The sequence below is a fragment of the Monodelphis domestica genome, chromosome 8 (genome assembly GCF_027887165.1).
Source record: "Monodelphis domestica isolate mMonDom1 chromosome 8, mMonDom1.pri, whole genome shotgun sequence".
NCBI lineage: Eukaryota > Metazoa > Chordata > Mammalia > Didelphimorphia > Didelphidae > Monodelphis > Monodelphis domestica.
In genome coordinates, this window is record NC_077234.1 from 64,844,811 (window position 1) to 64,955,412 (window position 110,602).

Sequence of the window (110,602 nt, forward strand, 5' to 3'; positions counted from 1 at the left end):
GGAAGCAGGAGGGATGCTCTGATCTGCCCCTAGACTTACCCTGAGCAATTTTGGAGAACAGAGCTGGACAGAGAAGATGTACATTGTGACTGCAATGGGAAGTACCTGGAACATAACATTTTGGGTAGTACCAAGCACATTACCAATACTCTCAGATTAAATGGTTCAAGCCCATAGGGCCATGGTACAATGGAAACCCAACTATTTCCTATCTTTACACTCCCTTTAATCATCAAATATCATGGGATCTGAACTCTGTGAACATGGGAACTCCATGGAAACATGGGAACTCCATGGGAACAACTCCAGAACCCGGAGAAGGGTGAAAGGAAGATGACCTATATAATGATTTTCCTAAAGTGTAAGTCTGACTATTTCAATTCCCTACTCAAAAAATTCAAGTAGGCTCCTGCTACCTTCAGGATAAAATATAATCTTGATTGGAATCAAAAGTTCTTTGCAAATGAGCCCCTTCCTACTTTTCTCAGTATAGGATCCAGTCATACCAGGCTACCTACTCTTCCATACACACAATGTTCCATCTCCTGTCTCTGTGGCTTCTATTGACCATCTGCCATGTGTAAAGGATAATTTTATATTTGTGGCTTAATATCTAAATGAATTTTTGGTCACCATGGGATATCCCAAATAATAAAATACCCAAGTCAGCTGGAAATTATGGTGATTTTAATTAATATAGAGAGAAGGAATTAAGGAGAAGAAAGAGAGAGAGGAAAGAGTTAATTTAAACTGCTCCAGCTCAGGCTGAGCCAGGCAGGAGTTAAAGGCCTTGGCCAAAGAGGCCTCCCCTGAGCCCAAGGGAAAAGGAAGTCAGTCTTATCACTCACCATGAGACCGTCTCAAGGAAGCTGTCTGAGGGAGCTCCTCCAGGCTCGAGTTCCAGGATCGAACTGGTGCCCAGGCTGCTCACAGGAAGTGATCAGTCAGATCCACCTCTCTGGGGAAAGAAAGTGAAGAGAGGAAGTGACGCACCCTATATAGATGGTTTTATGTCACTTTCCTTCATCTTATCTGTATCAATGGTAGCTTAACTTGGCTTAGGACAGCCCAAGGGTCTGTCAGCTGTTTCAAAGGCATTCTCCTAAATACCTAATCCTTAAGTATGGGTGCAGACATTCCTGACCTTGTTAGACTAAGTAGGGTGGAGCAATGTAGAGTTCACAAGACATTCCTGATTCTGTTAGACCAAGTATCTCCATTGTTACAATCAGGGGATTACAACTTTATCTTCCTCTAAAGTACAGTCTGAGTAGGGTGGAGTAGTTTTAAAGTTCATGCATGCCTAGAATGCTTTCACTTTCCAGTTCCACCTCTTAGAATCCTTAGCCAGCTTCAAGACTAAGTTCAACACCTATGTGAAACCTTTATAGATTCCCCCAGATGCTAGTATTTTCTCTCCCTTTCTCTCCCCTCTCCCTGGGGTTTTCTTGGCAAAGATATTGAAGTGGTTTGCTGTTTCCTTCTCCAGCTCATTTTACAAATGAAGAAACTGAGGCTAATAGGGTTAAAATCACTTGCCCATGGTTGCACGGCTATTAAGTGTCTGAAGTCAGACTTGAAGTCGGGAAGATGAGTCTTCCTGACTATAGTCCTGGCACTATATCCACTGCATCACCTTTCACAAGATGGCCCATCCCTCTTTTGATTCTTTTTGACTCTTATTCCCATCCATGTACTCTTTGATCCAGGGACACTGGCCTCCTTGCTGTTCTTCAGACATGACAGATATCCCATTTCCCAAATCAGAGTTAAGTGACTTGTCCAGGGTGGTTTGAACAACTAGTTAGTGTTGGAGGCCAGATTTGAACCCAGGACTTTCTATCTCCAGGTCTTTATTCTAACCTGAAGTCATCTTTCTACAATTCCTAGTAAATTAATTACTATAACAGGCTTTTTATAGATACATAAATGGGTAGATAGATAAATATGAGATAGATATATAAATTTATAGATACTTTTGTTGTTGTTGGGTTATGTCCAATTCTTTGTGACCCTATTTGGGGTTTTCTTCCTTTTTTGGCAGATACTGAAGCGGTTTGCCAGGTCCTTCTCTAACTCATTTAACAGATAAGGAACTAACACAAACAGGGTTAAGTGACTTGCCCAGGGTCACATAGCTAGTGAAGTGTCTGAAGCCAAACTTGAAATTAGGAAGATGAGTCTTCCTGACTTTCAGCCTGGCACTCTGTCCACTACACCACATCATGTGTGTGTATACATCTATATGCATGCATGTGTACACATATATACATAAAGCAGGGACAGGGAGAAAGATTTAACAAGAGCCACAATCAGGAAGGATATGGCTGAACACACCATGGAGAGGCTGTGGGAGGGCTGGGCTCCTCACACTTCCCTCAGTCCCATTGAGTGGAACAGAAAGTGTCACCAGATGGAGGTGGTCCTGCCCTGTTAGGGCTGGCAGGTGCTGACAACAAGGCATGCCAACCCTGGATCTGGTTTCCTTAACTCACAGGTGACTTTTACCATCATCTTCAAACTTTTTCCTGTGTTAATCCAAAAAAAAATTTTTTTAATGCCAGAAACCAAAATTAGCCACCTTTGCAGCTTTCTTTTGGTAAAGGTTTCGTGGGACAGGTCACATCTAGTGACCAACATTAGATTGGACATAACTATGAATTTTCCTCATCTAAGGATCATCCAGAATTTAGAATTGGACGAAGCATCAGAAATCATCTGTTTGTTATTTTCAGTGTTTCACCAGTAAGTCTTCCCTAAGTATCCTTGGGCTGCGGGACAAAAGAGATAATAAAGTACTTGAGGTGCCCATTCTTCTATCAAAATCGGCCATTTATAGGTTGTGCCACTACTTAAATGAAGGTTGGATGTTCTCAGCAAAAAAAAAAAAAATCTATTTATAGCATCACTGACTACCTGAGGGCAGATACATTTACTGACAATTGAGTCTATTCGCCATCAGAATTAACTCAGGGTTTATTTTTTTTTTAATAAGCAAAATATTCTACCTTCTTTGAACAATAATACAGCAGATTCTTTTTTCTTTTCTTACTATGTTTAGAATCGACTTGGACAAAAATATGGCATAGGGTAAAGCCGAATTTGAAATGTTATTCCAGTTTCCTCAATGTCCATTAAGCTGATTGTACGGGCCTTTACAGAAGCCCCCTCATTAGACGTGCTAGCGAGCCTTCAAGCAGGCTGGTAACTTCGGAGCCTACAGTGAAAGAGGAGCAGTAGAGGGACTTCAACAAAGAGAAAGAAAGAAGTCATTCCAGGGGGAGAAAGGTGTGTACGAGGGCCCAGAAGAGTGGAAAAAAGATGATGCCTTTTGGGAATGGGTAATCTTTGCCTGTAACCTAAGCTTGCTAACGGGAAGAGGTAAGGTAAAGCCGGAAAGGCAGGTTGCCGACCAAGTAGAAGTTTCTCAAATGCTTAAGTTAAGCTCAAATGCTTAAATGCTTAAGACTTTTTTCTTGGTGGATGTTTAAATTAATTCTCTTAAATCATATTTAAAATAAAGAATTAAAATTGTAGGGGGTTTTGTTTTGGTTTTTGAAGTAGCAGCAACGGGATCGGAGCAGTCACTAAGCACCTGATAGAGGGGCCGACTAGAAAAGAGGGGAGCTGTTTGGTTGGGGTTGGAGGCTTATAATTGAAGGAAAAATCTGATTATCAAGTAACACTCTACCCTTTTCTCAACGACAGTAAGTTTGTCCTCAATATAAATCACTTAATGGTTGCACTGGAAAATTAGTTTTTTCCACAAGATTAAAATAACGCTTCCACGTAAAAGGAAATGATCACAGCACCATCTGGCGGTCAAAATCAGAATCTTGCTTGCCATAAAACTGCCAGTTCAGGTGATCCATTCTTTTGATTTGGAAAATAGGTATACTTAGGTTTACTGCTTCAATTCTCAGGACAGTTTTCTGTGTTCAGAGAGCCAACTATGAAATAGATAGGAATAGTGCTTTGTTGTTTTATAGAAATGTCCAGTTAATACATTTTCATTTTTAGACACAAAAGTTTAATTTGGGGCTAGTCTATTTTTAGTGGAAATGATAACTATTTATTTAGAAAACAGGCAAACAGTAATATCTCAAAGAAAAGCATCTAAATACCCTTTTGTTCCAGTCCAGACTTGAACTCAATTACTGGCTTCATGTTTGTTTTACTAATTATGCAACAAGTGCCCTCAGCAGGGAACCTGTATGATCTTTCTCATTGAAATCTATTTAAATCAATTCCTTCTTTTTCTCTGCTTGCATTTCAAAACTCACAGTAGAATTCAATTTAGGCAAATTTAACAGCTATATGGTCTAGGAACTGGTTGTAAATGTTTAGGTTTTTCATACTAACTAGTTTTTTCCAAGTACACAAAGAAGTCATTAGACTTTTTTCTTTCCAAGTCCTTCGTTTTATTAAAATACCTCTTTAAAAACCAATTTCAAACCCCTTTACAAAGGACTTCTAAGGACTTTAATTGGGAATCATATAAATCACTTTATTTCAAAGTGAGGACATATATGGAACTGTTTTTCCCCTAAAATAGTAAGATAGACGTTTCTTATAAAACTGTCCTAGGGGGAAGCTGGGTAGCTCAGTGGATTGAGAACCAGGCCTAGAGACGGGAGGTCCTAGGTTCAAATCTGGCCTCAGACACTTCCCGGCTCTGTGACCCTGGGCAAGTCACTTGACCCCCATTGCCTAGCCCTTACCACTCTTCTGCCTTGGAGCCAATACACAGTATTGACTCCAAGACAGAAGGTAAGGGTTTAAAAAAAAAACTGTCCTAAAAAGACTATATTTAAGGGAAAGCTTCCTACTCCAAAAATTATAAAATCAAAAATGTTTGTATTTATAATGATAAGTATCCTCCAAATTTTGGATTCACTGAATTAACAATTTTTTTTAAATATATTTTATTTGGTCATTTCCAAGCATTATTCGTTAAAGACATAGATCATTTTCTTTTCCTCCCCCCCCCCACCCCCCATAGCCGACGCGTAAGTCCACTGGGCATTAGATGTTTTCTTGATTTGAACCCATTGCTTTGTTGATAGTATTTGCATTAGAGTGTTCATTTAGAGTCTATCCTCTGTCATGTCCCCTCAACCTCTGTATTCAGGCAGTTGCTTTTTCTCGGTGTTTCCACTCCCATAGTTTATCCTTTGCTTATGAATAGTGTTTTTTTCTCCTGGATCCCTGCAAGTTGTTCAGGGACATTACACCGCCACTAATGGAGAAGTCCATTACGTTCGATGATACCACAGTGTATTAGTCTCTGTGTACAATGTTCTCCTGGTTCTGCTCCTCTCGCTCTGCATCACTTCCTGGAGGTTGTTCCAGTCTCCATGGAACTTCTCCACTTTATTATTCCTTTTAGCACAATAGTACTCCATCACCAACATATACCACAGTTTGTTCAGCCATTCCCCAATTGATGGGCATCCCCTCATTTTCCAGTTTTGGGCCACCACAAAGAGCGCAGCTATGAATATTTTTGTACAAGTCTTTGTGTCCATTATCTCTTTGGGGTACAGACCCAGCAGTGCTATGGCTGGGTCAAAGGGTAGATATTCTTTTGTCGCCCTTTGGGCATAGTTCCAAATTGCCCTCCAGAATGGTTGGATCAGTTCACAGCTCCACCAGCAATGAATTAATGTCCCTACTTTGCCACATCCCCTCCAGCATTCATTACTTTCCTTTGCTGTTATGTTAGCCAATCTGCTAGGTGTGAGGTGATACCTCAGAGTTGTTTTGATTTGCATCTCTCTGATTATAAGAGATGTAGAACACTTCTTCATGTGCTTGTTAATAGTTTTGATTTCTTTATCTGAGAACTGCCTATCCATTTCCCTTGCCCATTTATCAATTGGAGAATGGCTTGATTTTGTGTACAATTGATTTAGCTCTTTATAAATATGAGTAATTAAACCTTTGTCAGAGGTTTCTATGAAGATTTTTTCCCAATTTGTTGTTTCCCTTCTGATTTTAGTTATATTGGTTTTGTTTGTACAAAAGCTTTTTAGTTTGATGTAGTCAAAATTATTTATTTTACATTTTGTGATTCTTTCTATATCTTGCTTGGTTTTAAAGCCTTTCCCCTCCCAAAGGTCTGACATGTATACTATTCTGTGTTTACCCAATTTACTTATGGTTTCCTTCTTTATGTTTAAGTCACTCACCCATTTTGAATTTATCTTGGTGTAGGGTGTGAGGTGTTGATCTATTCCTAGTCTCTCCCACACTGTCTTCCAATTTTCCCAGCAGTTTTTATCGAATAGTGGATTTTTGTCCCAAAAGCTGGGATCTTTGGGTTTATCGTATACTGTCTTGCTGAGGTCGCTTTCCCCCAGTCTATTCCACTGATCTTCCTTTCTATTTCTTAGCCAGTACCAAATTGTTTTGATGACTGCTGCTTTGTAATATAGTTTTAGGTCAGGGACTGCAAGGCCCCCATCATATGTGTTTTTTTTCATTATTTCCCTGGATATCCTTGATCTTTTGTTCTTCCAAATGAACTTTGTTATGGTTTTTTCTAAATCAGTGAGGAAGTATTTTGGTAGTTCAATGGGTATGGCACTAAATAGATAAATAAGTTTGGGTAGGATGGTCATTTTTATTATATTGGCTCGTCCTATCCATGAGCAGTTAATGTTTTTCCATTTGTTCAAGTCTAGTTTTAGTTGTGTGGCGAGTGTTTTGTAGTTGTGTTCATATAGTTCCTGTGTTTGTCTTGGGAGGTAGATTCCTAGGTATTTTATTTTGTCTAAGGTGATTTTGAATGGGATTTCTCTTTCTAGTTCTTGCTGCTGAGCTGTGTTGGAGATATATAGAAAAGCTGATGATTTATGTGGGTTTATTTTGTATCCTGCAACTTTGCTAAAGTTGTTGATTATTTCAATTAGCTTTTTGGTTGAATCTCTAGGATTCTTTAAGTAGACCATCATGTCATCCGCAAAGAGTGATAACTTGGTCTCCTCCTTGCCTATTTTGATGCCTTCAATTCCTTTATCTTCTCTAATTGCTACTGCTAGTGTTTCTAGTACAATGTCAAATAGTAGAGGTGATAATGGGCATCCTTGTTTCACTCCTGATCTTATTGGGAATGCATCTAGTTTATCCCCATTGCAGATGATATTAGCTGTTGGTTTTAGATATATACTGTTTATTATTTTTAGGAATGACCCTTCTATTCCTATGCTTTCTAGTGTTTTTAATAGGAATGGGTGTTGTATTTTATCAAAGGCTTTTTCTGCATCTATTGAAATAATCATGTGGTTTTGGATTCACTGAATTAACAATTTTTTACAATCTTCAAATTGGTCTTAAAGTTTATGTTCTTAGGGATTTAAAAAACCATCTTTGAACATTCTCCTTTATTCACTACTACTTTCGAATTCTAAATAGTTTAATGTCTTATTAGCTCACAAAATTTTAAGCCATTCACCCTTATTTGTATAATTGTCACAATCTGATTTTTTCCTTTGCAGTTATGTCAAAAGTTATGCCAAAAGTTATGCCAAGATAGCCAGCCTGTTAATATCAAATTAAATTGACAATTAACACCTGGAAAATAAAGATTTGTTGTATTCAAGTTTTTTGTTTTTCAATTGGCATTATTGAGACTTTCAACTAAAAAAAGTCTTTAGTCCATAATACTTCAGAGCTAGAAGAGAGTAATTAAATGGAAAATTTCTATAAATCACATAGGGATAAGCCAAAAAATTTAAGAACAATTTCTTCTAAAGAGTTCAACAAAAAAGACTTAACTTGGAAGAATTTCACTGTAACCAATTCTGAATAGTAAATGACTCTTACAATCTGAGTAGCCCCCAAGGGAGAAAGACGTCTCTTTGAGCAATCTGGGAATTGTCATCATATTTATTTTCCAAGTCACTTTGAAGCTTGTCTTATTTTTCTGCCCCTCTGGTGAGTTCATGTGCTAACATGTGGATGAGAGAGTTACAGACTGCATTGCAAGGACTTGGTTTGCAGGAAGAGAATGAAATTTTGATGTCAACGGGGGATGGGGCTAGAACCTCTAGCCAAGAAAAAGCATATCAGCAGTTGGAAAGAAGGTTCTCCTCTCTTTTGAACTTGGAGAGGAGCATCATGTGATCCCTCCATCTATCTGGAGAAAATCAGATTAGCCACTCATTCCTCAGTAGTGGACAGAGACTTTATTCTTTTGGGAGAAGATTTTTCAACTGACCTCTTCAATAACTGTATATCCTTGTATGTCAGGAAAAATCCAACAGCCTGACTCCACAATCTCACCAGGGACCCAGGTCTCCAGGCCTGAGCCCTCAACCCCTGAGGGGAATTTAGGTTAAAATAGAAATTAGGGATTTCCTAATTTTCCCTCTACCCTACATCTATCATTCCTAAATACTACAAAGAATAAATAGATCTTATTAATCCAGAAGAAACTGAACATCTTATTCATCTAATGTGATAAGGGGATCAGGATAATATCTATCAAGGGAAGAAACCAGAAACCAGAAACTGAAGGGGATTTTCTCCTTACCTTCTGCTCTGGACCTCGATCAGATCTCTCACCTTCCCCTTCCAATCTCTAAACCAAAACTACATGCAAAGAAATTTTCTAGATAAACTCTAACTTGTTCTTTGGTTTTCTCTTTTCCTGTTTGTATGCTCCCTTTATTTGAATCATATATATCCTGTTGTATCTCTGCTATAACATTTTGAATCTTTCTCCATCTCCATAACTTCTCTCTGCTTTTTACTGTTTTGTTCCACATCTTCTTGTAAAATGCTTACAGAACCCAAAATCACATTTGTTGATACCTCCCTTTTGTCACCATCACCCCTCTTGTAATTTATGTCTAGTCCCTCATGTTTCTTCCTCTTAACTATTTTCCAGTCATTGCCCCCATACAAATTCTTTAGTTTTAATGAAGCGAGGTCCTGGCTTCATGCTGTGTATATGTTTTTTTGCAACCACATCTGAATAATGATGTTTCTCCCCCTTATTAATAACTGCCTGCATTGATTTCAAATCAGGAGTTTCAGCTTCTTTCGGCCTACAGGGATCACAACAGCTCTTAGTGTTGTCATAATTCCTGTAATATCCTTTGTTTGGGGTATTTTTACTTTGATATCTACCACTCCTATTCTGTCCTTATTCATACTTCTAAGTGCATAATTTTTTACTATGTGACCAATCTTGTGACATAGGAAACAGCTCCTTGTATCTCCTTGATCTCTCTGTTGTGATTGATAGCTTTGCCTATTGTAAGTTCTAACAGTATTTAAATTCTTCACTTCTATCTCCTTTTTCTTCAGAGACAATTGTTTCCTGTAACTTTTATTTTCTTTTTCTCTTTTGTGTTCTGATTTTCATATAGATATGTTGCAATATCTCTCAGGTCAGCAACGATATAGAATCAAATTTAGGGAAGAAATTTCTGAAAAAGTACTTCATTTGTTGGTTGCAACCTTTCAGGAATTGTCTACTGTAAACCTTAAAATTTCCCAGACCCTACTTTATAAGATTGGATTAAGACCATTCCCCATTTGGGCAGTGAACTCTACTTAAAGCAGGAATGTGAGAATTCTACTTTACCTACTTGGGTCTGCCCTAGGGGAAGATAAAGTTGTAAACTCTTTTCTGAACAATGAAAAGTACTTAAACCCATACTTTTCTTAAGCTAAGTACCTATAAAGGTCAAGCAACTTGTGAATTTACAAGGAACAAAGAACTGGAAAACTTACTCAGAGCTTTCCTGGTGTGAATTACTCAAAAATCCACACCTTCTTAGGTGTGGACTAAGAATGGGCGGTCCTTTAGAAACATCTACAGTGATTGGTAGATGTAAGGACTTGGGGGAGGTGACAGAGGAAATTTTGCCCTTAAAAATAAGAGCTCAGAGAAGAGCAAAAGATCTGGTTTCTAATTTTCATTCTGAAGGAGAGCTCCTTGAGGAGCTCCTCTGAGGGGCTCTGTCCCTCTGGGGTAGGAGCTCTGGAGGCTCTTGAGAGAAGCCCTATGATACAACCTCTGGCTGGAAGACTCTTTGAGGAAGGACGCTGGCCTGGTGTTACTAGAATCCTTGTTTAGTCAGACCTTGTGGTGAGTGTTAAAAAAAAAAACTGACTGATTTCTCTTTTAAGACTCAGGTCTAGGCCATATTGGCTTGAGACCCTTCATACTTATTCCTTTCTTACTCTCTCTCTCTTTCTTTGATTACTCATTGTATTGTTAATTAAAATCTCTATAAAACCCAATTGACTTGGGTATTTGAATAATTGGGAACATTTGCCTGGCGACCACCTTATATTTGATTTTAAAACCCAAGACACTGTAGTGAAACATATTTCTGCAGTCAAATTTACTCACCCTCTCTTATATCTATCACAATTTATATCTTCCACTATTTTAATCACTACAGTTTAAGACCTCAACCATTTTAAATCTCACACTACGGACATGAGCTACTAACTTTTGGGAATCCTAATTCCCAAGATTGGTTCTACGTTTTCCATGAGGTGATCAGTAAAGTTAGCAGGGTGTTCATTTTGATTTTGTGTCATCCTATCAAATTTGTTCCAAGGATTAGGGCAATCACAAAATAACTTAATGACTTGGAGAAGGTCTTCTCTGCATTTCTTAAGATAGGAAAAATTTGCAGGTCTCGCAAAATCAAAATCTTCCCTCTCATGTGCTCTAGGCCAGTCCATCAGATTTTCATCCTGCCTCATCTTTTCTACAAATTGTCTCTGTTCACGTGGACTAAAAACGTCTCCCATAATCAATTCAACATCCTCAAAATCAGGCTCGTAGACTCTGAATGTGCACTTTAGCTCTTTTACACATCTGTGAGGTTCTGATAGGAATTTTGGAAATCTCTTTTTCAGATTCCAAGTCCTGTGTTGTAAAAGACTTGTGAATTCTTGTATGGAGGACCCCAGAACCATCAGTTAGCCTAGCCACATCACGAAGAGGCATAATTTTGTGTGCCCCTGTGACTTCAGGTTTTAAGGTGTTATCCAGCTTGCTAACTGACTTAGTATTGTTATCAACCCCATTAACCACAGTTGTTATGTCTTTAGCCTTGTCAGAATCAGTGCCCATCATGTCTTTGTCAGTCAAATCTTCATTCTTTGTCTCTCCAGTCCCCCCCATCACTCCCCTTATCCTTGTTCTTCTTGGACAAGTAGTCATTACAGATTTCAGTCAAAATGGATATTTGTTTAAATAAATCTTCCAGTTTATTATCAATCATTAAAACTTGAGCAGTTTTCTTAGGTACAATCATTCTCAAAACAGTCTTGATATATGTCAGGGTCTGGATAGCTACCATCAGAAGTACATATGCTTGGGTCACTGATTGCCAAAGAAATGAACTATTAAATGAAGTGATCTTTATAAAAGATGTTGTATTTATCATTTCAATTGTGTCCATAACCACTGTAGTAACTGTATTATATATTAGACAATATAACCAATATAATCCTAAAGCCATAATCACTGTTGCCCAAAACAGAATCTGCCACATGTTGTCAGGATCTATAAACTTCAACTTGTACCCCAAAGTTGTCCCCAAGATGGCTACCCTGCTCAGAGGTTCCAACTGTCACCCCCTTGAAGTTAAATAAAATGGATTCTTTTTAAACTGGGGTGCCAATTAACTTGAGGCAGTAATTTTTTCTGCTAATTTTTCTTTGGGTGTGGAATAGTCCCAAGGTTGCCTATTCTCAGTCAGTCCATAAAGTTTCCTGAGAGCCACCCGGGCAGCTTCTTCTTCTGCAACCAGAACTGTTTCACCAGGTCCTTCTGCAATTAGTTTCTTTTCACTAGAAAGTAAAAAAAAAAAACATTAAATGTCAGTAGGCATTATTACAGTATACAGGCATTAGACATGTCTTCTGAATGTCATCTGGAAAGAGCATTTATTAGAACAAGAGGTCTAAACTAGGAGTCTGTGAACTGGCTTTAATATTTTGGTAACTGTATTTCAATATAATTGTTCAGTTTTCTCTGTAATCCTACATATTTAAAAACATTATTCTGAAGAGTCCAATGGGGTCCATGAATAAAAAAAGGCAAAGAAACCTTGTACTGGAGACAAGATTGATTTTTTAAAATAAGTACTTTTGAATTTGAAGCAGCTAGGTGGCACAGTGAATAGAGTACTGGGGCTTGAGACAGGAAGATTCATCTTTCTGTGTTCAAATCTGACCATGGAGATTTACGAGTTGTGTGACCCTAGACTAGTCAATTAACCCTGATGGCTTCAATTTCTTCATCTGTCAAATGAATTAGAAAAGGAAATAGCAAACCACTCCAATATCCTTACCAAGAAACCCCCCAAAAAAAGATCAAGAAGAGTCAGTCACAACTGAAATGACCAAAAAACAACACTTTGGACTTTTAATGATTTCTTTATCATCTTCATTTTTAAAAAACTTTTTCTAAGATTTCAATGTCATTAACAAATCAAACTCACTGGACTAGGCTTTCAAGTCGGTTACCCTCCAGGCCCATTACAGAGAAAAAAAAATGCTATAAAACTTGTTTTCTAGATATCAAACAATTGTACTGATTTAGCAACATTGCCTTAACATGAGCTGAGACTAAAATTAAGGGACATTCAAATTTAAACCAAATTGAAATAAAGGCTGATAAGGGAGCAAGGAAACTGGCACATGGTAAGAATGTTAATAAACATACAAATTTCAAGAATCTATGATTTCATTTATGCAAGCAGGCACTATCTCCATGGATATAGATCACAGTTCTCTAAAACTGCTAGAGCTGAAAAGTATGATGAGCTTCTTACCACTTTGCTAAACTAGCCTTTGGACAACAAACACAGTCCACTGCCAGGCCATACCTGAAGCCTGGTTGGTTTTTTTGGACCCAAAAGAGCTTGCCTTCTGCCAGCCTAGTCTTTGAGAACCTATGAGTAAACCTCTGTAACATGACTGAGAATCAGAATGGCCCCTTATAGCAGGTTAACAATGTATTTCAGGTTGAAAAAATATATATATATTCTGCCTTTTAAAAAAACAATTTCAACATTCTCAAGAGGTTTGGTAGTAGTTTATTAGTGGGGAAGTTACCTTTCCAAAGGAAAAAAAAAATTCCCTAAATTTGAGTTGAATGCTGAGCTTTCCCTGCCAGTTCTCAATGTAGCTAACAGTCAATTGGATGTTGGAACCCAGGTCCCTCTTGGTTAAAATAGCCAAGTGCTAAGTGGGGTCAGGAAAGCCAATACATCCCAGACCTTAAAATTTCATGGGGAACTTCTTAGATCATCAGATACCTTACAAAATTCAGCATTCAGTAGTGAAACTATGAAAACTATCAGAAAACAACACAGGTCATATTTCTGAAGTCTGGTATCATGCAGAGTACAAAGTGCTATCTACAGGAAAGTAGGATCTCAATTTCTTTTGATATAACTTTGTTAAAGTGTGCAAGTAATACTATAGAATATGATGCCAAATTTACTAACCAGTATAAACCAACAAAATAGAGTGGCAGCACTGTGCTGCTTCCAGACTGCCTAGTAATTCTGGGTTCAGGAGCAGAAATATTTCTTTTTGTCAACTCATCTACTAGCAGTCCCATGGGATTTACAACCTTCCACATCTCAAAAAGTTCTTTTCCAGTCATCTGTGTAATTAGGAAGTCCTGCAGATAAAGAAAATATTACAAATATTAGGTAGAAGGAAATGAAAACTTTAATCCAAAGTACTCTTATATCAATTGAAACAAACAGTAATTGGGAGGTTGGTAAAATAACACCACCCACAATTCTAATGATGCTGTCATGTAGTTCTTCCTTGATGCAGATCAAATTTCTTTAAAAACAAAGTTCCCAGGGGGGAAGCTAAGTAACTCTATGGACAGAATCAGGCCTGGAGATGTGTTCAAATCTAGCCTCAGATACTTATAGCTGTGTGACCCTGAGCAAGTCACTTAACCCTCATTGCCTAGCCTTACTAACATTCTTCTGCCTTGAAACCAATACATAGTATTGATTCCAAGATGGAAAGTAAGACTTTAAAAAGTTTTTAAAAGAATAATTTAAAAAATAAAGTTCCCAGAGAGTAAAAGGAATTCCAATTCCCAAATGATTTATTTAAAATCACACTCCTTACAAAACTTCAGGACAATGAAAAATATGAATAGTCTGAGTTCAACTTAATAATAGCATTTATATTACACTTCAAAGATTAAAATTCTTTACATAATTTTTATCTCCATTTGATTATTACAACCACCCTGTGAGTTACTACTCTCCACTTGAAAGGCGAGGCTCAACCCTATGCTGGATCAGAGCCTGACCTATACTATAGAAAGATGCTAAAATATTCCTGAGGTTACAAATCAATAATCACTACTAATAGGTAGCAAATATGTTTTAGTCTCAGATATATTAATTATCTAATTATTTTCTTTACACTGAAAAATATCTATTTGCAAAAGGGAATCAATTACCTTTTAAGAGTGGTCAAAGTAGCTAACAAAAAAAATCACCTTACTACAGATCTGATAAGTAACTATATTTTGAAACTTCAGAAAGATGAGAAACAAAAATGATAAATAATCATTTTATTAGTGTCCATTTAAGTGAAATGGAACACTCATGAACTCAATAGTAACTATAGGAAAACCCAGACATGTTTAAATAAACACATTTACATCTGACAAGATTTGGGGGGAGAGCAATGTAGTGAACAGTGATTGAATTTAACTGAAAAACATCTAGATTCCACAGCCAGCTTTATTAGCATGGTCTTCCCTGAGACCCAGTTTCCTCATCTCTAAAACGAGGATAAAAAAGACATATAATACCTACAACCTCTCCAGGTTGTTGCAAGTTTCAAATACAATAATATAAACAAAATGCTCTGTCAACTTTAGAACAATCAAGAATATATTAAGTGCCCACCTGTGTACTAGGCATCATGCTAGATGCTAAGGACACAGAGACAAAAAATGAAAACGATTACCAGAGGAAGTTACATGCATACCTACATGTGGATATAAAATATGAGGAGGGGCAGTGGGAAGGGAGGGGGGAGAATGAGGAGAGGCCCCATTACTGTGGAGCTTAAGCTAAGTTATGAAGGAAGTTAAGAATTCGAGGCAGGGTGAGGAGTGATGGACTATCAATGTCAGATCTGTAACAAAAAGGTCGCTTTGGTGGGAAAATAAAGAGTGTCTGAACAAGTTTAATGTGTCCTAAGTCTGAAAAGATGGGTTGGAGTCGGCTTTTGAAGGACTTTAATGCCAAGGAGAGGAGTTTGTAGATAATCCTGGAAGCAAAAGAGACAGAATGGAACTTATTGAACTCAAGCGACATGGTCAGATCAATACATTAAGAATATCCCTTTGGCAGTTGTACAGATGAAGTTGGAAGGGCAACTAGGTAGCGCAGTGGGTAGAGAGTCAGGCCTGGACTCCAGAGGACCGGAATTCAAATCTGGCCTCAGATACTTCCTACCCAAGTGAGCATGGATAAGTCACTTAACCACTATTGCCTCACTCTGACCGCTCTGCTGTCTGAGATGTGATACTAAAACAGAAGGTATTGGGTTTTAAAAAAAAAAAAGATGAATTGGAAAGGGGGAGACTCGAGGTAGGGAGACCAATGATGAGGCTCCTGCAGTGGTCCAGGAGAGAAGTAATGAGGGCCTGCACTAAATGGTGCTCCTCGGAGAGAGGGGAAGAGATGATGTGGGAGAAGTGGATATAGAATCAGCAAGATGTAACAAATGAATATGGGGGTTACAGAAACTACAGAATGGAACATGATCACCCAGGTTGTGAACTTATGTGACCAGAAGGATGTGATGCCCTGGAAAGAAATAACAAAGTTCAGAAGAGAGTTTAGGAAAAAGTTGAGTTTCATTTTAGACTTGTTTTGAGATATTTTGAGCCATCCAGTTTGAAATCCCTAGAGGGAGCTCAGGAGATGCCCAGACTAAATGAACCAGGAAGTCATCTGCTATATAAATGTCAATTGTTATTATTATATGTGGATGTCTTTCTCAAATATGACACATATGTATGTGTGTGTGTATATATGTATAAAATTATCCAGATAAAATGTTCTCGGCATTTTTAAAAACACTGACCTAGGTCAAATTCCATTACAACCTATCTCCAAAGGCTCTCCGAAACAAACTAGAGTTGTTTTTTTAATCAAATATTGCTTGAATTAATAGATCAATGGTAAGACACTGGTGATCTTCATCTATTGATATTGGGTATAATGTACAATTCTTTTCACATGGCAGGTATTTAATATTTATCAAATTCAATGAGGACTTGTTCATGATGGTTTAAAGAGGGCTAGTATAGTATTACTTAAAATTCTAACATTTTAAAAGATTGAAAAACAAAACTACTAAACTACTCTATTACTCTTGATTTTTCTTGCCTATTTATATATCATCTTGAGAATAGTCTTTTTAAATTATCCAAGTATCTTCACAAATAACAAGTTTCAAGAAATAAAAACTATGTGATTTGAAAGGTGTAGCCATTTTTAAATAAATTCAACTTCAAGAGGATGATGAGTAAATAATTACATACCCTGATGAAAATTGATGTCTTCTGTGGCCCACTGCTTTGTAACAAAGCTCCTATTACTGCAAAGAAAGTCTGTTGAAGTACCATCTGAGGAACTGGAAATTCTGCACTTAGTGTTAACTGCTCCACAGCCAAGTTTCTGGCTACATGACACACAATGTCCTCACTGGTAAGAAAATCCACAATTGCTTTTATTCCTTCTGAAGGCAGGCTTGGGTACGCATCTCCAAGGAACTGAGTGAGACAAGTCTGTGAAAAGGCTCTCCCTTGTTCTGAGAGTTCTTGGTTATCTCTAAGATTGAGAGCCACTGCTTCTTTGTCTACTCCCAGTTTCTGTCGTCTGGTTTCCTCACTTTCAATATAACATCTGTTAATGAAAGCAGTTTTGAGAAGCTCTAAAGAAAAGTTTTCATGTAGTCGGTGACAAAATGCCTGGACTTCTGCATGATAGTCCCAGTTTGGCTTCTCCGACCTGAAAATTAAAGGAAAAAAAAAGATAGAGATTAATCACCAAAAATGAAAAAGGATTAATTTTTATCTCTAAAGTACAATTTTCCTTTAATGAAATATTATTCCATTTTCAACTACAAGAAGTAACTAGGAAAATCACTATACCTACTTCTAGACTGATTTTTTAATCCTTACCTTCCATTTCTTCCATCCACTTAGAATCAGTACTGTGTATTGGTTCCAAGGCAGAAGAGTGGCAAGAGCTAATTATTGGGGGTTAAGTGACTTGCCCAGGGTCACATAGCTAAGAAATTTCTGAGGTCAGATTTAAACTCAGGAAATCTCAACTCTGGGCTTGGTTATCAATCCACTGAGCCACCTAACTGCCCCCTGATTTTCAAAATGTACATAAATCAGACTTAATGGCTTTAATTTTTTAAAATGTAAGTAACTAGATTAATTTTTTGAAAAGGGGCTAAAATTTGGTAATTCCTACATTGGTAGGACATTGTTAACTTAGAAGTTCTGGATTTTATCAAACGTAATAAACTTCTCCATTAGTGTCAATGCAATGTCCCTGAACAATCTGCAAGGACAAAGGAGAAAAAAACACTACCTTTAAGCAGAGGACAAACAGTGGGAGTAAAAACACTGAGGAAAGGCAACAGCTTGATCACAGGGATGGAGGGGATATGATTGAGGAAAGACTCTGAATGAACACCCTAATGCAAAAACCAATGACATGGAAACGAGTTCAGATCGAGGACACATGTGATACCCAGAGGAATCACACATCACCAATGGGAGGGGTGGCAGGGAGAGGAAAAGAAAATGATCTTTGTTTCTAATGAATAATGTTTGAAAATGACCAAATAAAATAATGTTTAACAAAAAAAAAAAGAAGTTCTGGATTTTATAAAAAATCTCCATCTCCCTCAACCTATGAAGTTTTAAAAGTACACCATTTCCCCCCCTCCACAATGTCTTTTCTGGCTCTTTTAACCTGGCAAGGTAATATTTATATCACATAATTTCTCCTGGTTATATACCATTGAGGTTAGAAGGCTGGACCAAATGACTTAAGATCTTTCACAGTTCTCTATGTTCTTCCCCAGACAAGCCACATTGCCTCACCCTCCAAGATTCTAAAGAGGGGTACTCAGACCTAGGAAGATACAAAGAGAAAAGCATGCTCCAGTGACTTTATCAAAAGATTATCATGGCTGAAAAGTGACTCTGTCACCCTAATGCCCATCCTTTCTGCTCTCTTACTCAGCTGCATATAACCTTCAAAACCAAATATAAAATTCCATTTGGCATTTAAAGTCTTTCACAATCTAATCCTTTTCTATAGTGCTAGACTTCTTACATTTTACTCCTTTCTATCTCACTCTTCCATCCAACTATATTGGCCTACTCATTGCTCTGAAGAAATGACATTCCATTCACATGAAATACCTCATGCCTGGAATTTTCCCCCTCCTTGTTTCTGCATTCCCAAAAGACCCATTTCAAATCTCACCTTCTAAAACGGTATACTTTCACTCTTCCCTATGATTGATTGATACAACTTCTAGGTACTTCTCTCAATCCTGTGAGCTGCTTGAGGGCAGCCAGAATATCTGCTTTTCTTTGTATCCTAACACTTAAAATGATACTTGACACATAAAAGAGAAAGTATGTTCACCTAATGTGTGCCAGGCACCCATCAAGGTGCTTTTTACAAATATTATCTCATTTAACCCTCACAATAGTTCTTTGAGGAAAAGTCAAAAATAATTTTTTTTAAGTCAAAAAGTTTAAAAAATAATTGAGGAAACTGAGGCAAACTGTGAGATGTTGTGACTTTCCTAGGGTCACACTGTCTAAAAAGTGCTTAATAAAAAACATTTGTTGACTGATTTCAGAGATCACAGAAGAATTTTACTACTAATGACTATTTGGCAAAAGAATAATACTGTTTTTAGCCTTAGGTGGGAAAGAACATGCTTTTAAATCAACATTTTAGTTTATTCCAGTTTTGATAAATTATAATGACATTATTAGTGTTATAATGGAATAAGCACATGATTTGGAGGTAAGGGGACCTAAACTCCAATCCAATTATGTACCAGGGACTGCACTAATAAATGGGGTGAACAAAGAGGCAAAAGGTAGTCCCTACACTCAAGGAGCTTCCAATCAAATGGACAGGAGATATTAACTACCTGTGTGACCTTAACTGGAAGACCTGATTGCCTGGGCCTGAAATTAGTTAGGCCCAAGTTCAAATGCTGCCTCAGCTCCTTACCAGCTATGCGACCCAGGAAAAGTCATTTAACAGCTGCCTGACTCAGTTTCTTGAACTGCAAAATTGGGATCATAAGAACCACTACCTCCTAGGATTGGCATGAGGATGAAATGGGTTATTTGCAAAGCACCTAGCAAAGTAACTGACACACAGGAGCTTTATACAAGTTTGCTCCTTTTTATTCTCCTTCCTCCTTTAGTCAAGTCCCTTTGTTTCCTTTGGGCCTCAGTTTCCTCATGTCAAAGGAGGGTCAGGCCTGCATGACCTCTAAGGTCCCTTTCACCTGGCCAGGAGGAGTAACCCGGCCAGAATTGCTTCGCAGGGTTCCTCCAGCCACACTCCGGAGGGAGATGCAGGAGGAAGGGAGGTCTTTCTTCCCACCAGCCCCTTCTCGCACATGCGCACGGATACACTCTCGAACACCCCGTTCGGATCCCGAACCTACCGGCGTATGGGAGGTGGGGGGCACCTGAGCTGCCGCCTCCGCTCCAATTCCTTCTGGAAGCGGAGCGCGGCGCGGAACCCGCCCTTGCCACCCCGGCTCGGCTGGATGGGCTGTGACGCAACTGAGGCCCGCAGGAGGCTGCGAGGCCCCCGGGCAAGCAGCCGTACCAGTCCAGACGCCATGGTTTACCAGCGCGATCGGAAGGGAGGGAGGGAGGAAGGAAGGAAGCAAGCGCGTCGGGATGGTGTTTCTGTGACACCGCTCCCCGCTCTCTGGGCTGAGGACGGAGCTAACGTAAAGAGAGCTCTTGCCAAGCCTCTGGGGGCGGAGCTTAAACGCCTAGAAACTCGGGAGGAGGGAGCAGAAGCCTGAAGGTGGAGCCAAGCTTCTGGGCGGTGGGGTAAAGATCCAGAGGAGGAGCTAAGTCAATACAAGCTCCTTGGAGGCGTGGAGGAGGCATGGCTATTACTCTCCTGGGCGAGGTCTAGCTTTCCTTCTCGGGCTCTCCCTCTGCTGGCTATTTCGCGTAATGCTTTAGATTTTCCGATTTCAGGGTGGCTCCTGTCTCCTGGCTAAAGCAGCACAGATGACCCGGCTCGGGACAGAACCTGCCCACTATCCTATGGTATAGCCCTGTGACCCTAGTTAAAGTGTTTCTATGACTTTGGGGTAGAGCAATTGTCAGCTTTTCCTGATCACTTCAACATGCCCATTACCGAGCGACCTTTGATCATTCCGTTAAAAATGTTACAAACCTGACCCCGAAGTACAGATCTGAAATAATAGCTAGCATTGAGAGAGTGCTTCAAAATATGCAAAGCGCCTTACAGATACTTACAACTCCTGAAAGATATCAGCTCATATAGGTTCCACTGCTGATAATTCGAGATTTAAATATTCATCTTTGTGCTGAGCAACCCTCTTCCATCATCAACTGCCTTTTAGACCTCTCCATTGGCAAGTCAGCCAATCAATATCAATCGATAAACATTGATTGGGGGCAGCTGGGTGTGGATTCAAAGCCAGGCCTAGAGATGGGAGGGCCTGGATTCAAATCCTGTCTCAGACACTTCTTAGCTGTATGACTCTGGGCAGGTCACTTAATCCCCATTGTATAGCCCTTATCACTCTTCTGCCTTGGAGTGTTGATTCTAAAATGGAACATTCTAAACATAAGGGTTTTCAATAAATAAATTATATTAAACATTTACTAAGGGCCTACTATGTGCCAGTCACTGTTCTAGGCACCGAGGATACTAAAAAGAAGCAAAAAACTGTCCCTGCCTTCATGGAGCTTAAATCTGATGAGGGAGACCACATGCAAACATATAATGCATGCTATATACAAGATTATAGAGACTAATTAAAAGAGGGAAAGTACTGGAATTTAGAGGGGTTGGGAAAGTCTTCCTGTAGAAGGTAGAATTTTAGTTGGATCTTTCAGGAAGTCAAGAAGGTCAGTAATTAGTGTGGAAGAGGGAAAGCAGGCTTGCACAATAGTCTTGGGAAATGCCTGGAGCTAAGAGATAAGTGTCTTTCTTCTGCAACAGCCCAGAAGCTAGTGTTATTGTATAAAAGCATTACTTTGTTAAAGTATTACTGTAGAAGAGTATTATGGTATTACAATTACTGTATGTGTTGGAGAATAAGGTATATAGTCATAATTGGAAAGGGTAGGAGGGGACTGGTTAAAGAGGGCTTTGAATGCCAAACAGAGCATTTTATTTTTGCTCCTGGAGGTAATAGGGAGCCACTATAGTTTAATGAGTGAAAAATGAAGAATAAGGAAAATCGCTTTAGTAGCAATGGGAAGAGACTTGGGGCAGGCAGACCCACCAGCAGTTACTGCAATAGTCCAAGGGCAAGATGATGGGGGCCTGCATTAGTGTTGGTCCATCCGAGAAGGGGTGTATTTGAGAGATATTACAAAAGTGAAATCTACAGGTCTTGACAACACCTTAGTGTTGGGGGGTGAGAGACAGTGAGGAGCCCAGGATGACTTCTAGGTTGTGAGCCTTCAGGCCTGGAAGGGTGGTGTTGCCTTCTACAATAGTAGGGAAAGTAGGATGGGTGGAGGGTTTAAGTGGAAAGATAATGAGTTATATTTTGGACATAATGAATTTAAGATGTCTCATGGACATCTTGTTCAAAATGTCTAAAAGACAGTTGGAGATGCAAGAGTGGAAATCAGGAGAGAGATGGAGGCAAAAAAGGTAGATCTGGGGATCATCAGCATAGAGGTAATAATTTAATCCATGGGAACCCCATTAGATTAATTAAATTAGATTAATTAAATATATAAGGTTTTGAGTTTTGTTTTGTTTTGTTTTGTTGCTAAAATCTACCCTAATTCCTGGCACATATTACATGCTAAATAAATATTTGTTGTCTGTTTCCTAATTTCTCGAGAGACTTTTCTAAAATCACAGATTTAGTGCAAGAAGGAACCTTAAAGGCTGAATAATCCACCTTCTTATTTTATGGATTTGGAAACTGAGGCACAGAGCAGTACCATGATGCCTTTCAAGTCTTCCATTTTTTTGAGTGAGTTAATTGCCATTGTTATTCATTTCAGTATTGGGGGCATATGTGAATGTAAGTGAAAAAGGAAATCTTTGATTGTCAGTGTTCAAATCCTGCCCTGACATGAGGGCATACAGTTTTTCCACCAGCTGCCACATTGGCAGACAGGCTGCCAACAAGTTCTAGTTCTCCCTTTGAAAAGCTAAAATCATCCTTAGTGACAGCACAGTACCTCATGGGATCAGCTGCTTCTACAGCTAGTGCTTTGTGTTGGAAAAAAAGACTCTTGGGAAGCTCCCTTGGTAACATTTGGCCTATCCGTAAGGCCAGCCAACATGACAGTGATTCCTGAAATTTAATAGGAGGACCATTTTATCTTACCATAAATGACCTTTAAAATCTTTTTAAGGAAATAGACACAGGATAAGTAGAATATATGGGGTAATCAATAATGTTTTGGTTTGCAAGCATATTAAATATTAGTAGCCTTGACTGGCTATATTCTTTTTGAAAATCCATGAAGTGATGCCTTCTCTGGTTCAGGGAGGGGAAAGGAAGAAGAGATGCTTGGGAATTTTAATGTAACCAACAAACAAATTAATAAAAATTAAAAAGAAAAGAAAATCCATAGAGACCAGAATAGAAATTAATTTCTTTGAACATTTATTAGGCATCTATTAGGTACAAGGTTTTTGAAAACAAAGCAAAAAAGCAGAGACATTCCTGTCCTAGAGAAATTTACTTTTTATCAGTAATAATAATAATAGCCAGCATTAATAGCTCTTTAAGATTTATAGAAAGCTTGACCTATTATTTCATTTTATCCTTATAAAAACCCTTTGATTTGCCAATGGTGTTATTATCCCCAATTTAGAGAAGGGGACCCTTTGGTTGAGAAAGAATAAATGACTTGCCCCCAGTCATATACCCCATAAATATCTGAGGCAGGATTAGAACTCTACCTTTCTGGGAGCAGCTAGATGGCTCAGTGGATTGAGAGAGCAAAGCCTAGAGACAAGAAGTTCTGGGTTCAAATTGACCTCAGACACTTCCTAGCTATGTGACCTTAGGAAAGTCATACTTAACCCCAGTTGCCTAGCCCTTACTGCTCTTCTGCCTTAGAACCAAAACACAGTATTAATTCTAAGATAGAAAGTAAGGGTTTAAAAAAAAAGAAAAAGAACTCTGGCCTTCCTGACTCCAGGTCTGGCACTCTATCTGCTGTGCCACCTAGTTCCCTATAAACACAAAATGCACCCAGAGAAGCATCTATAGGGCAGTTTTTAAGAGCTAGATCCCTAGTTTCAGAGGGAAAAAGGAAAACTTCACAGAGGAGCTAGAACCCAACTGAAACTTTCATTCAATTTAAAGCATGTTCAAGTGCTTAGTCCAAAGCCTATCAAGGAACCCTGAAGGAAGAAGACAAAGATTGTGGCAGGAAGAGATGATAAGAAGTCAGTGTTCTAGGCATGAAGAATAGGCTCATGAGACACTAGTGAGGCAAGAAATAAACTGTCATGCCCAGGGAAGAGTTGCCTCCTATTTAGCCCCTGAAAAATTAACTCTAGCTTGACTGGAAAATGGAGACTGTGATGAATCATTGGTTTAGAACTGCAAGGGTCAGAAGTCATCTCATCCAATCTTGTAATTTTATAAACAAACTCAGCTCAAGTGGTTTGCCCAAGGGAGCAGAAGTAAATAAGCCAACATTCAAACCACAGACCTTGGATTTCAGAGACAGCATTCATTCTACTGTTCCACCAAGCTTTTGTTTAGTCATTTTCAATCTTGTCCAACTCTTTGTGACCCCATTTGAGATTTTCTTGGCAAAGATACTAGACTGGTTTACCATTATCTTCTTCAGCTCATTTGGCAGATGAGGAAATCGAGGCAAACAGGGTTAAGTGACTTGTCCTGGGTGATGGTGTCTGAGGACAGATTTAAACTCAGGAAGATGAGTTCTCCTGACTTCAGGCATGGAGCTCTGTCCACTGTGGTACCCTGCTGCCCTGCCCACCAAGCTAAAACAATTGATTGGAGCCACATGATGTTGTGGTAGAGGGTCTTGAATTCTAAGCCAAAGAGTTTGCATTTTATCCTAGAAACAATGGGGAGCCACTGAAGGTTTTTGAATTAAGGGATATGGTTTTGGAAAAGTATTTGGTAGCAATGTGGAAAATAGATTGGAGGAGGGAAAGGCTGGAAAACGGAAGATTAATTAAGTGTTTTTTATAGATCCATGTGAAATATAATGAGACCCTGAAATAAGGTAGTAGCCAGATGTTGAGGATATAGAATCAATAGGAATAGGCACATGATGGGATAAAACCAGGAGAGACCAAGGGAAGAGTCAAGGGTAACTGAAAGAGAATGAATCTGAATTATTGGGCAGATGACAAAACTTTCCCTGGAAACAGGAAAGTTTCTTTGGAAGAGGAAAATTTAGGCCAAAAAAAGATTTTAATTTTCAGTGTTCTGACTTTGAGATGTTAACAGGACATATGGGCAGAGATGTCTCCTAAGCAGAGAGATTAGGACTAGAATACAGGATCTGGCAAGCATCTTCAGATAATAACTGAATCCTCGGGACTGGATGTTTTCAAGGAGAAAAAGGATAGAAGATCCAGGGCATAGTCTTGGGGACTGTCTCCATTTAGGGGATGGGATATAGATAATGATACTAAATAGCCAGAGAGGTAAGAGGAAATCCAGGAATAGCTGCAGAGAGGTGGAGAATAAGGAAAAAAATTTTAAAACTATAAAATTTAGCAGTTAATAAATTGGTGGTCAGCTCCAAAAGATGAATTTGGATCTCAAGTCAAAGGATCTTTAATTCAAATCTCACCTCCAATGTTTCACCTCTATGCTTCAATTTTCTCATTTTTATATTGCAGAGTTGAACTTCTTGGCTTCTGAGATCCCTTCAGGCTTTAGATCTAAGACCCTTTGACCCTGAGGATTGGTGTTATCTGAACTTATTTGTGGGCAGTAGGAAAGATTCAGTAGAGACTGAAGATTAGAGAGAGAGGGATCAAAAGAGCAGATTCCCACAGAAGGAGATGAAATGGATGACAAATGTAGCCTTGGCTAAAGAGGAAGACCATATCTTTCTTAGTAGTTGAAGCAAAAGAAGAAAAGATGGGTGATGGCATAGATGGGTTTTGAGGCTCTTAATTAAAAAGATAATAGATATAGAAAGAGACTTTAGAAGTCATGTAGCCCAAACCTCTGATTTTACAAACAAGGGAAATGAGGGCCAAAGTCACTTAAAACTTGCCCACAGTTACACAGGTAAAAAAGAAGCAGAGTCAAAATTTGAACTCACAACTTGTGACTCCAAGTTTTGTTCTCCTTTCACTGTACCATCCTTATGAAGTAATCCAGCCTTGATAGCCTTAATTTTCCCAGTAAAGAAGGAAGTAATATTTAGACTGGGTTGGGTTTAGGCTGGTGTTGGTGTGATGGGGTGTGATAGAGTCAATTGGGGAAGAATAAAAAGATTCTTGAATGGTCATGAGACTTCATTTCAATCAATCAATTAGTTAAGGTTTTGGTTATTAAATAACCTGATTTTTGTAGTGGACCTAGTCAGTACAAGTCTGGTGACTTCCTCTACCGGTGTCTAGTAGCTCAAGAGGAGGAGCAGAAAAATTCAATGGGAAAGGTAACCATAGGTTGTGTGGTAACAACTGTTCTAGGAATCAAAAGTAGAAGGCAGTATACCTGATTTGTGTTATTTAAATCTAGAGTCAAGACAGTAAGAGGAAGCAACTCATGTCAGAACTTAAGTGAGAGGCAATCAAAAATAAGGTTTGTTATGTTATATTGGGGAAAAATTAGAAATTGGAAGAAGAGAAAGGATCTCTTTGAGGGAGGAGGAATAAAGGAGGAGGAGAAAAAATGGTTACTAACAATGGAGAGAAACCAGATTTGTTCAACTCTTACTTTGTTTTCTCTGCCAAGGAGAATGATCTTTTGGTTTAGGAAAGCTAAAAAAAAATGAATAATAGAGAGTTGACAATCAAGACAAGTCAGGAAAAGAAGAGAATATGTGACTATCCTTGATTAACTCAAATGATCAAGACCATATTTAATACATCCCTGGGGGACTGCAACAATTTGTTGAGTCACGGTTGGGTCATTGCCAGTGATCCTTGGTCATTATTTATTTATTTATTTATTTCTGAAATAGATGTCACTTTAATAAAAATCATACATTTCAATTTTCTTTGGTATTTGTAACAAATACTTTTCATTTGTGGTAAACTTTGAGTCATAGCTTCTCAGCATTGAAAAAGGACCTAGTTTAATTTGCCCTCTTTTATAGATTCTTCTACCCTCTGGTTAATTATTTTTTTCAAAAATGTTTTGTTGATTGTGGTGTTTTTTTTATTCCGTCACTATCATTTCCTACTGCTTCCCCACATTGGTCATTTCTGAAAATATATACCTCATTCCAGATATATATCATCTACCACCAGTCTTCTAGGGGTGGGAAATATCAGTCATACATTTTCACATCCTGTGACATCCCTCCTCTTTCCATTGTACCATGCTAATGAAGGAGTTCAGCTCAGATGGCCTCAATTTTCTCAGTAAAAGAGAAGGTGATGTCATCTGCTGGGCTTGAGATGATGTTAAGGATGTTTTGTTGGATGGTGAAGTAAAAAAAAAAAACCACTCCTGTGTGTGGCTGAAGTAGTGTGATGATTCTAATGATAAAGGTCACAGGAATTACAGACATTGGTTTGAGATTTGAGAGACCAGTGGGTTCAAAGGAACATCAGCCTGAGCTAGGATAAAGGCAGACTCTGGAGGTGATGGAGCAAACAGTGGTCCAGACATAGAGCTCCTTCTCCAAGAGAGGAGAGAATGACCTGGAAACTGATGAAAGAAACAAGCATCCAGAAAGAATGATGGTGAGATGAATGGACTAGAATTCAAAGAGGGTTCTGAGTGTCAATGGCAAATAGAAGGTCTAAAAGTGATCACTGGGAGTAAGAAGTGTGCTGATCCTTATTTTGGGCCAATATGTTGTAGGACATGAGGGAAATAGAAACCAGTTCAAGAAAAGGAGAGCAGGAATGAGACATCTGCTCAAATCAAGTTTTCCTGTTAGATATCCTAGAAACAGGTATCTGGGAAAGGGACTTTTTGCCTTGCAGAGGGCAAGTTTGAACCATAAAGGCTAGGGAAGAAGTAGTGATATTGTTAACTAGGAGATGGGAAATACCAGTTGAATGAGCTAAATGGCAATTGTAAGAAAGTGGCGATTGAACTTGGTTTGGTAGGAGGAGGACATTAAAAAGTAGAAATGAGGAGAGAGCATATTTCAGGCTCTGTGTATGGTCTGCATAAGTACATAAAGAAAGAAATGGGATTCTGAATTGGATAAACAGCTAGAAGTCTGGTTTGGCTGGAATATAGTATATGTGAAAGAAAATAATTAGAATTTAGTTTGGAAAGGTTAATTGGAATCTCAACATGTAGTACTTTATTTTTTTCAGGTAATACTTTAAAAATACATATATACTTAATATTTTTCACCACCTAAACATTTAAATAAGTATATTAAAATATGCAAAATAAAATGTAAATTACATATGCATGCTAATTTAAACATCTGCTTTTGGGTTCCCTTTGGATTTGTTTTACTTGGATACTTTTCCCTCTTGACTTAGTGGCTGTTATTTTTTTAAAATGTAATAATAGTTTATTTTCCTATTAGCTTTTCTTCTCTTTTCATCTAAATATTTGTCATTTCTCATATCAGAATACACACATCACAATCTATTTGGCCATTTCCTCCACTCATTGCGTTTGTGTTATTTCCATTATTTTGTCATTACAAACAATGTTTCCATGAATATTTTCATACATACACAGCTTTTTACCCTCTCAATAATGCCCTTAGGGCCTAATTCTAGTAATGGGATCCCTAAATCAATGAGCATGAACAGCTTTATAGCTCTTAATGTATATTTCCATTTTGTTTTCTAAAAAAAAATTTGCAACTGCTCTAGCAAAAATTTTAGTCCCATTTCTCCATGTTTCTATCAGCATTTAATTCTATCACTTTAACCCCTCTGGTTTTGTGTAATACTTTAAAATGCAAATATAAAGAGCTTGTACTTTACCCAATAGGCAATAGGGAACCATTTAACCAATCAGAAGAATCATAATTTTGTCCATTGTTTAACAAATTGGAAAGGCAAGACTGAATTGTTCTGTAGTCAGCTTAAATGTAAGTACATCCTGCACACATTTGATGTTTCTCTAGCTCCTCTGGCAATTTCTGCCTAGGTGGAGCTTTTCCAAAAAAGAAAATCACTTTATCATCATCTGACCTTGTTATTGTGTTCAAGCTGGTTTAAAAATATTTTTCTCCAAAAGTAGTTCCCAATTTTCCAATTCTTATTTATGGGACCACCATCCATCTTAGTCACCCAGATTCAAAGTTTTAAATGAGCTTTGTCTCTTCCCTCTCACTCACCCCACATGTCTGAGTTGCAAAATTTGAAATTCTGCTTCTACAACATCACCTGGATCTCTCCTCTCCTTTCTACTGATACTATAATTCATACTCTTATTACCTTTTATACAGGCTCTTAATATCCTCCTTGACCAACCTCAGTCTTCTTAGGATAAACTGGTAAATACTTACAACCCAACAACCAGCTGTCTGGGGAAAGAAAATATATGCAGGCCACACTCCTAAATTTAAGCTGACTCCAGAAAAACCCTTGTTTGCCTTGTAAATTGTTAAACATTTGATTGTAATTAATCGCAATGTAAGACTTTCCTAGTTACAAATACTAAATACAACATATCAAATTAAAAAAAAATTAATTTTATTATAAATGTTATTTTATTATAAATTTCGCAATCATCAATAAACACAAACCTTTATTTTTATTTCATTATTTCTTTTTTAAATAATAATTTGGTTTTATTTTATTTTCAATTCTTAGTTCTTTCCTCTTCCCCCCACCCCATAAGGCAAGAAAACCAAAACTCCTAGCAAATATTTGTAAGTATGCAAAACACATTCCCACATTAACCTTATCTGACAATTAAAAAAAAAAAGAGCAGAAAAGATGCTTCAGTCTGTACTCTGAGCCCATCAGTTTTCTATCTTTAAGTGGAATGCATATTTCATCATGATTACTTTGAAATTGTGGTGGATCATTGTTTTCATCAGTGACCAAGTCTTGTGAAATTGATTTTATATACAATATTGCTATTAATATGTATACTATTCTTCTGTTTTGCTTACTTTATTTTGTGTTCATTCAAATGTCTTCCCAGGTTTTTTCTGAAACCGTCCCCTTCATTATTCCTTATTATTATCATTTTAAAATTTAAACCCTTACCTTTTGTCTTAGAATCAATACTAAGTCTCTTTTCTAAGGCAGAAAAACAGTAAGGGCTAGGAAATTGGGGTTAAACCATTTGCCCAGGATCACACTGCTAGGAATTATTTGAGGTTAGATTTGAACCCAGGTCTTCCTGACTCCCAGGCTTGGCTCTCTATTCACTGAGTCAAATAGATGCCCTGTCCAGTTATTATTTCTTAAGCAAAATAGTATTCCATCACATTCATATACCATATGTTCCAATATTTCCCAACTGATCAGTATCCCTTTAGTTTTTAATTCTTAGCTTCTACAAAATGAGTTGGTAGCGTGTTTCCCATAATGCAAAGTTTAAATCCCATAATGCAAAGTTTAAATTCTTTTGAGAGTAATTTTAGAATAAGAAACTTGCTACTTCTGTAACAATTGAATAATATTTCTACCCAGATATATATTTTATAAAGTTTATTGGAAAGGGTAGACAATCATTCCTATAAGTAACCTGACCACATGGTCCCTAGCCTGCAGATCTCATCCTCTATTCTTCTCACCTGCCTGCTCTGTTCCCTACTTTTTCCTTCCTCCTTCTCTTCTCCATCCCCCCTCCCCCCCCAAGCACAAAGCCTTGACTTTTTTGATGTACAGCAGGTAGAGGGATGCAAACCTGCTGCAACTGTGTTATTTCAGGAATGTTTGATGGACAGGTCAAGCTACTCAGGAGGGGGAGGGAATGAACTTCCTTGACTGGGGTTGACTCTCCCCTTGCTTATTTTTTAATTAATCAACCAAAGCTTGAGCACCCCTACTTGAAACTAGGTGGGGGAGTTTGCAAGCCACTTAGAGAGCTTCACCCTTTCAACTTAGTCAGAAACTTGTGAATCTTCTCATAAGAGTTTACACCCTCATAGGACAAGAGGTGGAACCTACCAACACTGCCCCTCTGGGCACCTTTTTTTGTAAATAAAAGCTGCTAAAAGTCATTTTGACTTGGGCTGTATTAATTTTTAAAATCAGGGACCACAGTATTATCTTAAAATTCTCATCTATTTAGTCCAACCCCTTAATTTAAATCCTTACACCAGTTTAATAGCTTGGGAGGCAAAGATCCAAATTGCTTTCAAGAATAGATGTGAACTAGTGTACCTGTTCTCTCACAAGCCCTTCAGCACTCATCATTTTCCTTCAAGTCATCTTAGTCAATCTGATGTATATAAAATAGTGCCTTAGAGTTGTTTGAATTGGAACATCTCTAATTATTAATAATTTTAAGTATTTTTTCATTGTTACTTAGTTTCAGCCCCAAACTCTAGAAGTGTTCCAGGTCAAAAGGGACATGGGAAATTCCTTTAAGATCTCAGAAACATTCTCCTTGAATATCCCCTGGATCTTTGATTAACATAGATATGTATCCCAGTTCCACCAATAAACCTAGGGTGGTATCTAATCTAATCATCTTTAGAACTCCATAGATCATCCCTGGTGCCCTCAGGACACAAAACATTACCAAACATCCCTTATAACCTCCCAACCCAAAACATTACTTCATTCCTGCCCCCTTCCCCCCCCCCCCCCCCAGTCCCCACTGTAACTCCTATAGTTAGGAGGTTCTAAATCTTAGTCTTCTTAGACCCTAAGAAGTCAAGACCCTATCTCCTCAGAGGCAGTATTCCACCTACTAATCCAACTTACATTCACTTTAATAATTCTCTTTTATTTTTAAGTTAATTATTGGAGTTGTCATTCTTGACAAGGGTACCCATTGTTGTAGTAAGGATATAAGATTAGCTTTGCTACAAAGCAGGAGATTCTACAGGACAGAAGCAGGGCCAAGATTCCTGAGCTCTGAAGAAGGCAGTTTCTGGGCAGGCAGTTACTTCTCTGGAGGAGACAGGGAGGTGGTGGAGTTGCTCTCTGGAGAAGGGGACTTTTAGGCTGCCAGGAGACTGAAACTTTCCTTCAAACAAGTTTTCATCTTCTGGAAATGATAGAGAGAGTGGTAACACTCCACACAGGTGGACTGTGTGAGTGAAGTCATTTCTCCCTTTCCTGATCCTGTGGGTTGCTGGGACTTCTGCCAGATCCAAGAGGACATCAGTCTGTGAGACTTCCTTTGGCCCTTGTTTCTATACCTACAAGTCCTTAAGGATTAACTAGAATAGTTTAGAAAGTAGACTTATAGGTAGAGAAAACATTGATTAGTGGGTTTAGTACTCTGACTTTGGGTTTAAGTTTAAATCTTCCAAATTCCCTTCCCTTCCTTCTCTTAGTTTAAATAAAGTTAGTTATATTTATTTATATATGTGCTATTATTTTATTTACTTTATCATCATCCAGGCCCTGTGTTTTACTTGAATTTCTTCTTCCGAGAACTGCCTATTCACATCCCTGGACCACTTATCCATTGAGGAATGTTTCTTATTTTTGTAAATTTGACTCAGTATATTGTGTATCTTAGGAAATGAAATCTTATCAAAGCTACCTGCTGCAAAGATTTCTTTCTTCTTTTCTAATTTTCACTGCAATGGTTTTTTATACAAACCATTTAAAGTTTGTATTGTCAAATTTAATATTTTATCTCATTTGGTGATGAACTTTTCCTCTTTCCATGGATCTGATGAATATTTTTTTCCAGTTCCACTCATTTGCTTATGATGTCATACTTTATTCCTAAACCATATACCTATTTTAAGCTCATGTTGGTATACAGTGTGAGATGCTCCTCTAGGTATAGTTTCTGCAAGACTGATGTCCAGTTTTCCCAACAGTGTTTGTTGAATGAGTTTTTGTCTTAATATAATTGGGATCTTTTTTTTTTAATCAAAAACTAAGTTACTGTATCCATTTGTTTCTGTGTGTTGTACACCCAATCTCTTCCATGGATCAATTTTCTATTTCTTACCCAGTACCAAAATACAAACCTTTCAATAAGCAAAGAACAGTTTTACATATATAACTGTGAACTTGATCCATGTTTTTATTATTATTAAATTTTTTCTTACCAATTACATGTAATAAATTTCCACATAGATTTTCCCAAGTTAGATGATAGAATTAGCTCCTCTTCCTTCTCTTTCCCTTCCCTGTGTTGGCAGGCTATTTATTGTTCCATATTTTTAAAGGCATGTTACATACAATAAGATAGTGACCAAATCATCCTTTTTGTGAGCCTTTTTGAAGTTTTATGTATTTAAAAATGTTTTATTCATTTTTTTGATACCTATCATTATCCAGTAATACTCTCCTCACCCCTATGTAGCCCTCCCTTGAGAAATTCTGGCTTTCTGAAGATCCTAGATTTGGCTGGGAGGGGTTAGTTGTTTTTTTTATTAAGTATAATAACTATCATAAGGGAGTAGGTACTAACAAAGTTGTCCAGTTTGTGCCTCTTAGGAACTATTTTATGTATTAAAAAAATTATTTTTCCTCATTTCTTGTTCTGCAGTAACTCCCTCCCTTTTCTGCCTACAAGGTCTCCTTTGACAAATGCTACCTTCCTTAAAAACCTAGTTTGAGAAGCTAGGAGAAATATGCAGTTTGTTTACTTTAAAAGGGAATTTTAAATATAATAAGGTAGTAACAAAATTGCCCCATTTGTGCATCCTTCTTAACTAAATATTACAATTTTTCTGCATATTTATTATTATTGTTATTCCCTCTTTTGCCTACAAGGCTTCCTTCCTTTGACAAATACTATTTTAAGTTCCTGGATTGTGAGTTGGGGAAAACATATGGTTTGTTTACTTAAAAAATTAAAGTAAATATGACAAGATAGTAATATTTGTGTTTCCTGAACTATTAAAAACAATTGTTTTACAGTTATTATTCAGTATCCCTCATCAGACTACAAGATCTTCTTTGTCAAATAGTAGTTTGTTGTTGTTTTTAGACCCTTACCTTACTATGAATAGGTTTCCAGACAGAAATCTTAAGGCCTAGGCCTAGGGAGTTAAGTGACTTGCCCAGGGTCACACAGCTTGAAATTGTCTGAGGCCACCTTTGAAACCAGAACCTCCCTTTTCTAGGCCTGGTTTATCTATCTAATGAGCCACCTAGCTTCTTCTCAAATATTACTTTTTTTAAGAACCTGGATGGATAGGCTTGGGGGGAATATATAGCTTGTTATTTATAAAGAATATATTAATTACAAAAGGGGGGGTAACAAATTTGTCCTTTTGGGCTTCCAGGATTTTTGTTTTATGTGTTAATGCCATACATAATTCAGTACTCACACAAACTCTCTCTTTAGAAATACTACTTATCAGAAAATTCTACCTAGAGAAGTTCCCGCCCCCGCCCCAGTTCGACTAGTCTGCTTCCTCCTAGTTGAGGCGCAGCCTCCCCAGACAATACAGTGGATGTGCGGCGGCGCTACTCGCGGATATACGGCCTGGGAATCACCGACTGTCAGCTGACAGGGCTACCGGCCAGGAGAACAGGGAGGAGAGCTCGCCGTCGTCTCTGCCGACGCTCTCGACGCTTCCGCCGCCGTCGCCGCCGTGAAGATGGCGGCGGAGATCCACTCGCGGCCGCAGAGCAGCCGCCCGGCCCTACTCAACAAGATCGAGGGCCACCAGGACGCCGTCACCGCTGCGCTCCTCATCCCCAAGGAGGATGGCGTGATCACGGCTAGCGAGGACAGGTCTGGATAGGGCTGGGCGGGAGGGAAAAAAAAAGAGAGCGTTGCGGGATGCGGGAGGGGGGGGGGCGCCTGAGCTCCAGGCCCCCATTAGCTCCCAGCCCCCAGCTCCGGGGGCAGCGTTCTTGGCGTCAAATCACTCGCGCTCCGCTTCCATCTCGGCGCTCGGGGACGCGACTCGAACTTCACGCACCGGGGGTCCCCAAATTCAAGTTGGGTAGTTGGGTCGGATGCATTCTTCTCCCCCTTCCACTTCTCTCTGGTACTTCTCAATACTGGCGGCTGCCCTCCCCTCCAATCGTTCTCTTTTCTTCATGACTTGCTTCCAATTGTATTCCCTCCATAGCTATTCCCCCCAGTGTCCCCAAAGGCTAACTTCTAGCCCAGATTCCTACCGCTTTTAAAGGCAGACCTTGCTCTCATATGTTGACAGCGTAGAGAGCTTACTGTGCCTCCACTTTTCTCCTTTTACAGCTGGAGAGAAGATAAATACACAGAGTGCTGCTGGCGGAAATGGACAGTCTGTCCCCTAGACTTTACTTCGGTCCTTCCTAATTTGTCTTGTCTCACTTTCTATTTCTTCAAAACTGTAAAGCTTTTGGGTGCGACTTGTGCTTTATGGTCCACAGACCTAATTTCTATCAGTGCAAGAACTTTTTTTTAATTACAAAAACTTGAAGGGCCGAAATTATTTGGAGAGAAGGTAAAACAATTGTGTTGGACATAAAGTCCACTTTTTGGACTCTGGAATTTAAAGTACTGTAGTTAATACAAGACCTAGGAGCTGAAAGTGACCTTACAGATCATTTTCCAGATGAGTAGATCGACGTTGACTTGCTCAGCGTCACAAGTTTGTTAGTAAAGAATCAAGAGTTTACTTCTGACTCACAGGGCAATGGACTTCTCATAAAGGAGGGTGATTCTTGATCGCTTGTTAGCTTTTCATGAAGATGCTAATGGGGCAGCGAGGTAGCTCAGAGGATTGACAGCCAGACTTGGAGATGGGAGGTCCCAAGTTCAAATTTGGCCAGCAGTTTGATCCTGGGCAAGTCACTTAATCCTCATTGTCTAATCCTTACCACCCTTCTCCCTTGGAACAAGGGAAGGTAAGGGTTTAAAAAAAATGTTACCAAGTTTTACAACCCCACCGTCTGGCTTTTTAATTTAGTTGTTTTTAAAGCTTATGCAATCAGTCTGCTTGGCATGTATTCTTAGACAATTCACTTGTTTCCCATTATGATTACTGTTAATCAACTCAGTTAAAAGAAAATACATTTTTTTTTTTTTGGAGCTCACCCTGAAGAGTTCATTGAAAGTGGATTATAGGAATTAAAATCTTTTGTACTTGAGGTCACTCAAAGATAAACACAAGTTATCTTGGAAAGTGAAACTTTTGGGTCCCTTTTAAAAACTAGGTTTGATTAAGTTTGGTAGGGTGGGTGGCTTCGGGCTATTCTTTTCTTGGCTTTCATTTATATTTTTCCAAGGAAATGTGCCAAAATCTTTGACTCACCTTGTGTTTATTCTTGTGACACATTACAATAAGCTCCATTTCCTCTCTTCTGGCCCCATTTACTTTATTTTTAAAATCTTAAATCAACAGTAAAGGAAGGATTATCAAAAAGTGTTACTATTGTCTTTATGAAAAGCAACTGTGACTATTCAATTCAGGGGAAAAGTTGAGTAGCAGCAAGAACTTATTATTTGGATAGCTTTATTTTTTATTTTAATTTTTTTTAAACCCTTACCATCCATCTTGAAATCAATACTGTATATTGGTTCTAAGGCAGAAGAGTGGCAAGGGCTAGGCAATGGGGGTTAAGTGACTTGCCCAGAGTCACACAGCTGGGAAGTGTCTGAGATCAGATTTGAACCTAGGACCACCTGGCTCTTAATCCACTGAGCCACTCAGCTGCCCCCTGGATAGCTTTATTTTTTTTTTTATTTTTTTTTAAAACCCTTACCTTCTGTCTTGGAGTCAATACTGTGTATTGGCTCCAAGGCAGAAGAGTGGTAAGGGCTAGGCAATGGGGGTTAAGTGACTTGCCCAGGGTCACACAGCTAGGAAGTGGGTAAGGCCAGATTTGAACCTAGGACCTCCCATCTCTAGACCTGGTTCTCAATCCCCTGAGCTACCCAGCTGCCTCCGATAGCTTTATTTTTTAAAATCTTTTTGTGTATAATGAAAACTGCCTTGGGATCTCAGAAGACAGGATTCTAGTCCTACCTCTAACATATCCTGACTGTGCAACCAGTCATTTAACTTCTGATGAGGCCATTATGGTCAGTTTACAATGGAAACTGATCCCTGAACTGGTTTTGACTTTAGAAAACTACAAGTGAACATTATCTATATTGTATTGTAATTTATTTTTTAAGGTATTTTCTAGTTACATTAAAAAAAACCAAAACCCCAGTTCTGTGGCAGAAGAACAATAAGGATTAGGCAATAGTAGTTAAGTGACTTGCCCAGGATCTCATAGCTAGAAAATATTTGAGATCATATTTGAAACCCAGGATCTCTGGGTCTCCAGGCTTAGGTTTCTATCCATTATCTGCCCCCCTCTCCCCCTTCCCAGTTACATTTTCATCTGGTTCAGGCCCTCTGGGGAGTTATACATCTCTGCTTTAGGCAACTTCTGAGACTTTTAATGTTGTAGATTTCTGTTGGTAGATAAGGTTTCCTCTTATCTTCATTTTTCCTATTTTAATGAAACTTACTGGTCCTAGAGAAAGAAAAAAGATTTCTGTTAATTAAAAACAAACAACAGAACAGGGTTGGTAGTATGAATATGAGATATTGCATATTTCAAATATTGAAAGATGAATTTTTAGATGAAGTCCCTATCAAAAATCTTTCACAAGGCAGAGTAATCTGTATTGTATATAATGTAAAAACAAAAATCATTAACACTGAAAGAAAAAAAATGAAATGAGATTTCAGGTGTTTATTTGCATAAAGGGAGAAATTTAAAGTAGTAAAAACTTTAAGAGAGTATAAGGAAGTTTAGATTTTAGGCCTTTTACTTGGATTAAAAAGAAAAAAATTGCATATCAGCAAGCTTATAAGGAAATTGCTGTTGGGGTGCTCTGCATGGGTCTAAAATAGTCTCTACAGGAAAGCTAATTTTGTTTGGCAATAGTAGAACAAAGACAGATCCCATTTGGCTGCAAATATTTGAGAATACCGTATTTCATTTATGCATTTTCTTAGCCTCTATTGTTTTCTAGTGTATTTTAAAATCTACTTAAGAATTCTAGTCATCTGTGTTAAATTGAAACTTATCAACCTCTTTTTTTTCCTGTTAGAGGCCAAGTGTTTCATAGAAAAATTTTGTAGTTAAAAAAACTCCATTGAAAACAATGTTAAGGGGGCAACTGGGTAAGTCAGTGGATTGAGAGCCAGGCCTAGAGACAGGACCCTCCTGGGTTCGAATCTGGTTTCAGATACTTCCTAGCTGTGTGACCCTGGGCAAGGCACTTAAACCCCCATGGCCTAGCCATTACTACTCTAATGCCTTAGAACCAAAACACAGTATTCTAAGATAGAAAGTAAGGGTTCAAAAACAAAACAAAATAATGTTAAGTCAAATTTAGAAACATCTGGAAGGTCTAACAATGTGGTAGTCTGGGAAAAACCTACAGATATTGACGTCAGTTCATGATCAAGTTCTGATCCTTGCTGTTGTGTTTTGGTTCTCGTGAAACAAATAAAAGTGGTATTTAAATTTGATTTAGAAATCAGGACATAAAAAACGGGTAATAAACCTTTAAGAAGATGAGTTTACACCATCATTGGAGGTGCTTGTTTTACTGGGGAGCCATTTGTTTTTCCTTTCACCGACTCATCTCAGCAAGACTCAAAATGGTTCGGATATATACATGAGTACATCCTTGTCTCTGTTACTGATTTCCAGTAACCCCAGCTCAAAACCCTGTAGTCATGAGTCATTTTTTTTGTTCTAATATTTAGAATCTTGTCATTTTCCCCCTTAGAAATATGTAATTGCCCCTTCTTTCATTACTATATTCAGGTCTTCACATGGGACCTAGATGATTGTGGCAACCTTTTAGAAAATTTCATGGAGTTTTAGATTTGCTCCGTTCTAATCTAGGCTTCCTGAATAACCTTTACCATTTTTATCATGCCTTATTTTCACACAAGAACCTTCAATGGATCCCAATTTTCTCCCATGTGTAAAGATTAAAATTAGGGAATATGGGGAGACTGAGGCAGGTAGAAATTAGTTTCTCTCTGCAAGGAGTATTATATTTTTTAGAGGTTTATTAAGGATTAAAGATTAAAGAATATACAAGTAAGAAACATGTGCCTAGGCCAGAGGCCTAGACAGAATAACCTCACATCACGGAAGAGACGTGTCTGCTCCAAAACAGAAGTCCAAAAGAGAGCTGCCCCAAAATCCTTTGCCACCAGCTTAAATCCTTCCTCGATCTCGGCCCACCTCAGAATTCTCGTGAGATTACAAAGCATTTTGGGGAAGTGGAGCAAAGGCTTGTGGGGATTGTAGTCCTGTATTCGAGTCTATTTTTTTACACATGTCGGATATGACTTTCTCTTCTTTTCCCCCTCTTCCACCACTCTCTCTAGCCTTAGCTCAGATTTTTTCCTAGCATGGATCTGATGCTCCAGTCAGGACAGTTTTGTTTTTCTCCTGGAACATACAGTGTTCATCCTGTTTATTTGTTCCATTTATTTTCTTCAGGACTTCCTTTTCCCACCTATCCAGATCTTCTGGTCTTTCAAGGACCATTCAAATACTAACCTACTCAGTTCAGCAAATACTTATTAAACCCACACTATATGGTTGGCATTCCATTGAGTTCTTTCTAACTACTCCCAGCATCCCTTCTCCTTATTTAGATGCTTATAGCAATAAAAGCCTAAATTGGTGTTTCTCAAAGTTTGGTCCACTCCATGAGTCCCTAAAACTGGTTCAGGTGATCTGAAAAGGTGTAAAAAATAGACTTAATCTTTACAAAGGGACAACATTTTTCATAACACTGTTAAGATGTTTTAAATTTCTTGTATGCCAATATCAGTAGATTTAATCCACATCATGAAAACTTTGTGTTTGAGGAGGTCTTCAGGAAATTTAAAAGAGTGTTCTGGGGTCCTACCACCAAAAAGTTGGGAACTTCTGGCCTGTTTCATACATTGATTATCAGATTCCACTTTTGTTTTATAAGCATCCATGCCAGTGTTTTTCATGTTGTTCTTTCTAATGAGCTTGCTCCTTGTCCACTGTCTGGTTTTCTTTTTTGACCTCCTGTAGGTTTGCCCTGGACAGCCTCCATCTGAAGGACTAGATAGATTTGCGCTTTCAGCTTTTAGTTTGAAATTGTTGAGTTATTCCTCTTTTCTCTAAAAATATTTATTTGATTTTTGGCTCACTTTTCCAAGAGAATTGCTTGTATGGTGAAAATGGGGTTCTTTCTTTTTTTTTTCTGATCTCTGGGGTATTAATAGTTATTCATTTCTTTCTTTCCTCCACCCATATTAGATCTTGAGCATCAGAGATCAGGATCTGTTTTTGCCTTCTAAGATATCCCTTTTCCTAACATAGGGCCTTGCAAATAGCAAGTGCTTGATAAATGTTGAAATAGAATCGATTGTTAGAGTGAGGATACACAAGCAGGAGGTGGTCTTCCAAATTAAAGAAATCTTCTCAAGGAGAAAACTAATTATCCAACTTTCCTAAAGGCATTACAACCACCTGAGTCACCCAGTAAGAGTTGCTGAGATCATTTATGTATATTTAACATCAGAGTAATTTAAAGCTAAATCAGTATCAGGCTGAGTGACTGAAAACCTACATACAATCACATCAGTGACTTTATGCTTCCTTTTTGTTCACCTTTTGAGCTACTTATTTTCTCTTCAACAAAGTATAGCAGAGAAGAGAAGCTGAGTTGAGCATCTTTTGGGCAGTGATGTAGCAGTAAGTAGTGCCATGCCTAGAGCCAGGAAGACTCATCCCTCAGATACTAGCAGTGTGATCCTGGGAAAATCACTTAATCCTGTTTGTCTCAGTTTCCTCATCTGTAAAATGAGCTGGAGAAGGAAATGGCAAACCAGTCCAGTATCTGCCAAGAAAGCCCCAAATGAGGTCACGAAAGTCAGACATGCATGAATAACAACTGAGTTTCATTAACCTCCATCATTACATTTGAACTTCCTCTTTCAAGATGAGATTTTTCTCTTTTTTAGCAGGTAGAATTTACTTACTAGTATTTGCCTTGATATGTCAAGGAGAAAAAAGTTTTGAAAGAAATTGCTCTTTCATGAATTGTGCTTGCATGGGTGAGCATAGCAATTGCTAACATTGTATAGTATTATTTAGGATGACACATTACAGAAAACATGAGGGAGGCTGCTGGATTTGTACGGTGTCCTCTGTGACTTTGGGAGATAGTGACAAAGTAAGAAAAAATGTTCTACTGGTGGAAAAGAGTGAAAAATTGTTTGATTAATAACCAAGATAATTTATAAGTAGGTATAGAAGTATCAATAAAAAACCTTATAGAATAGCCCTGAAATAAAGAGGTGCCAAGGTTTCAAAGAAGTCCAGCATTGTTCCAGAGATAAATCATAAGTGAGGATTATTTTCTTTCTGTTTTGAATCTGCAGGAGAATGTTGAGGGCACGTGCTATTAGAAAAAGATTGAGTTGCCTGGTTTCGGGATCTTGGGATTAGTTGGGAAATAAATAATCGAGTTTACAGACCCCAAAGAATATATTCTGATAATTTTTCAGAACTATTTGTGGGCCTATTCAATTTAACTTCAGCAACCATTTATCAGTCAAGATAGGCAAAACCTTGGGAAACATAAAAAAGATAGCTCTTACTCTCAGAGAAAATCCTAAAGGATAGAGGCAGGGACATGTACATGAGTTACTGTGTTGCAGAGGGAATATAGTGCTCTAGAAGGAGCACGTCTTGATGTTTTCAGACCTGGGTGTGAGGCAAATCACTGCACTTCTTGGCCTGATTCTGCTGATAAGTAAAACAAGAGTGGCGGAGGAGGCAGAGGCTCTTCAGGCCCCTCCCAGTCCTTTTCAAGGTACATTAGAAGTATTGATCCCATTGTTCACCAGGATCCCAATTTAGGGGATGTGTATGGAGTCAAAACATGCTGCCAAGTGGAAGATTTTTAAAACTACATTTTTGTGTTCCTTATATGTGGATGTATTTCCTTTATTTATTTTGAGCACTGATCTTCTGTCTTAGTATAAATTATGAGGTAGAAGAGTGCTATAAAGAGTAAGTTGAGGTTAAGTGACTTACCTAGGGGAGTGTCTGAGGCCAGATTTGAACCCAGGCTTGGCACTCTATTGTGCTGCCTGGGTACCCCAGATGTGTTTCCTTTAACCATTTTGGTGTAGAGCTGAAGTGTTTTGGAGTAGTTAAGCAATGTACCAGAAGAAAAATGTTCTCCAACATGTGAAATAATAATTAATCCTGTGATTGCATTTTCCAGTGCTGTTGCATGCAGTATCAGGGATTGACTTGTGCTTTATTTTTTTTTTGTAACCTTCATCAGAAACAACATAATTACCATGTTTTTGGTGGCACATTCTATTCTGTTTGAAACTTCATTGTAGGCAGCATGTTTCTCATACCATATAATTTGTTGGTTTGTTTTTCTCTAGCATCTTCTTCTCTTATCTGCTCAGCTATGAGTTAATGTAGATGGCTTCTGAGGTTCCTTCTAATGTATCTTAGAATCTCTCACCATATTTTTTAATATCTTTTCAAACATTTGGAGGCCTTCTTCAATATCTCTTAATATTGTAGGGGTACTTTGGAACACATGAACTGGCTATTGATTCATTACATTACTGCTCTTTCTCCTTTTCCTTTTGTATATTCTGAAAATATATTTTATGCTAATTTTTTGAGGGATAATAATGTGTGATAGTCTACCAGGGTCTGCTGTGTAACTTTACTACTCTTTGGGTGATTTGAAGCCATAATTATTCAGTGACATGATTCATAGCTCTTCCCTTTCTCCCCCATGGACACTTACTTTATTTCCATATAACTCCATGTTGCTTTCCAGAGTGGTTTGACCAAGTAATTCACAGCTTCACCAGTAATGGATTAGTCTATCTGCCAACACACAACCTCTGCAATATTAACGATTTCTTTTGTCATCTAGGCAGTTTCTAGCTAGCCTATCTTTGTGTCTTAGAGGCAATTGATTTAGAGAGGTTGCACTTCCTTAGGAAATGATGGTATTCTACAAATGTCTGTTCTTTTTTTCCATTATCCCCACCCACCCCCAGCTTTTTTTGGGGGGGTGTATACAGTATGTACTGTTAGGGGTAAATTTTATGCTTGAACTGAATATATATTTTTTAGTTGGTCACTGGGGATTTAAATTCTAAATCCCAATGAAATACTCAAATCAGATTGGAATTTTATGGTAGTTTATTTACAGTAGAAGGAAGAAATTAAGAATGAGAAAGAGAGAGGAAAAAAGGGAAGGATAGCTGCCTTGGCCTGGTCTGAACCTGGCAGGAGTTCAGAGACCTCAGCCAAGGGACCTTTCCAAAGGCTGTTGCCTCCAGAAAAGCCAAGGAAAGGGGAGTCAGCTTTATCACTCACCACATGATCATCTAAGGGAAGCAGTCTGAAGTCTCACGCTGGAGCTCCTCCACAGTCAAGTTCCACTGCCAAATCCCTTTCACAGTAAGTGATATGAAATATAAAGGCAATTCTTTATATCACTTCCTGTGTTTCATATGTAAATGGTGGCTTAAACTTGGCTTTGGACAGCCAGGGGGTCAGTCAGTTGTTTCTGATTTTTCACTTGCTAGCACATGGGGTCATAGATCTTCCTCCCCCACACTTAATCTTTAAGTGGGGGTATATACATTCCTGGTTGCTAAAATTCTAAAGACTAAGCAGGGTAGAGTATATCTAAAATCCACAATACACAAAATTATTTCAAGAGAAAGAGGACATAACAACTGGAGGGAGGGGATCCAGAAATAGGTCAGGTTGGAGTTGGTTCTATTGCATTCTATATTTTTCCATTTTTGTTTTTCTAATTTAGTAATCATTTTGATCTTTGTTCTGTAAAGTAGTTCTGTCCACATATAACTGATTTAAATATCACTCATTGATGGCTGTTTCCTCTTCATTTAAATATAACCAGTTTCATTTTTCTGTGATGTTGCTTTATGCTTATTATGGTTTTGGAACTTTTTTTTGAAGAAAACATTCCCAGTATGTCAGTGTGTATGGTCTTTATATAATCTGTTAGCATTTGTCCTCTTACTGCTTATACCTCCAAATTTAGGATAGCAGGATCTTTAGCTTTTCCCAGTTTTAGTTTCCCTATCTGTAAAATGGTGGAAATACTAACATCTCTGACTTTTTTGAATTGTGGTGCTAGAAAGAGGACTTGAGAGTCCCATAGCCAGCAAGGAGATCAGATCAGATAAAGAAATTAATTCATAAAAACACCGATGAAAAGCAACTGCTTGACTACAGGGTTGGAGGAGATAAGACTGAGGAGAGACTCTAAATGAACACTATAATGCAAATTCCAACAACAGGGAAATGGGTTTGAGTCAAGAACACAGGTGATAACCAGTGGAATCATGCGTCGGCTATGGGAGAGGGAAGGGGGAGGAGGGGGAAAAGAAAATGATCTTTGTTTCCAGTGAATAATGTATGTAAATGGCCAAATAAAATAATGTTTAAAAATTAAAAAGAAAAAAAGAAAACTCCAAATGGGGTCAAAAAAGAGTGGAGTACAACAGAAAAACAACAACAAATAATAATACAAACAAAAAGAACACTAAATGTAAGCTAAGCTTTAACTGAAATAAGCAATTTTGGTCCTGGAGAAAAGATGAAGAAACTCAACTTCCACTAAAGGAGAAGGCAAGAAGGAACAGGATGAAGAGAGGAAAGACATATCAGAAGTGTAAAAGGTTGCATATATTGGCTGATGAAGTCATTTTGTCAGTTGGTTTTACTAATTACTTTTTAGTCCAAGGAAGACCTCAACAGGAAAAGGAGTTGTATCTGGAAATAACTTCGATTTCAAAGTAAATGGGAGGTGGCTGGGTGAATAAAACAAAGGACTTCAAGTCTGTTAAAAAAAAAAAAAGAAATTAATTCAGACTACTCCCTGGAAGGACAAAGCCTGAAGCTGAAGTTTAAATATTTTGTCACATGATGAGAGCCCCTTGATGTTGGGAAAGATAAAGAGCAGAAAGAGAAGGGATAGGCAAAGGATGAGATATGTCATTAGACAACAAATGTGAGCTCACACAGACTCCAGGAGCTGGTGGAGGTTAGAAGGGCCTATGAGGGCTCTTGGAGAAGCAGACACCATTGACTGAATGAATCTTTCCAAGATTTTTGGGAGGATCGAGTGAGAGGACATCTTTGCAGGCTTTCAAAAGCTATAAAAAGTATAACCATTGTGATCTTTGACATTATTAGTATTACTATTTTCCAGTATTTTTTGCTGTTCTCTCATATGAATGCCTTTGCGTTGAAATCAGTGAATGTTAAAGTATATGCTGACTTAATATGGAGGATCTTAATGAGATAGGATCATACATTTAGAGCTAGAAGGGACCTAATGGGATTTAGTCTAGCGATATAATTTTTTTTAAAAATCCTTCCCTTCTGTCTTAGAATTGATTCTGTATATTGGTTCCAAGGCTGAAGAGAGAAGAGCAGTATGGGCTAGGCAATGGAGGTTAAGTGACTTGCCCAGGGTCACACAGTTAAGTATTTGAGGCTAGATTTGAGTTGAAGTCCTCCCATCTCCAGGCCTGGCTCTCTAACCACTGAGACTCCTACCTGTCCCCTAGCCATAATTTTACAGTTGGGAAACTGAGGGCCAGAGGTAAACCAGCTTTCCAAGTTAGGAGAATTTCTCTTTATCCTCTGTGACAAATGTCAGCCCGTATGCTAGCAGGTATTTTCATTTTGATCTTTTTACATCCATTCATCATAAGCAGTGAAGCAAATGACCTATTTCACATTAAATATTTCTTTTTGCCTTAGAATACAGAACAAGACCTGTTTCACCAGCGTCCTTTTTTTATCTCTCTGGGGAGAAGCGCACCAGTCTTCCAAATGGTCAGGCCGGCCTGACCCCTTGCTTTTTCCTCTCCCCAGAGACTCCATTTTCCATCTCTGCTTCTGTACTGGCCTCCCTCCCTTGTGAAGTACTTTCCCCTTCCCCTTTGCCTCTTAGACACCCTTGGCTTCTTTCTAGACTGCTCAGGCATCATTTGCGGGATCCAGAAAGGCTACTTGCATCCTCTGTATTTTATGTACCTGCCTACCTATAGACTGCCTTTCTCATTCGAATGGAAGCTTCTTGAGGGCAGGGACTATTTTAACTTTTTGGGGTGCAGAGAGGTGTCTCCACTGGTTAGCAAGGTACTTAACACATAGTTAATAAAGACTTAGTGATTAATTCCTTTTGTTTTCATTTATAATACATGACAAGGTGGATATTATCTTTTTTATACATCTACTCATTTTTCAAACATTCAGAGTACTTCATAATGAATAAAAATAGAGTTACCGTGGTAATTACTGTTTCCTGCCCCTTGTTCTGCCTCTCTCCTACCATCACTGTAGAAGCAGAAGGTTGTTTGGGTAGGACAGATAGCCATTTTGTATTCTTTGTTTCCTAAAAGGTTGTTGTGGCTAGCTGTGGGGGGATAAGCTTCTCTGACCTGAAAGAGGCTAGTCCTCAGGGAACAGCCACAGTTGGGAAGGCATGCTACTTGTCTGAACATGCCAGAACTCCTGGCATAGCTTTTAAGAACCTAGGGCACCCTACACAGACCACAGGGAGGCATCAAAGTGACACTTGTTGTTTGTGTTTAAAAAAAGAAAGGAAGGAAAGAAAGAAAGGAGGGAAAGGAAAAAGGCCATTTTAATGAGCCACTGGTTTTATGAAGTTGTATGTGTATGAACCACAACATCTGGTAGGTGGTGGTAATTCAGAGCTTCCCAAGATAGTAGTTCTCTTCTGAAAAGTACTGACCTAGAAACTTTCAAAATTGCCTTAAAATTTTTTTCTTTTAACTTTATTCTGCCTTTGACTTTATTATTCAGATCAAGGCTCAACAAATTAGCTTTTAATCTAGGAATTTTGGGTTTCATAAGAGTATGTCACTTGAAGAACAGAGACCCAATCCTTGTCTGTTAAGAGGCTTAAAATAGCATTTTAGTTAACTTTGAGCTTCTTTTAAATCTATTGAGAACACTATTTTCCTTATTCCTTATCCTTATTACTTTATTCCTTATCACAATCATGTATATAATTTAAGTCTAGTTTTCTTATTTAAAAAATCTGGAAAATGAGTATCATTCTCCTTATTTTGTAAATGAGGAAATTGAGGTAAAGTGATTCAGTGAGGATGGTGTGGAGTCTTCCTGCTGTTTAGAATGAAGCAGAAAGGTGAACTTGTATGATAAGCAAGATTCATAAGTCTTCACTAAGGACCTTTTTTTTCCTAATCCTACTTTTCTGTCAGTAACAACTCTGAGATTAGGTAAATGGATTTATATGACTTAACCATGGTCACACCCAGGAAGTGTCTACAGCCAGATTTGAACCCAGATCTGAACCCACATCCTCCTGACTCAAGACCTGGCGCTCTGTCTACTAGACACCTAGCTGCCCAACAGGAACTTTTCTAATGTGTCTATGGATGTTGGCTTCTGTGCACAATGGCAGATCTAATTTACTTTAGGAAAAAACTGGTGGTGTTACTCATTGTTAGTACGTGCTTTATGAGCTTTGCTTGGATGACAGTAAATACCTAATATTGTTGCTCAGTTATAAAATGATATCATGGGATCAGAGTCCTAGTTAATCCTAAATATAAAGCATTCATTGGCAGCAGATGGCATTTCCTTATTGAGGACTGTAGTTAGACCCAGCAGCTTCTATTGGGGGAATAGTCAAGGATTGTTTTGGCTGAGTGTGAGGCATGAGTAGGAGCCTGGTTCTTTTCCAGCCACTTGGGTCTGTTTCCTTAATGCAGGAAAAATCTGCAGTTCTCACTTTGGATTTCCAGAGTGGGCCATAGTGCTCATGAGATGGTGCTTGGGAACACCAAATGAGTATGCCAGCATTCACAACCATCTCTTTTAAACAAAGTCTTTTCCCTTTGAACTCAGTCTGTCTATTTTCTCCTTTTCAGAACTTATTCAAAGCAGAATTTAGTGCTCATTTGTTTTGGGTAGAGGGCCAGAGGAATTTTTCATCTTTCAAGGAATAAAAAATGAAAGAGGCAGATGGAGAAAAGAAAAAATTAAACTTACTATATATAGGACATGGATTCTCATCTTTGGGTGGAGCAACAGATCTCCAGGAGAATTTTGAAGTATCTTTTAGAAAGGTTCAACCAAGTGTTATAAGGAGTTTTAGGTTCATTCTGTCTCATTAAGAGCAAAAGTTTTATTAATATCACACTATCTCCTTAGAGAGACAGAGCAGACAGATCTTGCTTCTATCTCTTTAAGAGGCCTATGATAAAAAGAGAGAATTCTGTGAGTTCTGGGTCCCATCTTTCTGACTTCCTTGGGAGCAGGTTGCTGGATCATTTATTATCTCAGAAGATCTGTTAGTTATTTTTAGACAGTGACTTTGAGAGTTAAAGATAAATCTACAAATGTGAGTTCAAGTCTGTTGGGGAGAGTTTTTCTACTCAAGTGAGAAGCAGCTGCCAGAGGGAGCTTTGTCCACTCTGACTTGGGAGCAGGCCTGGGTCTGTCTGAGAGTTATCTGATAGTTGTCTTCAGGCAGCTTTTGGTTTTTCATAGATTATTTTAAGGAGTTTATTATAACAAATTATTATTCTTATAAATATAAATTATAATAAATTTAAGGTTCTTCATTTAGTACAGGGTAGTAAGATAGAATTTAATCTTAGTTTAGTGAGTATAGTTTAAGGAGATCTACTCTGTAGACAAGAAGTAGTTACAAAGAAAGCAGCCAGATTTTGGGGGGTTGTATCCAACTGTTTCCAGCCTTCTATCCACCCTCTATAAAAATTAGTTTAATCCCTGACAGCTTTAGCTTATCTATAACAGCTTTTCATTACCATCCATCCATCATGACCTCCTATCAATATATTAACAGCTTAATTATAGTTAAAACAACAGGCAAAAGCCTATTGGAAGCCAGCTGTATTGGACAGAAGAACCTCTGATCAACAGGGTCTAGTTTGAGCCTCAGGTTCTCCTTTCATGGTCTGTATTAAACTACCCTTTCTTCTGAACTCCTGAACCTGAAGACATAAACATGAGAGTACATGTGTGGCTTTTTTTTAGGGAGGGATCTATTTTTAGCTTCATTTCTTTTTTGTCTGTACAGGAGACCCATCAACTCTCCTGCAGAAATCTTACATAGGTAGTCATTAATAAGCTTACTTATGGGCAAAATGTTCCCCAAAGATTCAAAACCAAAGCAGAATAACTATATTTAGGGATAGCACACATCTGCAAAGATAGGTTCCTGAATAAAATACTAGGAAAACTCATCTATTTGTCTCCTAGATTCTGCCTTAGTCTGCAAGGGGAAAAAAAAATAGAGAATTGATTTAACTGTCTTTGGGGTGTCACCTGATTCCCCAGTTATCTGCAGCTTTGTGGGATTCTGTGGGTTGGGAACTACCTGGGCAGGAAATGGATCTGAAATTGGACCTTCCCTTCTTCCCCACATAGGGAAGAAAACAACTTAGTTTAATGTACCTCTTCACTTACCCTGGAGAGGCAGCTTCCAGGCAGAACACAGTGAGAACCAGGATCTAAACCCCAAAGAGCTCAAGGCCAAATAAATGCCACCAATCCAAGAACCACCAAATCTTGCCTTAGAATACTTGCAGGCCCCATTGATTAGGCAAATCACACCTTTATTATATGTTTCTTTTAACACATCAGCATATTAAATCAGGCAGGAACTACATTTTAATCAAGCCTCATTTGGGAGTGTTGTGGGCCACATGTGTGACATCTCTGCTTTAGGGTATTTGGCAAAGGACGGTAATAGATATTAATAATGATAGTCCTCAAGAAGAGGTTAAATATTGTGCTGTGGACTGTATTTAAGAAAGAAATAGTTGATACACATGAAGAATATTTTCCTCTGAGATGGTTAAAGAAATTTCTTAAAAGTCTTAGTATTCTAGTTGTCTTTAAGTGGAACACTTTCTTTTATGATATTAAATTAGCAAGATGATGCAATGGGGTTTGACTCTTGCAAGATGTGTGAAAAGGGAAAAATATTTGCTTTATTTAGGGATCATTATAGTATGTAAGGAGATGTTAGGTTTTTTTCCAGAAATTCTTTTAGATATTTATAGCCATTCTTTTGTAGTTAGAAAGGTATGCTGAGATCATATGGGTCTTCAGGGGAGAAGGTAGCATTTATGGAAGAGTGAAAACCATTTATTTGAAGGCAGTGTGGTACAATGTAAGGAGTATGGATTGATCCTGAAGCTAGAGGATTTGAGTTCAGATCTCACCTCCTACAATTGCCACCAGTGTGAGTGTGACTCAACTTTCCTGAGACTTAGTGACTTCATCTGTAAAATGAGAGAGTGACCTAGATGCCTTTGTGGTCTCCTACAATTTTCATATCTCTAAATCTATTATCCTATAGGACCTGGAGGAAATTCCCTTTTCTTTTGGAAAAGTGCTGATCTCTTGTTTCAAAACAACTTGAGTTTTTTCAACAAGATGAATACACCATGTGATGTTCTATCGTGGAGAAACATTTTAATTTTTTCTTTGATTTGCAATTCATTGATTTTTGCAATGTAGGAACAGTCAAGAAAAATCATCCTTTACCAAATAAGCTTTAAATAAGTATCAAGGAAAATTAAAATAGGACTTTAGGCAAGACAGCATGTAAAGATCAAAACATTAAATGGAAAATGAAATTGTGGATCGGGAATCTTAGAGATTTATTTGGTCCCTAATGTGATCATTTGATATAGAATAAAAGCATCTGACCTTGTAAATAGGTGGTTGATTGCTGTTATAAATAATAGCTATCATTTATATAGTGCCTACTGTACACTAGAGACTTTACAAATATTCCTTCATTGATCCTCACTCATCCCTGGGAAGTAGATGCTCTTAGGATCCCCATTTTATAGATGAAAAAACTGAGGCAAACAAAATCCCTGGGGTCACATAGCTAATAAGCATTTGAGGCCAGCATTGGATTCTTATCTGCCATCAGGCCTCAGTTCTATCTTTTGGGCTGCCTAGCTGATTCTTCATGGTTTTGAATCATTACTAGCCCCCAGAACTGGCTTTTTTTTTTTAACCCTTACCTTCCATCTTGGAGTCAATACTGTGTATTGGCTCCAAGGCAGAAGAGTGGTAAGGGCTAGGCAATGGGGGTCAAGTGACTTGCCCAGGGTCACAGAGCCGGGAAGTATCTGAGGTCAGATTTGAACCTAGGACCTCCCATCTCTAGGCCTGACTCAATCCACTGAGCCACCCAGCTGCCCCCAGAACTTGCTTTTAAAGATACTTTTTTCTGGTGAGTTCTTATTGCCTCTGTACAATGTTACCTTAGGATGCTTTTATCATGTTTATAATGTTTTGAATTACACATTACTGAGTGTGTGATTAGACTGGTAATAAGCAAGCCAACTGAAGGCTGATTTGCAATCCTCATTAAGACACTGAGAAATATGAACACAATGGGAAATAATTATACAGAGTTGTATTCCAGGAGCTGCTGGAGATTAGGAATGACTGCAGGTGTTGCAGTTAATCTGGCTGGGCTTTATAGGAGTTTTAAAAGTTTAAAAAAATTTTTATTGTCATGCAAAACACACTTCCGTATTAGGTCATTGTGGTAGGAGCAAAGTCATACATAACCCAAACCCCAAAATAAAACCATAAATTCACTGATGTGAAAGAAGACTTCAGCAGTTCTTTCCCTGCAGGTGGACAGCATTTGCATTCCTTCAGAAGTGTCCCAGATCAGTGCAGTGCTGAGAGTTGCCAAGTTTTCATAGATAATCATCATCCAATATTGCTGTTATTGTGTACATTTTTCGGGGAATTTTCTTAAAAAGAAAGTTCCATTGGGAAAGGAGTACAGGGAAGTTATGCGTTCATAGAATTGGAGAATTTTAGAGCTGTCCTTCAGATCTTCTGATCCAAACCCCCTTTCTCAGAAGGTGGCAGAATAAGGATTAGAACCCAGAACCTTTGATTGCTCCTTTGTGGGTCTTTGCTGTGTGAAGGCTAGCCATTCATTCAGTACTGATGGGAAAAAGGACTGTTTGCTGGTGGTTAGGCCAGCTGGGTGGGGGAAATAAAGCTTGTGGCTCTGAGGTGGAGCCAATGAGTAAGGTCAAGCATGGGCGGGTGAATCTGTTTCCACTATGGGCAGCCCTTTCCCAGCCTTAATATTACAAAGTGTAATAATTAAGAATTGAAGGCATAAACTGTAGTGATTAAAATAGTGGAAGATATAAATTGTGATAGATATAAGAGTGGGTGAGTAAATTGTGACCACAGAAAATATGTTTTCACTACAGTGTCTTGTTTAAAATCAAATATAAGGTGGTTGCCAGGGAAATATTCCCAATTATGAATATACCCAAGTCAACTGGGTTTTATAGAGAATTTAATTAATAATACAATGAGGAATTAGAGAAAGAGAGAAAAGGAATTAATGAGAAAAGAATAGGCCGGCCCAGGGCAGCCCTGGCCAACCCAGGCCTAAGAGAAACCAGTCAGTCCTTAATCACTCACCATAAGATTTGTCCAAGCAAGGATTCAGAGGGACAGAGTCTCCCCAGAGGGAGTTCCAGCCAGAGTCAGCCTCCCCTGAGAGTCCTCCTTAGAGCCTGTTTCTCAAGAGCTTCTTCTCCAGAGATCCTCAAAAAAATTTTTTATTAGCAGGCTGTCTTTTTCTTATATAGGGGGTTTTCTCCTATGTCACCTCCCCTAAGTTCTTCCATCTACCAGTCACAGTAGATGTTTTCCAAAGGACAGCCCATTCTGAATTCACCGTTGAGTTGACTAATCCCTTTAGTAAGTTGAAACCAGAAAAAACTTCTGAATAAGTTTTCACCTCTTTGCTCATGGCAAGTTTACAAGTTGCCTGACCTTTAATAGGTACTTAGCACCCCTTTGTATTACTTCTAAAAATAGGCATGGCTTAAAGAACTTTTTGCCTCATTATAAGTATGGGTTTAAGTACTTTCATTGTTTAGCAAGGAGTTTTCTCCCCTAAAGCAGTCTTAAGTACAGTGGAGTAGAGGTCCTCCCATTTCTAATCTAAGTAGAGTTCTCACTGTCCAAATGGGGAATGTTCCCAGTAGGGAATTGTTCCGATGGAGAATTCCCCAATGGGGAAATTTTTAACATTCACAAGTCTGAGAAATTTCAAGATTCACAAAAGGCAAATTTAAACTGAAAACACATTCTAGAGATCGTACTTATTCCTCTGGCAGCTTTGCCATTTGTCTAATATGCACAAACCAATTGGTTACACTGGAATTTATCAGCTTGGGGGAATGGCCTTTATTTTAAGTTCCCAATTTCAGTTTCTGCCTCTTAGAGGTAGGGCTGATGGCATGAGAATGGTGTATGGAAGAGGACTTGGGCCTAACAGTGAGATAAACTATGTCTTGGAGAATGACCAGTTTTCCTAGGCAGAAGGCCTTGAACACTCAGGTGAAGTGAACCATGGAGGCCTTTAGGGCCAATCTGACTTCTTGAAAGTGACATTTTATGAAGATTAGTCTGGCAACCCATATGTAGGATAATTTAGAGGGGAAGAGGTGAGTCCAGGCTATCAGACAGGAAGCTGATTCCGTAATCTGGGTCTGAAATGAGGAGGGCATGGGCTAGGAATGGTAGCAGTGACAAATAGAAGCCCTGGGGGCTGGTTAGATATCCCTATGGAAGGCGGGAGAAACAGGAAGGTGCCAACTAGTGTGACTGTGGAAACAACCTATAACCCATCTCATGGGTCTAGTATCAAAGGTTTCTGCCCTCACACTGGTACTTTTAGCCCATCCTCTCCTTTGCCCAGTCTAGAGGGGATAATGGTTCTGCATGATTTCTCCACCTGGTTAAAGTGATGATTGATCTTAGAGCCAGGCCCCAGATGATCAGGATGCTGCCTGGCATCAGCAGAAACCCCTCAGAGTAACAAGTCTTCTGGTGGGTGGCCTTTGTCCAGCGTGCTGTGTTCCTCAGGACTTCAGGGGTGCCGGGTATGGTGCACAGGAGCCAGGTCTGGTGAGCTGCACCACCCTGTGGTCTCGGTAGCCTCTCAGGGAAGCAGGGCCAGGCTCATTGTTTTTGTTCCCAACCTGCCAGTGGCTGGGGCAGTTCTTAGGCAGATCGTGGCCAATTCCAAGCCATCTAAGAGATCTTTATTCACAATGAGCTAGCTGGTTTATGCCAACACTGGCAAACATCTGATGAGATGGGGCTAGGGCAGAATTGTATCAGACTAAATCCGCCAATCAGGGCCTTTGCAGGCTTAGGACAGACAGAAAACGAGATAGAAAGGTGAACCTTTAGCTGCAAAGGATGGTAGGGAAGATGAAGGCCTTGTTTATGTTGAGTTGTAAACGAAGCCAAAAACTTGAGAAAATCTATAAGTCTAAATAGGAGTAATTGGCTTTGGGACCAAGGGGCCAGGAGTGGGTTTTTGTCAGAATATAAGTTAAATAAATACAAATGCAAATTTTTCAGGTTCTGTGAACTCTTTTCAAAATAATTTTTGTTGTAGAATAATTTATATTATGTCAATGATAGATAACCAATAAGTGCTGGCTTAGGGAGAGCTCAGGTGGGGAAAAGTGGAGCAAAATAGACAACTGAGCCTACTGCTAGACAAAAATGTCTGAAATTGGATTTTTGATACATAGGTTTCATGTTTAGTGCATAGGTTTTAATATATCACTAATATAGACTTTTTCCCCTACAAGACTCTTGTTCACATCATTTGAACACAATTTGGAAAATGCTTCTCTTGAGTACAAGTAAAAAAGACAATTTTACTTGGGAATGGTAAAACTTGTTAATTGTACCAAGCTCTACTTATTGTACTCAGTCCAGATGTCAGATACTATTAGGATTTCTAGATTCTAAAAGAAAATACAAAAAAAATGTTCTAACCTTTATTAGTAGAGTTAGAAGGATAACCTGAGGAATTTTTCACCTGTGCTTTTGTCATAATTGGTACTAAAAAAGTCTAAACTACAGATGTCTTGTTTAAATTTCCTTTCCTCTGTCCTTTTCCTTCTCCTCTTGAAAAAATAAATCTTATCTGCAGAGAACTCATTTAAAAAAGTCAAGAAGGACATGATACAATATCAATTATCCCATAAGAGTAATGGCTATTGCAGTTTATAAAAGGCACAGATCTAACCCATCTAGTAATCCTGATTGTGACACCTAGTGGTTCCATTGATCTCTTAAACAGAGGACTAATCATGTAAAGCTTCACCGAACCGTAGAGGCCTCTAAGTCTAGGCTGTCATTTTTCAGGTAAGACCTTGAAGGAAAAGTCAGGGAAGACTGAGTTGACTTCTCCAACATTCAGGTCCCAGTGGCACAGCAGAGATTTGAGTGAACTCAGGTTCTCTGGTTCCAAGGCTGCTTCTCTTTCATGGAGTATTACTGATTTTTTGCTGTATTTTTGAAATAACAATATATTGTTATATAATACTTGTTATATGTTAATAACAAAATATTGTTTAAGATGTCAAGATTTAACTTACTCTCCTTAAAAAAAACAAAAAAACACCTTACCTTCTGTCTTGGAATCAGTGCTCTGTAAGGCAGAAGACTGTTAAGGGCTAGGTAATTGGGGTTAAGAGATTTGTCCAGGGTCACATAGGATGTATCTGAGACAAGATTTGAACCCACGACCTCTCATCTTTAGGTCTGGCTGACAATACCCTAAGCCTCCTCACTGCCCCCTTCCCTGACTTCATAAAATAGAAACCCCAATGTGAGAAATCACATACCTGTTAATGCATTGTTTTTTTCCTCTTGTTCAGAAAGTCTAACTTCAATTTTCTTTTCATGTAGTATTATCTTTTTCCTAGGGTAGTGCAATGGGTAGAGTCAGGAAGACTTAAGTACACAGATCTAGCCTCAGTTACTTCTTTAGCTGGGCAAGTTACTTCTTTAGCTTGGACTCTGGGCAGTCCTTTAAACTATTTGACTCAGTTTTCACATCTGTAAAATAGGTATAATAATAGCACCAACCTCCCAGGGTGGTTGTGAGGATCAAATAAAAAATATTTGTAATGTACTTAGCACCAGGCTCAGCACATAGTAGGTGCTGAATAAATTACCTATTTCCTTTCTTCCTTCTCTTGGCTGGGGAGTTCCAAGAATTTCAGTTTCACTGTAAGCATTTTTCCTCATCTTCTAGATCATGGATTCTGTGTACTTGTTCTGACTGAGGGGTTTTGATCCTGGAATTTGAACCTAATAGATTAGGGTGATACACATGCATAGACATCTTCATAGGTGTCCTGAGAGTCTCTGTGGCTCTTTTCTCCCACAACGCTTGTGACTGAACTTGTGGTTGAACAACGACCTCTGCTTTCTCTGCTCTCTTTGTTCTCAATCCTGGACAGTCTGTCTTCTCTCCTTACTCCACCCAAACTGGTTTTTATAAACTTAATGGTGATTTCTTCTTTGTTCAATCTACTGCCTTTTTCTCCACCCTCATTCTCCTCTGCTGAGCTGCTCTCTCTGTGATGCTCTTCTCCAGGTTTTTGGGGACCCCCCTCTGCACCCCATCCTTTGCTTCTCCTATCCGAGTCTTCTTTACTGGATCTTCCTCCAGGTCACAATCTCTGAGAGCAGGTGTCCCTCAGGGTCTGTCTGGTCCTCTTCTCTCCTCTGTCTTCACTTGGGAATTGCATCAGATTCCAAGAATTTCATTACCATCTCTTTGCCAAGGATTCTCAAAGCTTCCTGGCCTGACCCATCCCATCTTTCTGTGGACCTCCGGCTCACCTCTCAACATGTTCTACTGGAACTCTTTATTTTTCCCAATAAATTCTCCCTCCTCCCCTCCCTCCCTCATGGCCTGGGAGTCATCCTGGACTCCTCACTGTCTCTCATCCTTCATCCCCATGCTGTTGCCCAGGCCTATCTATTTCACCTTTACAGCATTTCTCAAAATCTCCTTCTCTCCTCTGGTGCTGCAGGCCCTTTGCACAAACAGGAGGGGCTTCCTGCCCCCAGTCTCTTTCCACTCCAAGCTCTTCTCCCCTCAGCCACCAGAGTGATTTTTCTAATACCTCAGGGCTGATCACAGCCCCCTCCTGTTCACAGAATCTTCTGTCTGGCATTCAGAGCCCTTCATAACCTAGGGCCTCCCCCCAAACACATTCTCTGTCTGTGGCTCTCTGATTCTCCGACTCCCTCCCTCCTTCCCTCTCTCTTTCTTTCTCTCTTCTCCCTCTCCCTGCATACTCTGATCCAGTGACACTGGCTTCCTCTCTGCTTCTTGAACAAGACACTCTTCTAGGTGTTTTCTCTGACTGGCTCCAAGCCTTGGAATACTCTCCCTTCATCTCCCTCTACTACTTTCTACAGGAAGACTTTCCAAACCCCTCTTAATTCTAGGGTCTTTCTTATACTAATTATTTTCTGTTTATCCTGCATATAACTTGGTTTCATGTTGTCTCCCCCCCATTAAATTGTTAGCTCTTGGAAAGCAGACCATTTTTATCTCTTTTTGTACTTAGTACAGTGTATGGTACATTGTAGGTACTCAGTAAATGTTTAGGATTTGGCCTAATCTTATAGATGCAATAGTAGATGTCCACTATTGAACTATGGTTAAATGAAAGTTGACAGCCAGTCCTTGTATTCCCAAAGCAGTGAGAAGTAGAGTCCATGATTGTTTTTTTAGTCCTTTAAGCTTCCTTTGTAAATTCTGTAGGTATATGAATAGGTTCCCCATCTGTACCCCAAGAATTCAATGGGGATGTTAAAATCACTTCTCCCTTGTTAATGTGGTGGTCGGTTGGTGCTGTACTTTCTGTCTACATGGAAGGGCTCTTTCTTGGATCTTGGGTCCCTTCGACTGGCTGGGGAAGCCTGTGGACCCTTTCTTAGAATAAAGTTTTTAATTGCATAAAACAAAACACAAAGGAAACCAACTCTATTGAAATACAGTTATCAAAGTCTATAAAGTTCCCAGACATGGGTTAAGAACTTTTAAAGCATCCTTATGTTAAGAAGCTCGTTTTCCTTCAACTTTCCTGTGCATCCATTATTTTTCCACTTTTCAGAGAAGTCAAAAAGAGAAGTCATAGAGTTCAGCTCTACTACATAAAGAAGCCGAGATAGCTGGGTTCTGCCTTTATTCTTTCCACAAGTATTAAGTGAACCTCTGCCATATATTATTTCTCCACCGTATCTCAACCATGGAGTGTGGGTAAATCAAAAGACTTGCTACAGGTACTGCTTACTGTGTACAGAACAGGCCACTCAGGACTAAGGGAGACAACATTTTTTTTAACATTATTTTATTTGGTCATTTCCAAACATTATTCATTGGAAACAAAGATCATTTTCTTTTCCTCCCCCCACCCCCCCACCTCTCCCATAGCCGACGCACAATTCCACTGGGTATCACATGTGTTCTTGATTCGAACCCATTTCCATGTTGTTGGTATTTGCATTAGAGTGTTCATTTAGAGTCTCTCCTTGATCATATCCCCTCAACCCCTGTAGTCAAGCAGTTGCTTTTCATTGGTGTTTTTACTCCCACAGTTTATCCTCTGCTTGTGGATAGTGTTTTTTAGATCCCTGCAGATTGTTCAGGGACATTGCATTGACACTAATGGAGAAGTCCATTATGTTCGATTGTACCACAGTGTATCAGTCTCTGTGTACAGTGTTTTCCTGGTTCTGCTCCTTTCGCTCTGCATCACTTCCTGGAGGTTGTTCCAGGGGAGACAACATTTTATTATGAGACTCTTGCCCTCATTGAGCTCATTCTGGTAGGAGAATATGGTGCAGGTATTTATACAAAGTGGCTATATGATAAATGCTTATTGTTAGCCTGTTTTGCTAGATCTGTGGCCCTCCGAGTGGTGGTTTCATCATAATTAGTGGAGAAAAGGGTTTGTTGTGGAGATTTTTCTTTATCTGCTATATATGCTATATCTCCTGCTTTCAGTGACCTTTGAATTATTCTGTCCAGTTGGGCTTCTTTCTCACCATGTTTTCTGTAAATTTGTTTTTGTTTTATCTTTACCACTCAGCTCTTTTAGAGGTTGATACTACTCGGATTCTTCTATCTACTGTTCTCTGTAAGATACTACAATGGCATTTATACTCTAAGCTAATTTGCCTTTGGTATTACATTGACTTTAATAATTTAGTGATCAAAAAGATGATTTAGGAAGCTTTGGCAACATTTTAGGTAGCTGGCAGTGGGAATAGAGATAAAATAGATATGTTAAAGAGCTGTTGGATCTAAAAGGCTTATTAATTAATTGGAAGTGCCAGTGAAGGAAAAAGATTTACTGATCAGAGAATCAATAAAGAATTCTGAAAGATTGGTTATTTCATCATTATGTATAAAGCCCTTAAGAGAAAGAAAGATGATGAATTGATTTCAAACAAATTGAGTTTGAGGTTGGTTGTGGTACATTCATATGAAGTTTTTTGGCCATTAATTTTTAGGATCTGGAATTTAAAAACTGGGTTAACACCTGCTACAAAATGGAAATCATAATTGAAGGCTGAGGAGTAGATGAAGTTTCTGAGGGAGAAGATAGGAAAATGAAGAGACAAAGAGACAGGTGGAATTAAGAAGTGTGAAGATTGGATTTGGCTATCTCCTGATTATAACAATGAAGGTACTTAGCTCTTCTTTATTGGGAAAATTGAATTGTAATCCCCAGTCTATTTTTAGATTTTAATCCCCAAAGTGATAACTCAGTATTTGAAGTAGATCTACCCATTTTAATCTACAAAAAAGTAACTAGCTACTAAAGGTGTAAACTAATTACAAAAGGTGTGATAAAACAAAAAAAAGGTGCGAACACCCATTTCATATATTGAATGGGCAGTCCTGCTGTGATTGGTAGATGTGAAATTTAGGGGAGGTGACACAAGAGAAAAAGACCTTTAAATAGAGAACCACAGAAGCCAGAGATTCGATAGAAGAATTGAACTTGAGGAAGAACTCTCAAGCTTGGAGTGAAGAAGAGTCACTTGGAGGAGAGACTGGAAGACAGACACTTGGATTTGGCTGTGGAACTTGACCCTGGAGGAGCTCCTGCAGCAGACCTCAGACCCCCATCCTTTTAGATGGTCACCAAGGTGAGTGAAAGGCTCACTTAGTATCCTGCCTTTCTGGAATTGTGAACCTCTGAGAAAGGCCCATCGTCTTGAGACTCCTTTCCCTGATTAGGGCCTTAGAATTTCTACCTGGCTCAGAGGAAGCCAGAGTTTTCTCTTTTTCTCTCATTCCTTAATATCTTCCCTCTATTGTAAACAAACTACCATAAATTACATTTTACTTTAGTAATTCATTTTGGGATTTAGAAATTAAATCCCTGGTGACCACCAATTTAAATATTTAAGTCCAACCATAACAAATTTAACAGAATTAATTTAATAGGAGAATTAGGAAAGTACTGTGTTATATAAGGGAGTCAGAGGAGGAGAAATCATCCAGTTGGAAGAGATGGTTAGTGCATCTTTGCTGAAGCAAATCCAAAGAGTGAGATCTGAGAAAGTGGTATTGAAGTAGTCTTTGGTGTGACCTTCCAGAGTACAGTTGGGGAGATAGTTAGATCGCAAAGTCTGAGAAGTTGGGATTATGAATTATTTGTTTATACTTCTTTATAAAAACTGGTAGTGAAAGAAAATGGTAACTCAATAAATGGAAAGATTAAGGTGGGATTTTTGTTTTTTTATAAAGGATGGAGAGACCTGCATGTGATTGCAAGTCAAATGGTTACAACCAGAGAAGAGGAGAGCTGTATCCTAAGAAGAGAGGGGAAATGGATCAAAGGCACTGGCCAGAGTTTCCATTGTAGGGCTCATGTATCTCCTTGGGTTTGTGTAGGTCTGGAATTTTTTCTTCCCATGTCAGATGATGGCAGAACAAGGTTAACTAAGAGCCAAGGGACAGATAGAGAAACTGAAAAAAAGCTGAGAACTTGCGTCTGTCAGATGCCTGTTTTTAGTCTTCTCAGTAAGAGACTTGGCAAAGAGGGTTGCCTCCAAATAATAGGACTGGGGGGGGGGGGAGTCAGGAAATGGCTTGTTTATTGGCTTATTGTTCACTTAGAATTTCTGAAACCCCAGGAAGCAAAAGATTTTTTAAGTAATAACTTTCTTGGCACATTTTCATGAAAATACTCTTAATATTTTCTTAAATGAAATTGCTTCAATATTTTCATGACTCTCAGAACCTCAGGAAACTTTCCTTAACTTCAGGAAGATAAAATTATTTGCTGGAATTAAAAATTGTTGCACTTCTCTTGGTGACAGCATGTGTAGAGTTACTTGATCTGGAGGCTGGCCCTTAGTTTTGAAGATGTAGAAATGCAAGTCTTCTCTAAGACATTTACACCAAACTAAAGTCCCAGAAGATTTATTTGAACCCTAAAATGAAGTTTGTTCATTTATAGTGAGATATACCTTGGGATACTTATATTACATGAGATTTCTAAGTTTTAGTAGAAACATTCAGAGATGGTGAGCTTTGATGTCTTCCATCTTTTAATCTTCATTTTCATTCATTCTATTGTTAGCTTGTATGTGCATGCACATGCACATATAAGAGTGTTGGCAGGATTACTGGTGATGGTCAATCTCACAAAGCATTCCTCACTAGTTCATAGGTCTGTTCAGAAGAACAAATTAAATAACATTGCTTAATGACCTTAGAATTAAAATAGAGAGTTGGATATTCTTTTGTTGGTTTCTTCTTTTTTTTTTGGTCAGATCTGTGCTTTATTTTTATTTTATTTTTATTTAATTAGTTAATTTTAGAACATTATTCTTTGGTTACTAGAATCATATTCTTTCCCTCCCCTCCTCCCACCCCTTCCTACTGTAGCCAACACGCAATTCCACTGGGTTTTAGATATGTTCTTGATCAGAACCTATTTCCATGTTGTTGATGTTTGCACTAGGATCTAGTGCATTTAGAGTCTATCTCCAATCATATCCCCCTTGACTCATGTAATCAAGCAGTTGGATTTTTTCTGTGTTTCTACTCCCATATTTTTTCCTCTGAATGTGGATAGTGGTTTTCCTCCTAGGTTCCTCCAGGTCGTTCAGGATCACTGCATTGCCAATAATGGAGAAATCCATTACATTCGATTGTATCACAGTGTATCAGTCGCTGTGTACAATGTTCTGGTTCTGCTCCTTTTGCTCTGCATCACTTCCTGGAGGTTGTTCCAATTCACATGGAATTCCTCCAGTTCATTATTCCTTTGAGCACAATAGTATTCCATCACCAACATATACCACAATTTATTCAGCCATTCCCCAATAGAAGGGCATCCCCTCATTTTCCAGTTTTTTGCCACCACAAAGAGCGCAGCTATGGATATTCTTGTATAAATCTTTTTCTTTATTATCTCTTTGGGGTATAAACCCAGCAGTGCCATGGCTGGATCAAAGGGCAAACAGTCTTTTAGTACCCTTTGGGCATAGTTCCAGATTGCCCTCCAGAATGGTTGGATCAATTCACAGCTCCACCAGCAATGTATTAATGTCTGTTGGTTTGTTTTTAAAAACCCTTACTTTCCATCTTAGAATCTATACTGTGTTAGGGCTGTAAGGGCTAGGCAAAGAGGGTTGTTAAGTGACTTGCCCAGGATCCCAGAGCTAGGAAGTGTCAGGCCAGATTTGTACCCAGGTTCTCCCATCTCTAGGCCCTGCTCTTAATCCAGTGAGCCACCTGGCTGCTTCTGAGTTGGATATATATATATATATATATTTTTTTTTTTTAAATAAACCCTTACCTTCTGTCTTGGAGCCAATACTGTGTATTGGCTCCAAGGCAGAAGAGTGGTAAGGGCTAGGCAATGGGGGTCAAGTGACTTGCCCAGGGTCACACAGCTGGGAAGTGTCTGAGGCCAGATTTGAACCTAGGACCTCCCATCTCTAGGCCTGACTCTCAATCCACTGAGCTACCCAGCTGCCCCCTGAGTTGGATATTCTTAAAGTGTATTTCCTTAAGATTCTGATAATAGTGAAATTTTCTTGATAGGATATCTGTGACATAGTAGTGTTTACTGTCAGTGTCGGACAACTTTTTCTAGTCAGTAAACACTACTTTTTGACTAGCTTTTTCTAAACTTTTTGAAGATATCTCTGTTATGAAAACATTGTCGTGGGTGTGTTCCCATGAAATGGAAGAAAAAAAGTTACCATTTCTTCAGTTTGTTACTTTCCATTCCAGTAATATTTTTGGATGTCTTCATTATACTTTGAAAATTAGTATTCTTAACTTGTCATCTCCCAGTTTTTAGGGGATCCAGAAGCCACATTTATAATTCAGATAGGTATTTCCTTAAGAAACAGTAGAAACTTCTCGTATCTCCTAGAGTTACTTGTGGCATAGTATTATATGTATGTGTGAAACATATTTATAGATAACACACAAAGATATCTATATATAGTTAAACAAGTATATTATGCTCAAGATAAACCCTAATCAGAATCTCTCCCAATTGTAAAAATTCACATATGCCCTCTAAATTAGTGTCTGTTAGAGTGTATGTACACACACATAATATTTTTCTACCTTACATTTGGATAGCATTTACAGCCTATTTTCACAGACATTGCTACCTGAATTTTATTTAGACTATTCACAGCAACCCTTTGAGTAGACAGAATGGGTATATTTGTCTCCATTTCACAAATTAGAAGCTGATTATTAGAGATGGATACTTAGTTCTTGACCTGACTGCTGAATCATAAGGTCCTTAAAGAAGGGATTGTGCATTGAACTTGGACCTGATAGTTTTGATTTCATTGGTCTTTGTGATCCAAGCCAGTGGTCTCTCAGAGGGTAGGGTCACTCTGTCTAGGTGTAGCAGTTTGGTCACATAATGGATTAGAGACACTGTGTGCTCAATCCTATGTGTGTAGGCATCACATAATGCTCTGCCATGGCACGAGGTTCATTTATTATATAGGTTCAGTGAGTACATACTTTTCTGGCACACAATCATTTTCAACATACATGTTTTCCATAGAACCTAACAATAGATGCAAAGACTAAGGAGATAGTCAATGAAACATTGTTGCTATGACAGAAATAGATGAATGACATAAACAGAGTGATCTGGAGGTTAGTTCTCTCTGACCTAAGGGTTGACCAGTAAGGAGAATCATTGTTACTTTTGGTCAGCTTTCACAATCAATCACAATTACTTAGGAGATGGGTAACAAAACATTTTGTAGCTAGGTACAAGGTTGCATCGCCACTCCCCCATCGCTGCAGGTCTTGAAGAGGGTGGACAGGGTTAGAACAGATGAGTGTGCACAAAGATACTTGTGTGTGAAAGAGATTTAAGTGGAAAAGTCGATGCACAGAGACAGTCCCACTCTCTCGGCGTTGGAAGCCTGGGTCCATTGGCACGAAAAATCGTTACACCTGGAGACTTCCTCAGCTGCATTGGATGGCTGTGTTGTCTTTTGTGCTCCAACACGCCCTAAGCACTCCACAGTGCCTTGCTGTATCGCCATCTCAGCCGTTGAACCTTCTTTTTGGTTTCTTCCGCCTGTTACGTCAAAGCAGTCTTCATATGCTGGGTGAGCAAAGCCCTGGTTCACCAGGGGTCGATGTCGACCCAATGGCTACCCTCACAAGGTTTAGCCGGCCTGTCGAAGCTGTTGCCCGGGGTGTGGCCGCTGCTGCATGCTAGCAGCTACTGGGAGGTACAAGGTTAGAGGATAATTTAATGACAGACCAGATTTGAGGTTTTCCTTAATTTACAAGTTCCGTTTTTCTTGTGTTATTTTAAAGCACCTGGCAATGTTGCTTGGTTTCTGTCCACAAAGAGATTCAGTGGAGTGTTTACTCTAGACCTGGGCTTAAAGGTGATTGATGTTCTTGGTTTGCCTGGCTTGTAATGGGAGTGAATATAACTCTTTGGAGAGGGAAAGGAGGGGGGTAATGGGTAATGATCTTTAGGTTTTAATTCTGTGCATGTAATCTTTTAGGGTAATAATCTGAGGGGATTAAGGTGGGATATATGTGTTAATTCTATAAGTATTTGCTCTCATTATTTCTCCTGTTTTGGGGAGAAGACAATAGCCATAACAATTCCATTAGTAAGGGAAGTTAGAGAAAGAAGTCAGACAGAGGGGGTTCCGTGGGTGCCTCATTTTTCCAGAAAGTCACTTTGTAACTCTGGAACTCATATGTGACCACGTCAGACAGCATGGGCTTGATGGCTTCCCACAATTGGTATTATTTTATCATTTTTATATCATATTTTAACTTCACAAAGAGTTGGGTTGGGCAGGTATACTACTATCGCTATTGTACAGATGAGAGCAAAGACACAAAATATTTTAGGAACTTATCTGAGGAGAGTGGTGGGGCCAGGCCTCGTTGAATTGGCCTTCTTACTTATTATTGCCTGACTCTGGGCAGTTCCTTAACCTGAATGGAACCAAACTTCCTTAACTGTAAATTAAATAATGTGTCCTCCTTTTCAGCTTTTTGATTCTGCAACTAACACAGATAATAAAATGACTAGAACTTAGGTTTCCAGATTTTTCTCTCCAGTATTTCCATCATACCAGGCTGTTTCTGAGATTAGGATTAAGTATATTCACAGTGTGGACACAAGCTTGATTAGCAGGTCCCAGAATACTCAAACCTGAAGGAAATAATTCTCTTTTCATATGCTGAAAGATGGCCAAGGGAAGTATCACCCACATTTAGGGTACAAGCAAAAAACACAAATGTCTAGTCCATTTTAAGAACACGCTTATCTTGCGTATAACAATTCTTTAAGACATTATTAAGGGACAGTTAGAGATGGTAATGATAGTCAACTAGTATTTATTAAGCACCTACTATAGGCCAAACTCTAATTTTATAATAATAATATTAGTTATTATCATAACTAATAACTAAGTAGCCATTAAAAGATTTATTCCATACCATTCCTCCCCAAGAAATGCAACCATCCTGGACATGGCAGTGTAGACTCACCTTCTTCTTTCTTTCTCTCTACAGAACAATCCGGGTATGGCTGAAACGAGACAGTGGTCAGTACTGGCCCAGCATTTATCACACAATGGCATGTAAGTAAACTTTCTCATTTGGGGTGACGTTGGGCCCCAGGCCCTGACAGAGTCCCATCACCTCCAGAATTTCATTGATGTCCAGCCATCCTCGTGACCCTTTTGGATTCAGGTGCTTTTGTCTCAAAGGCTGGGTCATCTACCTCTATTACATTCCCTTTAATGAACTTGATTTGATAATGCCTATTACTTAAATAGGTTCAATGCACTTTCACATATTTCCCTTTGTGTATGATAGAGTGATAGAATATTAAACTTAGAAGGAACCAAAGTCATGAAATCCAACCCCCTCCTCAGGCTCATCAAGACTAAATAATTTAGTGAGGTTTTCAGACATTAAAGAGTTCAAAGTAAAAATTGGAGAGTGTCTCATTAAGCATAGTAAGCCTATAAGAGATTATCCCCTCACATGTCATGTGTGTCCACATAAAAAAAAAAAAAGGCTATGTCCACATAGCCTTTTTTCTCTTAAGCTCATACTTTCTGTCTTAGAATCATTACTGTGTATTGGTTCCAAGGCAGAAGAGTGGGAAGGGTTGACAATGGGAGTTAAGTGACTTGCCCAGGGTGTGAATGAGAAAATTGGAGAAAACCTGCAACAAACCTGAAGGAGTAAGATTTTCAGAAAGCTATCAATCAAGAAGCATTCTGGAATGGAATGGTGACGGTGGGGGGTGGGGGGGTGGGTGGGCGGGGACTGTTGAAAGGAATAGCCAAACTATGAGAAATGGTCTCTTGCTTTTGAGACAGGAAGGAGTAAGAACTGAGAAGATTCTTCTCTTACTGATTTCTCTCTACTGGACAAAAGTGACTAAAAATCCTCAACCTGTTAGCCATATCCCTCAATTCAAGACTCTATTCTACTATTCTTCAATTTAGGAGTATTTTAAGATTAGGGAAACCCTAAACCCTCTCTTCCATCAAACTTCCCTGTCCTTCCCCTTTTCCTAAATAAACCCCCTTGTTTAAACTATTCAAAGAGAGAGTTATCTATTAGATTTATCAGGAAACTTCCAGTTTCCTGTGTCTTCCAGTGTCACCAACTGAAGAAGCCAATTGATGGGAGGGGGGAAGAGAAGAAGAAAAGGGAGGAGGGTGGCAGATCTGATTTCTCAATCACCATAACCCTTAAATCAATTACCTAATACAATTTGGCACTCCGAAAAGGCTGTACCTTGCCCTATATTGAGGAAGCCAGAAGAAAAAAAAATAAAATGTTTATGCAAATAATTTGTGGTATGATGGTGCTAGCCATCAAAACCTGCTACTGGGTGTATAATATTTTATACAGTACAGTAACCAATGTTGTCCTGGAAACAATGGGATATATATTGAACACTGCATCTTTCCTTATGACTATACCATTTCAAAATAATATCGTCCTATGGCAAATTATTGCTCAGGCATACATCTTCACCATGGCTACCATACAGACTTTTAGCTACATGAGAAACATCTATAAATTCATGGTACCAATGACAGCAGCACAAATTATGGTAGTGGATACTAACTTGGAAAATCTAGTAAAAAACATGTGTAAAGAATTTTTAAAGAAGAAGGGTTTGGATAAGTCAAAGTGGGAAATGGATAGGCAGACAGTGGATCTAAAGATAAGGCCAAGAAAAATAAGTTGGGTACACAGGGCAATGACAAGGATAAGGACTCTAGTACCAACAAGGATGCTGAAAAAATATTTCCTTTGAAAGACATCACAAAAATCTCAGATACAGCAGGAGTGTTATATTCAAAAGTCCACAAATAATTTACTACACAGGAATTGGATTTGATTAGGAAACGATTTCCAAAACTTATTTCTGAGCCCCATAGATTGCACAAGGAGCTAAACAGGGCATTTTGGATCTTTGAGCCCAGTTTTGAAGATACAGAATTCCTTTTATCTGAATTATTTAGCCCCATGAACACCGTCAATTTATTGAATGAACTAGATCTGACAGCACCCTGACTAGTTGGCCAACAGAAGAGCAAAAGGTAAGATTTTGACTTCTCTAACCCAAAATGCATGACTTAACTTAGGAAATGTAGGGAGGATTTGCTCCAGGCAATTAAAATGTTTTGCTCCAAACCAAATGCATGGGGTAAATTTGATAAGCTAGTTCAGGAAAAAAATGAACACCCTGAAACATTTATTGATTGCCTCTCATAGACGATAGATAGACTGTAGAGTCTATTATGGGAATAGAAAAAGACTCAGAAGAATCTACAGCTCATGTAAGAAGGTAATTTCTAAGGGGTTGTACACCATACCTCAGAAATTTTTTCACAAATTACTTTCCTAAATATGACACTGTAACATTGTCTGATTTGAGAGAAGCGACATCATATCTTTTGACAGCCATAGTGAACAGAATAAACAGATGAAAGAGCTAAGACAAAAATTACATGACAAGAGAATTTGAAGCAAAGAGAAATTCAAGAAATTAAAAATCTAAATACTTTCAAAACATACACAAAACCTTCTTACCAGCAGAGGAAAGTATCAACAGAAACTAGACAGGGCTTCTTTTTTCATAAAACTGGACACCTCATAAAAGATTGCTTTTCCAAAAAGAAATTAAATAAATAACAAGAACATACAAGTTAAATATTTCTAACAGCAGAGAGATAGGTGCTGCAAACAGTGTAGTTTAAAATCAACTCATGGAGCTTCAAATATTCAGGGAATGCATGCAGCTATTAATGCAGGGACTAAACCCAAATATTCAGAGGTTCTGAGAAGGAATTTATAAAGCCAAAAGTATAATTTATTTAGTTTGGTACATGGAGATAGTATTGCATGGGGTGGAAAACAGAGACATACTGGTACAAAACAAAAGCAAGGAGCAAAACAAGAGAGAGCAGAAAAGAGAAAATGCAAAGGTCTTTGAAGAAGATTTTTTTGAAGAAGGCTTTTCTAAGAGGATAGTATTTGGAAGGTAAAGGAAAAAAGAATCAGCCTAAACTCTGAGAGAGCTCAATGAAGATGCCTCACCTGAACTAGGCTACTCAGCTTCTCCCAGTATAGTATCAAGGAAAACTCTCCGCCCAGATCGGACAATAGCTGCCACCATGCCAAGATGTCGAAACTCTCAGCAAGCTGCCACTAGAGCCACCTCTCCGCCAAAAGAGGCTGGAGAGAGGAAGTGACGCGAAATATATAGACAGTTTTTACATCACTTTCCTGCGTCTCACGTGTACCAATGGTAGCTTAAGCTTGACTTAGGACAGCCCAGGGGTCTGTCAGTTATTTCTGATTTGTCATTTGCTAGCACATGTCTGTCATAGGCCATCCTCCTAAATACTTAATCCTTAAGTATGGGTGTAGACATTCCTGTTTTTGTAGACTAAGTAGGGTGGAGTAATCTAAAGTTCACATGGAGTTATAAAAAACTTACAAAAACTTGCAAACAGAAAACCCCACATGAACCAGTTAAAACTTCAAATAGCTATATAGTACAGACTTCCTTAGGAAAAAAATCCAGCCTGAACCCAGAAGCTGAAATTTTTCATCCTACAGTGAATAATTTAGAAATTTCAAATATAAATATAAATAGAACTGAAATTACATTTGAAAATTATAATAATATCTAAAGATATTCTACAAGGGATGTTTGCTAAACATCAGAATAATGTGGGTAGAATAAAATCAGTGACACAAGTGAAAATTGAAGTCAGGGATGGAGTTCCTCCTAAGATACCTCAGTACAAATTAAGCAAAGAAGCAAAAGTAGGCATAACACCAATCATAAAAAGCTTGTTGGAACAAGGCATTTTAATACCTACAGTGTCTGAATTTAATAGTCCAATTCTGGCTATTAAAAAGAACAAACTTAATGAAGGTGGAAAACCATCTTGGAGATTTGTAATGAATCTTAGAGCAGTAAACAACTTCATAAAAAAAGAACTACACTGTTACACCTTCACCAAATGACATAATCATACAACTACCTTCAGAGGCCCTGCCCAGGGTCAGCCATGTAGGCAGCATCTGAGGCCAGATTTGAACCCACTCCTGGTTCTATGTCCACCAAGCCACCTCACTGCTCCTCCAACCCAGTCTTTTAGTGAGGCTGTAAGCACAGCATTAAGTTGTTATAGCATTAAATGCTAGTCCTAGTTGAATATAAGGAAATCTCCCAATTTTCCTAGGCCCTAACATTCTGTATTGGAAATAGCTGGTCCATAAGCATCAAATGCTTTGCAGTTTTGTTTTTTTAATTGAGACTCAATTTTTTTGGATAATTTTTTTATTTTGATATTAATTATAACTTACATTATTATAAAGTATATAGTTACATAAAACTTAATATTGTGGCAGGCACTGTGATAAACACTTTACAATTGTTATTTCCTTTGATTCTCACAGACAACTCTGGGAGATAGGTACTATTGTTACCCTCTTATTTTATAGATGAGAAAACTGACCAACGGAGGTTAAGTGGTCTGCTCAGGGTCACACAGCTAATAAGTATATGACTAGATTTGAACTCAGATCTTCCTGACTCTGGGCCTTGTGCTCTACCCAGTAAGCCACCTGTTCACAATATTTCCAGGACTGAGGAAGGCCTCCCATATATACAAATACATTTTATATGAGGATTATCTGACTGGTTTTAGTTTTGAATCCTGTTTTTGGTTGTGCTATTTGTGTGACTAGACTATTTACAGAGCTTTTCTGGGATTCATTATCTACAAAATTAAGAGCTTGGTCCAGAAGACTCCAAGGTCTTGTTCTAATTTTGTATGATTCAGATGAGTTTTGAATACTCCAAGGTTGGGTTCTTAAGGGTAATTCCAGAAGGGGTTAGAAACACAAAGGATAAATTTAAACAGATTCCTTTGTGTTGTCTCCAAGCAAGCCCCTTCTTTCTCTGATAGCATACCTTTATTTTTTTATATCCATAGTGTGTGTGAATTAGCTTTCTGAGAGGCCTAGATTTTTAGAGGAGGGCTGTCAGGGACACTCCTATGAGTGATGATCTAACAGGTCCAGCGAGGCCATGGATTGCCCAAGGTTCCATCGTTATTATTAACAGAGGTGAGGTTTCGCTTGATCTTCCGACTCTCAGTTCTTGTCACCTGCTCTGGGAATAGGCCGCTGAGGTTTCACTGGCGAGGTGATGGCCCACTTTGGAGAGCTGCCCCACCATATCCCTGCCATATTTTCAATGAGTCCAAATGGCTATTCTTGACAGGTGAATTTCTAAAAACAGTCCAGAAATAGAGAAGCATAAAGACAGCACTGCTCAAAAATGGAATTAAGTTTACTGGACAAAATAGAATTGTCCTTTAGGTTCTCCTGCAGATAGATGTCTGGCTTCTCTATACAGCAGTGGGTCCTGTATCCATTGCGTGCTACTTTGTTTACAGTATAACCACAGACCCTGTCCTGGCCAGGGCTGGCTCGTTGGGGCATCGAGGCCTTTTTGCCCTGCTCAAGCTGTGTGGTGAAAGAGCCCCTCCTTAAATAGCTCATCCTGCCTCTCCTCCTCCCTGCAGAGGCCTGGCCCCCTAATGCAGCTGCTTCAGAAGGCACTTACTAGGAGCAATTAGGACTGACTCAAGTACTCCAGTGGTCTGGGAAGTCTTAGGACACCTGCAGCCTACATTTCTGCTTATTCCTATTCCTCCTGGCTGAGGCTAAAGCTTCTCTCTTCTCTTCTCTCCCTCCCAAATGCCTTCTGCAAGCCAAGCAAGCTCAGTGCCCATATGAGCCTGAGGAGTGTGACCAGGCTATTATTGTCCCTGCCACTTCTATTGAAAGCCTCCTTAAAGCTACTGCTTTGTTGCCTTTTCCTCCTCTTCAGTAATTTTAGCTTAAGTTGGAATCCATGGTAATTAGAATGACTTAATCTGGTGACACCTCAAGATCATAATTTAGAGCTGTAGGAGACCCCAGAAATGATCTGGTTTGCCCCCCTCCCCCCTCTCCCAGGCAGGGAGGTGTCACTGTGGCTAGAGCAATGGCCCTAGGGGAAGGAAGACTGCATTCAAAGCTTCCTTTAGACCTTGACCAGCCTTATGCTCCTGGGAAAGGCACCCAACCCTCTTTCAGACTCATTTTCCATATCTGCCATGGAAGGATTAGAGCAATTGTTCCTAATTCTCAGAGGAACAAATGTGGCAGATGATGGAGAGGACTCTGCATATCTTAAAGGGCTATTTTATGCTAGTTATTGTTGGTATGATTATTGCAGATCATGAAAATCAGATGGCAAAGCCAGATTCAAAGAATACACTGTAGGATTTAAATTAATATCCAACACTCCAAGAATTATATTTTTATGAAGTTTATTAATAATCACTTGGAGTAGAAGGAATAAAAAGGAAATAGAAATTTAAAAAACCTAATTATTTAACAAAATTAAGACCATGTGACTAAGTTCTCCTTGCTTGTTTAAAAAGCCTGCTCCACCAAAGCTCTGACAGGAAAGCAAGAGAGCCAGAGGCCAGGCTACACCAAGATTTATATCCTTTCCACATCAGCACATAATGTGAGAAGGAGAGTGGGATGCTGGGAGTTGTAGTTTTAGGGTACAGATCCCAATTACATAATCCTCCCCCCACCCCCCAGTGATTCTCATGGGAAGCAAGCATATAGAAATCTCCCAGATTTACATTCCTAGTTTCCCCATGGAATCATTACACATAATCAACTTATATCTCTAAAGATCTCAAAACAGAATTACATATAATATTGTACTTACTATGGGGAAATTACAATAATTTGGGGATAAAAGGGAAATAAAAGAGAAAACAAAACCAATGATTGCTAGGCGCATTGACAAAAAGCCAATTGGGGGCAGTCCCCTTTGGCATAAGAGTGTACATACAAAATAAATGCATTCAATCCCCCACAGTTCAATTTCACTACATCCCATAGTTCATTCTGGATCTTTTGGTGCAATTTGTGGTTTCTGTAGGCATCTTCATGGCACCTTCTCCAAACAGTTCACTTTCTGGATTCACGGAGTTATTAGCAAGTTTCTCATCCTAAAAGTACTCTCAAAAATTTTTTATTTTTATTTTTTTTAAATAGTATTTTATTTGATCATTTCCATGCATTATTCATTAAAGACAAAGATCATTTTCTTTTCCTCCCTCCCACCCCCCGTAGCCGACGCGTGATTCCACTGGGTAAAAAAATTTTTTATAAATATAGAATTATATGACAATTATATAGTCCCCCTTAAGGGTGTTGGCAAACGCATGGATCACCTAGGGTTATATGCTGAGTTATGAGGTATATGTGAATCAATTGTTTATTGGAGTGTTAGATATTAATTTAAATCCTACACCACTGGCTCCAAATCCAGCACTGTCACTTGTCAGAGACAAACCAAGCTTGGGGCATAAGAAATTAGGCAAAGGTCCAAACTTTGGAAATAATATTCCAGGTCTAAGGACAAAGGTTGGAATGAAAACATTTCCCCTATAGACTAAATATCTTAGAAAGTGGCACAGATGGCCAGAAAAACAATCTTGAGAAAGAATATGTTTTTGTACCCATTTAACCATGAACTTGCTAAACCCCACATGTACTCATGCTCCCCCTGCTCCTTCATTCCTGTGCTTTTTTCCTTTATAAACTCTTCCCCTATTCAATAAACTTGGCTGGCAGTAGTTATCAGGTCTGTAGTCCTTCTGACTCCAAAGATTCTAATCTCTCTGGTTTTTATTTCTTGCTTCTATTAAGGGACCCTCAGCCCCTGGTCTGAGCCTTTGGGGCTCTTTTCCCCCTTTAGACTCTTTTTTTTTTTTTGCTTGCCTAACAATACTATCACTGCAGCGAATAGAGTGGTAGGCCTGAGGGGAGGAAGATTCCTCTTCTTGAGTTCAAATCCAGCCTCAAGACACAGGGGTATGTGACCTTGGGCAAGTCACTTAACTATTTGTCTTAGTTTCCTCCTCTGGAAATGATCTGGAGGTTTGCAAAGTGTTTTATATGCATTTGGTCCTCACAACAGCATTGCAAGATAAGTGTTGTTATAGTCCTGTTGGTAGTGATGAAGAAGGAAAGTCTCACTAGTTAAGGGGTTTGCCCAGGGTCGCAGTATTAGGAAATATTCAATCAAGATTTGAACCCAAGTGTCTCCTGACTACTATTCAACACTCTCCATTCTACCACTACATACGTGAATACCTGTAATAGAATACTTCCTTCCTTGGGATGGAGAGAAGAATCATATTACCATTATTATAAGATAATAGGTAATAATACTGTATGTGCATAACATTAAGTCAAATCAATCTTCCAAAAAGCAGATTTGACCATTTCAGTCCCTTTATGCAAATAAACTAGTCAAACAAAAACCTTTTTGGTATTTAAAGCACTTCATAATCTGGCCACTCCATGACAGGCAGCTGGAGTACAGTGGGCTTAGACTGGGTTGGCTTAGACCAAGACTGGGCTTAGAATCAGGATGACTTGAGTTCTGATCTAGCCTTGGACACATACTAGCTATGTGACCCTTAATTGTTCCCTGCCTCAGGTTTCCTTAATGGGAAAATAGCTAATAATATCACTTACTTCCTAGGGTTGTTGTGAGGATAATGAGCTAAAATGAGAAAATATTTGTAAAGTGCTTAGCACTTACATGGTGTAGGTGCTTATTAAGTGTTTATCCCTTCTTTCGCTTCTTCCCTTCACTACTTCCTTTCCTGTCTTCTTATAACTTCCTCCCCACCATAAACCCTGAAATCCAGTACTTTGTCTCCTTGCTTTTCCTCATACAACACTCTAGATAGTTTCACTGGCTTCTCCTGCCAGTGAATTTTGCTTCCTGTAGTTCTCTTCCTGCTCTCTTCTTCTGTCTCTCTCGACTTCCTTCAGCTAAAATCCCACCTTTGACAAGATATTCACGGTCTCTCTTTCTGCTAGTGCCTTCCCTCTGTCCTTGTTCTGTTAGTGTCTTGTTTGTACATAATTGTTCGAGTATTGTCTGCTGCATTAGACTTTGAGCTCCTTGAGACTGAGGTCTGCCTTTTGCTTTTTGCTGTTATCCCAAGAGCTCACCTCAATGCTTGGCATATATGAGGTACTTAATAAAAGCTTATTAACTATCCTTACAAATATTACTCCATTGTTAGAGGGGCATATTAGAAGCTTAAGTACTTGTTGGCTGACAAATATTACTCCACTGTACATTGAACAGCTGACTTGAGTAGACCATGGTGGTTGCTTTCCTTTGGCATATTCAGTTGGCAACTTGACTGCTGATAAAAACAACTGGAACATAAGCAAATGTCAGGCAGAATAAATTAATAATAAATAATCGCTTGCCTGTCATAAAGCCAGTAAGTTAATTTTTTAAAAAGTCTAGGCAACTAAGAAGAGTTCCCCCATTGGGGTACCAATTCAGAAATAATAGATTCCAACTCGCCTACCATTTAATAATAACCACATCTGCCAATTATATAGGACTTTAAGATTGACAGAAGACTTTACATTGATACCTCATTTGATCCTCCCTCAATTGCTGTTAAGGTAGTTGCTATTATGATGCTGGCTTTTCAGATGAAGAAACTGAGGCTCAAAGATGTTTAGTGACTTATTTTCTTCCTGGTCTGTGAGCAACCACAAACATTCTTTTCTGCTCTGGAACTGTGACCAGGGTCCTTATTCTTGCAACCATTATATTGCATAATCCTGCTCCATGCCCTGAGTCTGTAACTCAAAGCCATTTTTTGAGCAATGCAACAGAATCCTACACCTAATGCCAGCAAAGGATCCTTTGTAATCTCCTTCTGACCAGTTGCATGATTCCCTTACTACCCATGGGCTGAGAGCTCTAGAAACTACTACTATTAATTTAGTTACTTCCAGGCCTATTATTGACTTGCTGGGAGTTGGTCTATACTGGATGATTCTCCACCCTCACCCCAGTGAAACAGACCTTTCCTGTTGACTTTCTAAATTGTCTTGGAGAAGAAAATTATTTATCATCCATTTGACAGTTTTGCTACTCCAGAATTTGTATTGATTTGTTATAAAAAACAAAACAAAACAAAAACACCTCACCTTTCATTTTAGAATCAATACTATATATTGGTTCTAAGGCAGAAGAGTAGTTGTGGGCTAGGCAATGGAAGTTAAAGTGACTAGGACAGTGTCACAGGCACATTTGAACCCAGGACCCTCCCATCTCTAGGCCTTGGCTCTGAATCCACTGAGCTACCCAATTGCCCCTCATGTGTTTGGTCTTAAACATTTTCTCATCTGCATAGTTTGCAGCTATTTGGGACAGTTTGTATGAGAAATAACAAATACTAAACTGTGTTACTAATGTGGCCTTGACTTTTTTGACAGCTCCTTGTTCATCAATGGCTTACCATCATGATAGCAGAAGGATATTTGTGGGCCAGGATAATGGAGCCATAATGGTAAGTAGCTTTGGGGATTTAAGAATGGTAAATGCATACAACCTTCCTCAGTTTTGTCTATATCACAGTTACTCTTTATTTTGCCCTTTGAGCAGTTGTTAGTTTTAGATGTTGTAATTGCAAAATTATCACTCTCCAATGGGTAATTCTGACTGTCAAAAACATTTTCTGTTCATTACAAGGTTGTCCTCAATTTATGAATGGGTATGTGCTAAAAGTTTCTGTATAGGAACTTGACATATGTTTTCCCATGGAAACAGTTATAACTGGTGGTTTCCCTGACCTGCCCACAAATGCATTTTGACTTTAATCTGAGAAGTCCAACAGGGGGAGAGGAGGGAGTCGTCCCAGGAATGAAGAAGACAGAGATTGTGTAGGCAAAAGATTTCATGTAAAAGACTTAGCAGTCCAAGGAAGGGATAGTCATTATGTTTAAAAGTTATACACTGTATATCAAGACTGTAAATCCTTCAAAATTAGAAGCCAAACCCCTTGTTTCTCCATTGTTAAAAGTGAGAATCCCTGTCTCTGTTTATTTAAGAGGGATATTAGATCATAGACTGTGTTTCACATATAGTTACTGAACAACAAAAAACAGAGTAGGATCATGTGTTTGGATTTGCCAGTAGTTGAAGTAAATTTTTACTTTCTTTTAGAACCAACTTCAGGGGCTGTGAAACAGTTTTTGAAAATTATCTAGAAAGAAGTTGAGGCATAAGTAGAATTTACAAATTATCACTCTTCTTTATTATGGCACTCATATTAAATAACATACATAGGGAGGAAGCTTCTCCCCTTCCCCCTTTTTGCTAAAAGCAGTTACTTTCCAAAGTTTAATATGATCTTATCCTTGACCTTGGTGTTTGTTGTTGAAATACTTTCACTTCTTTTGGATTAAAGATGGGACTCTGTTGTTTTTCCTTAATCTGAACCCTCAGCAGTTCTCACCAGCTGTGCCCTTCAGAGTGTGGAGAATGCAAAGACCAAGCTTGCCATCCAGCTTGGAAGTTGCTTTCTCTTTCAGTTTCCTTATTTCCCCAACTTTTTTTTTTAAAGCTTTAAGAATTGGAGCAGTGTATAGTGGGCAATGTACTTCATGAGAAATGACTCTTAGTAGCGCAGTTTAATTCATCTTGAACAATTTATTTATTTTCTTCTGTCTTAGAATCAATACTAAGAATCAGTCCAAGATAGAAAGCAATAAGGGTTAGTCCAGTGATGGGGAACCTTTTAGGGACAGTGCTGGTTCTATCTCCATCTCCACCTCCTCCATTTAGGTTTTTCCCACTACCAAGTGTCAGGCGTGAGGAAGTGCTCCCATTGGACTGCTGGGCAGAGGGGCAGATGAAGTGAGGAATGTCGTTAGCAAGTGTAGAGAGGGGGAGAGGTTGGCCTGAGGGCTCTGCTCCCCTCTAGCTCTGCTGCCTGTGAGCTACCCACCTTCCCCCCTGTGTTCTCCCATTGGCTGCTGGGCAGAGGGGCGGGGGATGTGAAAAAAATATCTTTAAGGCTCAGTGGAGAGGGAGGGGAGAGGAGCAGCTCCTCCAGAGACCTGCCTTTCTAGTAATGAACAGGGGGTGGGGGGTAGGGTGACAGCTGCATGCCCACAGAGAGCGCTCTGTGTTCCATCTCTATCACTGGGCTAGGCATTTGGGGTTACGTGACTTGCCCAGGGTCACATAACTAGGAAGTGTCTGAGGCCAAATTTGAACCCAGGACCTTCTGTCACTAGGCCTTGTTCTCCATCTGCTGAGCCACCTACCTGCCCTTCAAGCCATTTTAGTCTGAGCAAAATAGTAAGACAGAAATTTCACCTTTTGGTTATAAAAAAGGTGAAAGAAATAGTCAAAGGCCAGCTCTCTACATATGAATACAGTAAATGTTAATATTCTAGATACTTGGCATTGCCACTAGACCTGGGATTCTTAACCTTTTTGATTTCATGAATGTCTTTGGTCATGTTGGAAAGCCTATGGACTTCTCAGAATAATTTACTTAAATGCATGAAATATATTGGTTTATTAAGGAAACTAATTATATTGAAGCTGTCGTCAAGATGTTATACATTTATGTACCTAGGTTTAAAAATTCTGGTCTAAAATTATATAGATATAGATAGATAGATAGATAGATATAGATAATAGTTTGAAGCCTTTTTACTAAAAATGTTTAATTTGTAGAACTAATACTGAAAGTTCTTAATCTTTTTAAAGGCCATACATACTTGCATTTTGCTTTTTTTCTGAAAGTTATTATTACCTCCTATGTTTGTTTGTTTTTTATTTATTTTTTTATTTGATATATCCAATTATAGGAATTTCACATCTCTGAAGATTTTAATAAGATGAACTTTGTTAAGACATACCCAGGTAATGGCAATATTCACAGTTATTCTTTATAATATCTCAAAATTTTTTTATTTGTTTATTTATTTTAAAGCCATTTTCCCATGTTTACATGATTCATTTTCTTTCTCTCTCCTCTTCCTTCTTTAAAACATTTTGAGTATCACCCACATGGTGTCTAAATTAGGTTTTCATATTGAATAGCTTAGTTATCACGAGTACTGAGAAGGCTCTCAGACTTCAGAAAAGGTAACATTCCCTTTGCCCCTTTTTCTGCCAGATATTATGCCATTTTAGCTTATTGTCAAGGACCAGTGGCAATAGGTCCCAGTTTTAGTTTAAAAAATTCTTCTTGTATTCATCAGATTTCTTGTAGGTTTAGGAACTTTAGGCTCATGATAGTTTGTATGATGTAATATTATGTAAAGATTTCAGATATTTCTTAAAGGTAAAAGTACCTATTTTAAGACAGAAATTTAGGAAAATATGAAACCACGTGAGACTGTAGATCTCAGAAGAGAAAGTATATATTTAATTTTAGGTCAGTGTTGAGAGCAACAGCTGATTTAATTAAATGTAAATGAGAGATTTCTCATTTTGAGAGAATGTTGGTGTTTGGCCATTCAATCCAAAATCCTTATGAAATTTTCAGAATTAATGCTTTAAAGTTAATGGATTTAAAGTTTAAATTTTTCCTTTGACCACATATTTACTTTCCTATATGAATTGACATAGTTTAAAGTCTGGGAAAACATCTGGGAAAGATGTTTCTATAATCTTAACAGTAAGGCCAAATTACCTTTCCCAAGGCAATTGGGTATCTGGACTTTTTTAAAAACGAGGATGATGTAATAAGGGCGAAATAATGTTGAATTGGAGGATGTCGGTGGTACAAGCTGCTTTTTATTTTTACCAGAGTGACTTTTTTTTAATTGATGAGTATTGAACAAACTTTATAATCAGCTTGTTAGCTGTCTTTTTTTTTTTTAATTTTTTTTTTAATCCTTACCTTCTGTCTTAGACTCAATACTGTGTATTGGTTCCAAGGCAGAAGAGTGGTAAGGACTAGGCAGTGGGGGTCAAGTGACTTGCCCAGGGTCACACAACTGGGAAGTGTCTGAGGCCAGATTTGAACCTAGGACCTCCCATCTCTAGGTCTGGCTCTCCATTCACTGAGCCACCTAGCTGCCCTTCACTCCCCCTCCCCCCAGCCTTGTTAGCTGGCTTTTAAAAGGCTATTCATCTCAGTTACCATTCATAGAATTATCTTTTGAAACAATTTAGAAGAATGCTTCCTGCCTTATTCTAACATTTTCTTTTTGGAAATAGATCTTATGTTAATAATTAGAGGGGGAAAGCTCTTTATCCATATTGTGATTATTATATTTCTAATGGCTATTTTGATCACACTTTTTTCTCCTTATATTGTGAAGTGATATTGTCTTGTTTATAAAATTACCTTTTACATTTAAAAAATTTTCATGCACATCTCAGAAGTGAATGTAATTTTTTAAAAGATCTAAAATCATCAGAGGCATAGGAAGATAGTGAAATTAATAGATTAATCCAGGATTATCTTATGTGGCCTATACATCTAAAAACAAGGTTAAGAAGTATTTTTTGCCTAACTGCTATCATCATTAAGTGTATTTTCGGGTTCATTTAATAAGCATTTATCAAACACTTATACTATACCTATCATTATGCAAAGGAAGAATCCTTAAGGATCTTTGTGTGACTGGGGAACTGAGATAAACTCATTAGGGGCTATTTTAAGAGAATATACAGGATATCTGTCACATTCTGAGACATTTCAGAACAGACATTCAGAACAACTATTGCACTAGACAAATAATATGTGCAAAGGGATTGCTCTTGCAATACAATATTTAAGTTTTTTGTTTTTTTTTTACTGCTTTGTTATCTCAATTATAGCAAAGGTGCTAATCTTTAATATTTTCTAGATTCTGATTGTCTTTGACCAAGGAGGACCTGCTATAAGATTCCTTTTCAGGAAAAGAATAGTTGAACCCATGATGTATTGGCAAACTTTTCAATATTTGAGACTTATAAATATTCAAAAATAGGAATGTACTCTTTGGAGGGCTTCCTAGATTCCAGGTACTGTGGAATTTGAAAGAAGAGGCAATTCTCATTGAAGGCTGATATTATTTGCTCTCCCCATGAACCCCTTAAATTTTGGACAGAATATCAATTTAATATTAAAGTTGAGAAGTTAAATCTCCTTTTTTAGTAGTATGTGGTGAGTTTTTTCTAGTGACAGCATTTCTAACTAAAGTAAGCAAATTTCTCCTGATCCAACAGCTCATCAGAGCCGGGTGTCTGCAGTTGTCTTCTGTTTGGGAGCAGAATGGGTTATCAGCACAGGCCATGACAAGTGTGTCAGCTGGATGTGTACCAGGAGTGGGAACATGCTTGGAAAACACTTCTTCACTTCCTGGGCTTCATGCTTACAGTATCCTTTATAGATATTCCCATTCCTTCATTGAAAAGGTTATTTTTCCCTTTCTCAATAAATTATTTCAAAAGCCTGGTTATACAATATAAATATATTTTCAAGAATTTGTTTTGAATTCTGACTGCCAGATATTGGATGAATTTTTAATTAATTGGATAATTCTCTAGATATTTTCTGTTTACTTCTGTGTCTTTACCATTTTTTTCTTTATTACAATTCAGTTAACCTTTGCCCTTACTAATACAGCATCAAATCACATCATCAAAATAAAGAATGTGGATGAGACTGTTGAGTGAACTGTTGAGTGAAAACATAGGTGAGGACTCAGGCAGGGGTTTGTACCACTGAAGAAAGGATCTTGACTCATTTTTATAGAAGCAGAAACTGAATGAAAGAAACTGGATAGCATTCTCTGTCCTCAGAAACACTGATCCCTTAGGCATTTGTGACGCAGCAGATTTCTTAAGAAACACTCTAGCCTAGTTACTACCAGCTTGAGAGTGGCAAGTACTTGATGGCGGCAACACTGTGTGTGTATGGTGATGAGAAATGCTTTTGGAACAAACCAGTCATAGTGGAGGTTTCTTGCCCCCTGACTCTAAGGTTTAAAAACAAATCTCTTTTGGTAGAGGAAGCTTCTAATTGGAGGAATACCCCTCAACACAAATTGGCCCCTTCTCTTCAACTTAGAGTCTTTGAGCAGGAGTTTTAGCATGGAGTCTATGGACTGACTTAAAAGATATTTTTTTAATGAACCATGTTCCAATATTAATGGTTTCCTTTGTAATCCTGTGCATTTAAATACATTTTTTTAAGAGTCCATTGGCCTTCCCAACCTGCCAGAAGGAGCAGCCTTTGGGTTCACCAGTCCTGCAGAAGAGGAGTACAGGAAAACCTGGTGGTGACTAACTGTCATCAAAGGACAAGTGTAGCTAGCTCTGCACAACTTGTTCCCCAACTACCTGTACTATTGCAGCCTATTTACTGAGGCAGAGAGGGGCTGCGTGCTATGTGGGTGAAGCCACACCAACGGCATCTATTAAAGTACTAATATAGGTGCAAGGCCCTGGGCCAAGTGCTAGAGACACAGGGCAGACCCTGCTCTTATGGCTATGACAGGCCAGGTCTATGGTGGTAAACCTATGGCATGTGTGCTGGAGGGGGCACTCAGAGCCCTCTTTGTGGACACGTGCACCCTCACTCCAGAACAGAGTTTACTAGAAAACCAGAGGGCCAGGCCCCAGGCTACTCCTCTTCCCCCTCTCCATGGGGGCCTGAGGACATGTCTCATATCACCCATCCCTCTAAAACGTTCTCCATCACTACCCGAGACCCAGATAAACTCTTACCTTCTTCAAGAAGCTTTAATGGTCTCTTTTAGTCTCAGGGCCCTCCTTCCTTTGGTTATCTCCCATTTATCCTATGTACGTCTTATTTGTATGGAGTTGTTGGCATATTATTCCCCCCCCATTAATTTGTGAGTTCCTTTGGAGCAGGTTCATCTTTCCTTTTCTGTATCCCCAATGCTTGATACAATGCATTGCACATAGTAGGCATTATTAGATGCTTAATAAATGCCTATTGATGGACTGAACAGGGGAAGATAGGTATAATTAACTGATTGGAAGAAGAATGAGAAAGGAGTAAAGAAAAGATTTCTCATAGCAAAGAGCTATGAGAAATTTGAGGAAGACTTTTGTCCTGGGATGGGATGCAGGGATCAGGAAATTCCCTGATGTGATATCCTTGAAAAGGGCCTTGAACTGAGGGAAGGGTTTTAATAGACAAGGACGAGGGCAAAGAACTAATTCTGGTCCCTGGGTAGTTTTGCAAGTGAGTGAGAGTGTGTGCACACTGGACAGGACTGCACGAGACTTGGGCTCGCTCAGATATTTCAGCTTTACAGAGTCTGTGTATCTTGCTACTTGTATAATTTTAATCTTGTATGTATGGACCATTTGTATTTTCTTCTGCATAACTTTTACCCCCAAATTGATTGTCATTTGTTTTTAAAGAAGTAATTTGAGAATAGTAATCCATTACTTATCCTTGACTAATTCCATTCAGATTTGACTTAGATACTCAGCATGCCTTTGTTGGAGACTACTCTGGACAGATCACACTGCTAAAGCTTGAGCAGAACACCTGTTCAATTATTACAACCCTTAAAGGGCACGAAGGTAAATTGTTTTCAGACTTTCCCTCTTGTTTTAGAACACAGAGTCTGACATTTCTAGCCAAGTAATTAGTTCTGATAACTAATTATAAATTTGAACATTTTATTTGGCTACACCAGCACAGAACTTCCTTTTTTTAACCTTTTACTTTCTGTCTTAGAATTGATACTGAGTATCAGTTCCATGGCAGTTGAGCGATAAGGGTTTGGCACTTGGGGTCAAGTCAGCAAAGTACTTTTTTTTTTTTAAACCCTTACCTTCTGCCTTAGAATCAGTACTATGTATTGGTTCTAAGGCAGAAGAGTGGTAAAGGCTGGGGGTTAAGGGACTTGCCCAGGGTTACCCAGCTAGGAAGTGTCTGAGGCCAGATTTGAACCAAGGACCTCCCCTCTCTGGGCCTGGCTCTTCATCCACAGAGCTACCCAGCTGCCCCCTGGCAAAGTACTTTTTAACCTGGGGTCAGCAACTTTTTTCATCGGCTTTATTTCAACATCTTTGGTTTCCTTTATAATCTAATGTATATTATTGTATACATTGAAAAACTTGATTTCACCAGACCACCTCTAATAACCAAAGAGATTAACAGAACCCTTGAGCTAAAGACGATAGATCCCAAAAGATGAATTGGAATCATTTAAATAAGTTTGAAGATGAAGCATCCTTTTCTTAATTAAAAAAAAAAGCATACTTTCTGTTTTTCATGGATATTGGTGTTGTTTTTGTCTATGACTAGTTCTCTCCTGAACTAATTTTCTCCTAATTGGGTCATTTAGAGCAATCTAAGTTCCAGTGATTCTTTGATAGTGTCTGTAATGAAAAGTTCATGAGTCACAATTGCTAGGACCCACTGGCCAAAGGGCAGGACAGTACTGAAGTAAGCCCAGAGCTGATGTGAAGTCAGTCACTCTAGTTAGGTTTACAGATGTATTTTCTTTCTTTTATTGGGGTGAGGAGAAGAAAATGAAAGTAGAAGGCTTCTTTTTAGAAAATCAAGAACAAATTTTCTTTTTCTTCCTTTTTTTCCCCCCAGTTACATGTAGAAATATTTTTTGGCAGTTTTTGACATTTAAAGTTCAGATACCCCCCCACTTCCCCACCCCATGATGAATAAATAGTCTGATATAGGCTAGACCCATACTTTCATGTATTACATATTTCCATATGGCTCATGACAGAAGACACATTTCACATATACAATAGAAATCTCATGTGTTGATCTGCCCTCAGATTTTACTGCAAACTGTTTTCATCAGGAGACCCTTGCTGTTATCTTAGAGACATGCTTTGCTGAGAATGGTTTAGGCTTTCACAGTTGATTATCATAATATTTCTGTAACTGTGTACACTTTCCTGGTTCTGCTCATTTCACTTTGCATCAGTTCATATAAATCTTTCCAGGTTTTTCTAAAGTTATCCTGTTCATCATTCCTTAAGACTCAATAGTATTACATTACCACCATATAATACAACTTGTGCATCCATTCTTAACACTCCCTCAGTTTCCAATTCTTTGCCTCTACAAAAAGAACTGCTAAAAATATTTTGGTATAGGTGGGATCTTTTCCCCTTATCTCTTTCTGATCTGTTTGGGATACAGACCCAGTAATGTTATTGTTGGGTCAAAGGGTATGCATAGTTTTGTGGCCTTTGAGCCTGGTTCCATGTTGCTATCCAGAATGATTGTATCAGTTTACAGTTCTACCAGCAGAGTATTAGTGTGTCTCAATTTTCCCACATCCCCTTTAACATCTCTCATTTTCCTTTTTGGTCACATTAGCCATTCTAGTAAGTATGGGGTGGTATCTCAAGGTTATTTTAATTTGTGTTTCTCTAATCAAGAGTGATTAGGAACATTTTTTCAAATGACTGGATAGTTTTAATTTCCTCCTCTGAGCACTGCCTATTCATATTCTTGGACCATTTTTCAATTGTTGTAGGTCAAATTTGACCTACTCTATATATTTGAGAAATAAAGTTTGTCAGGGACACTTGCTATAAGATTTCTTCCCAAATTTGTTTTTGCTCATCAGATCTTGATTGCATTTGTTTTATTTATATAAATCCAAACATTTAATGTAATCAGAATTACCTTTTTCTTTTTTTATACCATTACCTTCCATCTTAGAATCAATACTATGTATTGGTTCCAAGGCAGAAGGGCTAGGCAATGGGGGTTAAGTGACTTGCCCAGGGTCACACAGCTGGGAAGTGTCTGAGGCCAGATTTGAACCTAGGACCTCCCATCTCTAGGCCTGGCTCTCAATTCACTGAGCTACCCAGCTGCCCCCTATGTATTTCATCTTTTGTAATGTCTCTATATGTTATTTGGCCATAAATTCTTCTTTCATCCATAAGTCTGATAGGTAAAATTTTCCATGTTGCCCTAATTTATTTACAGTATCCCCCTTTATTTCTAGATGAAGTATCCATTTTGACTTTATACTGGTGTATGGTGAAATATTGGTTCATGCCTAATCTTTGTAGAAAGAAAGATGTTCATCTCACTGTGGCTGCTCCCAGGCATTAAGTATACTTATAATTTTAAAGCTCAGTCTTTATTTATTAGCTTGCTGGGCCTGCACTGGTTTTTCAGATCTGATGAAGGGCTTTAGGCCTTTCTTCCTTCCTTCCTTTCTTCCTTCCTTCCTTTCTTCCTTCCTTCCTTCCTTTCTTTCTTTCTTTCTTTCTTTCTTTCTTTCTTTCTTTCTTTCTTTCTTTCTTTCTTTCTTTCTTTCTTTCTTTCTTTCTTTCTTTCTTTCTTTCTTTCTTTCTTTCTTTCTTTCTTTCTTTCTTTCTTTCTTTCTTTCTTTCTTTCTTTCTTTCTTTCTGTCTGTCTGTCTGTCTGTCTGTCTGTCTGTCTGTCTTTCTGCCTCTCTGCCTCTCTCTCTCTCCGCCTCTCTCTCTCTGCCTGCCTCTCTCTCTCTCTCTCTCTCTCTCTCTGCCTGCCTCTCTCTCTCTCTCTCTCTCTCTCTCTCTCTCTCTCTCTCTCTCAGTAACATTAAATATTAACAATGAAGAGGTTCAGGAAAGTTTATGGAAAGGATGTTTTTTCAATAGACAAAGACGACATTGCTTCAAACCAAGAATGCACCATCACATTGGATGTTAGTCAGCTCTAAGCTGAATTAGCTTTGAGTTTAGACCTTGCTGCCAAACTTTTTATATAGTTTGCATAGTCTGGCTTATTTAATTGGCATAGTCTAGCCAGCTTTGTAGGTGCAGAGAGCCTGAATTCAGCCCTATGTCAGATCTCTTTTTGATTAGCTTTGATAATTTTGGGCATAGGCCTCTGTTTCCTTTTTTTTTTACCCCTTTCTCTAAAGTAATGATTCTATAATTAAGTAATCACTGAGGATTTTTCCAGAGCCAAGAATTAGTTTCTTCTATGAAAGACCTAGTTAGAAATTTAATTAAACTTGCCCACTCTCAAAAAAGACCTCTTCTCCAGAACTTGTAGAAATTTAATAATTTAGGTTCATAGCTATTCTAATCTTAGATCTCTGAAGCCAACATATTTGTTAACTTCTAAGTCAATCTTTAGGGTGCAATTTTTGCAGCCTTGCATTTCCTTGGTGAAGTACAAGGAAAAATACTTTTAAAATATTCATATTATTACTAGAATTCAGTAGTCAGCAAATAACAGCTGCTACTCATTCTCTTTATTGAGAATCTCCATCTCTTACCTTGTAACTCATGAAATGGTGGCCTAGTAACCCTTTACTCAAGGAGAGCCACATTTTAGTTCTATGGCTTAACTCTTACTATAAGACTGAATGCAGGTGTTTGTCTGTAAACCCACAGGTAGCATTGCTTCACTGTGGTGGGATCCAATTCAGCGGTTACTCTTCTCTGGAGCATCTGACAACAGCATCATCATGTGGGACATTGGGGGAAGAAAAGGCCGGATGCTATTGCTTCAGGGACATCAGTAGGTGATCTATTTGTTTTCATGTTTGCAAGAAAGTTTGGGGGTCCTTGTGCTTTTCGAAGAAGTTTGCCCTAATGGAATAACTCAATGGCTTCCCATTATACTGCATGCCCTAGTGTAATCATTCAGCAAGCACTTATTGGGTATCTATTGTGTACTGAGTACCATCTTTAGTTCTGGGAGAGATACAGCATTTAGTGAAGACACAGTCCCTGCTCTCAGAGTTCATTTTTTAAAACTTACTGTCAAATAATGCAGTCTTCAGTTTTTCCTACTTGTTTCATTCAGTGCTGCTTTGCAAACATCTCTATTCCTTTCTTTCCTGAGAGAGAGAGAGAGAGAGAGAGAGAGAGAGAGAGAGAGAGAGAGAGAGAGAGAGAGAGAGAGAGAGAGAGAGAATTAAATAGGGAAGAGGAAAAGAGCTTCTCAGCATAATTAAGCACTTCCTCAGTCAGGAGGCAAGGTGTTCCACATTTATAGCCCTCCACCTCTGCAAGAATGGAAGGATGTACATTCTTATATTTCTTTTCCAAGTCCACATTAAATCAGAACAATTTCATAGGATTTAGTTATAATCTTTTGTGTGTGTGTGTGTGTGGTTCTTTCTGTTTACATTGCTTTAGTCGTGTGGTTTGTTTTTATGGTTCTGCTTGTTTTACTTCATACCAATTCATATAAGTCTTCCTCTGCTTTTCTATATTCTTCTGTTATTGTTTTTCCTTTGGTTCCATAAAGGGATTGGGATTTCATTTCTCCTTGGGAATTTCCAGTGAGATACAGCTTGGCTTTCTGTTGCTGTCAGAACTACTTGGAGGGTACAGAAGGTTAAATGGCTTTAGTACCTGGGGCTCTGGAAGGGCTAAATAACACACACAAGATAGGATGTTAAAGTCAGGACTCAAGTATTTCTGACTCCAAGACCCAGCTCTCTGTCAGCTGGGCTCCAATGCCCTATTTTCTGTATTCTCCAGTCATTATTTCTTAGGTTACAGCTTTATTTCAAATAAAAACTCAAGATGCTTAAGGCATTTCTGAGAAAATAAACCCTAGAAATAAATATAAATGTCATGCTTTTAATTGTTTTTTAAAAACATTTAGAATCTTAGAATCAATACTAAGTATCAATTCCAAAGCAGAAAAGTAGTAAGGAAAAGGCAGTTAGGGTTGTGACTTGCCTAGAATCACATAGCTAAGAAGTATCTGAAGCCAGATTTGAACAATCCTGACCCTCTATCTACTGAGCCACCTAGGCTTATGGTTAAATCTGATAGAATGTATCTTTGTGGCATTTGTTCCCTTTCATCTCCTTAGATGCTTTAAGCCCGTTTATAATTGTTTTATCTGTGAGGCTCTTTATTTTTTTGTTCTACAAACAATTGAAGACTCAAACTTAGTCATAACTAAAATTTAGGGTTATTGAAATAGTTTCCAATCATCTGAGTCTCTGGGCCTGACCCAATGTCCACAGAGCCACCTTGCTGCCTCAGGGCTCTGGCTTTTTAAAGCTCATCAGGAGGATTTACCTCCCCTGAGATTTTCAGATTGGCCAAGGTTTCACTTCAGTCTCTACACATCACATCCCTTGACTACCACCAGTCAGGAATCTTGAAGAAACATGACTGACTGCTTTTCTGTGAGACTTCCCTGCACCTGACAGAAGGAGAAATGGAGTCTGTTGTTTATTGGAGTCATAGTTTCTGCTTCATTATTGAAGGGGGGCGGGGTTACCCTTACCCTCCCAGACTCTCTCAGTCCTTGGTTCTTTTTCATCTAAGCCTTTGCAATGGAAGGTAAGGTAGCTAAAAAAGTTTGGCCCCATGTTAAGTATTTCAGTAATCAATGTTTTGGAATACCATGGTGCTCGTATCAGAGATTCTTGATACTTATATCGTCTTCTCAAATAGAAACACTTATAGCTGCTTTTCTTTTTATTATTTTGTATTAAAACAACAGTTCACTTGATCATCTTTACATACAAAGAACAGAAAAGTGGAGATTGCATATGTGACTGAGAAGCTCTATGATGAAGAAGAGCCTGCCTCTCCCTTTTTTTTTTAACTTTTAAACATTATTTTATTTGGTCATTTCCAAACATTATTCACTGGAAACAAAGATCATTTTCTTTTCCTCCCCTCCCCCCTCCCACCACCTTTCCCTCTCCCATAGCTGACACACGATTCCACTGGTTATCACATGTGTTCTTGACTCGAATCCATTTCCCTGTTGTTGGTATTTGCACTAGAGTGTTCATTTAGAGTCTCTCCTCAGTCATATCCCCTCAACCCCTGTAGTCAAGCAGTTGCTTTTCATCGGTGTTTTTACTCCCACAGTTTATCCTCTGTTTGTGGATAGTATTTTTTTTAGATCCCTGCAGGTTGTTCAGGGACATTGCATTGCCACTAATCTCTCCCCCTTTTTTTTACAACATACATTAAATATGTTAAGTTCCAGAGATGTCCTGCTTGTCTGTATCTCCTTCTGTACCACCTGCTGTTCTTTGTGTGTGTGTTTAAACTGTCACCTTCCATCTGAGAAGAAATAACAGATACTGGCTCTAAGACAGAAGAGAAGTAAGGGCTAGCCGATTGGGGGGGGGGGGGGTGGATAAGTGACATAACGTAGGGTCATACAGCTAAGAAGTGAATGAGACCAGATTTGTTGTATATGTTTTTTATGCTTTGTCATCATCACTGGATCAGTTCCTCCCATTTGAAAAAAAAAAAAACCAAACAATAAAAAACTTCCCTTGAATCCAGTAATTCGTATCATACAAAACAACATCACACACAGACCACGTCTGAAAATGCAGGTCATATTTTGTGTCTCCAGTCTACCATCACTGCTCTGGCAGAGGTGTGTCACTTTTGTCATTGGTTCTCCAGGATCTTACCTGGTCATGGCATTAACCAGGCTCATTGGGCCTGTCAGAGTTGTTTTGGTTTACTGTGTTATAGTCATCGTATTAATTAGCCTCCTGGGCCTGCTCACTTCACTCTGCCTCAGGTCTTAGGTTTCTCTGAATCCATCCCTTTTATTATTCTTTCAACAGCTCACTTACATTCAGGTACCATAATTTGCTTCCTGATTCCTCAGTGAACAGTTTCCCCATATTTTCCAGCTTTTGCTACCATAAAAGTACTAGTTTAAATACATTTCTACAAAGGAGTCCTTTCCCCTTTGAAATCTTTAGCATAAAACAAGCCCAGCCTTGTTAACATGGGGCCAAGAAAACAAGCAATTTTTAGGTACTAATTTTCAAATATTCAAGTCAGTAAATATTAAAGGTGTATCCTGTGTGCCAAGCTGATGTGAGGGGACATAATGGCAAACAGGAGCTCATTGTCATTGGGTGGGGTAACTCATCTCTAAAGTTCCTCTTATGAGAATAGCTTGAGCCTCAAAAAAGGGGTGGGGGAGAATAGTGAATGGTGCCAGGAGACAGGATTTTCAGGGTTCAAATGTGACCTTATGTACTTCCCCACTCTGTGACCCTGGGCAAGTCACTTAACTCCAGTTGTCCAGCCCTTACTACTGTCCTGTCTTAGAATTGATTCTAAGACAGAAGGGGTATAAGGGTTTTAAAAACAACAAAAAAACCTCTCGTGCCTTACCAGAAGTCTTCCAAACCACGTGTTGTGATGTCAGCTCTGGTGCCCAGAGGAGGTCCAGGGCTTTGCCGAGCAGAGGCTGGAGCCTGGCCCAGGCAGGGAAGTCGCTTGCCTCCTATTTTTGAGAGAGGTGTGTTGTGTGCTCTGTTCACAGTGACCGGGTGCAGTCTCTTTGCTACCTTTCCCTCACAAGGCAGCTGGTTTCTTGTTCATCTGATGGGGGCATCGCCGTTTGGAATATGGACGTCCGGAGAGAAGAGGTAAGCAGGCAGCTGGGCGGAACCTGGGGGAACTTGGTCTGGCTCCTGTAACTACATGGTGGCTGGGGACCCCAGGAGTCCTTCCCTGTTTCGCTCCTTCCCCAGGCCCTGGGAAGTGCATACAGTTCATTAGTCCTGCTTGACTTTCTTACTTATTTTCTGACAAAATGTTGACCATACTTGATTAGAAAAATAGAACAGGATGTGCTCAGTAAAAGGATAGTGAAATGATAAAAGCAAGTATATGTACTATAGCTATTTAAAGTTTGCAAAACTCTTTACAGATATAATCCAGTGGAATTGTTTGTCAGCTCTAGGAGAGAGGAGAGAACATGAATCATGTAACCTTGGAAAAATTCTTACAAAGAAATAAAATTTAATTAATAAAAAAAAAGAAGAAAAGAAAACTACAAATATTTCATTTTGTCCTCACAGCAACCTGGGGGAGGTGAGGGATGAGGTGCTATTATCACTGTTTTATAGATGAGGAAACTGAGGTAAACTGGGCTGAGAACAGATGAGTGACTTGACAGTTCATAGAGCTAGTCAGTATTTAGTCATATTCGAACTCAAGGTCCCTCTATCCAGTGCATCACCTCACTGCTTCTTACTCCCTCTGGAAGAGAGAGTACTTAGAGATGCCAGGAAGCAAACATGAGGACTACATTTTCTAATGAATACCAGGATGACTCAATAGCTCAGCATCCTGTCCTTTATGGTCTTAGAAATTCTCAGAGAACAGGCAGCATGGAGAGCTTCCCCAAAAGGGAAAACCATGGCGTTCCAAACACATCCTGTTCTGGAGATGGTCTCCATCAATAATCATGATGTGTCTCATTTTCCTGTTGGGTAATTGCGGAGATACACCATGTTGTCTCCATTTTCATTTTCTGTTTCCTTGTCTTTTTAGTTCAGCCCCATAGTGTATATGTTCAGTTTATTAAAAAGTAGACTTATTTACATGAAATGGAATCACTCAAGGCAAGTTTGATATAGTAATGTATGTTCTCTGCATTTTAATTGGGAAGGCAATACTCTATAGAAATTGACAGAACATCGTTTATTCTCTCACAGTCATATATTCATGACCTTATGGGACATACCTACATCACCTTCTGTCTTATTAGTTTTAAAAAAAGTGATGTTGAGAATCAGGGTTAAGTGGCTTGTGTAAAAGACAATCTAATTAAGTAATTTCATTTTATATAATAATATAGCTATATATTCTCTGCATGTAATTATTAGGTAACCAGTATTGAAAAATTATAAGGAATCATCCCAATTAATTGATAGAATAATCATGTAAGAGAATCAGTAATCAATGATCAAATTGTGAGTAAAGTAACAAATTAGAATCCCTTGAAATGCTTTGCAAAAACCCCATTGTCAAGGAGAGTCAGTGCATGGCTTTAGTGTCTTAGAATATATCCAGATTTCTTAAGACAGTGGTTCCCTTTTGGCTCTGAAATGATGGAATAACCTTGGCCGTTACTATATTGGGACAGGGGGACTACATGATTTCCCCTTTCATAAGAAGCTAAGGAAACTACCTAACCTTCTAGAAGGAAGAAGCCTTTTAAAAGGGGGAACCTTGGTTTTCCTCTTCTGAAGAAACAATTCAGCTGACCACTCCCCTCTTTTGGGGGAAGTTGATGCTTTTGTATAAGGTAATAAAGCAACTTGGCAAATTTGGGGGGTTACATCTTAGAACAGCACTGGGCATGTCTTTGACCCTTACTCTGTGATTAACTAATTTCACAATAAAGGTCAGTTTTTGGCTCAGTAGATTGTTTTCCCAGTATTATATTTTATTTAACATTTTTGCTCAGGGTCACATAGCTAGGAAGTAACAGGCCAGATTTGAACCCAGTTATTCTCAATTTCAGGTCTGGCACTCTATTCTGCTTCCTGCCTGCCCTCATCCTTTAATTGGAGACAATTAATGCTCTTGAAAAGAAACGCTTTAATCAGGAGTACTCTTGTAGGAGAAAGTGAGCACTGTTCTTTTTTGTTGTTGTTGAGAGCAGGAATAGGAAGAGGAGGTAGGTTATAGAAAAGACAGTGATACTTAATTTTAATTTTTTAATTTTTTTTTAATAAACCCTTACCTTCCATCTTGGAGTCAATACTGTGTATTGGCTCCAAGGCAGAAGAGTGGTAAGGGCTAGGCAATGGGGGTCAAGTGACTTGCTCAGGGTCACACAGCTGGGAAGTGTCTGAGGCCAGATTTGAACCTAGGGCCTCTCATCTCTAGGCCTAGCTCTCAATCCACTGAGCTACCCAGCTTCCCCCTTAATTTTTTAATTTTTAAAAGCAATTAAAATTTTTTTACCAATTACATGTAATGAATTTCTACATACATTTTCCAAAGTTATAGAATTCAAATTGTCTCCTTCCCCCCTCTCAGAGTTGGCAAATTAGGCAGTGATACTTTATGGTCAGATATTTGATGAAGAACCTTTGGGTGGCTGATCTTAGAGGACAAAGTGTGTTACACTGTATGACATGATATATATAGTAGAGAAATAAATCTGTCTCCAGAGAATTTTGTTAGGAATAAAAATTAGTCTTGGAGACTTCATACTTAATTTTAAGTATTTATTAGTAAAGAGAAAGAAATGGTAAAAGAAGAAAATTATACCAGCCTAACTCAGTCTCCAGCCACATGCTTCATCAGATTCTAGATTCTCTATGGGCCCTGTTCCATTTCTCAAGTGCGTCCAGCTACCCACATGGTCTAGCCAGACTAATTAAGGCCAGCCTGCAGCTTGCCAGAGATGGCTTACATAGATAAGTGCCTGGATAGCTTCAAAAGAGCTCCTTTCACAAGCCCCCAAAATAGCTGGACAACTTTCCTGCTTGTCTTGGCTTTTATCTCACCCACAAAGTTATACTGACTCTGCTGTCAATTTGAAAGTCTGCGTTCATGGGTCCTGATGTCCAGGCACATAATCACCAAGGGGGTGGGTTGGGGATGGAGGAGGTAGAGGGAGACTCTTATTCTATTGTAATGCACATGTGCCAACTATGAGTCATATTTCTATGTTAATTTTACATAATTAAAATTCAAAAGAGCTGTCAGTTTAATATTCACTATTTCCAGGTGTTAAAAGAAATAAGGTTACTGCTTTTTATTAAAGATCTCAGATCATTTTTTTCTGATTTTCTATGTTTTTCTCGCTGGCTCTCTTAGGTCATTTTAAGTATGTTTCTAGTACTTTTTTAACATTCATATCATAGCCCCAAATAACACCATCTTGGTAGCCTTCTTATATTCATCATGAACATTGAAATATGAAATGACTAAGTGCTCTAAAGAATGACAATTTCTGTTTCTTTCAGAATAAAGAAAAAAATCAACTCTGTAGGGCAGCCAACTCCTGGCCTAGAATTGGGAGGATCTGGGTTCAAATGAGGCCTCAGACACTTCCTAGCTTTGTAATAGTGATACAGATTACTTCATCTCATTTGCATAGTATTACTATGTCTATGACTATGTTACTGTCTGAAAGTAAGGGTTTAAAAGAAATCAACTCTTGCTATTCATTTGGGCACTGTCTTCTCATTTAGCCATAATTATCTTTTCATTTCACTTATTACTATTAATTATTATCAACTAATTGAAGCAATGACATAAATTAATACCAAGTTAGAGAATAGGAAAAAATATGGCTTGTAATTCAAGTAGAGTTTATGTCACAGAGGGATTCCCTGTGGGTCATAAATTCTTCAAATGCTTCTGCTCGTGGATGAAATTGTATGGACTGACTCAAGTCCTAGAGCATTGCAGAACTTTCTGGAAGAAATCCAGGCACCCAGAGCAGTTTGTAGTCTAGGCACACAGGGAAGACTGTCCATTGTCCAGATTTCAGCATGCCTTTGGATGGGCGTCCTATAGACTTTGTTCATCAGTATATGTATCTGGGACAGCCAGTACAGACGAAAACTAAGGTGGGCCCATTGATGTTACAGTTTGGCAGTAGAACAGAAAAAAAAAACAAAACTGCTTCTGGCGAATCAAATATTTATTTATTTATTTCATTCTGGAGAATTAAAAATGAGTATCACACAGGGGGCAGCAGAGAGGCTTGTGGTGGAGGTATAAACCTCAAAATTTCTCAGACTTATGAATGTTAGGGGTTTCCCCCATTGGGGAATCTTCTACTTAAAAAAATTCCCTAGCAGATGATGAGAATTCTACTTGAGTGTGGGGGCTCCTAGCTATGGGAGTGTCCCTGCTCCACCCTACTTAAGACTGCTTTAGGACAGAAAACTGCTTGCTAAACAATGAAAGTACTTTGATCCATGCTTATGGAAGGGACAGGAAGTTCTTTGAGTCATGACTGTTTTAGAATTGATACAATGGGATACTAAGTACCTATAAAGGTGGGGCAACTTGTAAACTACTTAAACCTAAAAGGGTGATAACTTATTCAGAGGTTTTTTCTAATGAAATTTGTCGAAACAGCAGCATTTTTTCCTGACTTACTAAAGAGATTAAAACTACTCAGCTGTGAATTCAAAATGGGCGGTCCTTTAGAAACATCTACAGTGATTGGTAGATGTAAGGACTTAGGGGAGGTGACAGAGGAAATTTTGCCCTTAAAAATAAGAGCTTGGATCTCATTCAGAGATCTCGATTTCTGACTCTCATTCTGGAGGAGATCTCCTTGAGGAGCTCCTCTGAGGGACTCTGTCTCTCTGGGGTAGGAGCTCTGGAGGCTCTTGAGAGAGGCCCTTTTGAAACAATCTCTGGCTAGAAGACTCTTTGAGGAAGGACACTGGCCTGGTGCTACTAGAATCCTTGTATAGTCAGACCTTGTGGTGAGTGCTAAAAAACTGACTGATTTCTCTTTTAAGACTCAGGTCTAGGCCATATTGGCTTGAGGCCCTTCATACTTATTCTTTTCTTACTCTCTCTCTTTTCTTTGATTACTCATTGTATTGTTAATTAAAATCTCTATAAAACCCAATTGACTTGGGTATTTGAATAATTGGGAATATTTCCCTGGCGACCACCTTATATTTGATTTTAAAACCCAAGACACTGTAGTGAAACATATTTCTGTGGTCAAATTTACTCACCCCCTCTTATATCTATCACAATTTATATCTTCCACTATTTTAATCACTACAGTTTAAGGGCTTAACCATTTTAAATCTCACAGAGGTGAACAGACTGCAACATACCCTAAATGAGGAATAGAAGAGTAATGGTGAGGATTAGGGATGCTAAATGGACAGTTGGAATGGTGCACTGAACAATAGGGGCAGTCTAAGGAGGAATCTCAGGCCTCATAGTCTCAGGAGAAAGTGAAAGAATATAGATAACAGTTGTACAGGATGGGATGACATGGTTGGATTTTGATTTTTAATGTTGAAGGAAACTTCCAAGTTGATGAGATCGTAGATCCATTTGAATATTCTAGTCACTGGTAATATAAACATTTCCTGTTGGGTTGTAGGTTTGGGAGGGGACATCATAGGGTAGGGGAATCAATATACATTTTCTCAAAGTAATGACATTAATATTTAATATCACAATTTAATCTCTGATATTGGACAGGTAAGACAATTAGCATTTTCAACTTGCTTTATCTATACAGATCTATAACAGTTTCATTTCTCATTGATCAATCAAGAGAAAAATTTAGAAACATTTGTTTGTTTTTCCTATCTAGGCTCCTCAGTGGTTAGAAAGTGATTCTTGTCAAAAATGTGAACAGCCTTTTTTTTGGAACATAAAGCAGATGTGGGACACAAAGACGCTGGGCTTAAGACAGGTAAGAGGCTGGCTTCAAATCTTTACAAGTGCTTTTACTGCTATTTGTTGCTTTGTTTTTCTTAATGACTTTGGTGATCATATATAGAATATCACTTTATTTCCTACATCTGTGAATTCCTTTATCTTTAATGGTCTCTGCCACTTAGTGTCCATCTATGAACTACTGGTTCAGTTCAATAAACATTTAAGTGGGTACTTTAAGAATTTGTTACCTTTCATAATATATGAGGCAGTGGCCTAGCAGTAAGAAAAGTACCAAAACAACACTATTTAGAAAATTAGATGCCATAGGTATGTGTAAAGTGGAAGATCTTTCTGGAGAAGATATTCATAAGAAAATAGATCATAGATTTAGAGCTTTAAGGGAATTTAGAGACCATTGAGTCCAGTCCTCTCATTTTACAAAGATCTTATGTGATTATACCTCCACATAGGTAGTAGAGGCCAGATTTGAACTTAGTTCTTATTTCTCCACATCTGTTGCTTTTTCCACAGTATGATGGCCTTTAAGAATGACTCTATTGTCCATATAAATGAAATCTGTAATGTAATATATAAAAGATTATGTCCAATCATGTTTAAAATTCAGGATTCAAAATAGCTTATACATCATATGAACATTTTAAAAAGATTCTTAGAATTAGGTATTCATGTAATACTAAAGTTCTGCAAAAATATTTCTGCAGCAGCTTTGAAAATAGCCACTTAGGACGAGTATGAATTTTTGCTGGTGAGTAGAATAGAATGTTGACTCAAATTACCCAGTATACCTCCATGGCAAGTTGGTTCAAAGTTTGTGTGAATTGGTAAATTACTTTTGGGTGTTACTTACAAGGCTTCTCTAGAGTGAAATGATATTTTAAGATTAACAGATAATTCAGGAAATACTTATGTATACATAATATTCTAATCCACCAGGAGAGTATCTTTAGCATTTTGTAATTAGCCTATATTCTTATTGCATGCCCAGTAGTGCATTGTACTTAATATAGGCAAAAGTAATTCCTATTTCTAACTGAAAATAGAGAAATTTAATTGTGCATTTCTGTGCTAATAACTAATATGTTTAGAGTGGAGGTGCCCAATCACTAAATTTAAAGTGGTCCTGGGAAGAGTTACTCATTGTAAAAGGAATTCATACATTGGGGCAGATAGGTGGCTTACTGGATAGAGTGCCAGGCCTGGGACAGCCCGGGTCAAATCTGGCCTCAGATACTTTCTAGCTGTGTGACCCTGGGCAAGTCACTTAACCTGAACTGCTTAGCCTTTTCTGCTCTTGGAACCAATTCTTGTCTTGGAACCAATACTTAGTATTGATTCTGAGACAGCAAGTAAAGATTGGGAGGGGAAAAAAGAATCCAGACATTGACAGTGGAGTTTACTTGAATCTCATAACTTTGCTTGTTCATTTGTGTTTTTTTTTCCTTTGTAATCATGCTTTTTATTTTATACATTTAAATGATTACTCTTAAAAGGGGTCTATGGGTTTCACCAGACCACTAAAAGGCTCCAGGACGCAGAAAAAGATTAAGAAACTCAGAGCTAGAGAGACATGACCACACTGAAGAGAACCTGTGCACTGTTATAGCCCAATACCCTGAATTTGATATTAGTAAATGAACAAATATTTCTTAAGCACTGTGGTTGAAGACCAGGAATTCAAAGAACAGTAATAACAGCCATTATTCTCAAAGAGATTAGAGTAAAATGGGGGATACAACATTTGCCTGTTAGTTTGAAAGATTAAAAATTGAGAGCATTTGAATGACCCGTGGCACCATTATCTTAATCAGAGAATATTTCATCAAGACCTTTCTCTAAGGATGTTTTGTTTTTTCTTTTTGGGTATTCTAAATGGATTGTTCTTTCAAAATATCTTCATTTGTCTGTGGATTGGTCTTGCCCATAGCCTTTCTTAACTTTAACACTAGTATCTCCTTGTTGCTTGCTAGAAAAGTAATTCAGAAGTAAAAATAAATGTTCGGGAGTCAAGCATTACAAGGCAATTTACAAATGATCATTCCAGGTTAGGAATGGCCTAATGTTTAAAGCACATTTCATTCTTAGACTTCATGTAATATATATATATATCTGTGAATGTATAAAAATACAAAATGTCAGCTTTTATTTTTTCTCATGATGTTTGAAGCATCACTGTAGGAAGTGTGGGCAAGCAGTATGTGGGAAGTGCAGCACCAGGCGTTCCACGTACCCAGTCATGGGCTTCGAGTTCCAGGTCCGCATGTGTGACTCTTGCTATGACTCCGTCAAAGACGAAGAGTAAGGAGCTTCATATCTTTGCTTTCTTGTCAGATAAAAATGTGGGGAGGAACATGCAATTCTTAAGGAGCAGAAGAATAGGCCTGGAGGGCAATTTAAAAACTCTTCCCTTAGTATCAGTTCTAAGAAAAGGGGCAAGAAGTGGGAAATTGGGGTTAAGTGACTTGCCCAGGGCAACAGTTAGGAGGTGTCTGATACCAAATTTGACGCCAGGGTCTCCTGTCTCCAGGCCTAGCTCTTTATCCACTGATTCAACCATATCTATTTAAAAAAAAAATTCAGTCATTAACAACTACAAACAGCTCCAGACTTGAAGAGTAGGAAAGATGACTATTTCAGTAGCTATAAACTTCTACACTACACAGTATTTTCTTTAAAAAAATTAAATTACATGCACACATATGTGTATGCACACTCATAAAAAATGGATCCAAGAAATAGCACATGGCTCCGTTTTTGATGCCTTTGTGCCTCCCTTTAGTGCCCTTAATCAGCTTTCAAAATGCATTATTGATGTTCTTTGGTTGTCTCCATTCCTTATTCCTAAAGAGGAGTGTGGCCATTTTCACTTAGGGTGAGCAGAAGCTCCTTGATTTGACAGTTGAGTTGCCAGAGTGGAATATATTGTTGGACTGAGAGTCAACAAGACCTGAGGTTTGAATCCTGCTTCAATCACTGATTCTGGACCAATGATAATGACCTCTCTAATAGCACTTTCCTGATCTACTAAAGGAGGGATTAGATTCAGAGACCATCAGGGTGCCTTTCAGATCTCCCTATGATCCTCTGAGCTTCATGACCCAGCACAGATCTCTCTCTCCACCTAGCCATTTCTGATCTATGGTAATGGGGTCTTCAATAGCCATTTGCTGGTTGTGGCTAATCTAAATCACTTCACTCTCTCCTATTGTCTTTGTGTTGATTTTGTAGTTTTGAAAGCTTTATAGAATTCTTTTTCTTGTACAGAAGCAAAGCTAGTCCCTGAAGTCTGTTTCTAAATGACTGCCCCTTGATCCCCTCACAGTCTGGGGCCAGAAAATGTATTCTAACTGTGGAGTTCTAGCCAAATTGTAGTTTGTGTCATTTTGATAGCGAGGTAGCCATCTTCTGGATTACTTGACCTTTTTATCAGCCTGTTACCTAAAATAATGAAGGCATAATATTGGTAACTTCGGACTATTCTTTTGCTTATGGCTCAAAATTCAATCATTCAACAAACATTTACCATATACTTACCGTGTGAAAAATCACTTTACCAGGAACTGACAGAAATGGAAAAATCAATAAGACACAGCTTTTGCCATCTAAAAGCTTAGGACCATCTGGTAATTATGAGGTCATCAGTGATTCTGGGAGGCAAGAACTTAGGAAGGACATATGGTGAAGGGAAGTCCTTCTGTTGGAGTTCTTAAAAATGTTTTTCTTGGTTTTGGTTTAGCCTTTTTGCTAGACTGTTTGTTCATCTTCATATCTACCCATTACAGATACTGCTGTCAGCCCTTCCATTTTGGGGGATGTAGTTAGGGTGCTGAAGAAATAGCCCCAACTCTTTGAAGTTAATTAAGGGTCAGGAGGGGATGGAATGCAGGCCCTGGCCCTCTCTCTCCACTCCCCCAGTCCATTCCTTTTTCTTTTTTTTTAAACCCATACCTTACTGTGTATTGGCTCCAAGGCAGAAGTGGTAAGGGCTAGGCAATGGAGGGTCAAGTGACTTGCCCAGGTCACACAGCTGGGAAGTGTCTGAGGCCAGACTTGAACCCAGGACCTCCCATCTCTAGGCCTGGCTCTCAATCCACTGAGCTACCAGTTGTCTCCTCCATTCCTTCTTGGATGTAGCTCTCTCTCCATTCATCAGCTTGAGTCATCTCTATATCTGAAATGCTCAGATCTCTAATTCCAAGTAGCCTGACAGTTCATACAGACCTCAGCGGACATGTGATCAAATAAATCAGTGTAAACAGATTTCCTGCTGCCGTTGTTCACATGTAGTAAATCAGGATAATCACAATCAAGATTAATTCTCACCTCATAAGTGTATCAAGGCAGCTTTCTTACAAGGGGTGAGGTGGTATGATTTATCCGGTCGACTCCCCTTCTTACTCTTATACCATTTTAAAGAGCAGACATTTAATATGCATTATCACCTATGATGCACAGTTCTTTTTGTAGTAAGTGCTATGAGTATTATCATTCCTACATTACAGTTAAGGAAGCTGAGTCTAAAAGAGGTTAAGGAATTTGCTCAGGTTCAGAAAGCTAGTAAGTATCTAAAGCAGGATTTGAATCTACTTCTTCTTACTCCAGGCCCATTTTGAGGATCAGACTTAGGGGCTTTATGTGACTCCCTCTTAATTTTAACTGTTAAAATTTTGCTTTTGCCTTAATTGTTTTTTTATTCTTGAGAATTTCAAAAGTATCCAGACATATAAGTGCTCAGCCTCCCAATGAGGAAATAAAAATTAAATATGTGAGAACTCTTTAATCTTTTACAGAAGCCTTATTCTTTTAGCTGTGGTCTTATGAAACAATTTTCAGAGTTGTCCAAATTTATAAACACTAAATTCTGATACTTAAATTAATTTGACCATATTTCAGTTCAGGGCTTGTGGTGATTTATTTTTTAAATTGCAAATTATCCCTTAATTACTAAGTTTGCTAAATGAGTTTGAAATCTGATGTTTTTTCTTTACTAGTCGCACTTCTCTGGCAACCTTTCATGAAGGAAAACATAACATTTCTCACATGTCTATGGATGTTGCTAGGGGCCTCATGGTGACCTGTGGGACTGATCGTGTTGTAAAGGTAACTTTTAAAATTTGTTTTAGGTAGTATCTGGTGAAACTATTGTAATGATTGAGTTCTCAAGAGGTAGTATTTATTAATTTTAAGTTAATTTATTAATTGATTACTCAAGAACATCTAAACTAGCCAGTAGACTTCCTCCATATTCCTAAACATGAACAGGGCAAAAGAGAGTTCCTGTGGCTTAGGTCATTGTGTTCCCCTTGTGACCTCATCACTCAGGCCCTCCCATGGACATCCCAACACATTTCTTTTTTCTTTCTTTTTTTTTAAACCCTTACCTTCCGTCTTGGAATAAATATTGTATATTGGTTCTAAGGCAAAAGAGCGGCAAGGGCTAGGCACTGGGGGTTAAGTTGCCCAGGGTCACACAGCTGGGAATTGTCTGAGGCCAGATTTGAACCTAGGACCTCTCATAGCTATCTAGCTGCCATTCCCCCTCCCCCCCCCCCCCCCCCCCGACACATTTCTGATTGGTAAATAGTCACCGAGGAGATGGGCTTAGAGACCTCAACCTCATCATAGAAAGGAGAGTGTCCTTGTTGAGACCCAGAGAGTTATTAAGTACAGATAAACAAGGAGCATGTCTGTACTCTGCCTCTAACAAAGGCCAGCCCAGTGAAAAAAGTAAGTCACTCTAATTTGGAAGCCGGCTGACCCTTGAAACCCAAATTTTAAGAAAAGTTTTCACATGAAAATTGTTATGATTCAGTATTAATTTTCCATACTATTCTGCTGGTCCTACTTGTACTGTTTCATAGAATTTATGAAATTACAATTAAAAGCAGTTTGCCTTTCACCTTTGGCAGCATAGTTTTGAATCTGTTTTCTGTAAACAATACATCATGCATTTTAAAAGTTGAGGCACAAAACAGTTATGATTTTTAGCACCCTTTATTGTGAATTCCTATGAAGTTTCTTCCACTTCCAGCGCATTTCTTTGAACTTTCTTATTGAATTACTCTTTCCTTCTCTGTCTAGCTGAGGGCTTTTGTGTTTATATGTTCATCTTCAAGGTTGGTGCCAAAACAGCATCTTTCTTTGACTTATTCCCCAACTGTACAGGATAGCCTGATTCACATGTACCACAGCTCTTGTAGGTTTTGTTGTGTTTTGTGTTTACTCCATTATTCTTCCTTCTAATTTAATATCCTCTCCCTTAATGTAATATTCTTTCTTCTTGGGCCTCTGATATTCTTCTGGATGTCTTGTGCATCTGTAATACACACATTTACATTCTAAATGTAGAACATAACCAAATGTTTTTTTCATTAAGACTGTGGACTTGTGGCGAGTAAAGTAATTGTAGCTGGCATGGTTCTTGATTTATACCAGCAATTATTTGGAGAGGGTAAGGTGAGGAGGGAAATAAATGTAGAACCACATCCTAGCCGGAGATGCTTTGAGTTGTCTGCCATCTGAGTACTGGGCTAGCCAAGGTTACAATGGACTCATGATCAAAAAGGTTGGCTAATAGACAGTGCATTTTTTTCCATCCATAGCTATTTATCAAGGGCATCTATTAATCCTTAGAGATGTCATAATTTTTTTTTTTGTGGAAAGAATTCCTGTATCAATGAAATCTCAGGTTCCCATGGCAATCTATGGCTTCCTACTCAGAATATTTTGAAATGCATAAAATAAAATACTAGGATTACAAGAGAAGCCAATTTTATAGAAATATAGTTATCAAAATACTTTTTGAAAACAGCTCAAGTTCATAGTATAGGTAAGAACCCATTTACCTTGAGGATGTGATCTGAGATATAGTAAGATTGAATCTGAAGTAGAGAAAGATTAAAGGCTTAAAACTACTGTGAATGAAAAAGGAAATTGGGAGAATCTAGTTTTCCTCCTTAATATACTTTTCATTTTTAGCAAATGTTCGTTTTTCCAGAGCTGCCATTTACTATCCTATAAGATGACTGATTTTGCCTTCTCCCACATTCCCTTTTCTCTTACAGATATGGGACATGACTCCTGTAGTTGGTTGTAGTCTTGCAACTGGATTCTCCTCCCGCTGACCTAGGACCTGGGCAGTTTATGCACCTTATGTACAGCAACAAGTACCAAATGAAGTCCTTCCTCTGACTAGCTCCACAATTTCTGGTGGCTTGAATATCCAGTAACCGTTTAAAAACAAAGTTTAAAAAGTTTTTGTTCTCTAGGACACTCCTGGAACCGCCTTGATGAAGACATGCCTCTGAATGTCTTGGTAGGGGGATATAAAGGATTATCTGTAATGTGAGTCCTGGAAAAGTGGACTTAACTTCAGTGTGGTTTGCATGTGAACAGCGTGTTAAAAATGCCCCAAAAAAGGGATCAGCTTGAGAGGGTTAGTGGAAAACATTGGACAAAGACGTAAAGGATTTTCAATAAACGGTTCCCGTAGGATTCCCTGTCTGGCCAGATTTCCAAAGCACTTTTGTAGCTCTACAGATTGTTGGAGCAAGAAGCAACAGCAAGGAAGACTCAGAATACCTGGTGATGGAATTCTGAAGTGCCAGAGAGTCCCGGACGTCTGCTGCAGGGACCGGAGGATGTTCTGTAGCATAGTGGTTGACCAGTATCCTCAAGGCGGCTCTTCTTCCCAGGCTGTGTGATAGTCTGCACATAGTTTCAGTTACCCTCAGTCATTTGTAGCTTTCTTCTTTGTTTTCCAAGCTCATATACACAGGCGATTCTGTAGATGTTGCTAAGTCAGTTGTAAACTCTGTATCCGTGAAGGCAGCCCACAGCTGCCCACTGACTCCCTAGCAGTTACTTTGCAGACATTTTTATGGTGCTCTTAAAATGGGGAATACACTAAGCCAACTGGCTTTTCTCATTGCAGTGAAGAATGACGCCAAGACCAGCATGATTGTGTTGGAAATGGTCCGTATGTTCCATCCAACACTCTGGTCCACTGTACACTGATGAGAGCGATGTGGTAGCTGTGTAGTATGTGCTTCAGAAGAGTGCGCCAGTGCTTAAACGGTGGCTTGTTTAGTGCTCCTACTTCTGGGCACTTCTTAGGAGTAGTTGATGACTCGAGACAATAGTTCTAAAATCAGACTTTGCACAGTAGTAACCTGTAACTTGCTCACATGAGACCTAACATTTTCTTTTATTTTTTGACAAAGTTTGGCATAGAAGTCAAGTACTGTTAAAGCTTTTTAGTCAGTCACTTCCTGGACGACTTTAGCATTCATTCCATCCATTTTACTATGAAGATATTTAAGACTTATTGCCTATTGGGCTATAGAAATGGGCACATTTTTGAGTATACGTGGTTATATTTTTTGAAGGAAGAATTTTAAAACAGATGGTAATGGTGTCTGTTTCTGTGCACTAATGTATTTGGATTAAAAGGCTCTGCTAGTTTGTGGTTAATTTTGTGGGATTAAAAAGAGTCACAGACTTTCTTTTATGGTAATAGTTAAGTGGACGATCAAATTAGGAAATTTATATTAGAATGAAATGGTTTAATGTCCAGCTGACATGAATGGTTGGATGGGGCGGTTGGGAAGGGTGTCAAATATATCATGTTTTGAACTAGCCTGCACTTATTTCTGAACATCAGTCAAATTTTGGTGTGAAATACCATTTTGGAGCAATGTCTTTGGAAGAGATTTCAATTTTTGAAAACTTATAAGGGCCCACATGTTGCTTATATAAAATCCATGATAGGGAAAAATATATATATATAGCATCAAATGTTAAACATCATAGAATAACTTTCATTTGAACAAATGTTCTTTCCCTGTGTTCAGCCCATATGAAAGTGCTGTCCTGGGGAACTAATTGATCTCTACAAGCAAAATAGGATAAGATTGTTTGCCATGCTGAAAAATGCTGAACTCTTGTTTTGTTTTTCCCTAAAGTTTTTCAGAATGTCATGTTTCTTCCCTGTGATAGACAAGGACATGTTATCAGGGCTTTGAGCAGGACTGTAACATTTGGAAACTATTTCCATTTGGAGATTCTTAATGAAAAATCCAGTGTTCCAGAGAGGGACATGAAGTTGCCATAGCAACTCCTAAGGTATTAACTTAATATAAATCAAGGGAGAAATGGATGTTAAGCAAAAATGGGAGTAGACTATCTAGGGAAAGCAAAGAAACAATGGTTCTGGTTTTTTTCCACTTGTTTTTATTTAAAGAAAAAAAAAAACCACCCACACACTGCAGAAATGTCTTATCACTATCACAGATTTTCGTAGCAGAAAGGTATAAGTAATACTGTTTAGAGAAACAAGTAAAAATTATTTCCTGAAGTTTACTGGGTGGAAGGATGCTGGTAAGGTTAAATTATAGATAATACACTAATTTTTTCAGTGCAAAGAAGAGAGAGGGTTATTTCAAATTATTTATAAATAGCAGTTCATTGATCTCTTCATTCTTTTATGCTCCCACTCATAATAAGCATTTTTAAGAATTTCAGGCTCATTATACTCAGAAAGGCGATCTCTGTGTTAAGTTCTAGTAGAAAGTATTGCGATGAAGAAAGACCAATTGCTCATTTAATACAACTCTTTAATTTCCCTGTGTGTCCTCAGTCTTAGTGGATAGGACCCCGCAGCATCACCTAGGTACAGATAATTCATAACTTCAAAAATCTCTTTAAGAGTGTGTCCTAGTCCAATTTTGCTGCCTAGGGCAATTAAAAATTATTATTATAGCACTTTCTAGTTGTTCACTTCCTAAAGAATCCAAGTTAGTTGTATCTTAAAGTTGCAGTTGTTTAAACTTGCCCCAATTGTAGTAAAAAAAAAAATAGATACACACACACACATAGTGGTAAAAACGTAAGCAAATATTTTCTAGAACCAATTTGTGTCAAAATAGCATCTATTTAAGTTATTGATTCTGTTACCTCTGGAAATTGAACAAATTAAGATGTTGCTCTAGATACCAGTTACTCATTATGAACTTGAGGTTTAATATTGAGTAAGTAATATGTACTTATATGTGTTCAGGTGTCTATTGCTTTGTTGTTAAATGCAGATTATTGAATGCCTACTGTATTTTCTGCAGTTCACTATACAATAACAGTTGTGTAAGAAATTTGTATTTAGGATGCAATTTTAAGTGGTTTTTTTTTTCTTGTAGAGTCTTTTTTGAATGGGGGGAGTGCAGGGTCCTATTAAGTGGTGTATTTTAGTCTCTTATTAGCTGTGTTTCTGCAAGATGCTGTGCCCTACATAACTAGGAGAGACTATATCAACTTTTCCCCTTGTTCCTCTCTATTTGTGGGTTTTGTTTTTGTGGGGTTTTTTGGAATACATGAATAATAAAAATTTTTTTCTTGTTAATATGTTGTCCTGTTGTTTTATCTGGATATATTTTGAACAAAGTTTAGGTACTGGGTTATCATGCTCACTGTCTATGTAATTGATAGCTCTGGGGAAATCCAAAGCTTATCTGGATGTTTTTCATATGGTAGAACTGCCAGAGCAGTATTGGCTTCCTTATCACCCAGTCCTGCTTCATCTCTCTAACTGAGAAGTTCTACTTCAGGAGAGAAATGGTGTTTGAATTTCATGGAACAATAAATGTATTTTCATGAAATTTATACAAAGGTGCCACTTAAACACAATAGCTTCTATGAGGCCATTAGTACACCAAAAGTTAATCAGTGCTGGAATATGCATCCTGTCAGTCTCTAGAGGAATGATTGCTAATCCTAGTTTTATAATGTCTTGGGATCTCTTCAGTTATATTGGATGCTATGAAATTTTCAAACCAAGATTATTTCAAATAAAAACTAGGTAACAGTTAAAATTGAGGTAACTGTAAAGTGCCCACTCCAAAGACACTGGGAATTATTGCTCACTGGGATGAATTTATATCCATGACCACTGTGGAGAACCTTCAGTTTATTGTTTGCCAAAGAATCCTTCTTCCAAAACTTTTTTGTTTCATTGGACTGGTAGGTCTCAGTATTAAAGTCTGCTAGATTATCAACTCCATTGAAGTTGGAATAATTTCTTAATTTTCTTTGCATTTCTCCAGCGTTTAGCACCGTTGCTAAATGACTGTTAGATGACTGCTCAGATTGAGCCAGTCATCAAATGGTCTTTTAAATGTAATGTGGTTTTGGAAGTCAGAGTATCCTTTCCCTTGTTGGTGTAGTGAATTGTGCACTGCAGTTGGAGTCAAGAGGATTTCATTCACATCTTGCTTTGGATACCTCAACTGGGTGAGCCCTCACGCTTGCACTATTGCAGTAGCCTGCTGTTCACTCACACTCATCTTGGGAACAGATAACTTTTAATTTAACTCACTTAGGTAATACAAAAAGAATAATGGGTAGGGAAGAATGGGAAAAGGAATGTGAGGAAAGGGGGCCCCTGTATCTAAGCCCCTTTTCCTCCCTCAAGTTTGTGGGGGGGAACTCAGACCTTGGCAGCCTGAGCCCCACTGAAAGAAAGTCAGGTTGACTCGCCCCTGGGCAACAGGAACTGAGGTAAAGTCTGCTTAGGTTTCTCTTCAGAAGTCCCTTCAATTGGGAAGTGTTGGGGGGAAAGATTTCCAGTCACCAGCAGGAAAAGTGGGTAACCCTCCAGGAGAGTCTTTTTCCCACCTTCTGTCTTTGGCTTCTCAAGACTGAGAGACCACCCTCACTGTTCTCCCAGTCTCCTCAAGCTCTCCTGGGGCCCCTCCCCCGTTGATGTGATCAATTTCACATACTCTTCAGTCTGGCATTTTTTTCTCTAGTGCCAGCCTCTGTCACAACCCTGTCACTAATAAATAATCACACTCAATCCATAGTATGTTAGCCATATCATTGCAGGCAAGTTTGTTTTTGTGGGGCCTCAACTCCTTTTTTTTTTGGACTTATGTTGTCCTTCATACCCTCTTTAGAACTCCCTGTTGGTAATATGTTGCAGCCTGCTCATGCTCACCTCCCACCTCTCCATTGCCTTTTGTGAGTCTTTCAACTTAAGAGTAATTGAAAATTATGGGTTTGGGGGCACCTCAATGAACTGAGAGCCAGGCCCAGAGACAAGTCCTGAGTTCAAATGTGACCTCAAATGCTTCCTAGTTCTGTCACTCTAGGCAAGCTGTATAACCCCTACTTCCTAGCACTTCTGCCTTGGAACCAATATACAGAATTGATTCTAAGATGGAAGATAAAGGGTTTTTTATTTTTAAGAAAGTTAGGGTTGGTTTTGGGGGGGGGGGCAGCCCTGTAGTATCACCAGAAGAAAACTGATAAAAGGATAAACTCTTTGTTTCCACAAAAAAACTTAGAGGTCATTATATGTACTAAAATTTCTCAAAGGAAATCCAACCCATCCTTCTCTGGCCTAATTCTGGTCCATCTTACTGTGTATTCAGAGGTTCTGTCCAAGACAGATACATCAAAGAAACAATACTCTTCTGTTGTCCATCCAGTTGCCTACTGTGGTCTACAGCAGACATTAATTTTTAAAAAATATTGGTACCATCTACATTTCCTGATATGCTTTTCTTTCTCCCTGTAAGAGCCATCACTTATAACAAAAGAATTATTTTTTTTTTAAAGGGAGAAAAAGGAAGCAAAAACTTAATGTTTATCAACCAAACACAACAGTACAGGCTATGTTCCCCAGCTCTTCAACAGAGAGGAGATGCATGATCACTGGGGAAGGAGTGTATAGCGTTAAGTATGGTACATTTGGACTCGGAACCCCAGCTCTGCTGTCTGTTGACTGCAAGGTGAAGGGAGATTGTAAAGCCAATAGACAACAGAGCTGGGGTTCTGAGTTGGCTTTGTAACCTCCCTTAACCTCTGGGCTGGAATGTCCTTATTTATAGAATGAGAGCTGGGCTAACTGGCTTCTAAGATCCCTTCTAGCTCTAAGTCTATGATACTGTGTTCATCTTTGGGATCAAGCTTGGTCATTATTTCACATCATTCAGTTCTGATTTGTTTTTGTTGCTGTTCACATGATTTTAGCCATTTTAGTATATTGTTTTCTTGGTTCTGGTACTCCCTGTCAGTTCCTAGAAGTTCTCCATCACTTTCATCATTCATGCCATTTCAGGAACATTCCATTCTCTTCATTTAATGGCCATCTACTTTGTTTCCAGGTCTTTGCTATTACAAAAAGTGGTGCTATATAAAAATTTTGGTTTCTATGGGGCCTTACAATAGATATTCCTAATTTGATTTTTCCTGCATGGATAATTAAACTCAACTTTTTCAAATGAATGTGTAGCTCACATAAGAGATTTTGCAATGTTCTGGCACTTGATTCAACAATCAGCACCATGTTACATACAAACAGGAATATCCTGGAGGGCCTCACTTCTAAACCTTAAAGCTATATATAAATATGAGTTATAAGTAAAGCTTTATGTCCATTGGACATCCTCCAATCTAGTGGCATGTGTCTCCCTGTTTTATACATCACAGGATTTCAGTAATCAAAGGGTCGCTGAACAAAAGCTTTCTGTTAACATCTTTGGACAAATCTTGTATAATTTTGACATCGGTACAGGGGAAGATCTGTTGGAGGAGAGAGACATTTTGTTCTGCAGTCACATGCTTTAAAAAAAAGCCAACCAACAGTAAGTACAGAGGAATCATATTCTCTGCTCTTCACTGACCCTCTTAACCCCGCTTGTGTGTTAGTTCATGGTCAGGAAATTTTGCAGAGGCTGGAAAGTAGGCATACCCTGTCTTCTCATTTAATGCTAAATTGTTGTCTGTTTTAATTATTATTCTAAGTCGGTGGTCTAACTGTGCACAAACAAATAATGCGGAAATAACTTCCACACTGGTAGCCAGTTGTTTGCTAACATTTATAATCAGTGTGATGCACGGACCATGCCCCAAGTTTCTCCTGCCCACCGTTGAAGAGCCCCATCTGGTATACCGTCCTGATTTCCCCTCATTGGCTTTCCTGCTGGGCACCGAGCGTCTGAGGAAGGGGCTGCTCTAAACTACTCTGCGTATTTGTGA

At 38.6% G+C, this 110,602-nt stretch overlaps 2 protein-coding genes across 4 annotated transcripts; one reads left to right on the top strand and one right to left on the bottom strand.

The window, feature by feature from the left end:
- Positions 1 to 11,218: 11,218 nt before the first annotated feature.
- Positions 11,219 to 20,092, bottom strand: MRPL44 (mitochondrial ribosomal protein L44). Its single transcript, XM_001374224.5, has 4 exons — positions 19,765 to 20,092; positions 16,583 to 17,051; positions 13,491 to 13,669; positions 11,219 to 11,826 (listed from the first exon to the last, which is right to left on the bottom strand). The coding sequence occupies exons 1-4, from the start codon at positions 19,944 to 19,946 to the stop codon at positions 11,658 to 11,660; spliced, it is 999 nt and encodes a 332-aa protein (XP_001374261.1). The 5' UTR covers positions 19,947 to 20,092; the 3' UTR covers positions 11,219 to 11,657.
- A 13,801-nt stretch (positions 20,093 to 33,893) lies between these two features.
- On the top strand, positions 33,894 to 106,964 carry WDFY1 (WD repeat and FYVE domain containing 1). Of its 3 annotated transcripts, none has more exons than XM_001374261.4 (12): positions 33,894 to 34,281; positions 65,560 to 65,627; positions 75,934 to 76,007; positions 78,322 to 78,376; positions 80,678 to 80,828; positions 82,899 to 83,011; positions 86,810 to 86,936; positions 90,699 to 90,804; positions 96,486 to 96,587; positions 98,739 to 98,869; positions 101,563 to 101,671; positions 103,636 to 106,964. In XM_001374261.4, exons 1-12 carry the CDS (start codon positions 34,145 to 34,147, stop codon positions 103,693 to 103,695), a joined length of 1,233 nt encoding a protein of 410 aa, XP_001374298.1. In that variant the 5' UTR covers positions 33,894 to 34,144; the 3' UTR covers positions 103,696 to 106,964. The 3 variants fall into 3 exon arrangements, with proteins under 3 accessions (XP_001374298.1, XP_056663440.1, XP_056663439.1); XM_056807462.1 differs by lacking the exon at positions 33,894 to 34,281 and adding an exon at positions 58,887 to 59,654; XM_056807461.1 differs by lacking the exon at positions 33,894 to 34,281 and adding an exon at positions 63,878 to 64,121.
- The last annotated feature ends 3,638 nt before the right edge of the window (positions 106,965 to 110,602 follow it).

Excerpts from the sequence above, each read along its gene's own strand:
- MRPL44 (XM_001374224.5), bottom strand. The coding sequence starts at position 19,946 with ATGGCGTCTGGACTGGTACGGCTGCTTGCCCGGGGGCCTCGCAGCCTC. Across the intron at positions 13,670-16,582 it reads AGACATCAATTTTCATCAGG|GACTTCCTAATTACACAGAT; the intron begins GTATGTAATTAT and ends CTTTATCTGCAG. Across the intron at positions 11,827-13,490 it reads TATTTTGTTGGTTTATACTG|TGAAAAGAAACTAATTGCAG; the intron begins GTTAGTAAATTT and ends TTTACTTTCTAG.
- WDFY1 (XM_056807461.1), top strand. The coding sequence starts at position 63,895 with ATGCACAGAGACAGTCCCACTCTCTCGGCGTTGGAAGCCTGGGTCCAT. Across the intron at positions 76,008-78,321 it reads AGGATAATGGAGCCATAATG|GAATTTCACATCTCTGAAGA; the intron begins GTAAGTAGCTTT and ends ATCCAATTATAG. Across the intron at positions 80,829-82,898 it reads TCCTGGGCTTCATGCTTACA|ATTTGACTTAGATACTCAGC; the intron begins GTATCCTTTATA and ends AATTCCATTCAG.